Source organism: Elephas maximus, chromosome 3 (genome assembly GCF_024166365.1).
Source record: "Elephas maximus indicus isolate mEleMax1 chromosome 3, mEleMax1 primary haplotype, whole genome shotgun sequence".
Lineage (NCBI taxonomy): Eukaryota > Metazoa > Chordata > Mammalia > Proboscidea > Elephantidae > Elephas > Elephas maximus.
The window spans coordinates 28,234,925-28,373,029 of record NC_064821.1 but is presented as its reverse complement, the minus strand read 5'-3'; the positions used below and the strand labels follow the sequence as shown (position 1 = coordinate 28,373,029).

At 48.8% G+C, this 138,105-nt stretch overlaps 8 protein-coding genes and 2 non-coding genes across 18 annotated transcripts in view; 4 read left to right on the top strand and 6 right to left on the bottom strand.

Annotated features, from left to right (window-relative positions):
* The window catches only part of MRPL4 (mitochondrial ribosomal protein L4), an 8,127-nt gene extending 7,505 nt beyond the window's left edge, over positions 1-622 (bottom strand). The window contains exon 1 of the mRNA XM_049876830.1: positions 54-622. Within this exon, the coding sequence (XP_049732787.1) occupies positions 54-249 (196 nt within the window). The 5' untranslated portion in view covers positions 250-622. The remainder of the gene's footprint in view (positions 1-53) is intronic.
* Positions 623-10,158: 9,536 nt separating this feature from the next.
* LOC126071205 (collagen alpha-1(I) chain-like) lies at positions 10,159-15,662 on the bottom strand. The gene is made up of 4 exons (XM_049875451.1): positions 15,498-15,662; positions 13,545-13,713; positions 12,134-13,344; positions 10,159-10,709 (listed from the first exon to the last, which is right to left on the bottom strand). The coding sequence occupies exons 1-3, from the start codon at positions 15,660-15,662 to the stop codon at positions 12,179-12,181; spliced, it is 1,500 nt and encodes a 499-aa protein (XP_049731408.1). The 3' UTR covers positions 10,159-10,709; positions 12,134-12,178.
* S1PR2 (sphingosine-1-phosphate receptor 2) lies at positions 12,587-20,295 on the top strand. Of its 3 annotated transcripts, none has more exons than XM_049876827.1 (2): positions 12,587-12,677; positions 17,368-20,294. In XM_049876827.1, exon 2 carries the CDS (start codon positions 17,410-17,412, stop codon positions 18,466-18,468), a length of 1,059 nt encoding a protein of 352 aa, XP_049732784.1. In that variant the 5' UTR covers positions 12,587-12,677; positions 17,368-17,409; the 3' UTR covers positions 18,469-20,294. The 3 variants fall into 3 exon arrangements, with proteins under 3 accessions (XP_049732784.1, XP_049732785.1, XP_049732786.1); XM_049876828.1 differs by lacking the exon at positions 12,587-12,677 and adding an exon at positions 13,339-13,695 and having other exon boundaries at positions 17,368-20,295; XM_049876829.1 differs by lacking the exon at positions 12,587-12,677 and adding an exon at positions 13,753-14,077 and having other exon boundaries at positions 17,368-20,295.
* A 23,603-nt stretch (positions 20,296-43,898) lies between these two features.
* Positions 43,899-110,908, top strand: DNMT1 (DNA methyltransferase 1). Of its 5 annotated transcripts, none has more exons than XM_049876821.1 (40): positions 43,899-44,132; positions 51,922-51,958; positions 52,450-52,557; positions 52,751-52,958; positions 54,060-54,135; positions 55,218-55,296; positions 58,263-58,297; positions 58,691-58,775; positions 60,282-60,316; positions 61,384-61,471; positions 63,238-63,272; positions 63,854-63,935; positions 65,342-65,376; positions 65,623-65,668; positions 72,528-72,608; positions 72,683-72,792; positions 75,505-75,623; positions 76,057-76,149; positions 77,009-77,160; positions 77,326-77,513; positions 77,614-77,797; positions 80,506-80,603; positions 80,868-81,015; positions 82,073-82,188; positions 82,383-82,587; positions 82,667-82,800; positions 83,896-84,069; positions 85,513-85,734; positions 86,983-87,175; positions 88,101-88,185; positions 88,422-88,550; positions 88,701-88,983; positions 89,333-89,474; positions 90,335-90,501; positions 90,971-91,148; positions 91,887-92,082; positions 92,488-92,654; positions 92,887-93,003; positions 94,038-94,128; positions 110,816-110,908. In XM_049876821.1, exons 1-40 carry the CDS (start codon positions 44,053-44,055, stop codon positions 110,821-110,823), a joined length of 4,809 nt encoding a protein of 1,602 aa, XP_049732778.1. In that variant the 5' UTR covers positions 43,899-44,052; the 3' UTR covers positions 110,824-110,908. The 5 variants fall into 5 exon arrangements, with proteins under 5 accessions (XP_049732778.1, XP_049732777.1, XP_049732776.1 ...); XM_049876820.1 differs by lacking the exon at positions 110,816-110,908 and adding an exon at positions 94,692-95,044 and having other exon boundaries at positions 92,491-92,654; XM_049876819.1 differs by lacking the exon at positions 110,816-110,908 and adding an exon at positions 94,692-95,044.
* A 51-nt stretch (positions 110,909-110,959) lies between these two features.
* EIF3G (eukaryotic translation initiation factor 3 subunit G) lies at positions 110,960-116,732 on the top strand. 2 transcript variants are annotated; one of them, XM_049876826.1, is made up of 11 exons: positions 110,960-111,053; positions 111,192-111,238; positions 111,789-111,872; positions 111,986-112,074; positions 112,225-112,284; positions 113,764-113,868; positions 113,962-114,151; positions 115,720-115,827; positions 115,946-116,082; positions 116,168-116,274; positions 116,601-116,732. In XM_049876826.1, exons 1-11 carry the CDS (start codon positions 111,034-111,036, stop codon positions 116,614-116,616), a joined length of 963 nt encoding a protein of 320 aa, XP_049732783.1. In that variant the 5' UTR covers positions 110,960-111,033; the 3' UTR covers positions 116,617-116,732. The 2 variants fall into 2 exon arrangements, with proteins under 2 accessions (XP_049732783.1, XP_049732782.1); XM_049876825.1 differs by having other exon boundaries at positions 111,950-112,074.
* Positions 116,733-116,821: 89 nt separating this feature from the next.
* On the bottom strand, positions 116,822-123,585 carry P2RY11 (purinergic receptor P2Y11). The gene is made up of 14 exons (XM_049875450.1): positions 123,517-123,585; positions 123,258-123,428; positions 122,624-122,725; positions 122,380-122,430; positions 122,099-122,269; positions 121,422-121,498; positions 121,121-121,228; positions 120,896-121,019; positions 120,728-120,806; positions 120,490-120,619; positions 120,258-120,412; positions 119,969-120,177; positions 119,432-119,618; positions 116,822-118,142 (listed from the first exon to the last, which is right to left on the bottom strand). Exons 1-14 carry the CDS (start codon positions 123,532-123,534, stop codon positions 117,052-117,054), a joined length of 2,673 nt encoding a protein of 890 aa, XP_049731407.1. The 5' UTR covers positions 123,535-123,585; the 3' UTR covers positions 116,822-117,051.
* Positions 121,301-121,379, bottom strand: LOC126074179 (small nucleolar RNA U105B). Its single transcript, XR_007516981.1, has one exon. It is a non-coding gene; the product is annotated as a small nucleolar RNA U105B (small nucleolar RNA).
* On the bottom strand, positions 122,493-122,579 carry LOC126074171 (small nucleolar RNA SNORD105). The gene has a single exon (XR_007516973.1). It is a non-coding gene; the product is annotated as a small nucleolar RNA SNORD105 (small nucleolar RNA).
* A 2,468-nt stretch (positions 123,586-126,053) lies between the features above and the next one.
* ANGPTL6 (angiopoietin like 6) lies at positions 126,054-132,019 on the top strand. Its single transcript, XM_049876816.1, has 6 exons — positions 126,054-126,138; positions 128,749-129,331; positions 129,967-130,144; positions 130,716-130,903; positions 130,980-131,250; positions 131,829-132,019. Exons 2-6 carry the CDS (start codon positions 128,756-128,758, stop codon positions 132,017-132,019), a joined length of 1,404 nt encoding a protein of 467 aa, XP_049732773.1. The 5' UTR covers positions 126,054-126,138; positions 128,749-128,755.
* Positions 131,296-136,955, bottom strand: SHFL (shiftless antiviral inhibitor of ribosomal frameshifting). 2 transcript variants are annotated; one of them, XM_049876818.1, is made up of 9 exons: positions 136,693-136,955; positions 136,110-136,233; positions 135,879-135,928; positions 134,449-134,487; positions 134,121-134,270; positions 133,368-133,471; positions 133,066-133,220; positions 132,264-132,522; positions 131,296-131,477 (listed from the first exon to the last, which is right to left on the bottom strand). In XM_049876818.1, exons 1-8 carry the CDS (start codon positions 136,711-136,713, stop codon positions 132,296-132,298), a joined length of 870 nt encoding a protein of 289 aa, XP_049732775.1. In that variant the 5' UTR covers positions 136,714-136,955; the 3' UTR covers positions 131,296-131,477; positions 132,264-132,295. The 2 variants fall into 2 exon arrangements, with proteins under 2 accessions (XP_049732775.1, XP_049732774.1); XM_049876817.1 differs by lacking the exon at positions 131,296-131,477 and having other exon boundaries at positions 131,504-132,522.
* Positions 136,956-138,105: the final 1,150 nt, after the last annotated feature.

The window sequence follows — 138,105 nt, the reverse complement described above, 5'->3', positions numbered from 1 at the left end:
AAGGTCAGCTCTCCCTGCCGCTGTCCTTCCTCGGGCTACCCTGGCAGCTTCACCTGAGCTTGCCACCGGCTCCGGTTCCACTGCCGGCGGCGCTGCCTCTTCCGCCAGCGAGTTCAGGCCCTGTAAGCGCTGCGGGAGAGTGAGGAGTGCCACCGGGCCCCCAGATCTTTGCTCTCCGGCTCCCAGCCTCACCCGGCAGCCGGCAGGCCGAACCCATGCCCGCACCCCGGAACGGACTAGCTGCAACATAGCCGCACCGCTCCCTGTGCCACGAGAGGTCGTGCTCCCTCCGGCTGTGCGCAGCGCCCTACGATGACGTCACGCACGCGACACGGCCCGCCCCGCTAGGATTCGATGCTGGTTGCCTGGTGCGCCAGAGTCAGGGCAGCGAGGTACGGACTAGCATGACTCCACCCCCACACCAGCACTACTTCCTAGACGCCAGTTTTCACTTCGGGCCTAAAGAACGGTCTGCTAGACCCGGGAACGCGACCCCAGAATAAGAAGACCCCGCCCCTCTGTAGGCCTCGCCCAATTGGGTCTAGCCTCCGCTAGCCCGCGGAGGAATCGAGGCCATGAGACCTTCTCGTCCTGAAGAGCACGTTCCTTATTCAGCCAATGAGCCTTAAGTCCGGAAGAGTGGCCCGCCCACGGCTGGGGGGCGGGGACCTGAAGGTATACAGCCAATAACGGTACGCTTTCGGCGTCGGCCACGCCCTTCGCCCCTCCCAAGTAACCTCTAAGGCGTATCCAAATGGGTGGAGCTTTTGGTCTTTTTTTTTTTTTTTGAGTGAAAGGCCTTAGCTCCCACAGAAAGCCCTTGGAATTGGGCCTAAACGAACAAACGAAAAAAAACAAACCCGTTCCCGTGAGTCGATTCCGACTCATAGTGACTCTACAGCACAAAGTAGAACTGCTCCATAAGGTTTCCAAAGGTGTAACCTTTAGGGGGAGCCTGGTGGCGCAGTTAAGAGCTAAGGGGGGCTGCTATCCAAAAGGTCAACATTTGGAATCTACCAGCCCTCCTTGGAAACCACATGGGGCAGTTCTAATCTTTCCTATAGGGTCGCTATGTGTCGGTTCAAAGCGACTCCTAACAAGAACAATCTCTAAGGAAGCTGACTGCCACATCTGTCTCCCACAGGGCGGTTGGTGGGTTCGAACCGCCCACCTTTCCGTGGGCAGCCCAGCCCTTAATGGAATTGGGCCTGTCGCACCATCACTGGGATGCCCTGCAGGAGAGTTGATTTTAGGTGTTGCTTTCTTCTGGCTGCAGCTCTGGTGGCGCAGTGGTTAAGAGCTTGGCTGCTAAGTAAAAGGTCAGCAGTTCTGATCCACCAGCCGCTCCTTGGAAATCCTATGGGGAAGTTCTACTCTGGAACAGGTTGTCTTCGGGCTTCAGTCTCGCTCTCCAAAACAGGGCGATGGCTCCCCCTTCAGAAGCTCCAGGGCAGGACAAGTGCCCCTCACCCCGCTAGGGCGGGGTACTGTCCTCTCCTTCGGACTACTCAGGGCAAGTTCCTGTAACCCTCAGACCCGTGACCCCCCCCGCCCCCCAGCCCTGCAGGGCAGGTACACTCCCAGGTCTCCCTGCTCACACACCCCAGAGCACGGCTATCTATGTCCCTCTCGAGCGCTTCAGCTTAGGTCCATGTATCCCCCTACTCAGACTCCCAAGGTCAGGGTCCTGTGTCCCCTCAGACCTCCCAGGGCTCTCCGAGGACAGGGCAAAGTGGGGAGTCCACAGATCCTGGACCTCCTCCCTCATTCCCCTCCCAAACAAAGCCAAACGCTCATTTGTAGGTTCTTTGTCACGTTCCCGGTGTGACCTACAGGGGGCGTCAGGAGCCCAAATCAGCCTTCTGGGCTGGTCCAGGCGGCCCACTTGGCAACCGGCATGGCTTGACTGACGGCGAGTTTAGCGGCGGTCCCCCAGCCAGCCTAGGTTTCCTCCTGTGAAAAAGAAGAGGTGAGACTTCATGAAATGATGGAGGCGAAAGCGTGCCATGCCTGGCACATGGTCAAAGCTCAATAAAAGAAGCACAGCCAGAATGCTCCTTAAAACCGAGGATGGCGAGAGTTCTCGCGTGTAGTCCTTGGAGAAGGACATCATGTTTGGTAAAGCAGAGGGTCAGCGAAAAAGAGAAAGACCCTCGAAGATGGATTGACACAGTGGCTCCAACATAACATGGATCGTGAGGATGGCTGGCAGGACCAGGCAGCGTTTCATTCTGTTGTGCAAAGGGTCGCCATGAGTCAGAACCAATTCGAGGGTACTTGACAACAATTGTTATTATTACAGAAGGGAAGTTTTTGTCATCAAAACAGGCAAGAGCCAAGGCAGGGGTGGTGCACCTGCCCTGGAGGATTTGAATGGTGTGCTAAAAAGGTGCCTTTTCCTTTTTTGCACATGATCTATAACTTTTTATTTGCATTTTTGTGAAGTATTAATAAAAATTCACAATGTATTTCATTGTGTATTCTATTGCTACAAGAATAACTGTGGATGTATGTTTAAAATGCTATGTACTTTGGAATTTAAAAATTCTTTATTTTGTAGAATTATATTTACTCATTTTATATCTTCAGAGGTAACTCACCCACCTGATAAAGAAAAACCCAAAAAGTACAAAAGGATACATAGAATGAAAAGTCTGTCTCCCCAAACCCTTCTCCCCTGTTCCGCTAGTTCCCCTCCCAGAAGCCACCACCACAAACCAGCTGTGTGTGTCATCGCTCAGAACCAGTTTATGGTTTTACAGACAGATTTGCAAGTCTGTCCTGTGCCAGGAAGTTTAGATTTTGTGCGGTAAGCAATGGGACAGCACTTATTTGCCTAATGACTTATTAGGCACCTCGTGTGTTCCTCAGGGACACTAATAAATCCAGCAGACACCCTTGAGAATATCATGGTCCAGTGCAGGAGGCTGAGGGACCAGAATGGGGGAGGGAGGCCTACAGGGTCTGTGGAATCCCAAGGGAAAAGCTCCTAACCGTTGGGGTGGGAGCCTCAGAGGGGATTTCCTTGAGGCTTCAACAGCCAGAATGCTTGTTAGAAGTGAGGATGGTGAGACTTCTCTCATGTACTTTGGGCATGCTATCAGAGGGACCAGTCCAGGCTTGAGGGTCCAGCAGAAGCTTGTCAGGAGGAGAAAGTATGTTCCAAGATGAGAGAAGAACAGTTAGAAGGGCCAGGATTAGGGACAGAGTGGGGGGGGGCATAGCTGGCTCTATTTGACCCCACATGCTTCGCCCATTGAATCGTTCAACAATACTACCTCAGAAACAACACATCAGAACCTTTGCACTGCTATTCCCTTTGCCTGGAACATACTTTCCCCAGAGTTCCATATGGCTCACTCCTGCACCTCCTCCGATACTTTACTTAAATGTCACCTTCTCAGAGAATTCAACCCTGACCACCCTATTTAATATCTCAGTCCCCACCTCTGGCTTTTCCTATCCCCTATCATGCTCTCCCTCTCCCCATAGTGTTTATCTTCTACCATCCTATATTATTTTCTGATTTTTAAATGTGTTTTGTCTGTCTTCCCCACTAGAGGGTAAGTTCTCCCAGCATACATATTTTCCTCTATCTTGTTCCCTGCCGTAACCCCAGTACCCAGCACAGTGCCTGGAACACAGCAGGTGCTCAATAAATGTTTGTTGAGTGAATTCCTTCACTCATCATCCTATTGCAAGGGTATCACCAGAAACAGAGAAAGCCCTCCATGTCCTCTGGGTCTCAAAGTCTTATGCCCTTGAGGTCACTGGGCACCTAAGGTGCTCAATAAATGCATATTTACCTCATGGCTTTGGAGTCACATAAAAACCCCCAGTGCCGTCGAGTCTATTCCGACTCATAGCGACCCTATAGGACAGAGTAGATAGATAGGTTCAAATCCAGGGACTACTGCTGATTGGATGGATATCCTTGGGCAAGTGGTTTGTTCTTTTGGAACCATGGTCTTCTAATCCATAAGTAGGACACACACAAACCCTCTCCCAGTGAGGGGTGATAAAGCTTAGAATTCTCTCTCCTTCTAAAAACCCTCACCCCCCACAGTCTGTTTCCTCCACAGTGGCCAGAGTGCACCTGTGAACGTGTGCATCAGGTCACGTCCCACCTCTGCTCAGAACCTTCCATGGCTCCCACATCAGAGCAAAAGCCCAAGTCCTCCCTCAGCCCACAGGGCTCTGCACCTCCTCCCACCCTCCACTCCATCACCCCGTGGCTTTGGCCACACCAGTCTCCTCACCAGGACCCACCAACCACACTCCAGTCCAGACTCAGGAGGTTCTTTCTTCCTGGAGCACTCTCTCTCCAGATTACTGCACAGCTCTCTCCCTCACCTTCTTCAGGCCATTAGTCAAATGACACCTTCTCAGGTGACACTGGATCTAAAATCACTCTTTCTTGCCCATCTGTTATGGATTGGATTGTGTCCCAAAAAAATATGTGTATTGATTTGGCTAGGCCATGATTCCCAGTATTGTGTCCTCTGATTGTGCCCACTATTTTGTCATCTGATGTGATTTTCCTATGCGCTGTAAATCCTATCTCTATGATGTTGATGAGATGCGATTAGAGGCAGTTATGTTAATGAGCCAGGATTCAATCTACAAGATCTGGATTGTGTCTTGAGCCAATTTATTTTGAGATGTAAAAGAGAGAAGTGAGCAGAGAGACATGGGGACCTCATACCACCAAGAAAGCAGTGCCGGTAGCAGAGCGCGTCATTTGTACCTGAGGTTTCTCTGTGGAGAAGCTCCTCTACCAGGGGAAGATTGATGACAAGGACCTTCCTCCAGAGCTGACAGAAAGACTTGCCCTGGAGCTGATGCCCTGAATTCGGACTTCTAGCCGACTAGACTGAGAGAATAAACTTCCGTTTGTTAAAGCCATCCACTTGTGGTATTCCTGTTATGGCACCACTAGATAACTAAGGCACTGGGGTTTTTTGTAGATAACTAAGATACCAGACCACGTTCCTCATCTGCCTTCCCTGTTTCATTTGTCTCCAGAACCCTCACCGCATTCAAATACATGATACTGTTTTCTTCTTTATCCTGTTTCTTGTGTCTCTCTCGTTAGAACGTCAGCTCCTTGAGGACAGGGGTCTGTGTTTCTCTCACTGCTGGGCCCCAGTGCTGCTAAGAAGTAACTGCTCAGTACATAGCAAATGAACAAATTGAATGTTAGAAGGCAGTTTGCACAAGCCTCCCCCACCAGTGTGTCCAATGCAAGTTTAACAAAAGGGAGGTCATGACCTCAAGACCTGCATGCTGTGTGGCTCAAAGTTTGACCATTTTGGCCCAAGACTGGGTAGGGGTCAAAGTTCGATGCATTCAGCCCCTTCCTGTGAATCAAAGGCTCAATCGCAGGTGACTTCTGTCCCCATTAGCTTGGGGCCAGGGTCAACTTCACAGCCAGAGAGGGTCTTCACTGGCCACTGGGATCACAGCAACTTTGGAGACACAAATCAAAAGCTGGAGGCCCCTCCAACATCTGTCTTTTCTCACCACCCCCCAACATTGTGCGGGGGTTTTCACAAAGGCCAAGGGTCAGGGCTGGAATATTGGGGGGACAGACCCTAGGTAGGAGGAGTGGGGCATGGATGCAGGCCTGATGGAGGGTCTGACCTGCTGGGGGGAGCTGCCTGAGTGCCCTTCCCCCACCCAACTGTCAAAACACCTGCTGTATGTTTGTTTTTGTCTCCCTTTGTGGGCAACTGCCAAGTCCCATGAGGGGGAGGAGCCTCCCATTGAGGCACCCCCGCCAGACCCTGGGGATGGGCTGATTTGCATGGAGGTTTCCATTCCCTCCAGCTCCCTGAGCAACCTTGATAGCGTGGGACGGGGGCAGAAAAAAGGCCCAGAACCAGCCTTCAAACCAGCTTGAACCCTTGAGCAGGTATATCAGCTCTCTGGGCCTCAGTTTCCTGCTCAGTCAAACCAGTTGCTGTCTAGTAGATTCTAACTTATACTGACCCTTTAGGACGGAGTAGAATTGCCCCATAGGGTTTCCAAGGCTGTACATCTTTACAGAAGCAGACCATCACATCTTTCTCCTGGGGAGTGGCTGGTGGGTTCAAATCACCAACCTTTTGGTTAGCAGCCAAGCACCTAAGTACTGCGCTACCAGGGCTCCTCTCCTCTGTCGAATGGGGTGTAATTGCCCCTACCTCACATGGTCTGTGCCAGGCTGGAGCCTGGGTCCCCTCAGATCATCCCTGCCCTTCAGCGCTAGAGGCCGGCCCCTGCACACTACATCTCTCTGCCCACTGACTTCTGGTTGGATTTAGCCAGTGGGAGGCACTGGAGGTAGATTGGACAGTGGGAGGAGGGGAGAAACCAGGGTATTTCTTCCCATCATCTTCTGGCTGAGCCTCTCATCAGACAAGGCCTCCCCATATGCTCATTTCTAAATAATCTCACCACCTCCCCCCTTTGGCTTCTCTGCTATGGAACCAACCCCTGCATTAAATCCCCTCTGTTTGAGATACTTCTATTTTCCTGATTAGACCCTGATGACACAGGGCTGCTGTGAGCTTTTTTTTTTTTTTTTTTTAATTCTGGAATAATTTAGACACAATGGAGCCCTTGTGGTACAGTGGTTAAGAGCTCGGCTGCTAACCAAAAGGCTGCTTAACCAAAAGTTCGAATCCACCAGCAACTCCTTAGAAACCCTATGGGGCAGTTCTACTCCGTCCAATAAGGTCATTATGAGTCAGAATCGACTTGACAACAGGTTTAGACACAATAAAATTCCACCCTTTTAGTATATGATTCTGCAAGTTTGACAAACACATATAGTCATCCAACCACCACTAAAATCAAGATATAAAACCGTTCCAGCACCAAAAAAATTCTCCAGTGCCCTTTGTAAACTTCTCCTCATACCCCCAGGCCCTGGCAACCACTAGCCTGTTCATCCTCCCTATAGTTTTGCCTTTTCTAGAAGGTTATATGGAGTCTCTGGGTGGTACAAATGGTTAAGCACTCAGCTACTAACCAAAAGACTGAAGGTTCGAGTCCACTCAGAGGTGCCTCAGAAGAAAGGCCTGGTCATCTACTTCCAAAAGATCATAGCCATTGAAAACTCCACAGAGCACACACAGTTCTACTCTGACACAGATGGGGGTCACCGCGAGTCAGCATCAACTTGATGGAAACTGGTTTTGTTAGAAGGTCATATCAGTGAAATTATATAGAACGTGGCCTTTTGTGTCTGACTTTCCCCACCGTGATGCAATGGAGATTCATTCATGTCATTGTATGTACTAGCTCCTTCCTTTTGGTTGCTGAGTGGTTTTCCATGGTAAGAACATACCACAGTTTGTCTATTCATTCCCTAGCTGGTAGCTACTGTGAGCTATTGGAAGGAGCACTGGTGGTGCAGTGGTTAAGTTCTCAGTTACTAAACAAAAGGTTGGCAGTTCGAACCCACCAATTGCTCTGGGGGAGAAAGATGTGGCAGTCTGCTTCCTTAAAGATTACAGCTTTGGAAACCTTATGGGGCAGTTTTACTCTGTCCTATAGTGTCACTGTGAGTTGGAATTGATTTGACCGCGATGGGTTGGGTAGTGGGTGAGCCTTTGGTGAGTTAACATTGGTAAAGCGCTTAGGCTGGTAACCGTTATGTATGTGTCAGCTGCTATTATTATGCTGAGGGCACTTGCTGAGAAGTGGGCCTCTGTCGTTCCTGCTCCCCTAACTGTGTCTGCGGACGACACATGCCTCCCTCAGCAGGAAGAGAGAGCCCATCCCTCCCAGGCCTAAAGGGCCAAGACTGCATCTGGTGCAGACGTGGCAGGGACTGGCCCTTACCGGGAACCTCCCCACCCCATCCCTGTAGCTGAAAGTGGGCGCCGAGCCCACGCACGCGAGACGCTGCGGCTCCTCTGCCTGCCAAGATCAGCATCTGGAAAGCTTCTTTGCAGCCCTGGAGCCCCTTCCCCCAGCACTGGGGTGATGATGAGAAAGTTGGGACCCGTCTCAGACACTTCTCTTCATGCAGTTTGTCCTGCCAAAATCCAAGAGCCAGAGGTGGAGGCTGGTGAGTGGAGGCCAGCCTGGGGAGGATGGAGGACAGGCCTGGATTTGGGGGAATTCACAATATTTAGGAGTCCTTGGGTGGTGCAAACAGTTAACGTGCTTGGTTGCTAGCCAAAATGTTGGAGGTTCGAGTCTACCCAGAGATGGCTTGGAAGAAAGGCCTGTTGACGTGCCTCCAAAAAATCCACCAGTGAAAACCCTGACATACACGCGGTCACCATGAGTTGGAATTAACTCAATGGCAAAAGGACTGACCTGGACACAATATCTGGGGTGAGCGTGGGATCAGAGATCAGAGGGTTCCCCTCACCTGGGTCACCAAGAAGGACATTTCACATTTCACCATCAGCTGATGTGTTCTGAGCCGTCACTACTACCCTTCTCTGCCAACCTGCTGGGGTAGGGATGAGGGTCGGTGGATTGGATCTGGGGCAGGGCTCTTGATAAAAAAGAGGGCAGAGAGACAGGGCTGCTGGGCTGGGAGGAGTTGGATAGCTCTAGTTCAAATCTCACCCCTGCTGTGTGCCTCGGTTTTCTCATCTTTAAAATGGGATGCTAATAACAATAGTCATCCCCCAGAGTTAAGAAGTCCTAAAACCACACCCAACACATAGTCTGGTGTTATATAGCATTAGCCATTATTGTCAGAGACCCTATACTTAGTGGAGCCTGGTCCAGGCCTCTTCCTTCCCCTGTATTTCCTCTGCCTGGGAGCGCCCCAAGAAAAGGGCCTTGTTTCCTTTCTCTTCCACTGTTCCCTCACACAGGGGCTGCCAGGGTAGGCTCAGTTCTCTTCCTGACCCCTAGACTATCAGGAAGTCCAGACCTCCCGTGTTTTCCATTTCTCCAGCCCATTCCCTTAGCTGACCCGACAGAGACCTCGTTTTTTGTCTCAGAACCGGAAGGGAGGCGGAAGTGGTCTGTCGGTGTGGCTCTGTGTCCCTGGGGACTTTACCTTTGTCTGGGGGCTGTGGTACCCCTGACAGACGGCTGGATATGTCTGTGACCATGACATCCCCCACCCCCAGGTCCCTGGGGAGATGGCAAATTGCTGAGCCAGCCGAGGCACCGTTGGGGGGGGCCACTTCCTCCCCAGCCCTCAGGTCCCCGCAGAGTGCTAAGATTTCCGCTTGATAGCTCCTCAGTGAGGAGAGGACCCAGTTTTCTTTGTCTGGTCCCCTGTGGGTCAGACACCTGGTTTCTAAAGGTTGCCCAGGCAACACACTGTACTTGGCAGAGGATGTGGTGAGGTCTTCTGGAGGCCTGAGTAGACCCTGAGGTCTTTCCCATAACCACCTGAGGCCTGGCCTGGAACCGAGGGAGCCCAGTGGACTAGCCCAGGTCTGAGGGATCCTTCAGGCCTGTGTTGGGCCTAAGTGGACTGTGGGATTTAACCCAGAACTGAGTGGGCCTTCAGGTCTGGGTTGGGCCTGAGTGGACCCTGAGGTCTGGTTCAGGAAAAGAAGCCGTGTCTGGAGTCACCGGTCACCCTCTGCCTTTCCTCATCTCCCCATCAAAGTCCCACTATCCTGTGTTACAGCTATTTGGTTTCTTCTCTGTCTGCTCCATCCAACCTCAGCTTGTGGATGATAGCAACCAATGAAGCTACATACCTGTGCCTAGCACACAGTCTGGGGCCAGAGAGCCATGCAGTACAGAAAACCCATGCTTACTAATAGTGTTAATATGTTGGCTCTTAATATTAATTTCCTTATTAATACTTTAAGCATGCTTATTCTTAATATAAATGTTAATAGCATATATTGGATAACAGTGATATGTTTATTAACATTATTTATTAATATTTTTATGATTGCTATTTTTTGTATTATAGGAACTATTTTACAACTAGAAGTCTGGTCATTTGTTACCTTTTATTTTATTTTTCATGCCTTTGTAAATTGTTTGAATTGATAATACGAGGTAAACATTTCAATTAGTCCCTCAGGGTAAAATGTCTGGGGTCGCCTCCTACCCAGTCCCCCCAGGTCCTCAGTCCTCCCTGAGGGTAACTGCTGTGACAGGTGTCTTGTGCCTCCTCCCGGAGATGGCCTGTGCATCCACAGGCAAATGTGTGTGTATTTATACAGCCCTTATAAATGCACCCCAAAATGCAGGCAAGTGACACACAGAGGTCTACCCTGTGCTTTTTTCAACTTAACACGCTCCCTGGAGGTGGTTTCATATATGCATTGACATATAAGACTACTCCATTTTTATTTTTTAATAGGCATACATGAATTGACTTTATTTTCATTTTTCATCCTTTGGCTTTTCAGACACTCTTTATTGGACTGTAATACACCCACAGAAGAGGGCACCTAGCTGCTCCCTCCTTTTTATTGGTTGCACCGTCTGGGTATCAAACTGCTTTAAATTTTCAAATTTAATTTTTCATTGGAATGGGAAATGTCTGCCCACGTTACAAAAGTCAGCAGGTACAAAAAGAGTTCCCAGGGTTAAATCAGGTTCCCTGCCATCCCTTGTTCCTCATCTCTCAGTTTCCCTCCCAGGATGTGAAAACGCACCATTCTCTTCTTCCTGTGAGATTCTGGATATTTTGTGCACACATAGTAGAACATCGGCTCCATCAGGGCAGGGGGTCTTTTCTGTTTCGTTCCCTGATATATTTCCAGCCTTTAGAATAATGCCTGGCACATACCAAAAAAAAAAAAAAAAAAATCATATGCTGTAGAGTCAAAGTGTGTCAGAATAGAACTGTGGTCCATAGGGCTTCCAACGGCTGTGATCTTTTGGAAGTAGATGGCTAGGCTTTTCTTCTGAGGTACCTCTGGGTGGATTCAAACTGCCAACTTTTCTGTTAGTAGCTGAGGGTTTAAACATTTGAGCCACCCAGGGACTTTTAGCCTCGTATATGTTGTTGTTACCATTAAGTCGATTTCAACTCATGGCAACCCCATGTGTGCAGAGTAGAACTGCTCTACAGGGTTTTCAAGGCAGTGATCTTTTGGAAGCAGATTGTCAGGCCTGTGTTCTGAGGTGCATCTGGATGGGTTCAAACCGCCAACTTTTCGGCTAGTAGTCAAGGTGCTTAGTTCATTTGTTAAATAAACATATAAGCAGATTATGCGTACATCTTCACAAATGGCAGCATAATTTCAGGGAATCTTAAAAAAGGTTGTCTCCCAGCAGAACATAAGTTTTATGAACAAAAAATACCAAACCAGTTGCCATGGAGTCCATTCTGACTCATGGCAATCCTCTGTGTGCCAGAGTAGAACTGGATTCCATAGGATTTTCAATGTTGATTTTTCAGAAGCAGATTGCCAGGTCTTTCTTCCAAGGTGCCTCTTGGTGGACTTGAACCTTCAACCTTTTGGTTAGCAATCAAGCTGTTAACCATTTGCATCACCCAGCTCTATGAGGGCAGGAATATATTTTTTTTCTTGTTTTGTTCACCCATATGCCTGGGCTCCCAAAACAATCTGTAGCGCCCAGTAGGTGCTCCAAAATATTTATTAAAAGAATGAAGAGCTTCTCTATATCTTCTTGTCCACAGGTGTGCAAACACAAGGCATCAGAAAATGAAGGTATGTTTTGTCTCTGATGTTTTTTTTGCTGGGCACACAGAAACCCAGGAGAAAGAGAATGAGGGAAAGAGGGAGAAACCAGAGAATTGTGCAGAAGACTGGGCCCCATCCTGAAAGGCAGGGAGCAGCCTGGGCCTGCTGGTTGACCACAGTCAGCGCCCTGGCAGACTGCGGGGTGTTGCCAACCTTCATGGGGCAAGGGAACAGCTCCTGAACTCTGCAGTCTTGTCAAGGCAGAACCAGTCCTGTCTTTGGTACGTGGTACATAGTGAGAACTTGATTTGTTGGATAGACACACAATGGAGCCCTGGTGGCAAAGTGGTTAAGTGTTTGGCTGCTAACCAAAATTTTGCCAGTCTGAATCCACCAGCAGTTCCTTGGAAACCCTATGGGGCAGTTCTACTCTGTCCTATAGGGTTGCTATGAGTTGGAATCGACTGTACTGCATCTGGTTTGGGTTTTATGGGCAGACACTTAGCGTTTATTTGTTGAGTAGACCCCACTACAACTAACAACAGACATACCCGTTTCGGTCGAGTGGATTCCAACAACAGACACACAGTAGGTGCTTAATGGGTACTTGCTGCGTTGATTAATAATAGGTACTTCATCCCAGGGTTGCAGGGATAGTCCAAGAGTAGACCTGGAGTCAAGACAAGTAGTTTCAGGTTGAGGCCACCTGGCCAGGAGCGCTGTACATCATGGAGATGCGTGACGTCACGCGCCGGCCAATTCTCACGGGTGGGGGCCGGACGGGGCAAGGCGGGAGGTGGGGGGGCGGACAAAGGAGCCCTGCGTGCCGCCCCCGCCAGTCTTAGCGCTCTCCGGCCAGCCGGCCACATCTGGAATTCATTCCTAACGCCGCCGCCGGAAAGGGGCGGAGAGGAGGGCGGGGCGAGAGGGGGGCTGAGGCAGTGGCTCTCCCCGCCCCCTCCCTGCGTCCCAGGTCCCCAGCCCCGGGACGTAGCCGAGCCCGGCGGGCAACCCCAGCCCCAGCCGCGGCTGCCCGGGGGACGCAGACGCCGAGGCCCCTCCGGCCAGGGCAGGGACCCGAGCCGGCCTAGCCAGGTGAGCGCGCGTGGCGAGAGGAAGGTAGAAAGGGCGGGCCCCGGTCCCCCGAGGTCCCGGGATCGGAGCTGGGGGACCCGGCCAGGGGTCGGGGGCGCACCAGGAAGCGCACGCGCCGCCTGTGCTCCTGTTGCAAGAGGGGGTGGTCCCCTTGCGCCCTCTCCATGACTCCAGGCGGCTCCCACTGCCTCGGCCACGCTCCCCGCCTTCCCCAGCGGCAGGAAGTTGGCGCCGAGGAGAAGGCGGAATCCGAATGCTTTCGGCTGGAGACGCTGGGAGGGAGGACGGTGCACCCGGGGGCTGGGGGGTTTGGGGAGGGGGGGTGTAGAGCGCCTCTCTTGGTGACCAGGGCTGGGCAAGGGCGAAAGGTGTAGCGCGCTGAGGAGCCTCCGAGTCGAGGGGCGGTGCCCCCGGGAGGGCAGTCGCCCACTGCCTGCGTGTCTGGGTCTCTGCCTCAGTTTCCCAGCGTAGTTCGCCTCAAGGCACCCCCCCGTGGGGGCGTGGCTTTGTTTTGGAATGAAAGGTAGCGAGACTGCTTGGCTCCAGCGCCTCCTCTTTCCTCTCGGGCCTGGGAGGCGCGTGGGTTTGGGCTCGCGTGGCGAGGACCCCGCGTTGTCCCTGCTCCGCAGAGCGTCCGGACCTATCCCCCTCCTCCGGCACGGGTTGACTCATCCGGGGATTTCCACCACCTTCTCGGTGTCTGCTCTTGTCAGACGCTCCCGGCGCCACGCGCTGAGCCCACGGTCCCCCAAGCGTGGCGTGACGCAGGCGCGGCACTCGTGCGGCTGCTGTTTGGATCTCTCCCTCCCAGTTTTCCGGGAATCTCAAGGCGGGAGCCCTGACAAGACGGAGAGGAGCCCCGTTTACCCATTTGGAGGTGTGGGGGTCCGGCGCGTGTAGCGGTCGCGGGAGAAAGGAGGCGCGGCTCCAGCGCGACCGAGTGTGGATACCGCGCATTCCTCGGCCAGATAAGGACGCTGAGAGTGCAGCCGGGGCGGGTCCTGCTGCTGTCTCCACGGTGACGCACTGGGCTTCGCTAGTGGGGCGGAGGGGGGGGGGGCGTGCTGCGTGCGGACGGAGGTGGCGCTGGCCTTCTTTGCTGTTGTTTTGGGCCTGAGCCGCGCTTAGGATCCTCCACCCTTGGGGGCCCACTGGGGCCTCTTTGGTTCATTCATTACACACTTTTCCTGAGTGTCTACTGTATGCTAGGAAACAGTGGAGGCTTTGGGGACAGATTTGGTCGCTGGACTCTGGCACTCACATTTTACCGTGGAAGCCAGTCAGAAAACAAGAAATACGATAATAATTTCCGATAGCAGCAAGTGGTGTGAAGACAATAAAGCCTGATGCTGAGAAAGAAAGGGCCTAGAGGAAGGCGGCCACTGTAGGCTGGTGGGCAGGTGAGGCCCCTCTGACAAAGCGACATTTAAATGGAAACCAGAAGGATGACGAACCAGTCATTCAAGGATGGGGGGTGGGTGTGCAAGGTGAGCAACAGCTGGGGCAAAGGCCCAGAGGTGGAGATGGGGGCGGCAAGTAGAAGACCATTGTGGCTGGAGTGGAATGATTGCTGGAGAGAGTGGGAGGAGACTAGGTGGGTAGGGACCACCCATTCAGGGCTGTGGAGAGCCATGGAAGAATTTGGAGCTGGGGGTGACCTACTGGTTTTATAAATTAACCTCCCCCGGCTCCTGCTGCTGAGTGGAGAATAGCCTGTAGGGGGTCCTGACAGCTGGAAGGAAACCAGATGAAAGAGGGTGGGGGGCTGTCTAGGACAGGGGCATGGTATTGATGGTTGACCGGGGGAACTGGAACCACAGGGTCTGCCCCTCTGGAACTAGGAGGGCACCTAGCCTTCCTCCCACCTTCCCCTTGCCTAATCTCTGGCCAAATAGTCCAGTCTTTCTCTGTCTTTCTTCCCTTCCCTTCACAACCTGCCACTTGTTCCTCTCACTCCACTTCAGGCCTGGTCTGTTCTGAGCCCAGTGACCTCTTCCTGAGCCTCTGGGAGGTAGTCAGGACTGCCCTGTGACAGTGAACAAGTGACAGACCTGGGAGCTTGGCGCACAGGAGGGGAAGAGACAAGGCCTCTATCTGCCTGGGGGTGACTCCTCTGCCAGCCCCAGTGTCTTGGCCCTGCTTCCTCTTTCTGGGAAGCACAGACTGCCTTAAGTTCCTGCCTCTGTTCTCCTTTAGCCAGTAGGGAAAATGAGACAGAGGAGGAAGTATGGGCCTCAGTTTCACCTTTTCTGACTAGAAGAGCTGTACCTCCCTTTGCAGATGAACTGACAGCCTCCTGGGCTTGCAGAAAGTCAGGGGAAGAAGGAAGAAGGCAGGGAAGAAGACAGACTTTTTGTTGGTTACTGGGGTGTGAGGGCTGAGTCCATTTATTACTTAAAATCAGCTGTAAATCTTTCTCTTAGCAACTGGACTGGAGAGGGGTGGCAGCCCCCACATGAGCCCTGGGGTGGGAGAGGGACACACCCTGGGCTTCTCCGCCATCAAATATGGTTCCCAGGCCTGTGACAGAGGCCTTAATTCTCAATTTTGAACTCCAGGAGGGGCCCAGCAGGCCAGGGCAGTCTGGGGACGTCTGGTCGGGGTAACCCAGCGGTCAGGCCAGGCTCAAACATTCCCCAGGGACATCCACAGCCATAACTCGGTCCTTGGAAAAACTGAGCTCCAGCTGCCTGTAAACGACCCAACCCATACTGCTAGCTAGCGGTAGTGCGCCCCCAACTGGACAATCATATGCCGAGGATGCAAAATTTAGGCCAGTAGGCAAATCGCTCAGTGCCCTGGGATTGAAAATGAGCTAACCAGGGTGCGAGCTGTTTCCGGCTCGACGGCCTGTCTGGTAAGACAGTGGCCTGGGCCAAGCCAGTCCGGGGCCAGCTGCGGCGGGGAGAGGGCATTGGGGAGTCCGGGCCCTGGCCGGCGGGAAAACAAGGGGCCTCTGTGTGGCGATCTGGGCGGGGCGGCCATCCCCAGGGAGGTACACAAGCCCTTCTCTGTTTCCAAACTAGGACGGATGTCCCTTCAGCAGGAGAAACAGCTGCCTTTGTCGGGCTGGGGGCCAGGGTGTCCCTTTGAAGGGGCATCCGGGGGGCTGAGATGACTGCGTGACCCCGGAAGCCCCCCATCACCCCCAGACTCACTAGGAACCGGCCTAACCAGCCTTTTCTGAAAGGTGCTGCTGGCACACATGTGGTCCTTGCCAGGCGAGTTTCCGGAGACCTGGGGACGGGTCTTCCTGTGCCCTCTCTGATTAGCTGACAGCTGGAGCTTCCTCCCAGCCCCCTCTTCTGAAAGGCAGACCCTGCAGTGGCCCCTCAGAGACCCCCACCCTACTCTGAAGGTGGGGGAAGGCCACGATATCTATCACTCATCCTCAGTCCAGGAGAACCTCTCCCGCCCTTCCCCCCCATGGCTCAGTTTTCCTGGAGAGAGGGGTGACTCAGGCTTTCATAGACACAAACACTGCCCCCATCCCCCCGCAGGGCTACACACCCCCTCACATGACTTCAGCGCAGTTGCCCCATCCTCCCAGCCAGGACCTCCCAGACAGGTCTCCCATGGCTCCTCCATCTCATCTCCCCCTCCCAGCCTTCCCCGCACCGGAAGTGACTGGAGAGCAAGGACTCCACCCCTGTTGTTCCAGGGGCCTCACATCTGGATTTCATCCGGGCTGAGGAGGGGGATGCAAGTGCCCTGCCCACCCCCTTGGGATCCTCTTTCCCAGAGCAGAGCTAGATGGTGCTGATGACAACAGGCTGTTGGGAATCTTGGCTGGCTGACTCAGTCAGCATCCACTTCCAAAACATTGGGTGGGGGGCCCTCAGTCCAGAGCTCTGCGTGTGGTGGAAGAGGGGGGTGGTAATAATAACATTAGCTAATATAATTATATGCTAAGCATGCCTAATGCATCATTTAACAGGATTTAAACCCCTATAAGGTGGGCTTTCTTCTCCCCACTGCACAGACATTGAGACCGAGAGGCCGACTTGCCCAAGGTCCCACAGTGTGTTAGTAGTGGAGTGGGGATGGACGCTGAATTGCTTCCAAAATCTGTGTCCTTTAAGATGGCATGACCTCAGGGATGCTCAAATCTCAGGGCCACCCAGGTGTCTCCTCGAGACCTTATTTTGGGAGCACCCATGGCCTCAAGGCTTAGGCCCAGGCTGAAATCCTGGGCAGTGGGTGGTAATGAGCAGGGCATGGTGCTATCAGCAGCAAACATCTCTGTGGCTCAGGTCAGCAGGTGGCTTGAGGCCTGAGGCTTGTGTGAATGCTGGAGAAAGGAGACAATCCTCCAGGCCCTGCCCAAGGCTCACTCTCAGGTAGCTAGGCAAGGCTCGTGGAAGGCTACATTGTGCCCATTTGGAGGGGGGAGCTTCTGGAAGGAGTTCAGTTTCTTTTCCTTTGAAAGACAGTGTAGCCTAAGGGTTATAGAGACTGCAGAGCCAGTCTCTCTGGCTCCACCACTTGCCTGCTTTGAGACTTTGGGAAAGTGAGTTGACCTCTCTGGGTTTCCCATCTGTAAAATGGGGATACAGTAATGCTCCTTCTGACCATATGGGACCACTCAGCAAGAAGGGACAGAGTTGAGACTCAAACTACAGCCGTCCAAGGTCAAAGCCCAGGCCGCATCCACCACCTTGACCTGTCTGTCTGTCTCTCCTCTATGCAGCTCTGACAGCCCCATGGCCCCAGCCAGCCACTGAGCCCCACCATGGGCAGCCTATACTCGGAGTACCTGAGCCCCACCAAGGTCCTGGAACACTACAACTACACAAAGGAGACACTGGACACACAGGAGACACCGTCCCGCCAGGTGGCCTCAGCCCTCATCATCATCACCTGCTGCGCCATCGTGCTGGAAAATCTGCTGGTGCTCATTGCAGTCGCACGCAACAGCAAGTTGCACTCAGCCATGTACCTGTTCCTGGGCAATCTGGCCGCCTCGGACCTCCTGGCAGGTGTGGCCTTCATAGTCAATACCTTGCTCTCAGGCCCTGTCACATTGGGACTGACACCTGTGCAGTGGTTTGCCCGTGAGGGCTCTGCCTTCATCACACTCTCCGCCTCTGTCTTCAGCCTCCTGGCCATTGCCATTGAGCGGCGCGTTGCCATTGCCAAGGTCAAGCTATATGGCAGCGACAAGAGCTGCCGTATGCTGCTGCTCATCATGGCCTCCTGGCTCATCTCACTGGCTCTCGGTGGCCTGCCCATCCTTGGCTGGAATTGCCTAGGCCACCTGGATGCCTGCTCCACTGTCTTGCCACTCTACGCCAAACAGTATGTGCTCTGTGTGGTGACCATCTTCTCCATCATCTTGTTGGCCATCGTGGCTCTGTACATCCGCATCTACTGCGTGGTACGCTCAAGCCAGGCCGATGTACCTGGCTCGCAGACGCTGGCCCTGCTTAAGACGGTCACCATTGTACTGGGTGTTTTCATCATCTGCTGGCTGCCCGCCTTTAGCATCCTCCTCCTGGACTATTTCTGTACCGTCCGGTCCTGCCCTATCCTCTACAAAGCCCACTACTTCTTTGCCTTCGCCACCCTCAACTCGCTGCTCAACCCTGTCATCTACACATGGCGCAGCCGGGACCTGCGGCAGGAGGTGCTGCGGCCCCTGCGGTGCTGGCGGCAGGCAACGGGGGTACGAGGACGGCGGGGTGGGACCCCGGGCCACCGCCTTCTGCCCCTGCGCAGCTCCAGCTCACTGGAAAGGGGCACACACATGCCCACATCACCCACGTTTCTGGAGGGCAACACGGTGGTCTGAGGGGTGGGTGGGCTGACAACCAGGTTGACGGCAGAGGGCCACATGGAGAGGTGCTGGGTGACCTCAGACAGAGATGAGGGGCTGCCCGGCATGATGCCCCCACTCTGCAGACCTGGGTGGTATTGGAAACATTCCACAGCTGGTTTGGCCGAGGCACTGACCAGTCGGATGGCAGAGCTGCTGCAGGGTCCCGGAGGCCAGCACCCGTGCCTGGCATGACCCTTTAGAACTGGATCATGGGGCCAGGGTGATTCCAGGTAGACACTCAAGGGGAGCTCGGAGCAGGAACGATTGACCAACTGGTACAGAGGATTTCAACATCGGAACAACTCCTGACCCTCTGGCCTGCTTCAGACTCCCCTCTCTGAATTACCCTCCTGCCACCTTCTCCTGGCAACCTCGGGCCGCTTCCCTGGAACCTCTGTCCTCAGGGGCTGGAGGCCTCCTCCCTGGCCTCCAGGGCTGCCTTCATTACAGTCCCTGGGCCCAAATCCACAGCTTCCCCAAATTTCATCAGCTGCCACTTTGGCTACTTCTTCCCTTTCCTCTCACTCTCCGAGATGCCAGGAAACCACAGAGTGGGGGTGGGGAGCTGAGCCCCATTCTCAGACCTCATCGGGCAATTGCACTATTGGGGCACAGAGAAATTACCAAAGGCTGGAAAAATCGGTTTGGGGAGGGGGCAGAGAAAGGGATTTGGGCCTCCCAGTGAGGCAGGGTAGAACCTGAGAAAGTTTTAAGGGAGATATTTGCACAGGACCCCCCCTAAAATCAAACCATACCCAAACTACTCCCACCATCAGCCACGGCCAAGGTACCAGGCCCCTAAGGCAGAGCCATCCTCAGCCACTGTGCCTCCCTTCAAGTTGTATTGAATGGAGCATGGAGTTGGGGTGACCAAGGACATTTCCTGGGGACACTCTCCCCTAAATTGCCCCAGAAAAATTTTGCTCAATCCCGCGGATGGATGGAAGGGACATTGCGGTACAGATGTATATTTATGTGACTGTGTGTGTCTGTGTGTGCATGTGTGTGATGTCTGTGACCTGGTTCCCTGCCGTTTCCCCCAGAGTGGATGCTGTTCTGTCTCCTCATGTCTGTGTTGAAGATGCCAAAGGGGGTTCCGGTCCTGTAGAGACCCCTTAGAAATTGCTGGCTCATCTCCCCGCTTGAGAGCTGGGGTGCAGCTCACCTCGGGGAAGAAAACCTCATGCCTCCAACTCAAGAATGCAAAGGTTGAAGGGGTCTTTGGGGGGCAAGGAGCCAGTCAGGGGCTTGTCTCCCCTCATACAGCTCCCCAGACACCCCACATGCCTGAGACCCAAATCTGGGCCAATAAACGGTTCAATTTCTTTTTCTGATCCTGACTGTGTCTTTTTTAGGGCTTCAGAACGGGTTCATGCTGGTTCAACCCCCCTGCTGATAATTTGCATTTCTAACAAGTTCCCAGGTGATGCTAATACTGCTGGTTAGGGACCAATACTGAGAACCACCAGTAGAGCAGTGGTTCTCAAAATTTATTATACACGAGAATCACCTGGAAGTCGTGTTAAACTGTAGATTCTCATTCAGTACAGCTGGGGTGGAAATGCAAATTTTTGGCAGGGGTTTGAAGCCCTGGTCTTTCTAGGCTTAAGGTGGCAGTTCCCTCATTATTGTCCTGTGGCTGGGGTAGATGGGACTGGCGGGTGGCCACTGCCTAGGCAACTCATCCCTTCTGGCCTTCCCATTCTGCGCCCCGACCCCTAGCCTTGTGGAGCCAGGATTGCAGTGGCTTCTGGGGTCAGCGCTGACTTTTTCCCTAGGACAGCTATCTGTCTGGCCTCTCCCAGAAACTGCGGGTGATTAATTACGCCCAGGGCTGCCCTGCTTTCCTTCAAAGAGACAGTCAATGAGTTGGGGGGGGGCCTTCCTCCTTCCCTTTCAGGAGAGCTGGAGAGATGATCTTGGGGGCACAGCAGCCCCAGATACCCCTTCAGGGCACAGTATTCCCAAAAGTAATGGCTTACTGTCATCCAGCACTTTACGGGAACTGGGGGGGATGGTGGTGGTGGTGGTGGTTGTTACAAACTCCTTTTATGGAGATGGGGCCTCAGAGAAGTTAAGTGAACTGCTCAGAGTCACACAGCCAGTGGGGGCAGTGCCTGTCTGAACGTGAACCCAGGCAGGTTGACTCCGCGTTGCTGGCGCCACCACTGAGCTAAAAAAGGGCCCCTCAGCCCCCTCCTTGCATGGATGGTGGGGGGAGGCATGGGCCACCAACCCTACCCAGAACCAGGAGAAGCCCAGATGGCTTGCAGCTGGGGGGTGGGTCCCTAGCTCGGCTCTGGGGTGACTCCTCCTTTGCCCCCGAGGCACAGGGCCCAGCGGCTCCTTTGAAGCCAAGTTTGGAGCTTTGATGGGGTGGGGGAAGCCCAGGCCCCTAAGAGGAAGCCCCACCCAGCAACACCAGCACAAACAAGCACAACCAGTGGGAGAGAAGGAGTGGGACAGACTGCTGCCAGGGGACAAGGGGCTGTACCCACCCCCTATATTGGAATTCCCTTCTCCATCAGAGACAAGCTCTGCCTGGAAACCTGAGCCCTTGCTGGGATTGGTGGGAGGGGAAAGAGGCACAGGCTAGGCAAGCATCAATAAATTTCCCCGAAATACCCACAGGCTTTCTCTCTCTCCTTCAGGCCTCTGTTCAAACATCACCTCCTCAGAGAGCCCCACCCTGACCACCCCCTTCCCTCTCTATCTAGCCCCTCAACTGCTTATCAGCTGGCCATTAAAAACCTTTTGCTGTCAAGTCGATTCAGACTCATAGCGAGCCTATAGGACAAAGTAGAACTGCCCCATAGGGTTTCCAAAGAGCGGTTGATGGATTCAAACTGCTGACCTTTTGGTTAACAGCCATACTGCTTAACCACCCTACTACCAGGGCTTCTATCACCTGGCAGTATGCCAGATATTGATTTGTCTGTCTCCACTAAAATGTAAGCACCTTAAATGTAGTACTGCATCTGTCATATTTCACCTTAAACAGGAGCTGGCATGTTCCCACCTCAGGGCCTTTGCACTTGCTGTTTCCTCTACCTGCAATGTTCTTCCCCCAGAAATCTGTATGGCTCCTCTCTCTTCCTTCAAATCTATATTCAAATATATCCTGGGTGAGTCCTCTGGCCATGCCATATACATATTTTTGTTTTATTTTTTCCTTCTTATGACCTGCCACTCTAACATACAACCAAAAAACCAGTTGTGCCGAGTCAATTCCAACTCATGGCAACCCCATATTGTCAGAGTAGAACTGTGTTCCATAGAGTTTTCTTTTCCTTTTTTTTTTTTTTTTTATTGTGCACTAGGTGAAAGTTTACAGAGGAAATTACATCCCCATTGCATAGTTTGTACATAAAGTGTTTCATGGCCTTGGTTTCATTCTCTCTGTATCTCTTTTTAATCTCAGGGCAATAGTTTCAGGGGTTCACCCAGCTTACATGGTTCCAGAAATCTGGATTCCATGAGAATTTGAAATTCTGTCCTGTATTTCCCCTTTTTGATCAGGATCCTTCTACAAAATCTCTGATCAAAATGTTCAGTAATGGTAGCCAGGCTCCATCCAGTTCTTCTGGTCTCATGGCAAAGGAGGCAGTTGTTCATGGAGGCAATTAGCCCCGCATTCCATTTCATCCTCCCATTGCTGACTCTCCTTCTTCCTCCGTTGCTCTAGGCTAATGAGAGACCAATTGTTGTGCTTTGGTGGGCTGCTTGCAAGCTTTTAGACCCCAGGCACTATGCAACTGAACTAGGAGGTAGAATAGAACCACTAAACACATTATTAGGCTAATTAACCAGGATGTCCCATGAAATCATGACTCTAAACCTCCAAACCAAAGAACCTAATCCCATGAGGTGTTTGGTTTTGCATAAGCAGCCTCAGCAGGTACTCTTTTTCTGTAGGGTTTTCAAGGGCTGATTTTTTGGAAGTAGATTACCAGGCCTTCTGAGGCGCCTCTGGGTGGACTCCATCCACCAGCCTTTGGATCAGGAGCTGAGCACATTAACCACTTGCACCCTCCAAGGACTACCTAACATGCAACGCATTCTACTTAGTTATCTGCCATCTCTCCTTGTAGAGTGCCAGTTCCACAACGGCAGGGGTTTTTGTCTGTCTCCTTCACTGTTGGGTGTCCAGTGCCCAGAACAGAGACTGGCACACCAAAACCCAAAAAACCCAAACCTGTTGCTGTTGAGCCAATCCCAACTCACAGAGACCCTACAGGACAGAGTAGAACTGCCTCATAAGATTTCCAAGGAGCGCCTGGTGGGTTCGAACTGCCGACCTTTTGGTTAACAGCCATGTTCTGAACCACTGCGCCACCAGGGCTCCGACTAGCACACAGCAGGAGCTTAATAAATGTTTGTTGAATGAATGAAAGCAAAAGCAAATGATAGTCATTGCAGTGAGTGTTAAGTGTTATGAAGAAAATAAAATAGGGGAAGCAAAATCAGAGACGCCTCTGGAAGAAGTCATACTCTGCATTCATTGGACAACTCTTCGGAAAGATGAGTAATTATAATAACAGTAAAAACTGCCTAATGTGTGCCAGGCATTGTCGGAAGTACTTTACACCTACAAACTCGTGGAATCCTCACAACCACCCTGTGGAGTAGGCACTATCATCTGGTCTTTGACAGGTAAGGAAACTGAGGCACAGAGCAGTCAAGTCACCTAAGGTGACATAGCATGTGAGTGGAGGAGCTGGGATTTGAACTCAGGTAGTCTTTGACCACAGTTGCATCCCATTCTCCTCAATATCTGGGTCTGAAGAAAATCCAGTTTGCTGGTATCTCTCAAATCTTGGAGCCTGGGGCAGAATGGACCAACCCACAGGAGGCACACGATGACTTTCACTCCTTTTTCCAAAAGGAGGCTGTTGGATATTAGGGAATGTCAGAATCACCTGGAAGGACTTGTTAAAAGGGAGATTCTCAGGCCCTGCAGTCAGAGATTCTGATAGGTTTGGAGTAAAGTCCCTGGGCGTTGCAAACTGTTACTGCACTCGCTGCTAACTAAAAGGCTGGAGGTTGGAATCCACTCAGAGGCACCTTGGAAGAAAAGCTTGGCCATCAGACCCTAAAAACCCTATGGAGCAGAATTCTGCTCTGACACGTGTGAGTTGGAGTCAACTCGAAAGCAACTTTTTTTTTTTTAGGTCTGGAGTAATCCCAAGCATGTACATTTTTCAGTAAGCATCTCCGGTGATTCAGAAACCCATGGTCCCAGGACTACATTCTGAGAAACCTTCTAGAATCCATGATCTAGAGCAGCTGTGTCCAATAGAACCTTTTGTGATGATAGAAACATGCTGTATCTGCACTATCCACATGTAGCATTTGAAATGTGGCTAGTGTGATGGAAGAACTAAATTTTAAATTTTACTCGATTTTAATTAAATAGCCACGTGTGGCCAGTGGCTACCATACTGGACAACACACTTCTACATTCCGTGTCTTTGGTTGTGCGGCCTCTGAGCAACTAAACTCTTTTAGCATTATGCCACCATTTCAACAAAAGTTTACAAGTCTTGTTATTATCATGAGTGGTATTGTAGCCGCAAGATACAGCTATGTAAGTTTTGGAATATCTCTTGTGCTAATAATATAAAGAATAGGCTCAGCTGCAAATGGCAGGGAATACAAAATAGGAGTGACTTAAATAAGAAAGAAATGGATTTATTGCTCATATAAAAGGGCTTCAGAGGACATTGACTCAGGGCAGGAAGGACAGCTGCCCACTTGCCAGCAGTCTAAGCTCCTTCCTTCTTCCTTCCTTCTGTATTTATGTCCATCTACCATCCATCCATCCATCCATCCGCCCATCCACCCATCCACCCACCCACCCATCCATCCATCCATCCATCCTTCCAACTTCTGAACAATTTGAGAGTAAGTTGGAGACACTGCCCCTTTACTTCTGAACACTTCAGTGCGTTTTCTAAGAACGAGGGCGTTTTTAATATAACCTCAGTAAAATTATCAAAATCAGGGACGCTATTAATTTTAATCAGATGTTACCAATTGTCCCATTACCAACCATTAGAGCAGAAGAAAATCCCAGAGCACTTGTGGTGTTCAGTCATCACGTCTCTTAAGTCTCCTTCAATCAGTACTGTTCCTGTATCCTTGTTTTTCATGACCTTGACATTTTTTAAAAGGGTATCAGTTTTTTGGTAGAATGCCCCTCAACCTGGGTTTGTCTGATGTTTTCTCATGGTTAGATTTAGGCTAGGCATTATTGGCAGGAATCCTGCAGAAGCGATGTTGTATCCTTACCAGTGTCTCCTATCAAGAGGTGCCTGCCGTTGATTAGGCGTGTCGCTGGCAATGCTGACTTTGATCACTTGGTTAAGGTGGTGTCTGCCAAGTTTCTCCACTGTAAACTTACTATTTCCCCCTTCCTGGAGAGGCACTTTGAGGCTCTATAAATATCCTGTTACTCATCAAACTTTCACTCTTTCAGCATCCTTTCTTTCCTGAATCAGTTATTACTCATTGGATATTCTGAAGCAAATCTGAGACTTCAAATCATTTAATCTGCAAATACTCTCCTTTTTATCTCTAAAAGATGTCTTTTTTTTTTTACTTAACCACAGTGTGCCATCATCATACTTATCAAAAGTATCAATTCGTCAATGTTAACATTTTCCCCATCTTTCTCAGTTTTCTTTTTTGATGTTTGATTTGTTGGAACCAAAATCTAGACAAGCTCCTCATGTGGCGTTTAGTTAGTGAGTTTTTAAAGTATCATTTAACATATAGGTTTCTCCTCTCTTTTTTTCTTCTTCTTCTTGTAATTTATTTGTTGAAGAAATCAGGTCATTTGCTCTATAGACCTTCCCATAGTCTGGTATTGACTCATGACATCCCCCTTTTGAAATTTAACATGTTCCTCTACCCCTAGTCATATTCAAATTTAATTTTTTTTTTTTTTGCTTTAATTCTTCATATGTGGTGTTAGAAACTTCCATCAGGAAGACATGAAATCTGGCTGTCTCTCTTTTGCTGATAACTAATACTGGTCAGGAATCTGACAGAAGTTCCTGGGTCATATGGATTCAGAGGGTTAGAGCTACTTATCAGAACCCCTGGGGAGTATAGTAGAAAGATCCCACCTCCAGAGATTTTGCTTGAGTTGGTCTGGTGGGAGGTCCAGATTCGGCTGCAGGTGGTCTATACACTAGCATTTGCGAATGACTTGATTAGAAGACCTTTAAGGTCCTTTTCAAGGAGTGCTGGTGGTACAATGGTTAAAGTGCTCAGCTGCTAACCAAAAGGTTTAAATCCACCAGCCGCTCTCTGGGAGAAAGATTTGGCAGTCTGCTTCCATAAAGATTTACAGCCTTGGAAAGCCTATGGGGCAGTCTACTCTGTCCTATGTGGTCACTATGAGTCGGAATCGACTTGATGGCAGTGGGGTGGGTGGAAGGTCCTTTCTGAGGGCAATGATGGTTCAGTGGTAGAATTCTCATGGTCCATGCAGGAAACCCAGGTTTGATTTCAGGTCGATGTACCTCAAGCACAGCCACCACTCATCTCTGTGGAGGCTTGCACTTTGCTCTGATACTACACAGGTTTCAGTGGAGCCTTCAGGCTAAGACAGACTAGGAAGAAAGAACAGCCCGGTGATCTCCTTTCAAAAACCAGCCAATGAAAACCCTGTGAAAAAAAAATACCTTCAGGGAAATAATTGGATTAAACCTTTTCAGAGCAACAACCACCATGACAAAAACTCTATTAATCACGATGGTCCAATCTCGTTGTGCCCAGGGTGACTATGAGTAGTGGGCAGACTTCAGAGCAACTGAGAGCAATGGCAAGACTGTTCAGGGTTCAGATGTCGCCAGTTTGATCCGTCCTTTGTGCATTCCTCATCTGTCCTTCCCCTGATGAGCATCCATGGGCAACCAATGCCTGGACCCATCATTTCATTAGCAGTCTTCAAAGTGTTTCTAATCCATCTCCCCCTCCTCACTCCCTGGCTGTTTTTCTAATCTGTTTTCAAAGTTGATGTTTAAAAAAAAAAAAGGAAAGAAAAACAAACCAAATCCATGCTGTCGAGTCCATTCCAGCTTACTGCTACGCAGTAGGACAGGGTAGCACTGCCCCATGGGTTTTCCAAGGCTGGAAATCTTTTGCAGGAGCAAACTGCCATATCTTTCTCCTGTCAAAGCTGATGTACTTTCCCAACAACCACCAACGTTCCCTGATTGTCTTGCTCAGGAACAGTTAGCCGTGTCAAAAAGGGAAATGATTTAGTTGAATGTGATTCATTTTTAGTGGCAATTGTGATGTAAAGTCAAGAGTAAGCACTATGAAGTCAGATAAGCCAGGTTTGAATCTCAGATCCAAAACTTGAAGACTCAAGTGTATTTAGAGCAAGTCACTTGACAACTTTCAGCTGGTTTCATCATCTGTAAAATGGGTGTGTTAATAATCCCAACCTTGAATACAAAATGGTTCAGCCACTTAGGAAAACAGCCTGGCCATTTCTTACAAAGTCAAACATAAACTTACCATATGACCCAGCAATTCGACTCCTGGGTATCCACACAAGAGAAATGAAAACATGTCTACATGAAGACTTGTGTGTGAATGTTCACAATATCATTATTCGTCATGGCCCAAAGTGGAAACAAACCAAATATTCATCAACTTGATGACTGGATAAACAAAACATGATATATCCATACAATGGAATAAATATGACTCAGCAACAAAAGGAACAAAATACTGATAGACAATAACATGGATGAAACACAAAGTAATTATGCTCAGTAAAAGAAACTAGACACAAAGGACCACATATTGTGGGATTCATTTGTATGAAATAAACAGAGGAGACAAATCTGTAGAGACAGAATGAATCAGTGGCTGCCTGGGGCTAGGGATGGGAATGGGGGTTAACTGTAAACGGGTACAAGTGGCTGATTCCAGGGCCTAGGACTCTACGTTTTCAGCCTACAGCCATTCCTGATATAAACAATCCATGACTTAGTTTTCAAAATACTTGCTCTGGGCTGATTTTAGACTATAGATGTGGCACCCAAGAGGTTGTGCAGAGGAAATATAGCTGAGACGAGGTCATTCATTTGTATAACATCATTTCCACAGGGTTAAATGACTAAGGTGTGCCTGAACCAAGCCATGGTATTTTTGATTGCCCCATATGCATGCAAAAACTGGGCAATGAGTAAGGAAGATTGAAGAAGAATTGATGCTTTTGAATTATGGTGTTGGTAAAGAATATTGAATATACCTGGACTGCCAGAAGAATGAACAAGCTTGTCTTGGAAGGAGTACGGCTAGAATGCTCCTTAGAAGGGAGGATGGCAAGACTTTGTCTCATGTACTTTGGACATGTTATCAGGAGGGACCAATTCCTAGAGAAGGACATCATGCTTGGTAAAGTAGAGGGTCAGCGAAAAAGAAGACCCTTGATGAGATGAATTGACACAGTGGCTGCAACAACGGGCTCAAACACAGCAATGATTGTGAAGACGACAAAGGACTGGGCAGTGTTTTACTGTTGTACATAGGGTCATCTATGGGTTGGAACCAATTCAATGAATGGCACCTGACAACAACAACAAGTCAGTGATTTTCACCTGGGGAGATTCTCCTCCCTCACCGCAGGGGGCATTTGGCAATGCCTGGAAATACTTTGATCTTAACAACTGGAGTGCTGTTACTGACATCTAGTGGGTAGTGGCCAGGGATGCTAAACATTTTGGAGTGCACAGGTCAGCCCCCCAGGACAAAGGATTATCTGGCCCCTAATGTCAATAGTGCCAAGGTTGAGGAACCCTGGGTTAAATGAACAGTGTCTGCTTTTCCACCTCCTTTACCTACTTGGCTGGCTCAGGGACAGTAGGCTGTAGCAGAAAGGGTGGGGAAAACTTCGTAGGGACATCCCCAATGCCATAAACTCTGTCCTCCTCTTTGCCAGGTAGTTTGTTGTTGCTGTTTTTGTTTGTTTGTTTGTTTTGGCAAATGTACATTAACAAAACATTTGACATTTCAGCAATCTTCACATGTACAACTCAGTGACATTAATTATGTTCATCGTGGTGTTTGTCTTAGTCATCTAGTGCTGCCATAACAGAAATACCAGAAGTGGATGGCTTTAACAAAGAGAAATTTATTTCCTCACAGTAAAGTAGGCTAAAGTCCAAATTCAAGGCGTCTGCTCCAGGGGAAGTTTTTCTTTCTCTGTAGGCTCTGGAAAAAGGTACTTGTCCTCAATCTTCCCCTGGTCTAGGAGCTTCTCAGGAGCAGGGACCCGGGGTCCAAAGGACATGCTCTGTTCCTGGTGCTGTTTTCTTGGTGGTATGAGGTCCCCAACTCTCTGCTTGCTTCCCTTTCCTTTTACCTCTTGAGAGATAAAAGGTGGTGCAGGCCACGCCCCAGGGAAACTCCCTTTACCTTGGATCAGGGAGGTGACCTGAGTAACCAGTGGTGTTACAACCTCACCCGAACCCTCTTTAGCATAAAATTACAATCACAAAATGGAGGATAACCAGACAATACTGGGAATCATGGCCTAACCAAGTTGATACATATTTTTTGGGGGAAACAATTCAATCCATGACCGTGTCCAACCACAACACTTATCAGTTCCCAAATTATACCATCACCCTTAACAGAAGCTCAGTATCCCCTAAGCATTGAGTCCTCCTTTCCCCTTCCCCCTCCCTCCTGTGCTCCCCCCTGGTAACCACTAATAAACTTTGGTCTCTATATACTTGCCTATTCTAGATATTTCATATGATGTTGTTAGGTGCTGTGGAGTCGATTCTAACTCATAGCGACCCTATGTACAATAGAACAAAACACTGCCCTGTCCTGCACCATCCTCACAATCATTGCTGTGTTTGAGCCCATTGTTGCAGTCACTGTGTCACTCCATCTCATTGAGGTTCTTCCTCTTTTTCGCTGACCCTTTACTTTACCAAGCACGATGTCCTTCTCTAGGGACTAGAGAACACCATAATTCAAAGGCATCAATTCTTCTTTGGTCTTCCTTAGTCATTGTCCAGCTTTCACATGCATATGAAGCAATTGAAAATACTATGGCTTGGGTCAGGTGCACCTTAGTCCTCAAAGTGACATATTTGATTTTTAATGCTTTAAAGAGGTCTTATGCAGCAGAATCCAGCTTTTTGTAGATATACAGCTTATTGACAGCAATTACATTAATTGGCTGTGTAACCCTAGCCTTAATCAATGCAATTTTTTCATCACCATAAACTGAAACTCAGTACTTCATAAGAAATACCCCCCTTTTCATTGTCTTTTTATATAAATAAGGTCATACAATATTTATCCTTTTGTGATAGGTATATTTCACTTAGCATAGTGTCTTCAAGCTCCATCCATATTGTAGCATATATTAAGGCTTCATTTCTCTTACTGGCTGGGTAGTGTTCCATTGTATGTATACCGCAAATTGTTTATCCATTCATCCCATTGATGGGCATTTAGGTTGTTGCCACCTTTTGGCTATTGTGAATAACGCTGCAATGAACATTGGTGTACAAGCCTCTGTTTGAGTCTCTGCTTTCAAGTTTTTTGGATACATGCCTAGGAATGGAATTGCCAGGTCATATGGTAGTTCTAAATGAGCCCTGTGGTGCAGTGGTTAAGTGCTCAACTGCTAACTGAAAAGTCAACCATTCAAACCCACCAACAGCTCTGCTGAAGAAAGATGCGGCAGTCAGCTTGTATAAAGATAACAGCCTTGGAAACCCTAAGGGGCTGTTCTACTGTATCCTGTAGGGACACTAAGAGTTGAAATCAACTTGACAGCAAAGGGTTAAGGTAATTTTATTTTTAGTTTTTTGAGGAACCGCCACACTGTTTTCCACAGTGGCTGTACCATTTTGCATTTCCACCATCAATGGACTAGGATTCCAGTTTCCCTACATCCTCACCAACATTTGTTATTTTCTGGGTTTTCTTTGTTTGTTTTGTTTTTATTTTAGCCATACTAGTGGAAACCCCGGTGGCATAGTGGTTAAGAGCTACGCCTGCTAACCAAAAGATTGGCAGTTCGAATCCACCAGGGGATCCTTGGAAACTCTATGGGACAGTTCTGCTCTCTCTCATGGGGTCACTATGAGTTGGAATTGACTTGACGGCTATGGGTTTAGTGGGCTAAGGCAGGCATCCGACTGTGTGGGGTAACAAATTATGGATAACATTGTGAAAAATGGGAATTCCAGAACTCTTAATTGTACTCATGCAGAACCTATACGTAGACCAAGAGGTAGTTGCTGGAACAGAACAAGGGGATGCTGAGTGGTTTAAAATCAGGAAAGGCGTGCATCAGGGTTGTATCCTTTCACCATACTTATTCAATCTATATGCTGAGCAAATAATCCAAGAAGCTTGACTATATGAAAAAAGAATGTGGCATCAGGAGTCGTGGAAGACTCATTAATACTCTGTGATACGCAGATTACACAGCCTTGCTTGCTGAAAGCGAAGAGGACTTGAAGCACTTACTGATTAAGATCAAAGACTGCAGCCTCCAAAATGGATTATGTCTCAACATAAAGAAAACAAATATCCTCACAACTGGACCAATAAGCAACATCATGACAAATGAAGAGAAGACTGAAGTTGTCAAGGATTTCATTTTTACTTGGATCCACAATCAATGTTCATGGAAGCAGCGGGCAAGAAATCAAATGACGTATTGCATTGGGCAAATCTGCTGCAAAAGACCTCTTTAAAGTATTGAAAAGCAAAGATATCACTTTGAGGATTAAGGTGCACCTGACCCAAGCCATGGTATTTTCAGTTGCCTCGTATGCATGCAAAAGCTGGACAATGAATAAGGAAGACCGAAGAAGAATTGAGGCATTTGAATTGTGGTGTCAGCAAAGCATATTGAATATGCAATGGACTGTCAAAAGAACAAACAAATCTGTCTTGGAAGAAGTACAGCCAGAGTGCTCCTTGGAAAGGAGGATGGTAAGACTTTGTCTCATGTACTTTGTACATATTGTCAGGAGGGACCAGTCCCTGGAGAAGGACATCATGCTTGGTAAGGTAGTAGGTCAGCAAAAAAGAGGAAGACCCTCAATGAGATGGACTGACACAGTGGCTGCAACGATGGGCTCAAACACAGCAAGGATTGTGAGAATGTCACAGGACAAGGCAGTGTTTCATTCTGCTGTATATAGAGATGCTATGAGTCGGAATCGACTTGACGAGCACCTAACAAAAACAGTGAGCGTGAAATGGTATCTCATTGTGGTTTTGATTCGCATCTCTCTGATGGCTAATGACCGTCAGGTAGTTTTAATAATGTAGTGATAGCCTTTGGAGAGGAAGCTGTTGTTGATTGGTGGTCATTTTGGGGAAGGAGCCTCCTCACGTGAGAGTCCTCTGGTTTAATGGTGAGGGCAGGCCTAGCCTTCTTCATCCTTACTCACTGAGGTGAGGTAGAGACTTTGTTTGTGGTTCAGGAGCCAACACTGTGTGGAAGGTGGGTGATTCTCTAAGCTCTGCCCACTGTTTTTTTCCTCCCAGGGCCTGGTGGCTACAATGAGGCTGTGGCCATGGGACCCAGGCAGGCTGAAGGAGACTGGGGTGAGCTGAGGAAGGCCAGGCAGGACTTAAGTGGCCTGGGAGGAAAGAAGGAAGGAAGGAAACCTAAGCTTGAAGTGGGTAAAAGAAGTGGGGAGAAGTACCTTGGTGATTTATAATAACAGAATCACGTGGTATGTACTCTTCTATGTCTGGTTTCCCTCACTCAGCGTAATGTTTTTGAGGTTCATCTCTGCTGTTGTATGGGACTGAGAGTGCTCTTTCTCGGTGCTGTATTTGGAAATTGACCACCCGTGGGCCAAATCCAGCCCACGGTCTGCTTTTTGCAGGCTGTAAGCTAAGGATGGTTTTTACGTTTCTAAATGGTTGGAGAAAAAAATCAAAACAAGAACGCTATTTCGTGACAGACGAAAATAATACCAAATTCAAATTGCAGTGTTTCTAAATAAAGCTTTATTAGGACACAGCCGCACCCACTTGTTTCTTATTGCCTGTGGTTGTTTTTGCTAAGTGGCAGAGTTAAGTAGCTGTGACAGACCCTATGGCCTGCAAAGCCTAAAACATTTACTATCTAGCCCTTTATAGGAAAAGTTTGGGGCCCCTGTGTATAGCATTCCATTGTGTGAATAAGTAAACTATCCATTCTGCTGTCGTTGGACAATTACATGGTCTTCAGTTTTTGGTTATTATGAATAAAGCTGCTATGAGTGTTCGTGTACATGAATTTGGTAGACGTAAGCACTCACTCCAGGAGTGGAATTGCTAGATCATAAGGCATTTAGTTTTAGTTGTTAGGTGCTGTCAAGCTGGTTCCGACTCAGCGACACTACGGACAACCGTAAGTTACACTGCCTGGTCCTGCACCATCCTCAAAATCATTGCCATGCTTGAGCCCATTTTGCAGCTGCTATGTCAATTCATCTTATGGAAGGTCTTCCTCTTTTTTGCTGACCCATTACCTTATCAAGCATGATGTCCTCCAGGGACTGATCTATCCTGATAACATATCCAAAGTAAAAGGAAGTCTACTAGCTTTAGCAAACTAAAAAAAACCAAATCCACTGCCGTTGAGTCGATTCTGACTCATAGCGACCCTATAGGACAGAGTAGAACTGCCCCCATAGAGTTTCCAAGGAGTGTCTGGAGGATTCAAACTGCCGACCTCTTGGTTAGCAGCTGCAGTACTTAACCACTACACCACCAGGGTAGACACTGTCCAATCATTTTCCAAAGTGGCTGTATTATTTTATACTCCGCCTAGCAACATAGGAGAGTTCTGATCTTGCCAACACTTGAACTTTCTGTCTTTTTTTCATTCTAGCCCTCTGGTGTATGTGTAGAAAGGGCTAGGGGTGATATCATGTGGAGGTTTTGTTTTGCATTGACTAATAAAGTTGAGCAGCTTTTCATGTAAGTAATGGCTGTTTGGGTATTCTCTTTTGTGAAGTGCCTATTCTCTTTCGTTTGTGTAATAAAACAAAAGGGGTTGTCTCTTTTTCTTCATTTGAAGAAGTTCTACATATATTGTAGATACAAGTCCTTTGTCAGACATCTGCCTGTGGCTTGCCTTTTAGTGGTATCTTCCGATGAACAAAAATTCCTCATTTTAATATACAAAAAACCAAACCCATTGCTGTTGAGTCGATTCCAACTCATAATGATCCTATGGGACAGAGTAAAACCGCCCCATAGGGTTTCCAGGGAGTGGCTAGTGATTTGAACTGCTGACATTTTGGTTGGCAGCTGAGCTCTTAACCACTGTGCCTCCAGGGCTCCTCATTTTAATATAGCTCAAGTTATTTTCCTTTGTGATTAATATGCTCCTATTAAACACTTGCCCACCCCAAGTTCAAAAAGATGTTCTACACATTTTTTTTTAAATAAAAACATTTAAAAATTTTTATTGGGGTAAAACATATATAACAAAAAGTTGCCATTTTAACCATTTTTAAGTATAGAATTCAGTGGTCTACATTTTCCTTTAAAAGCTTTCTTGACTTTGCTTTCCCATTTAGATCTGCAAGGTGTTTGAAATTGAGTTTTGTGATGGTGTGAGGAAGGGATCAAGATTCACTTGTTTCTGTATAGTCATCTAATGGACCCAGCACCATTTACTGAGGACGCGAGCATTTCCCCACTGCTCTGCCAGTTGTTTTTCTTTGACACAAATAATGTAACTACGTGGTGGTCCAACCTTCCAAAAGGCAAAAAAGATATTCAGAAAAAATCCCTTCTCCTGCCCATGTCTCCCATCCTGCTAGTTAATGTTTGTTACTCCAGGAACCAAGCACTTGTTTCTTTCCTACAGTTTTATGTATAAACAAGTAAATATACATAATTTCCCCAATTTTTTTAAAAAGTTTGTTGTGTTTTAGGTGAAAGTTTAAAGTGCAAATTAGTTTTTCATTCAAAAATTTATACACAAATTGTTGTGTAATATTGGTTGCAATCCCAAAATGTGTTACCACTCTCCCCCTTTCCCTTTCCACCCTGGGTTCTCCATGTCCATTTGTCTAGCTTTCCTGTCCCTTCCTGCCTTCTTGTCTTTGCTTTTGGGCAGATGTTGCCCATTTGGTCTCATCTCATATACTTGATTGAACTAAGAAGCATGTTCCTCACATGTTTTATAGGCCTGTTTAAATCTTTGGCTGAAAGGTGGACTTCATGAGTGGCCTCAAGTACTGAGTTATTAGGGTGTGCGAGGGCCAAAGTCTCGGAGATTCCTCCGGTCTCTCTCAAACCAATAAATCTTATCTTTTTTTGCGAATTTGAATTTTGTTCTACATTTTTCTCCAGTTCTGTCCGGGATCTTTTATTGTGATCTCTGTCAGAGTGATGGGTGGTAGTAGCTGGACACCATCTAGTTCTTTCAGGCTTAAGCTGGTGGAGGCTGTGGGTCATGTGGTCCATTTCTCCTTTGGACTAATATTTTCCTTGTGCCTTTGATTTTCTTCATTCTCCTTTGCCCTGAATGTGATGGGACCAATAGATGTATCTTAGATGACCACTTGCAAGCTTTTAAGGCCCCAGATGCTACTCATCAAAGTAGGAAGTAGAATGCTTTCTTTATGAACTATGTTATGCCAATTGACCTAGATGTCCCCCAAGGCCATGGTGCCCACAGCCCTCAGCCCCAGTAGCTCAGTCCCTCAAGGTGTTTGGATGTGTCTAGAAAACTTCTATGATTTTTGCCTCGGTCAAAATTCTGCTGCCTTCCCCTATATTGTGTGTTGTCTTTTCCTTCACCAAAGTTAACTTGTCTATTATCTAGTTAGTGATTTCCCCTCCCTCCCACCCCTCCCCTCCCTCCCACCCCTCCCCTCCCTCCCACCCCTCCCCTCCCTCATGACCATCAAAGATTGTTTTTATCCTTTCTGTGTGTAAACTTTTTCTTGCGTTTTTATAATAGTGGTGTCATACAGTACTTGCCCTTTTGTGACCGACTTGCTTCACTCAGCATAATGCCCTCCAGATTCATCTGTGTTATAAGACTTTTCAAGGACTCATCATTGTTCTTTACCATTGTGTAGTATTCCACTGTGTGTATGTATCATAGTTTGTTTAACCATTGATCTGTTGATGAGCATCTAGGTTGTTTCCATCTTTTTGCTATTGCGAGCAATGCTGCAATGAACACGGGTGTGCATGTGTCTACTTGTGTGATGACTCATTTCTCTAGGATATATCCCTAGGAGTGGGATTGCCGAATCATATGGTATTTATATTCTAGCTTTTTAAGGAAGTACCATATCATTTTCCAAAATGGTTGTACCATTTTGCATTTCCACCAGCAGTGCATCAGAGTTCCAGTTTCCCTGCAGTCTCTCCAACATTTATTTTCTGTTTTTTTTGCTTGGTGCCAGTAGTATAGGGGTGAGACGGTGTCTTAGTCATCTAGTGCTGCTACAAGAGAAATACCACAAGTGGATGGCTTTAACAAAGAGAAGTTTATTCTCTCACAGTCCAGTAGGCTAGAAGTCTGAATTCAGGGTGCCGGCTCCAGGGGAAGACTTTCTCTGTGTCGGCTCTGGAGGAAGGTCCTTGTCATCAGTCTTCCCTTGGCCTGGGAACATCTCAGTGCAGGAACCTCAGGTCCAAAGGATGCACTCCGCTCCTTGCGCTGCTTTCTTGGTAGTATGAGGTCCCCGTGTTTCTCTACTCACTTCTCTCTTTTATATCTCTAAAGAGATTGGTTTAAGAAACTATCTAATCTTGTAGACCTCATCAATATAACTACCTGTAATCCATCTTATTACATCATAGTGATAGGATTTACAACTCATAGAGAAATCACTTCAGAAGACAAAATCATACACTCATACAAGGGAATCACAACCTAGCCAAGTTGACAGATATTTTTGGGGGACACAATTCAACCCATGACAGATGGTATCTCTTTGTGGTTTTGATTTGCATTTCTCTAAGGGCTAGTGATATCGAGCATTTCCTCCTGTGTCTGTTAGCCACCTGAATGTCTTCTTTGGTGAAGTGTCTGTTCATATCTTTTGCCCATTTTTAAATTAGATTGTATTTTTGTTGTTGAGGTGTTGAAGTATTCTATAGATTTTAGAGCCCATTACTTTTTTTATTGTGGTAAATATACATATGTTTAAACCAAAAAACCCATTGCCATCGAGTCAATTCTGACTCATAGCGACCCTATAGGACAAAGTAGAACTGCCCTATAGAGTTTCCAAGGAGTGCCTGGTAGATTCGAACTGCTGACCTTTTGGTTCGCAGCTGTAGCTCTTAACCACCATGCCACCAGGGTTTCCATACATATGTATAGCAGTGATTATAAATATGTGTGTATGTATTGTTGTTGTTCATTGCCATTGAGTTGATTCCAACTCATGGCAACCCCATGTGTGTAGAGTAGAACTGCCCCATAGGGTTTTCAAGGCTGTGACCTTTTGCAAGCAAATCACCAGACTCGACTTCCAAGGTACCTTTGGTTGGGTTCGAACCATCAACCTTTCAGCTGGCAATTAAGTGCTTAACTGTTTGTACCACCTGAGGTGGATTGACACAGTGGCTGCAACAATGGGCTCAAGCATAACAGCTATTGTGATGATGGCACAGGCCCTGGCGGTGTTTCATGCTGTTGTGCATAGGGTCACTGTGAGTCAGAACCAACTCTACAGCACCTAACAACAACAACAATGTATGCAGTAGTTCTAAAGAATATACATATATCAAAACATTCATCATTTCAACACCAATTTCACAAAACACTATGCATCCTGTTCTACACCTTACATTTTTCTTCACTTACTGATACGAAATGAACTTTAAAATGTTATATGGAAAAGTTGTCCTTTTTCATTTTGTGTGTGTGTGCATGTGTGACCACAAGGTCTGTCACTGTATGAATGGAACAAAATTTATTTCAATAACCCTCCACTGATAGCTAGGTTCTTTGCTAACTTTTGCTACAGACAAGGCTACGGTGAATAGCCCTGTCCATTTCTCGTTTTGCACAGATGTGTGACTATATCCTAGGACAAATTCATAGAGAGAGAATTAAAAAAAAAAAAAAAAGTTGCCTTTGGGTCAGTTCTGACTCATAGCAACTCTATAGGACACAGTAGAACCGCCCCAGAGAGTTCCCATGGCAGCTGACTGCCATGTCTTTCTCCTGTGGAGTGGCTGGTGGGTTTGAACTGCTGACCTTTCAGTTAGCAGCCAAGTGCAGGTATGTAATTGTTGTTGTTGTGCACCATTGAGTTGACTCTGACTCATAGCAAACCTATAGGTCAGAGACTTGCCCCACGGGGCTTCCTAGGCTGTGATCTTTATAGAAGCAAATTTTCAGGTCTTTTCTCCTGAGAAAACGCTGGTGGGTTCCAACTGCCCACCTTTCAGTTAGCAGCCGAGTATTTAAGCACCGCATCACCAGGGCTCCAGAGATAGAATACCTACCGAAAAGGGTGTATGCATTTGTCGTTTTAATGGATATTTGCAAACGGAGCACTTAATGTGGGGGGATAGGCATCATACCCTTTTTCATGCTGGGCTCAATGAGTTTTTATCATGAGCCAACTACATCCCAGGCACTGGGCATAGGTGTGGGCTATGGCTGACATATAACCATCCAAAAACCAAAACCAAACCTGGTGCCGTTGAGTTGGTTCTGACTCATAGCGACCCTATATAACCATCACACCAAAATATGTGGTCACCAGCTGAGGCCAAGGCTCTGAAAAGAAAGGGCTGTGGTTCTAAGTGATCATGTAACAAAGACACATGATAGGACTCCTCGGAAGAGGTGACATTTGATCCACAACAGGAATAATGATGGGGATTATGCATGCAGGAGGTGACACATGGAGCAGTAGGCTGTTCAGGCTGAGGGAACAGCAAGCACAGAAACCTTGCATAATGCTGACTGCATAACAAATAGCCCCAGAGTTTAGTAGCCTAAGACAAGACCCACGTATTATCTCTCATGGTTTCTGTGGGTTGGGGATTTGAGAGCAGCTTAGTTGAGCAGTTCTAGCTCAGGGTCTCTCAGGAGGGTGCAGTCAGATATTGGCCAGATTGGCAGTGATCTGAAGGCTTGATGGGGGCTGGAGGGGTCACTTCCAAAGTGGCTCATTCATATGGCTGAGAAATTGGCTCCTCTTCCTGCAGGCCTCCCCACAGGGTTGCTTGAGTGTACTCACAATGTGGCAGATGACTTCCGCCAGAGCAAGCAATCCAAGGAAAGAAGGTAGTGCTGCAATGCCTTCTGTGACCTAGCCTTGGAAGTCACACACCCTCAATTCTGCCGTGTTCTCAGGGGACCCCACAAGACAGGGTGCCCGGGGCAAAGATTGGTGGATGCCTTCTTAGAGGTTAGTTACTACAGGTCTTAGGCAGGAAGGGGGTGGGAGAGTGCCGGATGTGGAAAGAAGACAATGTGGCTGGACTGGGGTGAGTGGTGAGAGCTGAGGTCAGTATTTAGACCTTGTGGGCTGCATTTACCTAAGGTCACCAAGGAGCCATCCAGGTGTGTTTAGTGGGGTAGTGAGAAAGTGAAATGACCAGATTTGTATTCTGACAAGCTCTCTTCCGCTGCTATGTGGAGAATAGACTGAGGTAGGCCCAAGAGGCCACCCAAGAAGGAGGCTGGGCAGGCACCCAGGACAGAGGCAAGGGCGGCCTAGGCCAGGGCGGTGGCCATGGAGGGGCAGATTAACTGACTCAAGGACTGTTTGAAGGAAAAACCTACAGGGCTTGGCAGCAGGCCTCCTGTGATCCCAAACAGAGAGCCGTCAGCCTGTTTAAGGACCCTCCAAGGAGCAGGTGACTGCCCAGCACACTCCAGGGGACTTGGGTTTCCCCAGATCCAATTTCTGGCTTGGCCAAGTCACTCCAGCCTGGCAGGATAACTTGCCAGGACTGATCTGAGGGTCTTCTTGCCTGGCCACTCCTCCGTCCAGGGCAAGAGGAGCAAAGTGCCCCCACTGAGCCCCTCAATGCTACTGCCACTGCTGCCCAGGCCTCTGCTGGGCCTGTCACCAAGTGATAGGTCAGTGCCGTGACTAATCCCCCAGCATCTGGAATGACTCAGCTCTGGCCTCTGACTGACCGTGGCTCTGGCCACGTGGCCAACCCTCGGCCAGCTCTCGTGGTTTGGGCTGCTGACCGTGGATGGGCTGACACATGGCCCACCGTTCCCTCTCCTGGCCACTCCGGAGGCCAAAATATGGTCTGGGAAGCTGGGAGCTTGGGCCTGACAAATGTTTCTAGTGAGGGGTTTGGGAACACTACTTTGCAGATGGAGAATAGGAGGCAGAGTGAATGCCCACATGAGATGAACGTGGTTTCTTCTAGAGGCTTCAGTCACTTCTCTCAAGGGATGACTCCATTTCTACATGGGGGAGTGGGGGCCTCTGGTGGTCCAACCAGTCACTCTGGAGGATCCTGGAAGTAGTCCCTTCCCTCACCTTGTCTGCCATTTCTAGTGGTCAGGGGGGTGGGGTGAAGCAGATGGTGCAGGGACTGGAGACAAACCTGGGTGTGTAACCTGACCTGATATGGGCCTCAGTTTCCCTGCTTGTAAAATAGAAATTACATTTTGTGGAGGAGAGAAGAGCTTTGTTCCCTACTAACATTTGTGTCATCATTCTGTACCAGGCACCATCTATATAAATTCAACCTATATTTGCATTCTTCTGCGTGAGCCCTTGAGAGATTCAGCTGCGAACAAGGCTGATGAGGTCCCTGCCCTTTGGAGTTCCTAGTCTATGCAGGAGTCAGCACACTAAGGCCTCAGGTCAAATTGAACTCATTGCTTGTTTTTGTAAATAAAGTTTTATTGGATTGCCTATTTGTTGACTTATTGTCTCTGGCCACTTTCATGCTAAAAATAGCAGAGTTGAGTAGTTATGACACAGACCATGAGGCCCACAATGCCAAAAATATTTACTATCTGGTCCTTTTTAGAGAAAGTTTGCTGACCCCTGCTCTAATGGGACAGGCAGTAAACAAGAAAATCTCTGATAGCAGTAAATGCTAGAGGAAACAGGGTAATGGAATGGAGTGACTGGGGGCTGAGAGGCTGCTTCCAGGTGGTCAGGGGAAGACTTTGCGTGGAGGCAACATTTGCACTGTGTGAATCTCTCAGAAGAGTGGTCTGGGCTGAGGGACAGCAAAGGCGCTGAGGCAAGTAAGAGCCTGAAGGAACAAAAGAAGGTTAAAGAAGATGGAGCTTTGGGAGTGGAGGAGACCCATCAGGCAGGACGCTGCAATTGGGGTAAAATGCTTAGATTTTATTTCAAGGGCAATGGGAAGTTTTGGAGGGTGCTGGGTGGGCGGGGCGGGGGGGAGGAGGGAGAATGACTTTGTTCGGATTTGATTTTTTGAAAAGTTCTTTGGCTGCAGTTTGAAGGGACTCTCCAGGACAGCTGGGAGGCCAGGGAGGAATAGTCCTGGAGAATGATGATGGCCAAATGGGTTGGGGTGGCAGCAGAGAGGATAAGCAGAAAGACTTGGGCTGTATTTCAGAGGAAACTTCACAGGAGTTGTTCATGTTTTGCATGTGAGCGGAGGACGGGAATTCAAGATGGTATCTGGCTTTTTGGTCTGAACAACTTGGGAGCAGACCCGTTGGGCCAGAAGCCCAGATTTGGCACTGGCTTATCCTTGGAGATAATGTGCCCGAGCCCTTGTCCCATCTGTAAAATGGGTCCAGTCATTCTTTCCTTGAAAGGTTGTACCAAGGCTAATCAAAGAATTTTGATTTTCTTTGTAATCAAAGAAGGTCCAGTTGAGTAGAAGTGCTCAATAAATGCAGCTGCTCTTCCTTGAGGCCCCGAACAGCAGGTCTTCTCATCTGTTCCCCTGGCCTCGTGAGCACCCCTTTTCCCAAGGTGGGTCAGGGGTCTGGATACTGGGTTCCAACAGGCCTATGGGGCCTGAGCTTCACTTTGGTGAGTTTGGTGAGATTGTCTTCTACCCGCTGCCCTCCCTCCTCTATGCCCTGCATCCTCAGTCCAATTCTCGCAGTGCTGTCCCTCCGATCTCTGGTCAACCCCCTGAGGTCACTGTTTCACGCTCACCCTCTGGCAATAAAGATACCTGGGTTCATGATCCCTGCTGCTTACTGAGTCTATAATCTTGGGGAAGGGGCTTCTGGGTCAGGGTCCTTTGCAGGGACAGATTACCCAATAAGCAAGGTATTCAAGGGCTTACTTGTGCTTACTTATTAATCTGTAGTGCACAATTTCACCACATTTTGAAGTGTAAAATTGTGCACTACAGATTAGTAAGTAAACACAATCTTGCTTCGTATCTTGCTTAATGTAAGCCCATGTGCACACTGCTTACTGGTTAATCCACCTCTGGTCCTTTGCAACACATATCGGAGGCCATGGGAATGGGGTCTTAAAACCTCCCCTTATGGTTGTCAAGGATTAAACAGCTCCTCCAAAGGGCCTTAGTTATTCAACCTGTATACTGAGCAAATAAACTGAGAAATTGGACTATATGAAGAAGAACCCTGCACCAGAACTGGAGGAAGACTCATTAACAACCTGCAACAGCAGATGACACAATCTTGCTTGCTCAAAGTGAAGAGGACTTGAAGCACTTACTGCTGAAGATCAAAGACCACAGCCTTCAGTATGGATTACATCTCAATAGTAAAGAAAATGAAAATCCTCACAACTGGACCAATAATTGCACATAAATGGAGGAAAGACTGAAGTTGTCAAGGATTTCATTTTACTCAGATCCACAATCAACACCTACGGAAGCAGCAGTCAAGAAATCAAAAGAGGCGTTGCTTTGGGCAGATCTGCTGCAAAATCTCTCTAAAGTGTTAAAAAGCAAAGGTGTCACTTTAAGGACTATGGTGTGCCTTGACCCAAGCCTGTGGTGTTTTCAATTGCCTCATATGCATTGGAAAGCTGGACAATAAATAAGACCCAAGAAGAATTGACTTCTTTGAATCGTGGTGTTGGAGGAGAATATTGAATATACCATGGACTGCTGAGTCGGAATCAACTGGATGGCACTGGGTCTGGGGTGGGCCAAAAGAACGAACAAATCTGTCTTGGAAGCAGTACAACCAGAATGCTCCTTAGAAACAAGGATGGTCAGTCTACATCTTACATACTTTGGACATCTTGTTAGGAGGGATCAGTCCCTGGAGAAGGACATCATGCTTGATAAAACTCAGGGTCAGTGGAAAAGAGGAAGCCCCTTGATGAGATGGTTTGACACAGTGGCTGCAACAATGGGCTCACGCATAACAATTGTGAGGATGGCGCAGGACCGGGCAGTGCTTCGTTCTATCATACGTAGATTCACTATGAGTCGGAGCTGACGCGACGGCACCTAACAAGGGCCTAGTACAATGAAGTACGTAAACCTGTTGCCCTCAAGTGAATTCTGACTCATAGCAATGCTAGAGGAAAGAGTGGAACTGCCCCCATGCGGTTTCCAAGGAGTGGCTGGTGGATTTGAACTGCCGACCTTTTAGTCAGCAGTCGAGCTCTTAACTACTGTGCCACATAAGTGCTGACTAAATACTAAATGAATAGCCATTAATTGCAGCCTTACTAATATTTTCAGTCCTCCTGAGTCTTGGTGGCATAGTGGTTAAGAGCTACTGCTGCTAACCAAAATGTTGGCGGTTCTGATCCACCAGGCGCTCCTTGGAAACTCTACGGGACAATTCTACTCTGTACTATAGGGTCGCTGAGTCGGAATCAACAGCAACGCGTTTTGGTTTTTTTGAGCCTGCTATGCGTGAGTGACCCATAGCAACCAGAGGGCCTGAGATCTACTTCTATCCAGGGGGACCGCTCGCACCCCCAGCTGTTCGGGTGTGTGTGTATATAAATGCATTCGCTTTTTAACTACAAAAATGTAAAAACATACCGCAATTTTTAACTCCGTCCTAGTGCTATTTAAATACACAGGCTGTGGAAGTGTCCTGGGCCTCCCTGCCCCGCCGCAGTCTTTGGTGCTAGCTACACATCCTGTGTATCCTCAAGATTTTCTGGAGTAGGTGCTATTAATCCCGTTTTACAGATGAGAAAACTGAGGCTGAGTCCAAGTGGCTCACCCAAGGTCGTACGGTAAGCAAATAGGCGGAAGTGGGGTCGGAACTGAGGACTTTAACTTAAGAGCCTACACGTTCGTAACCTTCTGCAGGTGGTGGCTCCTTTATCCTTAACCTGCCGAAAAGAATGAATGAATGAATGTCTCCGGCTGGGCGCCCCCTCCTCTGGAAACGGCGGAGGTTGGGCGAGCTCACTGTTCCACGCGGGGGTGCGCACCGTACTCGCGCATGCGCGGCCCTGAGCACGGCCCGCTCCACTCTGTCTGCACGCACTTGTTACGGCGTCTCTCCGCTTGGTACGTCCCGCCTTCCCCCGCGTCCGGGTCTGGGTGGTATGCGCCGCCTCCGTTCACCGCCCCTCCCCGTCAGTTTCCGCGCGAAAAGCCGGGGCCGCCCGCGCCGCTGCCGCCGCTTCAACTGCATTCTCCGAGATGCCTGCCCGCACCGCCCCGGCCCGGGTGCCCACGCTGGCATCCCCGGCCATCTCACTGCCCGACGATGTCCGCAGGCGGTAAGTGACGCGGGAGACCGCGCACCTGGGGGGAGGCACAGCACTAGGGGGGGTTGCTTCCCCTCGGGGCGGCCCGGGTCCGCCGCTGACAGGCGGGCGCGCATGCGCGGGGTGGCGCGGCAGCGGTTGGCGCGGGCAGGGTGGCACTTCCGGTCGCGCGCGCCCCTGGCCATTTGGCGCCAAAATGGGCTGAGGCCCCTTACAATTCCCTGGTGACTAGAAACTCGGCTTCTTTTCAGACGCCCAAGTAGAGCAAGCTTTGGGTTCACCTCGAGGGTCCCCTTCCCTAAGCTGCCGTGGGCCAGGCTCCTGCTGCCAGCCTGGTCGGGCAGGAAGTGGGTAGCCCGCAGCCTCTGGACACCCCTGGGCCCCGCACTCCGGCCTCTATTTCCGGTGCCCGGCCAGCTCGGGGGTCTGGCCCGCCGGCCCCCTTGGGGCACTTCACGTTCCCCTCGGCCCCTACAACCGCCGTACGCTGCGGATCCCGATGGCGGCCTCCAGACACGGACGTCGCCGGTCAGGGGCCGGGCGCAGTCGGCTCGGGTTTTCGAGCCTCGTTTTCCTTGCGGGGCTCTCGCCCCATCTCAGATTGCCGGTTCTCGCCCGTCTGGGGAGGTCGTATTCTGGAAGAACTCTTACCCTGCTGCTTAGGGCCAGGACTGGGGCAGCGTGAAGGCTGAATGCGTTCTGGTCTTTCCTAGGAAATCTGCCGCTGTGAATCTGTGCCTTGAGGCATGGGCACCGAGGAAGCCTTGCTAGTGAGAACTGGCTGCGGTTTCCAGCGTGGGGAAGTGAGGGGGCCGGCTAATGTCTGGGCCCCCGCTGGAGCACTTAACGCCTAAGTAGGGACCTCTGCAGGCAGGGCTTGGCGGGAAGACTGTTTGACCCAGGCCTTTGGTCCTGATGGGCGTTAAATTCACTCTTTGAAAACTTGTTTCAAGTGAGGTGTGTGTGTAGACAGCAGGAACCCTGACCAGGTCTGAACACTTCCAGCCAGATTTGTGAACCTGGTTTTGCCATTTCCCTGCCCTTGTTTTCTCTGTCTAACCAACCTCTATGGTTGTGCCAGGTCAGTTTTGATTTGGGCTCTTGGGGGTGGGGTGGGGTACTCGGGTTTCTGTACCAGGAGTTTATGGTTCAAACCACTTCTTAACAGGGGATGTGTCTTGTGGGAGGAAACCATAGGTCTCCCTCTCCCCCAAGATACCTTAGTATTTAAAATGGAAGTGGAATTACGAAAGTACCAGGCTTCATGACATTAGGCCCCAACAAGAGAAGTTTGGGCCCAGCCTTATTTACCTTGATGGTGAGAACTCCTCCTCCACTGACTTGTTTATGGCCTTAGGCAAGTGTGTACTGCCTGTCTGCATCTGTGGACTAGGATTAATAACACGGGTTATAAACTAGCAGTGGGTTAAATGAGAATATGTCTGCCGTGTAAAGGCTCAAATGTTAGCATTGTTATCAGCTAATTTAGCTTGGTTTTCTCACTCCTGCTAATCAGCTACTAATTATATAATGTGCTTTACATTATCTCAGTTAATCCTCGAGTCTTTAAGAGTAGCTGCTGGGTAGTTCACTGCTAGGAAGCAGGGATTCCTGCCTAGGCCTGCTTTTTGCCAAAGCCCTTCTCTTTGACTAGGGGCTGGTTGTGAATGGGCTTAGGTGCTCTATTTGGCCCACACAAAGTGTTTTGTATGGCTGAATTCAAATACCTTTAGGTGAGCCCTGGTGGTGCAGTGGTTAAGTGCTCAGCTGTTAATCAAAAGGCCTGTGGTTCGATCTCGCCAGCCGCTCCATAGGAGAAAGATGCGGGAGTCTGCTTCCACAAAGATTACAGCCTTGGTAACCCTATGGGGCAGTTCTACTCTGTTTTTTAGGCTTGCATAGAGTTAGAATCGACTCTATGGCACCAGGTTTGGTTTTTTGGTTTAGATGAATCTTACAATCCACCATTCACCCCGGGTTCCATATTACTTTGAGCTAGAATTGCCCACCGAGGTATGAAGTTTCGAACGCCTGCTTTAGGCCGTGTGGTGGTAATTGAAATGTCAGTTTATGCGACCCTCTCAACAACTTTTTTTTTTTAATTTACATTTGGAAATACTTTACGGTACAAAAAAATACACGCATAAACATGACATTGAAACTTAGATTTGTAAATAGCAGTATAACTTCTTGATTTAGTGAAGTTAGTAGAGAAGCATAATCTATAAGAGGTACATAAGTTGAGTAGAATATTCCAGGAGCTAAATTAGGCCTGGTCCTCATTAGGCTGCTCTTGCAGTTTCTGTCCCTTCTGCGAACTTGTGTTTATATGGCAGCTTCCTTTTTAAACTCAGATATGACTCCATTAGATGTACGATGATACTAGAAAGAATTTTCACGTTTGGATTTTTAAGTCTTTGAGTTCTTTTTGGAGTATAATATACTCCTTGCCTTTCAGGGCGAGCCATATCTTTCCACTGAGTTTTTCTTATTCTGTCTAGGCCATCATTATTTGCACAGAAATTGCGATCTTCTCCTGTTGGTCTTCCTGCCGCCACTCTGACCCTGAGGCAGGTCTGTTTCCTAGAGTGTGGAAACTGATCCTCTTAAAACACAAATTGGATCCAGTGGTTTTCCTGCCCCACACACTGCCTGGTGCACTTGGCACAAAGTCCAGACTCCCTGTCCACTTGCCTGCCTAATCGCGTGCTCTTCTCATGAGCCACACAGGCCTCCCCCTTTGAGGTTCTCACCCAACCTGTGCAGAGGGAGCAGCCTGAGACTGGGCTCCACCTTCCTCTTTGAAGCTGGCTGCTGTCATTTTGGAAACCCTGGTGGCGTAGTGGTTAAGTGCTACGGCTGCTATCCAAAAGGTTGGCAGTTCGAATCCACCAGGCGCTCCTTGGAAACTCCATGGGGCAGTTCTACTCTGTATGGGGTCACTATGAGTCGGAATCGACTCAGTGGCAATGGGTATGGTTTTGGTTTTTTACTGTCCTTTCATCTTTGAGACCACTACTCAGAAAGACTCTTCCCCTCCTCTGAAATATGAAGGGTTTTGAATTCTGTCAGCACACCCAGCGTGCTGCTTTTGCAACCCTGGAGTTAATGACTATTTCAGGGACTGTTGTCAGACTGTGTTTGCCTTTTTCATTATATCTGCAGCCTGGGGCACAGTAGCCTCTCAGATGTTTGCGTGCCAGAGTTTTCCTTTTAATGAAGCCTCGATTCGTACTGATATTAGCAACCTCCTTAGCACAACTCTGATTAGCCTTTACAATTATCATAGGTTTCTTATCTGCTATTTATTCTGTGATTAGATCAAGCAAGGCCTTGAAATTCTTAACTCAAGTTCCGTGCTCCCTACCAGTAGGCATTGAAAAGGACAAAACTGATTTATCTTTTCAAGAACTGCTACCCTGCAGTGGGATTTAAAGGCAGACTACTTGGGTTCAATTCCGCTGACCACTCACCAGCTGTGTGACCAAGTGATCTAACCTCTGGGTGCCTTGTTGTCTTCATCTGTAAAATGGGATTGCCTTCACCTGTAAAATGCTCCACAGGGGTGTCATGAAGACTTACTGAGGTGATAGGTGTAAAAGGAGTTAGGGCAGCACCCTCACAGAAGCCCCTATCACTGGTTGTCATATGTTCAGCTGAATATCAGTTCCCATTGGGGAGCATAATTTAAAGTACAGACAGGCAGATCTGACGCTGAGGCAGCGTCAGGTATCTGATGCTGATGTGTGCCCTGTGGAAATGAGGTAAATGAATGTCTGCTGCTCATCCCATCCTTCCTTTCTGGTAGCACAGTCTCCGCTCACTATTTCTGCTGCTCCCTTAGCTTGTGTTCCTACTCTCGATTAGAAGTTTTTCTCTTAAGGATAGAGGTGGCTTTCTATCGTCTTTCTTAGTATCTTGATTCTTAAATCTTTGTATCTTTGGCTTTCGTGATGCTGTTTACAACCAGGAGGGCTTTTTTTTCCAGATTTTTTTCCCCTTTTCCTGTATTCCTGGACCCTCATCTCTTCCAGTCCTAGGACTTTTGGCCTCAGCGATCAGGCTGCTGGCTGGAGATGGCTACCTACATTTTTAATGTCTTTCCTGAGAGCCATTCCTAGTTTCTAGCTGATGAATGGCCATCTAGACCACTACTGTAAACCAGGACACATCACTCCTGAAACTCTTCTCCTGCCTGGTCTCTTTCCTCCCCAACAAAAAGTTCTGAATTTCACAGGTTCATGTATTAGTAACAAATTAACCACAAACATGGTGGCTTAAATAAAACAACATAAATTCATTATCTTATAGTTCTGTAGGTCAGAAGGTCCAGTACTGATTTCACTGGATTAAAATCAAGGTGTCGTTTGGCAGGCTGCATTTTCTTTCTGGAGGCTCTACGAGAGAATCAGTTTCCTGCTCATTTGAGTGGTTGGCAGAATTCAGTCCCTTGCCATTATAGGACTGATATCCCGTTTTCTTGCCGACTACAAGCTAAGGGTCTTTCCTGATTCCTAAAACCCATTGCTATCAAGCTGATTCGGACTCATAGTGACATATAGAGGTTACCAAATCCCTGGGTTTGTGGCCCCCTTCCTCCATCTTCAAAGCTGACAGTGGTGGGTGCAGTCCTCACACCACATCTCTCTCTAACTGCACCTGGGAAGATTCTGCTTTTAAGGACTCATGTGATTAGATTGGGTCCCCTGGATAATCTAGGATAATCTCCCCGTCTCAAGGTCCGTAACCTTAGTCATATCTGCCAAGTCCTTTTCGCCAAGGAAGGTAACATTCACAGGTTTCTGTGATTAGGGTGTGGGCACCTTCGAAGGGCCATTATCCTGCAGACCACAGATGTGCAGTAGTATTTACCCACCTCACCTACCATTCAGCCAGCCTCAGGGTGAAAGGCTGACAGAACTTGGCAGCTTCTCTGCGTGGTCTCTGCTCTTGCTGCTACAGCCACATTTCAGACCAGCGGTTCTGATTTAGCAATGTTAGAGCAACTTAACATTTTTAAAGCTCTTCCTATCCAGACTGTAGTGTCCATTTCTGTCTGCCAGATTAATTTTCTTAAAGTGTGGCTCTGATATTGTGGCTTCTGCCTCCCCTGTGACTCCTTGGATGGTTTGTTACTATGGAACAAAATTGATGATTTTTAGCCTGCTCTTTCTGACCTTCCTCTGAGTGACCTCTCTCTGGACTTGCCTTTTCTACCCTGTGTGTCAGCACATGTGTGTTTGTTTCCTGGGTATACCCTGAACCTCTTCCCTGCTGTGGGACACTCCTGTTGGTACACCTCCCTCTGCTGAGTTACACAGGGCTCTCAGCTGTCTGATGCTTTCTCTTCCAAAACCCTCAGATTTTAATGGTATTTGTCTGCCTTCTTCATGGTCATGCATGCCTTATCTCCCTTATAAGACTAAATCTCTGAGGGAAGGAACTAGGAGTGAATCATGGGCTCTTGGGCTGGAATACATCTAAGGTGGTTTTTTCTTTTATCATGGCTGCTGTTCTTGAGTACTCTGCTAGCTCCTTAACACCCGTCTCTAATTCTCCTGGTTAGGAAGATAAAGCAGATATGAGGTGGTGTCATCACAATTTTACTGGGGAAGGATGGAATCACAAGTTAAGGGGAGGAGAAGCTCACTGCTGAGCAGCCTCCATCCTGTCAGCACTTCTGGCTCTTCTGTGCCTGCCCCGTGCTCCAGTCTTCACCGGGCAAGACATCCTAGGCATTCTGAAGATTTCTTTCTCTTTTTGTCAGGCTAAATGTCCCAGCTCATAGGAAGGGTGGAGAGAATTCAGAGCCACAGATCTGTGTGCCCACATGAGGAGTGATCAGCACTCTGGAAAGGGCACCTTGCTGGGCTTCACAGTCAGTGAACTCTTGAGGTAACCTCAGGACCAAGGCACCGTCCGGTTGCTTGAGTTAGGAGCTGTGTCCTGCCCCAAATTTAGGAGCAGAATAACTGAGAAGTCAGATGCAGTGCTACTTGAGCAGCATGTGTGCCTCCGGCTTTAAGTGCTGAGTTTTGTGGCTGTCCTGGTGTAGGGCTCTCCCAGGACCTGAGTTCCAGCTGGGATGCAAAGAATTTTGCCATGTGCTCCTGGAAATCTTAGCTCCCAATATCCTTGAGTCTAAATCATACAGTGTTACCACTGTATCCGCAGGGTGCTAAGTGTCTTTTTCTGCAGAAGGGCTTTTCCTGAGTACCCAGCAAGTCAGGAGGTCTCTGCCTGGTGGCACCGACATCTACTCACCAGGTCACTGCCTGGAGCGGGGTCTGGCATGCAGTAGGCACCCACAGATGTGAGTGGCGCTTGAAGTCCGCAGGCACTCGGAGCAGCCACTGTGTGACATCAGTCCAGCAAAGCCCATCACTTCTGGTTTTGCTGCTTATACTTGCCTTCTGGAAATACCAACCTAGAAGAGCTCTGTTTCTGCACTTCAGGCTAGTGATAACAGCACCCGGTCTGTGTGCTGGCTGGAAGGGTAGAGAGATGGAAAAGGCTGGGTCCCTGCCCAGGGTGCTCCCCCTTCCCTAGCAGACGCTCACCCAGCTGGTTAAACCTGTTCACACCGCACTGCCTGCAGTCAGCACCTAGACTAGGAGCAACAGCCTCTCAAATCATCTCCCTTTTCTTGGCATCTTATTTGTTTTCCCCTTACCTCTTTAAAAGACAAGACACTAGTCTTCAATAATCAGTGATTTTCCAGCCAAACTCATGACAGTTCTGTACTTCTGAACACTTAGGTACAAATATTCCTAAGAGTGAACTCTCTTTGGTTAGATGCCAGCCACCTTTTCTAACTTCCTCTCTCTGTCTCTCCTGCACATGGGCACCCTCTGCTACCCCAGATGCCTTGACTCCCCCATTTCATACATTCCTTATTGGAATGCTGCCACCCCCAGCTCAGCCTTTGGGAATGTTAGCTTAGTGTTCCCCACAGTATTCTGTGGCCCTGGGTCACTTATTCTAACAGGGCCACGCTGTGGCACACCCTTTTATAGGCTCTTGCTAGACCCAAATAGAGGGAGACCAGCTGTATGTCATTTAACTGGCAGGAGGATTCCAGCTGTGTGACCTGCTCCCCTTTTCTGGTGCTGTAAAAATAATATATATTCTGTTAGAGAGCTCTTATATCACCTCTCACCATTATCAGAAAAAACCGCCTTCAAGTAGGGGGTCCTCATTCAGATCACAAATGACTTAGTGTGTAGGCTTTACAGTAGGATGTTCTAAACATTGGAGGGAGAAAAAAGTCACTTTTTTTTTCTAACATTCGTATGTGTCAAAAGAAACCTGGGTGGCACAAGCATTTTGCAATCAGTTGCTACCCTAAAAGTAGCAGTTCAAACCTACCTCGCAATTCCGTGGAAGAAAGTCCTGGCAGTCTCTTTCTGTAAAGATTATAGCCAAGAAAACCATATGGAGCAGTTCTGCTCTGTAACAGATGGGGTTGCTGTGAGCCAGGGCTGACTTGATGGCAACTAACAACATATGTGTTAAACTTATTTTCAGAGTTGATTAAGTGTGGTATTAATTCTTTTATTTTTTTATTGTGGTAAAAATATACACAGCAAGGAATACACCAATTTAACAATTTCCACATGTATATAATTCAGTAACATTGATTACATTCTTCAAGTTGTGCAACCATTCTTGCTATCCTTTTCTAATTCCACTACCATTAACATAAACTAAGGAAAACCTTCCCCTTTTCCCCCAAAATTAATTGTTTTAGGTTTAAAAAAAAAAATAAAGTTGTGTAATAAGCGTTTCTTTCTTCCCCCAGGCTCAAAGATTTGGAAAGAGATAGCTTAACGGAAAAGGTAATCCACTTCAAAAAAATTTTTTTTTGCTACCAAATGTGACTGTTTGATAGATACCTTGTGGCTAATTAAGAGAGGTTTGCTTCCTTTAAGTGAATCTGCTCTTTTTCCCATGAAATTTCAAGGATTACTTGGATACTGTACAGTAATAACAGTTGAGTTTTGGTAACTCGTTGCAGAGTTTACCAATCTAGATTGTAAACCATCAGCTCTGGACTGTAACTTATCCTGGTAACACTGTTTTCAGGAGCACAGTTTTGTCCTAACACACTGCTATGTATCTCCCTCCCATCTCTGATCTTCCCACTTTCACGACTTTGAAGGTGGATATGTGATGCGATCTTCTTGGAAACATCATGAGTGTGTTTTGTGAATATTTAGTTTTTTGGCTGAGACAGCACTGTCTGCGGTTTGGTCATCATTTTGTGTCCAGGCAACTTAATTATTGTGTTTTAGTCCACTAATTAATGGCTTGGGTATCCTTCCCCTAGGAATGTGTGAAGGAGAAATTGAACCTCTTGCATGAATTTCTGCAAACAGAAATAAAGAATCAGTTATGTGACTTGGAAACTAAATTACATAAAGAAGAATTATCCGAGGTAAGTCACTTCTCAGCATCCCAGCTTCTGGAAAAGTCTCTTTCCATGTAACTTGTCTGTGACCAGAGAGGCAGAATAATCTCCAGCTCCTCTTGTTGCCTGATAATTTTAAAGGAAACACATGCGTTTCCTTGTTCTCTTATTGCCACTCGTTTACATTCACTGCTACTTAAATTATCCTTTCCTGCTGTAGGAGGGCTACCTGGCTAAAGTCAAATCCCTTTTAAATAAAGATTTGTCCTTGGAGAATGGAGCTCATGCTCAGGAAGTGAATGGATGTCTAGAAAACGGGAGCCATACGAGTAATGAAGATCGCAGAATGGCAGAGGCAAACAAACCCTCCAAGCCTGTTTCAAAACCTCGCACATCCCGAAGAAGCAAGTCAGATGGAGAGACTAAGTGTAAGAACGCTTGACTTGTTTTAAACCTTGATGGAGACGTGGTTTGCACTTAAGGGGACAGTCACACTTGGAACTATACTTACCCCTGGGCAGTATTTCCTGGTTTGTTTCTTGTGTATACAGGAGTACAGTAATCCTCCCTTATCCGCGGTTTCAGTTACCCAAGGTCAAATGCGGTCCGAAAATGTTAAATGAGGATGTAGCATGATGAAATCTTTGCCATCCCACTCCATCATTCACATAACTTTTATTACAGTATATTGTTATAATTGTTTTATTTTCGTATTGTTAATCTCTCACTATCCCTAATTTATAAATTAAATATATAGGTCAAAACAAGGTCTATATAGGGTTTGGTAGGCATACAGGGACGTCTTGGAACATATCTCCCGCGACCTCCTAACTAGCTTAGATGTGCGCTTCTCTAAATTTTGTCTTTGATCAGGTATAGAGCAAGAGATCCCCAAATGTGGCTAAGTTTATAAGAGATAATTAACTAGATGACAAGAACTACTAATATTCTAAGAAGTTACATGCCTGTTTCAGCTAAACATCTATTCTTAGACTTCTTCCCAGTTTATAGGCAAAGTAACTCTTTTGAAATTTAAAAAAACAAATGAATGAGCACAGGTCTTGAGCCCAATTCTGATTCTCAGTTAATTTATCTTTTGATGATCTAAGTTGTTATGTGCCGCGGAATCGATTCCCACTCATAGTAACCCTATAGGGCAGCGTAAAACTGCCCCATAGGTTTTCAAGGAGCAGTTGTTGGATTCAAACTGCTGACTTTTTGGTTAGTAGCCTGAGCTCTTAACCACTGCACCACTAGGGCTCTGACAATCTAAGAGGCGGTTCCATTTCCTTGCCTGGTTCAAGATTTGGTCCCCTCAAATGAGAGCACATGTAAACTGGCTGAGAAAACTGGCAGGTGCTAATTGTTGACATTAGCACGTGGGCATTGATGAGAATAAGAGCCAAAGGATGCTCAACCCTGAGAAGCTGTTCTCTGTAATAGCGTGGTCACATTGAAGAGCTATACTCTTGTTGTGGACTTTTCTGTTCATGGTGGCTTTTTTCTTGTTTCTTTTTTATTTTAAACAGCTGACGTTTCACCTAGCCCCAGAATTACAAGGAAAACTACCAGGCAGACCACCATCACATCTCATTTTGCAAAAGGGTCAGTATGTAATGAATTAACAGCTGCCTTTTCTCAGGGCCCCCTGTGTTTGGTAACACATGAGTGGAATTCACAGGGTGTAATTTAGGAATTCTGACTTCTGTATTTCATAGGTTTTTATCTTGCAGTTTTGTTCATTAGATATTCATGAATAGCATTTCTGGAGACCTCATCTATTTTTGGTCCTATTATACAAAGCTTCAAATATGCACAAAGTAAACGAGGGTGGTATAATGAGCCCCCAAGTACCCATCACCCAGCGTCAACCAGTTATCAACTCATGGTGGTTATTTCTTCTCTACCCCATAATATACGCCATCCCCCAATTGGATTACTTTGAAACAAATCACAGGACCATCATCATTCATGAATATTTCAGTGTATTTCTAGAAGATAAGGTTTCTCTTTTTTTAGTAAAACATAACAATAGCACTATTTTCATGCCTAACAAAATGTAACAATTCCTTATTAGGAAATAAATATATAGTCGGTATTCTCATTTTCCCATCTGTGGCAAACACTGCAGGCTTACACAGCATTGCGTTTGATTAATTTGTTTCTTAAGACTTTCACATTATTAATTCCTTCTTCTTTTCTTGCCATTTATTAGAGAAGCTAGATTATTTGTCCAAATGAGCTTCTAGATTTGATTGGTTGTATCTAGCACGTTCTCTTCGTCTCATGTTTCCCGTAAGCTGGAAGATAGGTCTAGGGGCTTGATCAGGTTTCAGCTGCGTATTTTTTGAGGCTGGCTTCTTCATAGACGGTAGCGTGTTCCTCCATCAGGAATATACAGTGTCTTTTCTCTTGGTGCTAATAGCAGCCGCTGATCAGTGTCTAGACCCCTGATGTTTTAGGGGTCGTGAAATGGTGGTATTCTAAACCTGTCACTCAAAGAAACATTAAACCTGAAGCTTCTTTCAACATTGTGGCAGTGAGGACTTCTGGGAGTGAAGAAAGTACCCATGCCCTCAATAGATCTTAAATAGAGTGCTCTTGGTAGGGAGGAGTTTGGGTCATTTAGGGCCTGCTGGAGGTCTAGGGTCCTGCTGAGCTAACAGTCAACCTTAACTGTGTGATAGCCCTGCCAAACGGAAACCCGATGAAGAGCCTGAAAAATCAAAATCAGAAGATTCTGTTGATGAAGAAGACAAAGACCAGGTAGGACTAGCATTTCCAAGTTTCTTAACTCTGCCTTATTTTGGTATATTTGCTTGTGATCGTGACCTTACACCTGATCTGTCAAAGTGGACTTTACTCAGCTAGAGGGCGTTAGAACACAATTCTCTGACCCAGGGCAGTACAAGGGCTGGGCAGACCCCTGCTCCTCATAGGACAGCTCCGTAACTTCAGAGTCTATTCTCTCCTCTCTGCCTTTCTGCCGCTCGAGCTGACAAGGTTTATGCAGTCATACCAGCAGTTGTGCCATGTTTAAAGCATTTGCTTCTGATGTCAGATAAACTCCTTTTCCCACATTTAGTTTCCCTGTAAAAGCAGAGAACTGAACAGTTGCTATTTGCAGTGGAATAATGCTGCTTAGACTCTTGAGGTTAAAAAGCTGGTGGCTTGCTGAGGGCCTGCAACATAGGACACGTTAATCCCGTATGGTACTGCCTGGTGTGACTTGAGGGTCAGACCTAAGTATTACCAGATGATCGATGACACATTATTGATTTTCATTTCTGTTTTGCTGCAGGTTTAACTATGTAGGTTAAGAGGAAGTCTTAGAGGTTTACTTGTGTTTAATAAATGTCTTACTGCTACCTGGTAAAGATGGGTATTCATGGTTGGTCTAAGGCAGACCTCAACCTCGGCACTATTGACATTTGGGGCTGGATAGTTCTCTGCTGTGGGAGGATATCCTGTGCATTGTAGGGTGTTGGCTGCATCGTTGGCCTTGTTGGCTTCCACCCTCTAGATGCCAGTAGTACCACCCCAGCTGTGAGAACTAAATCATCTTCAGACATTGCCAGATGTCCCCTGGGGGTAGAATCACCCTGGGTGGGGGGTACTGGGCTAGGGAGACTGTCTCAGTGTCACTCGGGTAGGCTTGACATCTGCTTATAAGACATACTAATTCTCACCCCATTTACTTCTTAAGAATTAGAGGTCGCTGCTTGTGTTCTTTACTGAGATATCTATTGTTAGGTTTAGTATGACTACCCACTCTTAACTGGGAAATTGAGGCACAGAGGGAAAGAGCTTGTCTAGGTCATGTGACCAAGTCTCTTGGCTCCTAGAAAAAGCTTACAGGCAAAAGCAAGCTGAGTCTTGTAATATCGATGACTCCATATTTACAAATGTACCAGCTTTATTCATCACCTCTCTGTCAGTTTGTTGTACTTTGGTGGCTTGCTTGTTGCTGTAATGCTGTAAGCTATGCCACTGGTAGATCAAATACCAGCAGGGTCACCCATGGTAGACAGATTTCAGTAGGGCTTTTAAAAAAAATTGGCCAGTGAAAACCTTATGAAAAGCAGCAGAGCATTGTCTGATATAGTGCTGAAAAATGAGCCACTCAGATTGGAAGGCACTCAAAATACTACTGGGGAAGAGCTGCCTCCTCAAAGTAGAGTCGACCTTAACGATGTGAAGATGTCACAGGACCGAGCAGGATGTCGCAGCGTTTCATTCTGTTGTACAGTGGGTCACTATGAGTCAGAACCAACTTGACAGCATCTAACAACAACCAGTTTTAGAGTTTTTTTTGGTATTCTTCGCTTTTGGGAGATTTTGCCTTTTGTCTGGCTTCTAAAGGGTGCACTGGAGCAATGTTTCTGAAGTACAAAGCCATTTCACTGGCAGTGTGTGAGGGGCTTGAGGGCTTCATAGATGAACACTTAAAACAAGTGTTTATTCTAGTACGTTAGAATAAGAATATAACAAACCAATGTTATCAGATGATATGGGTCAAATAACTTAGCAAATACAGTAAAACCTGCAAAAGCTGGAACCTGGGTAAGGCAGTAATCTGCCAGAGAAGGAAAACTCAAGTATTTTCCATTAAAACGAGTGTTAGCAAAGTGGTAAGACTGCACTCTGTCAAAGGCGGCAAACTCACAAGACCTGGAAAAACGAGGCAGTCTTGTCGAGTTCTGGCTCTCACAGATTTCACTTTAATGTTCTCAGGTATTATTGGTCAAATACAGAGAAAGTCTTATTTTGGTCAGTTTCAGGTTTTGAGGCTTTCTTTGTTGGCTCTGGGGGAAGGTCCTTGTCATCGATTTTCCCCTAGATCTAGGAGTTTAGCAGCGCAGGAACCCCAGGTCCAACTGATGCGGTCTGCTTCTGGCTCTTCTTTCTTGGTGGTAGCAGGGTCCTACAACCTCTCAGTATGACAAACTGACAGACAAGTGGTGGTGAAGTAATTATAGCCTCATAGGAAGTTGCAAAAATAGTACAGAGAGATCCTGTTTGGCCTTCACCCCACTTTCCCTAATGGTAACATCTTACATAACTGTAATACAATATCAAAACCAGGAAAAAGACATAGGTACAACCCACAGACTTATTCGGATTTCCCTAGTTTTTCACACACTTATTTGTGTTCGTGTGTGTATGGTTCTATGTAGTTTTGTCACATTTATGGATTTGTGTAACCTCCACCTTCAACAAGATACAGATCTGTTTAATCGCCATGATATTTTTATCCCTTTTAAATGAAAGAAGTACAGGTGTCGTGGGGATGGCAAATATTGTGAACCTAGGGAAGCGGTGTGCTAGGATAGGCATCTGAGGAGAAGAGCTGGTGTTGGATTTAGAATGGCATCATCACTTCCTGATTTAAATCCCAAATTACTACTTGGTTGGGTTTTTTTCCCCTAATTTTAAGGAATTCTTTTCATGTGATGGAAAATCTTTGACTCTTTTGCACAGCATCACTAGGCAGTCTCTAGTAAGCAGAGATGTATTAACTCCTGCTCCTCTCCTTGGTTGGGGGGTTGATGGGATAGCATTACCAGACTGAAAGTTGCCCAGATTTTCTCCCCAAAACCCTGACCCCCTCTTCCCTACCCTGTTTTTAGACACGTTAAATATATTCACTTAATACTTTGACTGATGCTTTTGGTCTTAATCTTCTTTTGAAACAAGTTTCCTTTTTTTCTTCCTCCCTTCCCTCCACATAGGATGAAAAGAGACGTAAAGTTACCTCCAAAGAACCGTAAGAATAGTCAATGTCCTTTCTGTTTGTTCTACGCAATATGTGATCTAGAATACTAAAATGAATTTTCTGGAAAGTTGAACAAAGAAGAGCTTTATAGTGAGTCGCTGTGGTTGCCATAGGTCTGTTAAGGAGGCCACATTTGGGGTCAGATTATTAATCTTTTGATTCAGGTAGAATTCTCATTCCTTGCAAAGAAGGAATTGAGCACAACAGGCAGTTCTTACCAGTCCCTGAGTTAAAGGTCATATTAAATACTAAATGTGAAATTAGCGTGTGCCTTTCAGGGCTCCTGAGATGCAGATTGCTTTTTGGGAGGCTCTTATGTAAACTACTATTGAGGGAGGAGTCTGTGTAAATCACACTTGGGATGTGTTTTCTTTTGCTTGACAGTGTTGCTGGACCTCTCCCTGCAGAAGAGCTGGAAAGAGTAAAACCAGGAACTCATATCCACAAGGAAGAAGAAAGAGATGAAAAAGTAAAGCCTTGCCGCATCCATGTCTGCTAACTCTCCTTTAATCTCCTACAGTCCCCATTTGATTCTGCGAGGGGGCTGGAGGTTGGGGAGTGGGTAGGAATAGAATGGCTTTTACTAATGATCCAAATGGCCTTGACTTTGGCTAAAACACATTTCAAACTACGTTTTCTGGTGGTTCTTTACATGGAAGATGGGTTATAAGGCTGTGGGGAAACGAAATCCACCAGCGTTAGACCTGGAGGCCTTTAGTATTTCATCAGTCAGTCACAGAGCTTAAGTCTGTCCCTTCGCCTGCCTGCCTCTCTTGTTGATGAGATCTTTGGGAAGGTCTGATTTTTAAATGTGTACGGTACTAAAATTCTATAGCATGTTCCAAATAAGAAGTTGCATTCTTACCTCTGAGATCAGAGAGCCCCTGAGCTGCCTTGAGGTGGGGGGAGAAGGAATGAGTGGTTTGCTGAGGGCTTTGGATACTGCAAACTTGACCATTAGACAATGTTGCCCTGTATGACAAATGGCCAGCATTGTGATTGGAAGTGATATAGCAGCATTGGCTCCCATTTTTGATTTTGTTGGCTTTTGATTTGTTGCTAAGACATTGATTAGAGGTTTCTTACAAACTTGGATGAGTGGTGAATGCCTTTGCTGGGATCCCGCTAAAGGAAGGGTATTCATTATTTTGCTATAATGGGAGGTCGACTAAGATGTGCAATAATTCTTGAACCATTTGGTACTTGAAGGTAGTTTTTAATTGGCCGCCTTTCCTGCCCTGATACTAGTTAAAATTCAGCAGCAGTTACAGTCAGTACTCACCTAGAGTTCATTTCAAAACTAGGCAGGTCTGGTGTGCTAGTCCGACCATGATCCTGGCGAGAAGGAACCAGAGGCAATCCCTTGCCTGTGGTCAAGCTCCCCTGATTCCTTCTTGCAGTAGAAAGGTCTGCAATGTGTTTTTTCTCTTAATATCACAGGTCCCTTTATAAACGGCCACATGTGGAGTTTTGTTTTGTTTTGTTTTAGTTGTGGTAAAATATATACAACAATGCGTGGCATGTTGGAGGTTGAATTCAAATTGAGCGATTTTCTGGAAAGCTGTGCTTAGTTCTTTTAAATTCAGGCTCCACATGATGGGTTGTCTGTGTTTGAGATGGAACTACTGTCTAAATTGGGTCATGCTACTTTATCGTTTTATTATAGATTCCTAGTTTTGGTATAAAATTACCTATGAAGTTGTCAGAACTTCATGGTGACAGATGATAGAAGGATTTGAGGGTAAAATACTTGAATTACAGTGTTGTAGAGTCTGTCCTCTAAGAGTTTAACATTCTGCCTGCTTACTTCGCTAAAAAAAACAATTGTCTTGAATGTAGACAGTCTTTACTCCTATTGAGTAGACTGTAGGATCAGTTTAGAGATTTTATTCCCATAAAACCTTCAATAAACGGCTTCAAAGAAAGAGCAAGACCAAATGGAAAAAAAATAACTAGTCTTTTTTTCCCCATTTAGGAAGAAAAGAGACTCAGAAGTCAAACCAAAGAACTGTAAGTAAAGTTAATATGCCTTTGTGCTTTCTGTGAAACTTAGTTGCTAAAATAAGTGTTCTGGTAATTGATGCAGAGGATTAGGTACGTTAACCATACGTGTAGTATGTGGGTAAATTCTGCTTGTGAAAGCTCAGACCACCACAGCAAAGGCTGAAGTCAGCTTTGATTCCTGCTCCTGACCCCAGGCCATTCCTCAGGGGTGGTCACATAACAATCTCTCAGGTGGCGGTAAAAGGGCATAGAGGGTGTAATTGTGTCTGTTACCTATCTCTATGAAAATGCTGTGTAACAAGCCACCCCAAAGCTCAGTGGCTTAAAACAGCATTCCCACCCCCTACCCCCGTCAAAAAAAAAAATCCCGTGAGCGTTTATTGAGCATGAGTCTGCGGCACAGTGGCTGTCAGCTGATCCTGGCCGACCTTGGCGGGGATGACTGAGCTGACTTGTCTCTTCCATGACTCCGGTAGCCTGGGCACGCTCTCATGGCAACGGCATAGCATGAGAGCAGAAGTGAAAAGAAGCACTTTTTCAAGCCTCTTTCGACATCCGATTGCTCAAAACAGATGATGAGATTGGGCCCGAGTCAAGGGGTGGGAAGAATACACTGCTCCCAGTGGAGGGCCCTGGTGGAGGAGAGGTGAAGACACAGGCCCATGCGTGCAGTCAGCTTTCTGTGGTCGCTGCTGCGGATCGCACCTCAGACCAGCTCTCAGGAACCTGCACAAGGTCGGCCTCCAGGCCAGCCGCTTGCCTTCGCCCACTGCAGGCAGATTTCCCTTCAGGTTACCAGAGTTCATAGAGTCCTGTACTTTGTTTTAAACTACTGGCTTCTCTCACAACATTCCTATGAAGTGTTGATGGTATTTCTGAAGATACTAAGGACTGAAGTAAGAAATGCTTTTCAGGTTTTCTGCAGCGAAGAGTTACCTGCCCTTCTGATGGGAAAGGGAGTCCCTGCTATAAATCTGGGGAGGAGGCTGTGTAAGCCCTCCTTGCGGCTGCTTGAAATGGTATTGGGGCCTCCGAGCTCCTGACTGGCACTTGTGTGTTGTTTTGTGTGATAGAACATCTAAACAGAAACCTAAGGAGGAGCCGGACAGAGAAGCAGTACCAGGAACTCATGCTGAAAGGGATCAAGAAGGAGACGAGAAAGTAAAGACCGAATCTTTACATTTCTTACTCTACCTTACTCTTATGTTCTCCATTTCATTGGGAGAAATGGTGTTGGCTAGGGCTCTGGGTTCAAATTCAGCCCTTCTTACCCATGGGGTGACTCTGGGCAAGTCCCTGATCCACCTCTTGGGGGCTGGTGGTTGTCACCACGTGTCTGTCCCTGATATACTGTGAGCATTCAGTTGCTGTTTATCCATAATGGTGGAGGGCTTTGTGCCTTGACTAAGATGTCTGTGAAACCAGCTTCTCTTGTGATCCTCTCCTCTCCACTGAGAAAACTTGACGTATGGTAAACACAGACCTGGGTGTCAGCCACACATCTGCTTCTTCACCAGTCAGTGTCTTAAATTCTTCTGAGCCTAGCCCTGCATCCCCTGCCCCCCTTAAGCCTCCCTGCCTCTGGCTCAGCTAAGTGAACATGTTTAAACCTGAAACGTTACCCATGGAGCCAGGATTGGTACTTTATACACGCAGAGGACAGTGAGGTTATCCGCAGGACAGTCCTGCTGCTGGAACTCCGGGGGAGGAGGATAGGCCATCTGCTAGGGGTACAGGAGTCTGACCTGTTTAAGCAGCTTTGTCCTTTTCTGACTAAGAGAGGTGAATTAGGATGATCCCAGGACTATCACTGTGGTTTTCTGCCTGTTGAGATCTGGAGCATGGAGGGAACCTGAAGTCACAGATTCGCTGGGTTGTGAGCGTTCTCACTTCTCACCTGGCCGCCCGTGGCATCCATTCTCACCCTACGGCAGATGACCTTCTTGGTATCGCATCCAGTTTGCGCTAATGTCTTCCTGTTTCTCACCTTTTCTATCCAGATATTGGTTACCATGGACAGCACTTACTGTCAGCACTTGCCTGGAATCCCTTTCAGAACTAGAGAGATCTTAGTGGTGTAGGCAGACCACCCACTCTCCTCAGACGGAAACTGGCAAGAGCCTTAGATCACAGCCAGCGCTTTTGCCTCATGGTAGAAAGGGATGTAAGGATCAAACATTTGGCTTTTCTCTTATTGTTGACTTCTGTTTTTATAAATCTATTCATAGATTTATTGCTTTTTGAAGATAAACTGAATAAATGTATCAGAAACGTGTTTTTTGTACATAGGCTCAGAAAATATTAGACTGTCCATATAGAACAAGGAGCTGGTAACCAAGTTGGAAATTGCTACTTTTATTTATACTAGATTCCTAAGTTTGATTTTTTTTCTGATATCCCAGTGCCTGTCTGAGACCAGATGGTAGATGAAGCTATAGGCATTTTGGCTGACAGAAGCAAGATGTCTATACATTCCCTTTTACACTGGGCTGCTGTCTTAGACAGGGGTTGGCAAACTACAGATGTCAGGCCAAATCAGGCCGTGTGCCTGAATAAAGTTTTATTGGAACACAACCATGCCTTTTCATTACATATTGTATGTGTCTACTTTTGTGCTACAACAGCAGAATTAGTAGTGACATAGAGACCACATGGTTCCCAGAGTCTAAAATACTTACTACCTGGCCCTTTATGAAACAGTTTGCCAACTCCTGTTCTAGGAGTTTCTTTAGCATCTCTTGTTTGTAGGGGATGGGGAACTAAGTCATTGAAAGTATGAAGCCTCATCCCTACCCTCTAAATCAGCCCAGATCTTTCTGGTCTCTAGCAGTACTGAGATCGTTAACTGATACTTTGGTCTCAGTCTTTCTCAGAGTATAATTTTCTGCCCTTTATCTCTCCACACCTGCTCCACCTCCCCCTTTCAGGATGAAAAGAGGCGCAGAAGTCAACCTAGAGATTTGTAAGTAGTTAAAGCACATGTGTCTTTGCATTCTGCTTTGTGTAATGTTAATTACTGAAGTACCTGCTGTAGAAACCTGTGATGATGTAGAGGTTTACAGGTGTTGTTGGTGCTATTCAAAGATTGGGTCAATTGGGGCAGAATTGGTTAAGAAAAACTCTGGGCCCGTCCTTGCCCTCCTCTGCTTCCGCCAGTGTTCCCATCACACTTGTCAGGATCATGTATGCCTTCCAGCGTCTCTCCTCGGGCCCCACATGTCAGTGGTCACTCCACTAGAAGAAGATGTGGCAGTCTAGTTCCGTAAAAATTTACACCCTTGGAACCCCTATGGGGCAGTTCTACTCTGTCCTATAAGGTTGCTATGAGTTGGAATTGACTCGACAGCAATGGGTTTTAACATGCTTTTAGAGCTAATGTGAGAAGGGGGCCTCATTTTTGGATGGGAAGAGTCTATTCCCCAGATCTATTCTGAGTATTTTACTTTTCGGTAGGGAGTCATTAGTTTGTCATTTTTAGTGCTAGCTGGCAATACAGGTAGTTTTTCTGAGCTAATATTTGGTATATTTTTGTTTACATATCAGGGCTGCCAAACGGAGACCTGAAGAAAAGGAACCTGAAAGAGTAAAACCGCAAATTTCTGATGAAAAAGATGAGGATGAGAAGGTAAATATTTTGAAATTTCTTTTTCAATTTTACCATAATTTTTTGCATCTCATTGGTTGGGGTATGGTTTAAAAACTGATTTTCTTTTAATTAACTTTTTATTATGAAAAGATTCAAACATACACAGAAGTAGAATAGAGTTAGGAACCCTCACGTACTCATCATCGACTTTAACAGTTATCAATCAACTTATGGCCAAGTGTGTTTTCAACTCAACCTCCACCCATTCTTCTCACCCCACCCCTGCCCCTAGATGATTTTGAACAAATCCCAGACTCGCTAACTGAAGTATTTATAGAAAAATAGCTTTAAAAGAAAAGCACTCTTTTTAGAAAACCACATTACCATTATCATACCTCACAAAATTAATAATATTAAGATCTAGTCTGTGCTCAAATTTCCCTGTGTCTCAATTTTTTTTTTCCTTAACAGTTTGAATTGGAACTCAAACCAAATACCAAGTATATGGTTGATAACCTGTTGTCGTCGAGTCAATTCCAACTCATAGTGACCCTATAGGACAGAGTAGAAGTGCTCCATAGGGTTTCCAAGGAGTGGCTGGTGGATTCGAACTGCTGACCTTTTTGGTTAGCCAACATAACTCCCCACAGCTCTTAACTGCTGTGCCACTGGAGCTCCATTTGGTTGATATTTGTCCTAAATATCTTAACTATAGGTTTTCCTCATCTTTTTTATTGCAATTTGTTGAGGGAACCAGGTTTTCTGTAGAATTTTCTGGATTCTGGATTTTGCCTGTTGCATCCCTCTGGTGTTTAACATCTCTTCCAGCCTTGTGTTTCCTGTAGGCAGGTAGGTAGTTAGGTCCAGAGGCTTGTCCAGATGCTGGTCTTTTCTTGTTGTTTGTTTTTTTCAAGAGTACTTCAGAGGGTGGTGCTAGAGCTTCCTGTTGCATCATACCTGGAGGCACAGTTGTCATTTTATGATGTCAAGATTGATCCCTGGGTTCAGGTGCTGTCTCCCTGATCCCTTCCTTATAAAGTTTCTTCTCAGCTTCTCACGTAATTGTTTTGTTTACAGTCTTCACCTGAATCTGCCAGGTGTCGTGAGTCTAGTTCTGCCATTCCTTCATTCACCTGAAATAATACGAGAAACACTTCCCCTCGTGAATTACTTGCTTTCCTCGAGGGACTGTTTGGATAGGCGAGCTAAAGGTTTAAAAAAATATTTTTTTATTTTTTTAATCTCTCTTGTGAATCCTTAAAAGAAGTCTTTGTAAGATTTTTGATGATAAGATTTAGATGCCGAGGGGGAGTCAGGTCTTAGCTGAGAAAAACTACTTTCCTTTGTATTTGTGATAGTCAGCTATATAGAATGCTTAACTGAGGCATTTTCCAGATGTGAAATACTTGTTTAGCTTTTTCTTCTCTTCTGTTTTCTCCATTTAGGAGGAGAAGAGACGCAAAACTTCATCCAAAGAACTGTAAGAATTTGTTTTTTTTTTTGTCCCTTATAGGAAAATGATCATTCTAGAAAGAAAGATAAAGGGGCTCTTAGTGAATTGCATCTCAGTCCTGTGAACGAAATCCCATACTGGCCCTAGCATCAGTTCTACTGCATCATGTGGGAGAGAACCATTTGTGACCTTAGGCATAAGTCTGACAGGGTTGATTTTGTTAGTCTTACAGGATTAAAAACAAAAAAAAATGATCTTGTGCTTTGTTCCCAGAACTGAGAAAAAAGTGTCTCGAACCAAAACAGTAGTGTCCTCCAAGGTAAGTGCTTTCTCTTTTGAATGAGCATAACAATGCTAATGTCCTAGCCAAATCCTGTCAGATGTTGTATGTCTGCTGAAGGGCTTTGAGGATGTGGACCCTGTCCCACAGAGCAGCAGGGAAAGGTGTGCATGAGGTGACAGCCTGCAGGGAACTGACATTTTAGATGAGGTGATCAGAGAAGACCTCACCTAGAAGGTGACCTTTCTGCAAGACCTGAAGGAGGTGGGGAGCAGGGCCTGCTGATAACCTAAGGGCAAAGTTTCTGAGGCAGGAGTAGCCACTGACAAATAGGTGATGGCTCCCAGACTGGGAGATTAGGCAGATAAGTGAATAGTAATTACAGTCAGGAGGAAAGGAAGAGGCTTAAAGTGAATATTTGGCACCTCTAGGGTGGCCAGTGTGCTCTGGTATCATGGGTATGGCGTTTGACCGATGTCCAAATTAAAAGCTTGTCATCGGCACACAGAGAGGTGGTGGTTGAAACGAGGAACCGGGATGTGATTATACTGTGCAGAGGAGGTGGAGGAGAGAACACTGAGGAAGGCAAGGAGAGGCAGGCACTATGTGAGAGTCGCCATAGTTCAAGGCAGGAGCATGTGGGAGTAAGGGGAGCAGTGGCCAGTGTCTCGCTACAGAGGTTGAGAGAAGAGAGAGATGCTTATCGAACTTGGTCCTTTGAGAGAGCATTGCTGGCAGAGTGAAAACTGCCTCTACCTTCAAGAACAGCAGATGTGTTAAAGAGGACAGTAGCCAGAAAGGGCTGCACCATCTGACCCGTCACTGGGATCTTATCACTTCCAGCTTCTGACTCTTCAGATTCTCTGTCTCTGTGCCCAGAGGTGCTATTTCATAATGATTCTGTTATATCAGTAATTGCCACAGACTTAAAAAAAAAAAAAAAAAAAAACCGGAACACTAGGCATATTAGGCCAGACTCTAAAACTGCTTCCCCCAGATCAGTGGTTCTCAACTGGGTCTGATCCCGACCCCAGGACATTTAGCCTTGTGTGGAGACATGTTGGTTGTCAGGACTTGAAGGGTGCACTGCATCTAGATCTAGTGGGTGGGGGCCAGGGATGTTGCTGCAGGGCACCAAACAGCCCAGCCCCCTTTGCCAAAGACTTACCCAACCCACAATATCAGTAGTGTCGCGGGTGAGAAACTCTGCTCTAGATTATATTTAAGTAGTCAAATGTTACATTTTTTTTACCTCAATTCAATAAATTTTTTTCTTTCACTAAAAAACGTGTTCACAGAAAGACTTGTATAAAAATTTATAGCTGTATCATTCACAATAGGCAAGAAACTGGGAACAACTCAAATGTTTATCAGTATGTGAATGGATAGCCATACTGGTCCATCCACACAATGCAACACCACTCAGCATAAAAAGGAACAAACTTGTGATACGTACAACAACATGGAGGAACCTCAGAAAGTCTTATAATGCGTGAAAGAGCTAGATGTAAAAAGTACATATTGTATTACAGGCAGTCCCCGTATTATGAATGAGTTCTGTTCCTAAGTCTGTCTTTAAATTGAATTTGTCAGTCAAATGTTTTTAGTATTTGGTATGTAGCTTACCCTTCTATGCATAAAAAACAAACACTTCAGATACACTAAAACATCCTTAGCATAGTAATACGATAATAATAATGTTTTGATGTGCTTGCAAAGTAGCACCCGTTTGGTATTACGAACCATTGTATGTACTTCAAATTTTTCATATACTTGGCTTTATGGAGGTTGGTTCTGCTGTAGAGCTCAAGCCATGGAGTCTGCTTAAAGTAAAACCCAAGAGTTTTATTGAAAAAAAATTAGTAAATTGGGAAAACACAAGAGCTTTTTCGAGTTAAAAGTTGTTGTTGTTGTTGTTAGGTGCTGTTGAGTCGATTCCGACTCATAGTGACCCTATGCACAGCAGAACGAAAAAATTGTTGCTGTGTTTGAGACCATTTTTGCAGCCACTGTGTCAATCCATCTCGTTAAGGATCTCCCTCTTTTTCGCTGACTCTTAACTTTACCAAGCACAATGTCCTTCTCCAGTGACTGATCCTTCCTGATAACATGTCCAAAGTATGTGAGATGTAGTCCTGCCATCCTTGCTTCTAAGGACCATTCTGGTTGTACTTCTTCCAAGACAGATTTGTTCATTCTTTTGGCAGTCCATGGTATAGTCAATATTCTTCGCCAACACCACAATTCAAAGGTGTCAATTCTTCGATCTTCCTTATTCATTGTCTAGCTTTCGCATGCATATGAGGCAATTGAAAACACCATGGCTTGGGTCAGGGCACCTTAGTCCTCAAGATGACATCTTTGCTTTTCAATACTTTAAAGAGGTCTTCTGCAGCTGATTTGCCCAAAGCAATGCATCTTTTGATTTCTCGACTGCTGCTTCCATGGGTGTTGATTGTGGATCCAAGTAAAATGAAATCCTTGACGACCTCAGTCATTTCTCCATTCATCATGATGTTGCTTATTAGTCCAGCTGTGAGGACTTTTTTTTTGTACTTTAGATGAAAGTTTTCAGAACAAACTAGCTTCTCATTAAACAATTAGTACACATATTGTTTTATGACATTCGTTAAAAGCCCACATGTCAACACTCTCCCGTCTTGACCTTGGGTTCTCTATTACCAGCTTTCCTGTCCCCTCCTGCCTTCTAGTCTTTGCCTCTGGGCTGGCGTGCCCCTTTAGTCTCATTTTGTTTTGTGGGCCTATCTAATCTTTGGCTGAAGGGTGAACCTCAGGAGTGACTTCATTACTGAGCTGAAAGGGTATCCAGAGACCATACTCTCAGAGTTTCTCCAGTCTCTGTCAGGCCAGTAAGTCTGGTCTTTTTTTGTGAGTTAGAATTTTGTTCTACATTTTTCTGCAGCTCTGTCTGGGACCCTCTATTGTGATCCCTGTAAGAGCAGTCGGTGGTAACTGGGTACCATCTAGTTGTACTGGATTCAGCCTGGTGGAGACCGTGGTAGTTGTGGTCCATTAGTCCTTTGGACTAATCTTTCCCCTGTATCTTTGGTTTTCTTCATTCTCCTTTGTTCCCAAAGAGATGAGGCCAGTGAAGTATCTTAGATGGCCACTCACAGGCTTTTAAGACTCCAGATGCTATTCACCAAAGTAGAATGTAGAACATTTTCTTTATAAATTATGTTACGCCTATTGAGCTAGATGTTTCCCGAGACCATGGTCCCCACAGCCCTCAGCCCAGCAGTTTGGTCCCTCAGGGAGTTTGGTTGTGTCTGTGGGACCTTTCCTTGGACAAGTTGTGCTGGCTTCTCCAGTATTGTGTACTGTCTCACCCTTTACCAAAGTTACCACTTATCTATTGTCTAGTGTTTTTTCATCCCCACCCCTCCCCTCCCTCATAACCATCAAAGATTGTTTCTCTTTGTGTGTAAACCTTTTCAGTACAGTAGTGGTCTCATACAATATCTGTCCATTTGTGATTGACTTATTTCACTCAGCATAATGCTCTCCAGATTCATCCATGTTATGAGATGCTTCAGAGACTCATCATCGTTGTCGTTCTTTATTGTTGCATAATACTCCATTGTGTGTATGTACCGCAGTTTGTTTATCCGTTTATTTGTTGGTGGGCATCTAGGTTGTTTCCATCTTTTTGCCATAGTGCACAATGCTGCAGTGAACATGGGTGTGCATATGTCTATTCGTGTAACAACTCTTATTTCTCTAGGATATAGTCCTAGGAGTGGGATTGCTGATCATACGGTATTTCTATTTCTAGTTTTCCAAGGAAGCGCCGTATTGTTTTCCAAAATAGTTGTATCATTTTGCATTTTCACCAGCAGTGAATAAGAGTTCCAGTTTCTCCGCAGCCTCCCCAACATTTGTTATTTCCTGTTTTTTTGATTAGTGCAGTAATCCCAGGGTGAGATGGTATCTCATTGTGGTTTTGATTTGCATTTCTCTAATGGCTAGTGATCTCAGGCATTTCCTCATATGCCTGTTGGCCACTTGAATGTCTTCTTTGGGGAAGTGTCTGTTCATTTCCTTTGCCCATTTTTTAATTGGATTATTTGTCTTTTTGTTGTAGAGGTGTTAGGTTTTCTTGTAGATTTTAGAGATTAGACCTTTGTAATAGCCAAAAATTTTTTCCCAGTCTGTAGGTTCTCTTTTTACTCTTTTGGTGGTCTTTTGATGAATGTGTTTAGTTTTTAGAAGATCCCAGTTATCTAGTTTATCTTCTGGAGTTTGTGTTGTTTGTTGTGGTTTGTATCCTGTTAATGCCATGTATTAGGGCCTCTAGTGTTGACCCTTTTTTTTCTTCTATAAACTTCATAGTTTTTGGCTTTATGTTTAGCTCTTTGATCCATTTTGAAGTAGTTTTTGTATATGGTGTGAGGCATGGGTCCTGTTTCATTTTTTTGCAGCTGGACATCCAGTTTTGCCAGCAGCCCAGTTATGAGGATTTTTGTTTTCTTTATGTTGAGTTGTAATCCATACTGAAGGCTGTGGTCTTTGATCTTCATCATTAAGTGCTTCAAGTCCTCTTCACTTTTAGCAAGATTGTGTCGTCTGCATAACGCAGGTTGTTAATGAGTCTTCCTCCAGTCATGATGCCCTGTTCTTCTTCATATAGTCCAGCTTCTTAGATTATTTGCCCAGCATACAAATTGAATAGGTATGGTGAAAGGATACAACCCTGATGCACACCTTTCCTGACTTTAAACCATGCATTATCTCCTTGTTCTGTTCGAATGACTGCTTCTTGATTCATGTAGATTTCTCACAAGCAAAATTAAGTGTTCCGGAATTCCCATTCTTTGCAACGTTATCCGTAATTTGTTATGATCCACACAGTCGAATGCCTTAGCATAGTCAATAAAACACAGGTAAACATCTTTTTGGTGTTCTCTGCTTTCAGCTGGGATCAGTCTGACATCAGCAATGATTTCCCTGTTTCCACGTCCTCTTCTAAATCTGGCTTGAATTTCTGGCAGTTCCTTGTTGATATACTGCTGCAGCTGCTTTTGAATGATCTGTTTCCGTAGAAGTTTTTATACGTACAGAAATAAAGGAAAGGTAGGGGGTTAATGATTGGTTGTAGATAAGATCAGTTTCAGTGTGAAGTTCTTTGAAATATAAAGATTGGCTGTCAGGTCAGGGGAGTGGGCCAGCTGGGTTGAGTTATTTTTGATGGAATCGTAGTCAGCTATTGGAAACCCTGGTGGTGTAGTGGTTGAGTGCAAAGCTGCTAACCAAGAGATGGGCGGTTCAAATCTACCAGGTGCTCCTTGGAAACTCTATGGGGCAGTTCTAGTCTATCCTATAGGGTCGCTATGACAATGGGTTTGGTTTTTTTTTTATTCACTATCATAGTCCTTTCTGATAGCAAACTGTTCACGACATATTCTTCTCAAATGGTTTATGTACTGACTAGTTTGGTTAGTTATGAACATATTCTTCCCAAGAACAATCATTTGCATCTTGACATACTCTTCTTAAATGATTTTACAACCTGACCTTTTGTTTCTTGGGAATGTATGTTGGCCCCATCATTTTGTTTGTTGAGGGTTGTTAAAGTTCCCTCATTCTTTTCTTTTTTTTTTAATGCTTCATGTTATATTCTGGGCAATGGGTACATCGGTGTTCATCATATTATTTTTAAAAAAACTTTTTCGTAATTATAATACAGTTATTAATAATAGTAATAACAACAATAAAATGTTCTACAAACGGAGAAGGCCCATTTAAGGAAAAATGAGCTATAGTATTTGTTTGGTTATCCGTTGTCATTACATAAAACAATCAGTAGTTTGTATTCCATGGGTCTCCCTCTTCATGTTGGCAAATAATTCATTCTAAAAATTCCCATTCTGGAAGCTTCAACTTTTACACAAGCTGTGAAATACAAAAGCCGGAGGCTTTTTTGCTGCGTTCTCTGCCCCTACAGCTCTCTCTCTTTGTGCCCCCTGAGGACAGCTGAAAGTTATTTATCTATTGGTTTCAGCAAAGCACAGTGGAAACTTACAGAAATGATCGGCTGTAGTTTTGAAGCAGAACCTATGCTAAAAATCAAAATGAGTTTGACTTTGGACAAGAACATAGCTCTTTCCTATTAATCAGGTGCCTAACTTATTTATTTTAAGTGCTCTTAGTTCGTAACTGCAAGTTGTACCTAAGCCAGACGTGTGTAACCTGGGGACTGCCTGTATTCCATTTCTGTGAAGGTCTTCACAGGCAGAACTAAGCTGGGGTGATCGAAATCAAACGATTGGTTGCCTTCAGAGTTGAGAACTGACTCGAAAGTGGCACTGTTAGGATGGAGATGTGTCTTAATTGGAGTGTGATTGCATGCGAATATACATTTGTCAAACCGTATACACTTACAAAATATGAATATTGTATGAGAATTATCTCGGTTAAAATATTTTTTAAGTAGAACTTTCGGATTATCATCTCCATCTCAAACATTATTTTGCAAAGTTTTGTATGTTGAATATTCTTGTATAATTGATGTCTATAGGCTCTAGAATAGAAATAAATAGTTCCCCAAACTACAGGTTGAAAATTGAGTCTCGTTAATGTTATATTTATGGAGGTTAAGCTATGAGGAAGAATATTCTTTTCTCCACCCTTACGTTTACCCAAAGCAAGTAAGAGACGCATTAAGGCTCGAATTTCAGGAAATTGAATTGATAAAGCAAATCAAATATGCCTTGGGGATTTGGGTTTACTTAGCTCTGCTTTCAGGACTTGGCCTATAAAATATAACATAGGGCAGTCTCGGTGTAAATGGACGTCTGGGAATAAACTGGTGGCGCAGCACTAATGGGGGGGGCTTGGAGCTCCTTTCTGACCTCCATTTGTGCTCATGCTCCCGCAGACTCATCCCCCGAAGTGTATTCAGTGTGGACAGTACCTGGACGACCCCGACCTCAAGTATGAACAGCATCCCCTTGATGCAGTAAGTTCAAGCCTGGTTTCAGGCCTTTGTTTCCTATCTTTTGTGTCTGTGCTTAATGGTCCACTGTCTCTCAGGTGGATGAGCCACAGATGTTGACAAATGAGAAACTGTCCATCTTTGATGCCAATGAATCTGGGTTTGAGAGTTACGAGGCTCTTCCCCAACACAAACTGACATACTTCAGGTAACTGCTGTCCTTTTGTTTGTGTGCTTACTTCCTGGCGATAAGGCACTTCCCTAAAGACACCTACATTGTTAATACCCTGGGTGAAGCTCTTTTGCACCTAAACCTGAAAAATTTCTTAAGCTGCTAACACTTCATGAATAAGAGCCACAAAGTGGGGGGGGGGGGTGGGCGGGGGGGCTGTAATAGACCCTTGCCAGGTTTCATTTTGTGTTTTTGTTAAAACTACATGTGTTAGATCTTTAGTCTGTGTACGTCCTGAAGGTCATTCATTCGAATGAGGGCCAGCCGTGGGCTAGGTGCTGATCTCGGTGGTGTGTGTAGAGCAGTTCAGGTCACTGCTTCCACGGAGACAGAAAATAAACAAGTTACACATATCGGGTAGTAACACATCTAACAAATGAAAAAAGCGTGATAAGCAGGGGGAGTGGGTGGGAGAAAGGAGTTCTGTTCAGATAGAGGGAAGTGACTTGAACAAAGACCTCAGTGGCATCAAAGAACAAGCTGAGGGGACAGCTGGGAGCAGAGCGTACCGGTGGAGGAGACAGCAGGTACAAAGGCTTGGAGATAGGAATGGTGATGAGGCTAGAGTAGCGGGAGTCAGGGGTGAATGGTAGGGGATGCAGTCAGGGAGCTAGCGGGTGAGGGCTAGGGTGTGCAGGGCTTTGCAGGTGGTGGCGGTGACTTTTCTCTGAGTGGTCTGTGCCTTCTTACTGTACCTTTGCCAGGCCTCCAGTTAGCTCTTGAGTGAGCAGATCCCCAGGCGCTTCAGCATCCTTTATTCAGTTTTGTTCCTTCTCTCACTTTAAGTGCAGATACTCTCAGAGGCTTAACTTTGTTTCTTTGTGGGAGATGGTTTGGTTCCAGGAACAGCCCATGTCCCCTTTCAGGCCTCAGCACATGTTTTTGCCCCTCCCTAGAGAAGAGAAAGGTGTAAACAACAATTAACACACTTGATTGCAAACCGAAAGTTTGGAGGTTCAAGTCCACTCAGAGGCACCTTGGAAGAAAGGCCTGGTGACCTGTTCTGACACACCTGGGGTCGCCATGAGTCGGAGTCGACTCTGTGGGAACTGATTACTAGTGAAGAGAATGGGGGGAAATCACCTCAGTGACCCCCTTTGTGAGCCTCCTGTGGATGTCCCTGCTGGGCAGCCTTTTCCAATCCCCCCTGCCCATACCAGGCTAGAGGTGGTTCTGTGCCCAGTGCACTCACCTGCTCCCTGTGGTCAGCTGATGGTGTGCCTCCTCCTCGCCTAGGCCTGAGCTCCACCATGATTGGACTGGTGCCTGTATATCAGCAATCCCCAGGGCCTGGCCCAGAGCAGGTTTCAGACCTTGGACAAATGCACAAGTGAAATGTGTGCTGTTGGTGATGTAGTTCACACCCTCGAGGCTCCCTGTGGCCCTCCTCAGGACAGAGGCTCTGGAGAGAGCCTGAGCTAGAGCCATGAATTCATGCCATCGCCATGAATGTCAGGGCTTGGGGTCTCTTCTCTCTTGAGTTGGGGTCTTCCATAGACTAATTCCTGCAGGGTGGGATGGTGGCACTAAGGATACCCTTCCCAGGAGTAACTTGCCTCCAAGCCTGAGGTCTCTGGAGCCAGACCGCCTGCATTGTTTAGGGGACTCTGCTTACCTCTGGTACTTGGCCTGAAAGAGACGGGTGAGAACAAATTTTGGGTGGGGCTCATTCTGGGAACCAGTGAATCCTGCCCTACATGGGACTTAGCACTTCTCCAGTGTTGTCTCTGCTGAGAGAGCAGCCCGCCAGCTGGGAACTGGACGTAATAGTGCAGTGGCCTGTCCTCCCTTCCTGCGTGTCATCTGTATGAGTCTGTCTTGCCCACTTGATTTTTAAGTCCCAAGGGCAGGGCCGTGATCTGTCTCTACCACACCTAGCACACAGAAGGGGAGCTAAACTCGGGGCATTTGATTTTTCATTTTAAAGTTTGTAAGATTCAAAGATGAGAATTTCTGGCTTTCAAGGACTAGGCGCATGGGTGTGGTGGGGAGGGATGCTCTTAGGAGACTTGCATGGATCCCACGTGGCCCATTTGGGGACTCTGAGGGATGACATGGCTATCCACTGGGAGTGACCCTGCTGGTTGGGAATGGCGTGGTCCTTAAGGTTAGCATGGCCAGGTCCATAAGCAGAAGCTCCAAGTTCATGTCTTTGTTTTCTTAAATTTGGCATCCTGCCTTCCTGTGATTTTTCACTTAATGAGGAACATGTTCCCAAGTGTCGAGTAGCATCTGGACCATGGATGCTGTCCTTGCATTTGAGATGTAACCCTCAAAGGCAGGCAAGGTCCTGCCCTTGCACATCCCTGACCTACTCCTTCTTTTTCTCCTGTTGTATAGTGAGTTTTAGAAGCTAGTGTTTCTCCTTGAGAAACAAGCCGAGGGGAGGACATAGTGATTGCCTTTTCCCTTGATTATGGGAGTCCCTGGTGTCTCACTGTCCATCGCACGGGTCTTGGTGGTCACCTCTGCAGACACATGTGCTCCTGATGCACATAGGGGTTGGAGAAATGGGTAGAAATTTTACTTGGGTGATTGGACACTGTATTAATGTAGTGTTCCAGCAACCAAAGTGATAACCGAGTCCAGGAACTAAACTTAGTGCCATCACCTTGTGTCTGATGGTAACTGTGTGCTATGCCTTGCCTTAACTGGTTAGCTGATAAGCATGCTCTCTCGCCTGTCTAGTGTTTACTGTAAGCACGGTCACCTGTGCCCGATTGACACTGGCCTCATTGAGAAGAATGTCGAGCTGTTGTTTTCTGGCTCAGCAAAACCAATATACGATGATGACCCCTCTCTTGAAGGTAAGTGGAATGCTTCTGGGTTATGTTTACCAAAACCAAACCAAACCCATTGCTGTTGAGTCCATTCCAACTCATAGTGACCCTAAAGGACAGAGTAGACCTGCCCCATAGGGTTTCCAAGGAGTGCCTAGTGAATTCAAACTGCCAACCTTTTGGTTAGCAGCTGTAGCTCTTAACCGCTACGCGACCAGGGTTTCTGGGTTATGCTTAGAACAAATATTTAACGAACAAAACTTACAAAGTAATATTCAGCTGGAACTATTGTCTTATAAAGTTGTGGCTTGAGACTTTGTACTTTGAACCAACTATAAGCAAAATGGCCTGATGACTCGGCCAAGGATTGCCTGCCCAGCTGCTGTTCAAGCTTCTGGGTTTTTGCTGTGAGTCATAGCTTAGTCCATTTTCTTTTGAGAAACTGTTTTTCTTCTCTTAGGTGGTGTTAATGGCAAAAATCTTGGCCCCATAAATGAATGGTGGATCACTGGCTTTGATGGAGGAGAAAAGGCCCTTATTGGCTTCAGCACCTGTAAGTGTTTGACTAAATGTAGCCTTGTTCTGGGACCTAAAAGGGGACCTTTGTTCCTCTTTCCTGGGAGTAGGTTGGGCTCTGAAGTCTCAACAGGCCTGTAGAAAGTACCATGTGACCATGTTGGAACCATATCAAGTTCATTTGGGATGGCCTCTTGTGTTAGCTATGGCTGGCTCTGGAACTGACCTCAAGTTATAAGAGTAGGTCATATTCTCTGACTGAGACTAGAAGGACCCCAGGGGTCATGGTCCCCAGACTTTCCGTTATCCCAAGACAGGAACCATTCCCAAAGCCAACTCTTCAGACAGGGATTGGACTGGAATATAAGATAGAAAATGACACTGGTGAGGACTGAGCTTCTTGGATCAAGTAGACACGTGAGACTATGTGGGCAGCTCCTGTCTGGAGGGGAGATGAGGGGGCCGAGGGGGTCAGAAGCTGGCTGAATGGACATGGAAATAGAGGGTAGAGAGAAGGAGTGTGCTGTTTCATTAGGGGGAGAGCAACTAGGAGTATATAGCAAGGTGTATATAAATTTTTGTATGAGAGACTTAAACCACAATAAAAATTAAAAAAAAAAAAAGGTCATGTTCGTGTAATTTAAACCCTGAGCAAATATCAAAAACCACAGACAAGCCAAATCAAAGCTCACTCAATCAGTTCTGATTCTCTAGCCAGCTCAAACAGCCGCTTCAGAATGAGCTAACTCCGATGCATTGTACTTTGCGTTTTTGGCATTTGAATGTGGAATAGTTTTTAGACTGTTCTTTAAGGGATCCACTCATCCCTGCCCTATGGCTACTGTAGGTGCCATCAGGTTCAAACTGCTTTTAGAAATGTCATCTCTTCACTCCAGCATTTGCCGAATATATCCTAATGGATCCCAGCCCAGAGTATGCACCGATATTTGGGCTGATGCAAGAGAAGATCTACATAAGTAAGATAGTAGTTGAGTTTCTGCAGAACAATCCTGACTTGACCTATGAAGACCTGATCAATAAGATTGAGGTAAGAGCTTTAGGTTCTTCACCTGGGATTCATACCGGTTTACAAATATAGAGATGTTGCAAAAGAGCTCACGTCTAGAATCAGTAGGAACTATTTTTCAGTTGGATTAGAGCAATTTTACTTAAGTGTAAGAAAAATTTCTTATGTTTTTCCTTTTTTTTAAAGACCACTGTTCCTCCCTCTGGACTCAACCTGAATCGATTCACAGAGGATTCTCTCCTTCGACACGCCCAGTTTGTGGTGGAACAAGTAGAGAGTTACGATGAAGCTGGGGACAGTGACGAGCAGCCCATCTTCCTGACCCCCTGCATGAGAGACTTGATCAAATTGGCTGGGGTCACCCTTGGACAAAGGTAAGGATGCAGCAGGCATAAAAGTAAAGATAGGAAAAGGCAGAGTGTCCTGTGTACTCTTCCCCAGGCTGCTGCTAAAATGGCGGAACCTCTCTCCCAGGCGAGCTGAAAGACGGCAGACCATTAGGCATTCTGCCAAGGAGAAGGATAAAGGACCCACCAAAGCCACCACCACCAAGCTGGTCTACCAGATCTTTGACACTTTCTTCGCAGAGCAAATTGAGAAGGATGACAGAGAAGACAAGGAGAATACCTTTAAACGTCGGCGGTGTGGCGTCTGTGAGGTAACCTTGCCCAGGCCAGACTCATGAACCCCTGAGATGGCCCAGCTCCTGGCATCATCTCTGAGGAGCTGGCTATGTTCTCTTTATGGCTTGACACTCTTACTGCTCAAATGTGATCCCTCAACAGAAGTTGGGAGAAAGAGTTAGGATCTGAGGGAACCTACATGCGTCATGGTACAAGTCAGCTGACATGACAGCTGTCTGAAGAGGTGTGCTCTTGGTTCTTTGCTGTTAACACCAGCGTAGTTAACTAAAGAGCAGTGGGGTTCTGAGCCCAGGCTTCCTAGGTGGCGTTTGCTCTCTACTGTGTCTCGAGGCCCGTGTGAGTCCTGAGGGAGTGCTTCCTCCAAGGGGGAGGAAACCCTCCCCAGGACTGGCCCTATCTCATGGCATAGTTTTCCTGGGAAGTGGGCACTTTGTCAGATTTAGACTGGAGGCCATAAAAGGCCTCTCTTTCTTTTGTTTTTTTTTTTTTTAATTTTTATTGTGCTTTAAGTGAAAGTTTACAAATCAGGTCGGTCTCTCATACAAAATTTATATTCACCTTGCTGTATACTCCTCGTTGCTTTCCCCCTAATGAAACAGCACACTCCTTCCCTCCACCCTCTATTTTCGTGTCCATTCAGCCAGCTTCTGACCCCCTCTGCCTTCTTATCTCCCCCCCAGACAGGAGCTGCCCACATAATCTCATATGTCTATTTGATCCAAGAAGCTCATTCTTCACCAGTATCATTTTCTATCTTATATTCCAGTCCAATCCCTGTCTGAAGAGTTGGCTTTGGGAATGGTTCCTGTCTTGGGATAATAGAAGGTCTGGGGACCATGATCTCTGGGGTCATTTCTAGTCTCAGTCAGACCATTAAGTCTAGTCTTTTTGTAAGAATTTGAGGTCTGCATCCCACTGCTCTCCTGCTTCCTCAGGGGTTCTCTGTTGTGTTCCTTGTAAGGGCAGTCATCAGTTGTAGCTGGACACCATCTGGTTCTTCTGGTCTCAGGCTGATGTAGTCTCTGGTTTGTGTAGCCCTTTCTGTCTCTTGGGCTCATAATTACCTTGTGTCTTTGGTGTTCTTCATTTCCCTTTGGTCCAGGTGGGTTGAGACCAATTGATGCATCTTAGATAGCTGCTTGCTAATGTTTAAGACCCCAGACGCCACTCTCCAAAGTGGGATGCAGAATGTTTTCTTAATAGATTTTATTATGCCAGTTGACCTAGATGTCCCCTGAAACCATCATCCCCAAATCCCCACCCCTGCTACGTGGGCCTTTGAAGCGTTCAGTTTATTCAGGAAACTTCTTTCCTTTTGGTTTAGTCCAGTTGTACTGACCTCACCTATATTGTGTGTTATCTTTTCCTTCACCTAAAATAGTTCTTGTCTTCCATCTAGTTAGTGAATACACCTCTCCCTCTGTCCCTCCCTTCCCACTCTTGTAACCATCAAAGGATGTTTTCTTCTCTGTTTAAACTATTCCTCGTGTTCTTATAATAGTGGTCTCACACAGTGTTTGTCCTTTTAAGGCCTCTCTTTTTGTGAACTTTATATTTACTTCAGTGTGGAGGAATTAACCTCTCTGATATGACCTGGAGATCAGCTATACTTTGGTATCTGATATTTGACCTTTTTTGCACTTTAATGCAAAGTACAGTGCCTTCAGAAATGCCTGGCTAGTGGTGATGCTGTCATCCTGGACTTAGAGCTTCGCCTTGGGTCTTAAGTGGCAGCCTTAAAAGGGATTTGCATGTCCTTAGCTTTCTGGCTTTGCATTTGTTTATTTATCGTATTTATACCAAATGTTTATAAAATTTTTAACCTTTTCTTAAAAGAAAATCATACATTCCTGGTATCATTCACACCTGTGTTACGTGTTGATACAGGTAGACCTAGTTAACTTGCTTTAACTCTTCCATAGGATTTTATTATGTGAATATCCCAATCTCTTATTCAATGATAGGCAACTTTGATTTTATACATGATGCAGTGGTGATGTCCTTGAACAGAGGTCTTCTGAATGTCATTACTTAGAGGCGGCATTGCTGGGCTGGGTGTGTTTATTTAACTTGGATCTGGAAGATGGCGCTCCAGGTGGTTTTGCCAATTTATCCTTTGAGCACTGTGAGGTCTTGTGTCCGCACACCCATGCCAGTGCTACACGTCAGGTTCTTAACTTTTGCCAACCTGGAGGGTCTGAATGGTATCTCGTTTTTAACTCTCATTCTCCATACTTCTAATAAGGCTGAATATGTGTATTTTTAAAAAGTATAATTCACCAAAAAGCTGGTTACTGTTACTAGTAGCTGTTTGTTTTCATTACCTAGTGCTGCTGTAACAGAAATAACCACAAGTGAGTGGCTTTAAGGACAGAAATGTGTTTTTTCACAGTTCAGGCTGCTAGGAGTCTGAATTCTGAGTGTGGCTTTAGGGGGAGGGCTTTCTTTGTTCCAGGTTCTAGCAGCTGGCGGTCCTTGACTCCTTGAGGATTGTCATGTGGGATCTGTCTTCCCTGGTTTGTGCTTGCTGCTCTCTATGTATAAACTCAGAGGCCATCAGGTTTAGGACACACCCTACACTGATATAACTTTATTAACATAACAAGCAAACCTCCCAAATGGGATTATATACACAGGTATAAGGGCTCAGATTCCAACACATATATTTAAGGGATGCAGTTCAATCCATAGCATCGTTAAGTTTTTTAATGGTATCTTCTAGGTTTGTCAACAGCCTGAATGTGGCAAGTGTAAAGCCTGTAAGGACATGGTTAAGTTTGGTGGTAGTGGACGGAGCAAACAAGCTTGCCAAGAGAGGAGGTAGGTTTGGCCAAGTATTTTTCTTGCAGCTGGGGAAAACACTACTTTATGGAAAACAGGCTGGTCTGGAGGGGCTTGCTCTGTGAAAATGGGACAGCAGGCATCCTTTGTATAGCATTGTCACAAGGCCTGTTCCTGGCATCTGACTACACAACCCCAGTTGGTCTTACTTATAAAAGGGGTCCTGGTCATGGCCAGGGTATTGTGGGAGAAAACTTCAGTTCCCCAGTTGAACCTTAAAACTTACAACAAGTGGCTTTGCAGGTGTCCCAACATGGCCATGAAAGAGGCAGATGACGATGAAGAAGTTGATGACAATATCCCAGAGATGCCATCACCCAAAAAAATGCATCAAGGGAAGAAAAAGAAACAGAACAAGAATAGGATCTCTTGGGTTGGAGAAGCCGTCAAGGTAATCCTTGGAGAAGACTCCGTTATTTGCTGCTGCTCCCTGATAAGCAAGTCGTCTCCTGGTATCTTACCTACCAGACCTCGTCAGCAGCCTGAGCCTGAAGCTGAGAACCGTGTTCGTCTGCCCCATGAGAGAGCAGGACTGGCTGCGAGGCCCAGGCCTGTGGCCGAGCGCCAGTAATGGGTTTTGCTTGTGTGCCTATAAGACTCAATTTTCCTGATATTATAAAACGGGCATTTGACACAATTCTGGGGACATCAGATGGTTCGAAGAGAGTGGTCATAGCCACCCTGGCCTAGGAACGATATTTTCAGGGTGCTAGCAGATTGTCTCCCAGTCGTTGGTGGTCCTCTGTCTGTCTAAGGGTCTCTTCCTTTACCCTGAGAGGAAATGTCCTCTTATCATTACTTCCCCGTGTCTGTAAACCAAAGATGCAGTTGGTTCATTCAATAAACATGAGCACCTGCCACCTGCCGGGTGCTGTTCTAGGCCCGGAACACCGTGGGGATATGCAGCTAAGCCTCACGGGACTGATGTTCCAGTGCCGGAAGAAGACAGACACGTACATTGTCAGATGGTATGAGTGCCGCAGCAGAACACAGCAAGGTAGAGGGATGGCATGTAGAAAGGAGCCAGCATGTGAAGGTCTGGGAAGAGCATGTGCAGAGGCCCCGAGGTGGGGTCAGTGGCCACGTGGCTGGAGTGGGATGAGCAAGGGGTTGACGAGCAGGAGAGGAGCTGAGAGTCAGACTGGCCTCACAGACCACGGGAAGGAGTTGGCACTGGTGCTGCTAAAATCGAACACTGGAATCGAGTTTGCTGCCAACATTGAGCAGAGCTGACGATGGGAAGGCAGAGGGTGCCATTTGCTGCAGGCTTCCAGCCAAGGGGAGTGGATATTCCTTCCCTTCAGGAGCCAGGCCCGGAGGGTGCATGACTTCTTTTTAATGAAGTCATTGATGAGTTATGCTTTTATATAAAGTAACAGAAGACCACATAGGTCAGGCCTAACACAGACCTTCAAAACGATCCTCAAGTTAAACATTCTTGTTTTCAGACTGATGGGAAGAAGAGTTACTATAAGAAGGTATGCATTGATGCGGAAACCCTGGAAGTGGGGGACTGTGTCTCTGTTATTCCAGATGATTCCTCAAAACCGCTGTATTTAGCAAGGTTTGTATCCTTCCCTTTGCTTGACTTCAGCCATACTTAAGCAGGAGATGCGTATTTTGCAAGGTTAGCAGCAGCAGCAGCAGCTCTTTGCTCTAGACTAAAACTAAAAAAGATACAGTTCCCCTAAGTAGACTCAGCCACACGTCTGCTTGTCAAGTTAGAACTTTCTCCCCCACCCCCGCTCCCAATTCCAGAGTCACGGCCTTATGGGAGGACAGCAGCAATGGACAGATGTTTCACGCCCACTGGTTCTGCGCTGGGACAGATACAGTCCTGGGGGCAACGTCAGACCCTCTTGAACTGTTCCTGGTAGATGAATGTGAGGACATGCAGCTTTCTTATATTCATAGCAAAGTGAAGGTCGTTTATAAAGCCCCGTCGGAAAACTGGGCCATGGAGGTGAGTGGCTGGCCCTGCCACCCGTGCCCCTGCCTTGTTGTACAGGGTCATGGCTGACACATCGTTCTTCTCGCCAAAGGGAGGCATGGACCCCGAGCCCATGATGACAGAGGACGATGGAAAGACCTATTTCTACCAGTTGTGGTATGATCAAGACTATGCAAGGTTTGAGTCCCCTCCAAAAATTCAGCCAACAGAGGACAACAAGTACAAGTGAGTGTTGGCCCTGGGCTCTGGTGGTGTCCTTCCTCGTGACCCTGTCCTGTGATATTCAGGGATGACATGCTTTCTGCATGAGCACTCTAGCTCTTAATGGGCTTCCGTTGGGGGCAGGGGGTGGGTTTCGTTCCCCCGCAGCCTCTCCTTCTACCTGCTTGTCTTCCTCGCTAACCAAAGAACAGCTGACTTGATTGGAATTACCAAAGCATGTAGGTAACCTGGGGGGAGTCACCTTTGGAAGAAATTTTCGTATCTAATAGCAGGACATGTCTTTCCATTTTAAGACTTTATGTGTGTGCCTCACACTTCTTTCGCTTCTGAGGTATTTTCTCTCATAAAATGAGATCTTTTATTCCATATTCTTCTAACTGGTGGTGGCTGTTTTTAGGGAGGCATCTTTCTTTGCAGTGTCTAGTTCCCACACCTTCCTTTCTAACCTCTGTACCTCACCTGTTTTGTCTGAAAGTGTCAGCAGGCGCCTTCAGAGCCGTGCCACAGTAGTAATGGTGATGCGCAAAGGCGGGGAGAGCTCCCTCGAGGCTTCTGGGATTGCTCCGGTCAGCCTGATGCTGCCTTTTACTTGATCTCCATTTGTAAAGACACCTCCTTCTCTCCTCAAAGGACTTACTAATCAAGAATAATGTTGAATTCTGTCAAGTGTCTACTTAGCCTTTGTCGGAAATAGTAGTAGTGTGAGGAGAAAGAATAGCATAAGCCTCATCTGACATATTAATGTCGCAACTTACATTGAGTTCCTAATGGAGCCACCCTTTGCATTCTTGCTCATGGTGTATTCTTAACCATATTCTAGATTCTGTTTGTTAATATCTTAAGATGTTTGTATTGATTACTCAAAAGTAGGGGTTGTTGTGTAGTTTTCTTGTGTTGAATGCTATCTCTGAGCTTTGGCCTCAAATGAAGTGCTTCCAAAAGTATGAAAATAAAGTTACAGGAAAGCCAGTTCTTTGCTCTAACAGCTGCAGATATTTTCTCCTGTTGGTCACCCAAGTCTCTGGATTAAGCCAGTGGCTGCAGCTGTGGTCACTACCAGGCACCTCAGAGCCTCGTTTCTGTCTGTGATTCCTTCAGGTTCTGTGCAAGCTGTGCTCGATTGGTTGAAATGAGGCAAAAAGAAATTCCCAGGGTCATGGAGCAGCTCGAAGACCTGGACAACAGGGTCCTCTACAGCTCAGCCACCAAGAATGGTATGCAGTACCGAGTGGGAGACGGCGTGTACCTCCCACCTGAAGCCTTCACGTTCAAGTGAGTGCCTCCCTTGACCCAGGCTGGGGACAGGGAGCCATGCCGGAAAAGGGTTGGCTTTGGGATGTTCCTTCCCATGCAGACATCCCCCACCCCTCAGCCTTAGTCCCATCTGCTACTTGTGCCGTCACGTTAGCGTCTGTGGGATCAGACAGGGTCGCGCCGTCCAATCCAGAGTGAGTTTGGGCCAGGGCCTCTGCTCAGTTCCATCTGTAAGACGGGGATGGGGGCAAGTTTCTTGCCTGATAGGGCTCTAAGGACTTAGTGAGTTAAAGTGCTCAGCACCTTGCCTGGCCTAGAATAAGCTTTAATTAACATGGACTGTTGATTGATTAATGGAAATTGCATCATAAGACTTCTTTGCATGTCAAAGGATTGAGGCCCTTCCGGGAGAAATCAAAGCCACAGATATTTTCCATATTTGATCCATTCTTTGTTCATTCTAAGAACAAATACGTGTGATTGGAATTACAACCCAAGTTTTCCTAACCTAGTCAATTCTGTTTCCTGACTTGTAATTCCATTTTTCTAGAGCCCTAATTGGAACCCGTTCCCCAGCCTCAGTTCAGTTACTATGAATTTGCAAAATGTGGGGGAAGCGGGTCCCCTCCAGCCTCGGCACAGTCAGTGCTGTCACTCCTCTGGATCCGTTGTGCTGAGCATGAAGAGGGCAGACTTCCTGTGGTGCTCTTGGCCCAGCAGATGAGTCAGACACGGGCTCAGAGGCTGGGGTAGGAAGCAGAGCTGCGGCGTCCCGAATGGCTGTCTTCAAAGAATGCAGCCAATGGCTTGGCTGCCAAATGAGGCGGCCACTTTGCCACAGTGGTCGGACCACATTCAGGCCACCCCAGACCGTGTGTCTCCTCCCTTACCTTTTCCAGTGTCACGCTTAGTCAGTACCTTAGCCAGTGGAGGGTGGGTTGTGCTATGGTAACAACTCCAAAATTAGTGACTTAAAACCACAGAAGTTTCTGTTTCTTGCTTATACTTTGTGTCCATCATGGTCTATGAAGTCACTCGGGGACCTGGGCTGACAGCACCACCTTTTCAAAAGGTGCTGGTCTCTGATCTGGAGGGAAAGCCCATTGAGGCTCTCCTGGCAAGTGGATGCTTCCGCTGGGAAGTGCTTGGCATCACCTCTGCCCAGATGCATCAACCAGAACTGGATTGCAGACCAGGAAGCCAATCCTGCTGTGTGGCTGGGAGGCAAAGAGCTGGGAAGGTTTGAGCAGCATTAATGACTATCACAGCCTTTAGTGCACAGATGGAGAAAGCTTGTTTTATACTGTGAATGAGATTTCATCTTTGTCTAAATTTTTCTAAGGCATTGAACTGCATTAGTTTGTAAGGTGTTTGGATTAAAATGGTTCTTGTTACTGACCAGTCATGCTGTACTACTTTAAGACTCAATGTTCAGTTGTCCTAACGGTTGCTACTCTGCAGCATCAAGCTGTCCAGCCCTGTGAAACGCCCCCGGAAGGAGCCTGTGGATGAAGATCTGTACCCGGAACACTACCGGAAATACTCCGACTACATCAAAGGCAGCAACCTGGACGCCCCTGAGCCATACCGAATTGGCCGGATAAAAGAGATCTTCTGTACCAAGAAGAGTAATGGCAGGCCCAATGAGACAGACATCAAGATCAGGCTCAACAAGTTTTACAGGTGGGTAAAGGCCTCTCTCTTTCAGGATGCCCTGTTTGAACAAGCTCATAACACTCGCACACAGTTGTGGTTTGTTAGCTAGAGTTATGTATATTTTCACTACCATTTAAAAAAAAGCTAGATTACCTGGTGGGCACTGACAGTGACTGTCATCGTATTTTATAGCCCTAACTTTTAGATGCTTCTTTTAAAGCTGCAGAGCCCTTTCTCCAAAAGAAATCCTTAAGCAGAAGTCCAGAGTGTGGTAAAAGCAGGAATGGAAGGTCCTGGGCCCCTCCTGAGGCACCACCAGAGACGCACGCCCCAAGTTCCATTTAGGACTATCCAGGCTCTGCCACCTCTCCCAGGCCTTTGTTCCTGTTTCTGGGGTTTCTCTCTTTCTACACTTTTCCCAAGGTCTTGGCTTAACTCAGCCTTGTTCTTCGGGTTTCTAGTAACTGGTAGCGGTTAGGAGTTAACCTGAAGTGAATCCAGTCAGATAGGTATCGGCTTGCTTCACTTCTTAGCTAATGTATATCTTAACAAAGATTTTCTGAAGTCTTTGTAATAATGGGAAAGAAAGAGGCTGACTGGTCAGAGCGAGAGAAGGAAGTTCTACACGTACTTCTGAGCAGGAGCCAGGCAGGTGCTGTTCTTGATACAGGGCTGCTTTGTTGGCTGGGGTGAGTGTGGATGACAAAGAGCAATCAAACAAGCGTTCGCTGAGCTCAGCAAGGAGTTGCATTTGGCTTGTAGCGTTTTAAGCCAAATAAGGGAGCCAGTGATAAAGCTAACTTAACTGGGGGGTTGTGGCCTTTACCCACTGATTCACCGAGCACTCCGAGAAATGCCACTGAATTCACTGTAAACTCACAGCAAGGGGGCAGTGGTGGCTCAGTTGTAGGATTCTCACCTTCCAAGCAGGACTAAGTTCAGTTTCAGGCCAATGCCCCTCATGCGCAGCCACCACGTGTCTGTCAGTGGAGGCCTGCGTGTTGCTAGGATGCAGAACAAGTTTCAGCAGAGCTTCCAGATTAAGATAGACTAGGAAGAAAGGTCTCGTGATCTACTTCGGAAAAAATCAGCCATTGAAAACTCTGTGGAGCACAATGGCCCGATTTGCCACAGATCTTGGGGGGGCGGGTGCAGGACTGGGCAGCATTTCGTCTCATACATAAGGCCGCCATGAGCTGGGGGCAGACTCAATGGCAGCAAATGACAAAGCTTTCAGCAAAAGAGAATTCCTTAACAAAGACTCTTGTCTTGTAGGCCAGAAAACACTCACAAGTCCACTCCTGCGAGTTACCATGCAGACATCAACCTGCTTTACTGGAGTGATGAGGAGGCTGTGGTGGACTTCAAGACTGTGCAGGGCCGCTGCACCGTGGAATATGGGGAGGACCTGCCCGAGTGCGTCCAGGACTACTCGGCAGGAGGCCCAGACCGCTTCTACTTCCTCGAGGTGGTGCTCTGGGCTTACTTGAGGGGAGTTTCAGGGTCAAGCGTCTAGGTCCCAAGAAAGCAGTTCAACATTCAGGGTTCAGTTATGTTCAAGGGCTTTGGGCAGTAGGGATTTTGGGTTTTATTGGCTAGTATGAGCCCATCCGTGGGAGCTGTCGTGGGGGCCTGGGGCAGTGTTTTACAAAGCTTTAGTCATAGAAAAAAGCACTCTGCAGTACATGTTTATGACCATTCAACTTGTTCAGTAGTTTAACACTCCCAGCTTTTAAAAAATTACAGTGATAGAAAATGTAACTAATGCGACTCAGATTTATTTGAGGACTGTTAGGCGGCCTCCACCAGCCCAAACGGTGCCTTCCTGTGAAGTAAGGAAAGCGGCCCCTCCCCTGGAGACACAGCCCTGCACCAAGGTGCACAGCCTGGCCCTGCACCTGGGTAGAGCCTGGTCCCTTCTGCCGGGTGTCTGCTTCTGGGCCTGGTCCACACAGCCATGCATGGTGGCCCTGGTTATCCAGAGAGGATCGAGAAGTCTGTAGATCAAGCTAATTACTTTTAATTGAGTTTGGCTTTTATGTATTGGGTTATCTTAACATGATGTATGTCTATGTTTCCCCAGGCTGGTGTGTGTAGCCTAATCAGACAATAGTCTGTTCCTGTGCTTAACATGTTTTCTCATTTTAAGAATGAGTAGTCGAGGTTCAGATAGCAGGAATTTTTATGTTGGCCAGATAAAATATTTGTATTAATAGAATGAGCTTATTAAGTTTCTAGTGTAGTGAAATCACAGTATGATGGCTAATTGCTTTTGGCCTTACTTAGGGAGAAATTAAGTGAATCTTTATCAGATTAACTTCTTACGTAATCTTTGCTAGAGACGGTGATCATTGTGTTTCTCTACCAGACTGTTGTAGTTCTCTCCTTTTCAGGCCTATAATGCGAAAAGCAAAAGCTTTGAAGATCCTCCAAACCATGCCCGGAGCCCTGGAAATAAAGGGAAAGGGAAAGGAAAAGGTATATTTTCACTCCGTCAGTTTCTTTTCAAGCCTGTCTTACGTAACTCAGAATACCATTTGAGTCACATCACAGAAAAGAACAGCCTCTGACTTCTGTTTCTGGGGAGTTACTGTCTCTCCCTCGTTCTTTGTTAACAACTCAAAACAAGGTTACGTTTGAGTTAATAAGGTATTTGAAGATAGAACATTAAGACTATTGACAATTTGATGTAATTTGTGGCTGGTCTTCTCCAGGGAAAGGCAAGGCAAAGTCTCAGGCATGTGAGCCAAGTGAGCCAGAGATGGAAGTCAAGCTGCCCAAGCTTCGTACTCTGGATGTGTTTTCTGGCTGTGGGGGCCTGTCAGAAGGATTTCACCAAGCAGGTAAGTGCCAGCGGGTTTTCTCTCTGAACAGCTAGTAGAACTGGATCAGGCAGGTTCTATCTACCAGACCTTTTGGCTCTGGTCACATTTCTGTCTCGGGAGTCTCATTCAGGAGCCTTCAAAGCATGTCTTTGTCCTTTTATCTACCAGGCATCTCCGAAACACTGTGGGCCATTGAAATGTGGGACCCTGCGGCCCAGGCGTTCCGGCTGAACAACCCCGGGTCCACGGTGTTCACAGAGGACTGCAACGTCCTGCTGAAGCTGGTTATGGCTGGGGAGGAGACCAACTCCCGTGGCCAGAGGCTGCCTCAGAAGGGAGATGTGGAGATGCTGTGTGGTGGGCCGCCCTGCCAAGGGTTTAGTGGCATGAACCGCTTCAACTCTCGTACCTACTCCAAGTTCAAAAACTCCCTGGTGGTCTCATTCCTCAGGTAAAAGGGGCAAACCCCCCTGTAGCCCTGGCTTCAGGTGAATCACTGTTCTCTGTGGCCTGAGAGTAACTAAACAATAGCCCGAGGGGGAGAAACTAGATGTGCTGGGGGGTAAACAGCGACTGGTGTGGTTTTGGCGCCTGCCGAGTGCCCTGCACTGAGGCGAGACGCCTGGTCTTTGCCTTCAGGAAAGTCACAGCTCTGTTCTTGCTGGGGAGAGATTTTGAGAGTTGGGAGGTGCAACCTCTTGATAACCAAAGTTCAAGCATCCAGGGTGGCTTCTGGTAGAGAGGTCTGAGTCTCGCTTGGCTGTGAGAGTTACTCTTGTCGTCTCTTCCGCCTTCCCTAGCTACTGTGACTACTACCGACCCCGCTTCTTCCTCCTGGAGAATGTCAGGAACTTTGTCTCCTTCAAGCGCTCTATGGTCCTGAAGCTGACCCTCCGCTGCCTGGTCCGCATGGGCTATCAGTGCACGTTTGGTGTGTTGCAGGTGGGCCTCCTGTGGAATGGGGTGAATGTATTTTGCGTGTGGGAAGGTCATGAATTTTGGGGGGACAAAGTGTGGAGTGTTAGGGATTGAATTGTGTCCCCCTAAAAGACATGTTGAAGTTTTCTAACCCCTGTACCTGTGAACGTGACCTCGTTTGGGGGAAGTAGGGGGCTTTCTTTGCAGACGTTATCAGTTAATACAGTCATACCGGAGTAAGGTGGGTCCTAATGGGATTAGGATGAGGGGAGGTGGGTGTCACCTGGACAAATTGTCCCTAGCCAAAAATAGTGTCAGGTGGATAGGCCTGCTGTCTGAGCAGCAGAAGTGCTGGTTCGGGGCAGGGGAGGGGGTGCCCACCACTGCTGACAGTCTCAGCGGTTTGTCTTCAAAAGCACGTCACTGGTGCCCTGCAAGTCCACTCCTCATAACTTCTCTACAGGTACATCCTCATGTGTGCCCGAGGACGGGGTGTAAGGGGTCTCTTGGGGCATGGTGCTCTCCTTGGCATCTGTGCCATCTGTCCCTGTACCAGGCCACTAGGTTGGTGGGCAGGGCTCCTGGACTCCTTGCTCTTTTCCCTAAGCACCGAGGCCTGTGGCCTTCCAGTGCTCTCTAAGGAGCAGGCTGGAATCCCTGGTAGTGTTCACACCTATCTCCGCCTGTGACCTTACATGGCATCATCATCTTTTGTCCCTTCCTCTGGTCCCACGTCCTCGTACGAGGTCTAGACCTCCTGGTTAAGTAGGGGTTGTATGAGGGAACTTTATGTCACAGTTACCCCAGAAGGTCAGGTGCCGCTGGCCCCAGCCTGTTGGAGGTGCCCCACTGACTCTGTGTGTGTTTGGCCCTCCTGTGTGCAGGCTGGCCAGTATGGCGTGGCCCAGACGCGGAGGCGGGCCATCATCCTGGCCGCGGCCCCCGGAGAAAAGCTCCCCCTGTTCCCAGAGCCACTGCACGTGTTCGCACCCCGGGCCTGCCAGCTGAGCGTCGTGGTGGACGACAAAAAGTTTGTCAGCAATATAACAAGGTGGGAGCCCCACTCGCCCCACTGTGTCGTTGAGCATGGCACTTGTGAGCGTTATCCATGGAGGGGTGCTCTATCAAGAGGTCTGAGCTGAGGAGAGCATCAGCGGGAAGCTGCTGGCACAGCGTCCGACCTGCCACCTCCAGTTTCAGGCTCTGACTCTCACCTGTCTGCCCCTGATCTGACACTAAGTCAGTACTATGTGCAGGTGCCTGGCCACATGCCTGGGATGTAGCCCCTTCTCTAGCTTGTCCCCTCTCAAGTAACATCCAAGGGAAGAATACTGCCAGTGCGGCCTCAGGAAGCCCTTTGACTTCTGAGCTGGAAAGGGCCATGCCACACCCAGGGGACTGGACCCAGGGTGGGGCAAGTGGCTTGCACACAGTGGAGGGCTGCACGGCCGCTGTGACAAGGGGGACAGCAGCAAAACAAGTTCCTAGAGGTGGTGACTGTCTGCTGTGGTCTTTTGCAGGTTGAGCTCGGGCCCGTTCCGAACCATCACAGTGCGGGACACAATGTCTGACCTCCCTGAGGTCCGGAACGGCGCTTCAGCGCTGGAAATCTCTTACAATGGGGAGCCTCAGTCCTGGTTCCAGAGGCAGCTCCGGGGCACACAGTACCAGCCTATCCTCAGGGACCACATCTGTAAGGTACCGTACCCCTGTCAGAGCAGGGCCCTTCTCCATCTGCTGGTATGGCTGGACTGGCGACTCACGACTTACTTCAGGGGGATTGACCAGGGGTCAGGGTGGGAAGCAGAACCTGCTCCCTGACTCCCTCCTTCCGTTAGGGTCCTCTCAGCCAGCTCACAGTCCCCTTGCTTGTCTCCATCACCGCTCTTGGCCCCTAATCCAAACCCCCACCATCTTGACAGGCCCCCAGCATCACCTCCTCACTGTTGCCTGGCTCTTCTTCTTAACCACCACAGCCTGTACCCCTGACAACCTGTACCCCCCACAGCAGCACATAGTCTTGTAAAGCTTCAATCAGAGCTTCCGCTGTTCCTGGAATAGGCCCAGAATTGTGTATCTGGCCACTGGCATATCAGAGACCTCCTCTCCCCATTCCTGTTCTTCCAAATTCACCAAACCTGGGCCCTTTGTGCCCACCACGAGCTCCCCCTGTAGCCGGCTCCTCCTCACCCTGCAGGATTCAGCTTAGATGTCACCTCCTCAGAGAATCCCCCCATCCCTGCATTATCCCTGCTTTGTTGTCTCCATGGCCTGTGTGAGTTGTCGACTGGGTTTACTGGGTCTCTTCCCAATGAGATTCCACCCCCATGGGGGTCCTGGTCACCAATGTGTTCCCAGTGTCTAGACAATGCCCACCCTCTGTGGACATGCAGATGCTGGCTGACTGGGTGATCACTGGGCCCACTGCTCTCTCAGGACATGAGTGCGTTGGTGGCTGCCCGGATGCGGCACATCCCTCTGGCCCCGGGCTCAGACTGGCGTGACCTGCCCAACATCGAGGTGCGGCTCTCTGACGGCACCATGGCCAGGAAACTGCGGTACACCCATCACGACAGGAAGAATGGCTACAGCAGCAACAGGGCCCTCCGTGGGGTCTGCTCCTGCGTGGAAGGTGTGACCTTGGCTCCTGGGTGTGGCCTCCCTCAAGTTTGGTGTGAAGCTGCCACTTACCCCCACCCATCATTCCCCTTAGATTCTGATTCCCTGCAGTCCTGTGGGCCCAGGGAAGGAGGACTGTGTCCGGGGATTCCTTTGACCAGGAGGAGATGCTCTGGGCTGCTGTTTACTAACCCGGAGGCCCGGGTCAGGCACAGACATGCCAAGTCTGGGTGTCCCTGCTGTCAAATGGCTGCTGAAAGTGTTAGTCAGTAAACACTGTGCCTGGTGAGCAGGGACTGTGGGCTGCTTTGCACAGTAGTGCTGATTGCTGCTTCCTGCAGCTCCAAAAGCCAGTCCGTGCCCGCTCAGCCTCGTTCCCATGTCACAACTGCTGCCTGACTGCAGTGCTCTCTTTCAGCAGGCAAAGCCTGTGACCCCGCAGCCCGACAGTTCAACACCCTCATCCCCTGGTGCTTGCCCCACACCGGGAACAGGCACAACCACTGGGCAGGCCTCTATGGACGACTCGAGTGGGATGGCTTCTTCAGCACGACTGTCACCAACCCTGAGCCCATGGGCAAGCAGGTATCAGGCCAGGGGGCAGGGTCGTCCGTGGGCCCTGGGTTACACCTGGGACTGAGGGGCCTGGAGAGGAGAGTGGAGATGCAGGCTGGTGGGGGCGGCACATTGGTGAGGGGATGCAGACTGATAGAGACGGGCCGGCGTACCTCTCGATGGCATGGTGCCCCTCCCCTGCCCCAATGGCATCTGGGCCCCGGTGGGGTTTGTGGTCCTCAGTGTGGCCTCTCGCCCCCAGGGCCGCGTGCTTCACCCAGAGCAGCACCGTGTGGTGAGCGTGCGGGAGTGTGCCCGCTCCCAGGGCTTCCCGGACACCTACCGGCTGTTTGGCAACATCCTGGACAAGCACCGGCAGGTCAGTGGAGGGGAGCCAGGTCTGGCTCCCGCCTCACTCCTGCCTCGCATCCTTATGGAGGGTCTAACTTATATTTCACCCAGAGGTGCCTAGACTTAACAGAAGGGAGGCACTTCTAGTTTTCACTAGGGCGGAAAGTGGTCCAGCAGTGGGCATGACACACAGTCACTTCTTAGGTGATGGCTGAATGCCCAGAGCTTGTTAACTCTGAGTATTGCTTCCACACCCCTGCAAGAAGGATGTCAGTATTGGGGGTGGCTGTCCCTGTGGGCTGGAATGCTCGTGAGTCAGCCTGCATCATTGAGCACATTGGTCACTGTTTACAGCTCTGAGGCAGAGATTTAGCCCAAAGAAACATTCTGACGCATTACACTTCAGTGAAGGGGCAGCTAAATGCGTGGTGGTGAAAATTCACTGTTGCCAAGGTTGGAATGTACCAGTAATTCCTAATTGATTCTCAGGGGTGTCAGTTTGGCTCTCTTAATTGCATTATTTTCATTGAAGTAGTACATGCATGTGGCTTAAAAATCCAGTAGTACCTAGGATTTATAGTAAAATCTCACCCTTTCCACCCAAGTCCTGTTCTCTGCAAGCTGAGCTGGAAGTTAAGCATGTCTTTGTGGTGGTCATATCTTTAAGAGTTTATCTAAAGCCGTTTGAAGGCCAAGCCCTGGTGGTGCAGTAGTTAAGAGCTGTGACTGCTAACCAAAAAGTCGGTAATTTGAACCCACCAGCTGCTCCTTGGAACTCTATGAGGCAGTTCTACTCTGTCTTACAAGGTTACTATGAGTTGGGATTGACTTGACAGCAATGGGTTAGTTTCTATGGGTAGTTCTGGACACATTGGTTTTGGGTGGAAGGACTGGATGGGTTGGAGGGTCTGAGGGCCGTCGTGATAGAAGGACTCCTGGGGTCCCCTCCCCTAGCGGCCCAGTGCCTGAGTCATTGCTTGTTTTGAGCAGAGGTCAGCAGAAAACCTGCCTCTAGGTGCTGATCCTGGCAGTGCCAAACCAAGCCCTCTTTCCCTCCTGCAGGTTGGTAATGCCGTGCCGCCGCCCCTGGCCAAGGCCATTGGCTTGGAGATCAAGCTCTGTGTGTTGGCCAAAGCTAGAGAGAGTGCCTCAGGTATGGCAGGTTGGGGGTGAGGAGGGTGGGGCTTGGCCTCCCTCTGGGTTGTGTGGGGAATGGGGGACAGCTGGCAGAGTGGGTGCTATTCTAGGCTCTGTAACCAGACTTCTGACTTCCCACTCTGCCCGACTTTGGGACTGGGGCGAGTTACCTACCCTCCCTGGTGGCCCCACTTTTTTTGAGGGGTGGCGTCAGTGAATTGTACATGTGGAGCGCAGAGCCCGAGTCCCGCATGCAGTAGGTGTGTGGTCAGGGCTGGCTGTTCTACTGGGTCTTGGCGCATCTCCCTCTCCTACTGAGTGAATCCGGCCTGGCAGGTGCCTGTTCCAATGCTGACCAAAAGTTCTAGAAACCTACTCTAGGGAGCAACTTTTGAGGCGTGCGCAACCTCCCCTGAGTGTTCATTTAGAACTGCTGCAGGTTCTTAGAGGTTGGCCATTAACATCGCTTCTTGGGCGTTAACCTATTTCCTGATTTAATGCATTTGCTATGCTTACCTATTGCCTAGTGTAATGTTGTGTATCTTCCTGGGAATGACTCTTCCTTTCATTTCCCTTCAGCTAAAATAAAGGAGGAGAAAGCTACTAAGGACTAGTTTTGCCCTCCGTCACCCTCGTTTCCGGCACCAGGAATCCCCAACATGCACTGATGTTGTTGTATTTTTAACATGTTGAAATCTGTTGGTCCAAATGTGTTGTACACGGTGTTTGTGGCCTTGGCTGACATGGAGCTGTCCTGTGAGGTTCGCTTCTCAGTAACTACGTAGTGATCGAACTGCAGTACTTTGTGCGTTCTGGATTTTAAAGGTTTTTTATTATGCATTATATCAAATCTACCACTGTGTGAGTGGGAATTCAGACTTTATGTAGTTTTTATATGTTGTAATATTTCTTCAAATAAATCTCTCCTATAAACCACCCTGGGTGGTGACTCGTGATTTAGCCAGTGAGGGGCTTCAGGCTGCCTCTGCTAAGGCTGGAGGGGAAAGGGCTTGGCAGTGCTAGGGGACCTCACGGAGGTGTCTCTGAAGTAGATCACTCTGTGTCTTGTGGTATGCCTTTGAGGGTAGGGGTGGGGGATAAGTTGTGTGACTCAGTTCTAGCCAATGAGATGCAAGTAGAACTTGCTAGTGTGGTTTCCAGGAAAGCCATTTAAAGGAACAGTCTGGGCTGGCCTCTCCCATGGCCTTGTGGACCTTCTTTGGTCTGGAATGGGCTGTGGTGCCTGGTGGTGCAGCAGCCATCTTATGACCACGAGAACGGAGGACAAAAGCCCCTGCAGTGGATGATGGAAGCTAAAAGAAAAAAGGAGTCACCATCGAGCTGCCCTCCAGACCCTGGCCTGCCCACCTCCAGGTGGAAACCCCTTATTGCTAAGACTCTGTTAGTTGGGCTTTCTGCAGCTTTCAGGTAAACCCAATCCTGCTGAATTCCAAGGCTAATCAGCCTTTTCTTAGGTTTGTCTTCGGGAAAAGACTTGCTGTAAAATGCCACCAAAGCAGAAGACCTCAAAGAAGTGTCAGTCACCAGCACGCATGACCCAGAGGGCCACTGATAGGATGTTGAGTAGCAACCCTACATGTGATTTAATGGGTGGCGTTGTCTGAGGTGCTTCAACTGTCTGACTTCAGTGAGTCACAGACGTCTTAGTCATAAGACCAAAGGCCTAAATATAACTCTATTGCAAAGTTTCAAGTTCCTTAATAACAGTCCCGCTTTCCGCTATTGTGAACAGCGCAGCACTGAACACCCTTGTGCATTCTCCCACCATCCCCTTAAGGGCAAATACCTACAAGAGAGATTTCTGGGCCACTGAATATAAATGTTTTATGATAATATTTTTACGTCTTCAGGACACATGGGCGAACTACACCTGAGGTTTTGATTATGTCCCTACCAACAGGGAGCACTTTCCTTTAGCTGACTCCAGCTTTTGCCTCTCTGTGGTCCTTGTCGACTGAATGGTGAAAGTCCTGTTAGCATTTTTCTGTAGTGACTATACTTCCATGAGTCCAGTGGATGTTGGAATGTTCTCTTACTCTGGAGGCCGCTGACTTTCCTTGCTGAGAGCTGTAGGGCAGTAGGGACATTGACCCTTGCTCGTATTTTTCATCTCGATTCAGTATGTCTTTGCATACAGAGATTTTCTATTTTTAGGGCATTAGATTTATTTATAAGGAGCCCTGGTGGTACAGTGGTTAAGTGCTGGGCTGCTAACCTAAAGGTCAGCAATTTGAACCCGCCAGCCGCTCCACGGGAGGAAGATGCAGCAGTCTACAGGCTTGGAAACCCTATGGGGCAGCTCTCCCCTGTCCTGTAGGGTTGCTATGAGTTGGAATTGGGTCGACGGCAATGCATTTGGTTAGATTTATTTATATTTGTCTTCTCATTTTCTGTTTTTCATGGCCTATTTAGAAAGACCTTTCCTATCACTGGGGCTCTGGTGGCGCAGTGGTTAAGCACTGGGCTGCTAACCAAAAGTTCAGTTCAAATCCACCAGCTGCTCCTTGGAAACCATATGGGGCAGTTCTCCTGTGTCCTGTAGGGTTGCTATGAGTCAGAATCGACTCGATGGCGATGGGTTTGGCTTGGGTTTCGGCTTCCTATCCCTAGATCATAAAAATGTTTTCTGCTGTATTTCTATGATGCTCTCATTTGAACATGTGAATCACTTTTGTAAGGACTAAAACAGGAATCTCAGCTTATTTTTTGAACAGGAGACAAGTGCACAGGGGGAAGGAAATACAGCTGCTCAATCTGGTTAAGTTTCCCTGTCAGAGATCTTATTTTTTTAAGTATACCTTCTGCTTGTATCTTTTTTATTTTTTTAAGCTAAAATCTCATTGAAAAGTACATAGTGAATATACAGTGAAAAATAAGCCAAGGCTTTTCCTGTCCAGATTCCCAGGCTCCTTGACAATCTGAATTCTTGTCTCCTTTCAAAGTCATTCCACAGTGAGCATCTCTGATAGCGGCTATTGAAACTGCTTTGCACTTGAGAGGTGGTTTTATACAGGAGTGCCTCGCTTTCCATTTATTTTTTTTTTACTGAGGTATAAGAAATGCATAGATCCTAAGTATACAGCTTGAATTTTGGCAAATGCACACAGACCTCTAACCCACATGCTTATCAAGATATGGAGTCCCTGGGTGGTACAGTTAACGTGCTTGGCTGCCGACTAAAAGGTTGGGAGTTGGAGTACACCCAAAGGGGCCTGGGAAGAAAGGCCTGGCAATCTACTGCTGAAAAATTCGCCATCAAAAACCCTATGGAGCACAGTCGTATTCTGACACACATGGAGTTGCCATGAGTCAAAGTCAACAGCAAATTTTTTTTTTTTTTTTTTTTAGAGACCAAAGTTTATTAGTGGTTAGCAGGGTTGAAGGGAGGAGGAGAGGGAGAGTCATTGCTTAGGGTGAGAAGACTGTTTTAATTCTCCTGAAATCCAGATTTCTGGGGTCCGTGGAGGTTGAGGTGACCCACCCAGGCCATTGCCTTGACGGTGATCTTTTGAACCTTGAGCTTCGAGTAGACTGGTCTCCTAAAAATCAGCTTTAAGTCAAACAGTAGTCTTGCAAATTGGTAAAGACCATTTTGCCTTGGGCATTGGGCTCTTTTGAAAAATTATCTATGTGCAGTCGGTTTTGAGAACTTTTTTTTTTAATGGAAGTATATATAAAACATTTCCATCACCCAAGAGTGTCCCCTTGTGCCTCTTCCCAGTTAATACACACCCCCGCCCCCACCACCACACACACAGGGGCAACCTCTGTTCTGATCCTGTCTCCATAGATGATTTCCTTCTGTTCGTGTGCTTATGAATGGAATCAGTACAGTGTGGGCTTTTGGTTAGCTTCTTTCTCTCAACATAACGTTCCTTAGCGAGGAATCCATGTTATTAGTGTTAATCAGTAGTTTTGTTCTTTTTTACTACTAAGTAGAAGGAATGCCCTTATTTTAAGTTTATCATTCTATTGTTTGGAAACTTCTGTCCCTCAGTGTGTGGTTGCCAAGTTGTGGTACATACATTTGTACATGTGTGTGAATCCATATCTAGGACACATTTCTAGTAGTAGAATTGCTGGGTGAAAACTTTATAGAATTGCCACATCCTCTCAAAACCCAATGGGGAATGCACTGAATTTACAGACTTAGAGGGGAAATGGACATCTTAAAGACAGACCTGTCTAAGAACAGGGTCGGTCCTTGTTTATTCAAATATTTGCGTTCCTCAGAACATTTTAATATGTTCTTATCGATCTTGGCAGTTTTCTTGATTCCTAGACATTTAGTGCTTTCATTACTAATGGAAATAGAATACTTTTGCATTTTCTAAACTGTGGCCCTTTGCTTACAGAAAGATCGATTTGTATGGATTATTGATTTTGTGTTTTTTTTTAAATCTAGCCAACTTTGAATTTCCTTATTTTTGTGATACTTTCCCAGTCTTGGTTGGAGGTATACACTCCTCTGCAAGTGAGGATTCACTGGTGTAATGAGTAGAACTGAATCTGGTTTTTGCTGTGGCTCAGCCACTGGGCAGCAGGCTGTCCCTCAGGGGTGAAATTCCAGGAGCAGCCCATGTGAGGGGCTGCCTGTGAGGTACACAGGCCAACCACCCATCTCTGTGCCTCCCAAGAGCGTTAGCCTGGGCCAGGCTGGTGGACCAAGGGGGACACTGCCCAGTGCTGGGGGGCTGGAGGAGACCATGGCCTAGAGCAGCTCTGCCTCCCTGGCTGGCTCACAGAAAGTGCTCTCCTTCCATTAGGGTTGAGTTCATGCTTTTCTTCCTGGGAAGAAAGAGCTGGCGTAATTGCAGCACTGACAGAAGTAGTGATGGTAGTGGATTGACATCCATTTGACCAACGAAATCCATTGATAGTCAAAGCCAGGAAACATCATTACCATTTGAGGGGACTATTAAACAAATTCTTCACTTTGAAGTCAGTTACCAGTTGCTGTCAGGTCAGATTCAAGTCCTGGCCACCCCACATGTGTCAGAGTAGAACTGTGCTCCACAGGGTTTTCAGTGGCTGCTGTTTCAGAAGTAGATCACCAGGCCTTTCTTCAGAGGCACCCGTGACTTGAACCCCCAAACTTTCCGTTAGCGACAGACATGCTACCCACTTGCACCATCCAGGGACTCCTTGAAATCATCAAAGTGGGTGGGGAGACCCAGCATTTCTCCTCCCTCTCCAGCAGGAGCTGTAGTGGAGGATAACCAGATAGTGTCCATTGATGAGGGGGAAGCTCTATTTCCAGTAGAACACTAGTTAACAAATGCAGATGGAAGGATAGATTTAGATAATCGTTTTGCAACCCTCACTGATAGAATTTACTCAGGCAAGAATCATGGCTGCGTTTTAAACTACCTTCCCGTGAGCTGCCAAAATATCTTCAGTGAGTTTAATTTCTCGTCAAGGGAAGTAACCACACAGTCGAGAGATTCAGCCTGAAACCAGCTTCACATCTAAGTGGGGCCGACTGTGGTCCCCACTCCCCAGGGACGTTTGGCCACATCTGGAGACAAATTTCTGGTTATCACAACTGGGGGCGGAGGTGCTACTGGCTTCTGGTGGGTAGAGGCCAGGGTTGCTGCTAAACACCCTACAGTACACAGGACAGCCCCCACACCACAGAGAATGTTCCTATCCAAACACTAGTAGTGCTGAGGGTGAGGAACCCTAGTGTGGAATCACTAATCAACTGCGATGTGTTAATTGACGTGATGCGGTGAGAAGTAACACAGCGCCTCCCGGGGAGGGTTTGTGTCAAAAATGTTTCACCTCTAACGTCCGGTGTACAGGAAATGCAGCTAAAAGACCAACAGGAAACAGACAAGCCTAAGCAAGCGGTTGGATGGGCATCTAGCTCATCTCTTCATGCAACACGGGGTTAACGTAGGTGGGAAGCACTGCGTGGCCTGCACCAGACAAACCAGTGATAAAGGACATTCGGGGGTCAATTTGGGAAACTTAACCTTGGACCTCATATTGAGTGAAATGAAGGGATTACTGACTGTTTCCTGACTTTCTTAGTTGTGCTAAGGATGTTGTTGGCTATATAGGAAAATATTCCTCAGTGATGCATTCTGAAGCAGTTAGGGAGAAAAAGTCAGGGTATCTGTAATTTACTTTAAAACACATTAGCATTATTTAAAAAAAAATCCCCCAAGCCTGGTTCTGTTTCTTTACCATGGCTGCTTTCTTAGTGACCCTAAGGTGGTCCCCTCTCACCTCCTGAAGGAACAAGGCAGGAAGGAATTTCAAACCCTTTTCCTCAGTTTGGCCCACTGCCCTGCCAATTTTACCACACTGGCCCTTCTCTGTCCCTTCTTTGTCCCTTCCCCCATCAAAAGACATTCCTCAAAGGGCTTGCTCCCTGAGGCTTCCCTGCTTATGCCTGGGACTTCAGTTGTGTGTCTTTGGTCAAGTTAATGACCCTCTCTGAGCCTCATTTTCTTAGTCTGAGTAATGGGGAAGAAAATCTACCCCGTGAAGGTTCTGTGACTTTCTAGGAAAAGCCTAGCTGATGCCTAGCTGGGTGCCCTTAATAAGTAATAGAAAGAGGGGCCCTGAAGGTAGTTTAGGAGTAGATGGAAGGAGGGAAGCATTTTCTTTAATAAAAAATCATGAACTTTCACCAGACTTAATCGTCTGACTGAGACTAGAAGGACCCCAGAGGTCATGGTCCCCAGACCTTCTATTAACCCAAGACAGGAGCCATCCCCAAAGCCAACTCTTTAGACAGGGATTGGACTGGACTCTGGGATAGAAAATGATACTGGTGAGGAGTGAGCTTCTTGGATCAAGGAGACACATGAGACTATGTGGGCAGCTCCTGTCTGGAGGGCAGAGGAGGTCAGAAGCTGGCTGAATGGACATGGAAATAGAGGGTGGAGAGGAGTGTGCTGTCTCATTAGGGGGAGAGCAACTAGGAGTATATAGCGAGGTGTATGTAAATTTTTGTATGAGAGACTGACTTGATTTGTAAACTTTCACTTAAAGCACAATAAAAATTTTAAAAAAATGAGAAGTAAAGTTGAAAAAAAATTATGAACTTTCAAACATACTGATAAAACTCAAGAGTATAAGAAACATTCGCGTGCCTAGCATCCAGAATTGTTACTTGATGTTGAGTCAGCTCCGACTCAGGGTGATCTTATGCACAATGTAACAAAACACTGCCTAGCCCTGCACCATCTTCACAGTCATTGGTGTGCTTGAGTCCATTGTTGCGGCCACTGTGTATATTTTGAGTGCCTTCCAACCTAGAGGGCTCATCTTCTAGCACTGTATTGGACCATATTCTTTTGTGATACATAGGGTTTTCAATGGCTAACTTTCAGAAGTAGATCATCAGGGCTTTCTTCCTAGTCTAATTCTGAAAGCTCCACAGAAACCTGTCCACCATGGGTGACCCTGCTGGGGTTTGCAGTACCGGTAGCGTAGCTTCCAGCATCACAGCAACACACAAGCCAACACGGTATGACGGACTGACAGACAGGTGGTGGGGCACCCAGAATTAGCACGGTTTTATTTGCTTGAGGTTGTTTTTTAATGAAGTCAACATCGCACAACTAAAGGCGCCCCTGTGCCTCCCACATCTTCCTCTGCTTCCCCAGAAACAGCCACTTTCAGGATGTTGGCTTCTCCTTCCTGCCCATGTCTTTTTATACAGTTACTACATCTGTGTGTCCATAAACTTAGTATTTTCTGTCTAAAAATACTATGTAAATGATACTCTGCTGCACACATCTGCAACTCAGTTTTCTCCCTCAACCGTTTGGAGCTTTTAAACAAATGCCAGCTTTAAAAAAGTACAGTGAATAATCACAAAGCAAGCAAGATTAATGATCAACCTTGTTTCCACCTTTGTTTCGTGAGGAAGCCCGTCTAAGCACCTGGTCTTCTCCACAAGTGCCCATTATCACCGTATATGTTATCTGCTTTGTTCCAACTCACACGAAGCCATCTGCAAGCACCAAAGAAAAACTTGCATGAACAGCATTAGGACAACTATTGATTGAGCATCAACTCTACTCTGGTCATGGCTCTGGGGCTGGGCTGGTAGCATCAGGCAGACCATTATCCCTGCTTGCCTCATGAGTGGGGCGGGAGGGCGGACAGGCAGACCCCACAAGTGAATGAAGTGATGTTAGATGCATGGATAATGCACAGCTGCAGTAGAGTCGACTCCGACTCACGGTGACCTCATACACCACAGAATGTAACGTTGCTGATCCCGTGTCATCCTCACAATCACTGGGATGTCCGTCACTGCAGCTATCGTGCCAATCTGTCTCACCGAGGCCCTTCCTCACCCTTACCCGTTGCCTTCAAGTCCGTTCCGACTCCTAGCGACCCAATAAGACAGAGTAGAATTGCCCATAGATTTTCCAAGACTATAAGCCTTATGGAAACCCTGGTGGCATAGTGGTTAAGTGCTACTGCTGCTAACCAAAGGTCGGCAGTTCAGATCTGCCAGGCACTCCTTGGAAACTCTGTGGGGCAGTTCTGCTCTGTCCTATAGGGTCGCTGAGTCGGAATCGACTCGACGGCACTGGGTTTCGTTTGGTTTTTGGTTATAAGCCTTATAGAAGCAGACTGCCATGTCTTTCTCCCACAGAGCAGCTGGTGGGTTGAAACCACTGACCCTTGGGTTAGCGGGTGAACACTTAACCATTGCACCACCAGGGCTCCTTTCCTCACCTTTGGCCCTCTGTGTTACCCAGCATGGCGTCTTCCTCCAGCAATTGATCCCTCCTAATGATGTAAAAAAAAAAAAAAAAATTTTTTTTTTTTTAAATGATGTGTCCAAAGCAAGCAAGTTGGACAGGGTTCTGCTGTGATCCATAAGGATTTTATTGGCTCATTTTTTAAAGTAGATCACCAGGCCTTTCTTCCTAGTCTTAGTCTGGAAGCTCTGCTGGAGCCTCTCCACTATGGGTGCCCCCGCTGGTATCTGAAGTGCTGGTGGCATAGCTTCTAGCATCACAGCAACACACAAGCCAGTATAGCATGACAAACTGACAGAGGTTGTTTTAGATGATAAATGTTACAAGCAATAAAAAGAAGAGAATGGGGATGCAAGTACTCTAAATCTTGCCTTGTTCCTCTCCACTCAAACATGCTGTCGAGTCAACTCTGACTCATAGCGACCCCATAGGACAGAGTAGAACTGCCCCATAGGGTTTCCAAGGCTGTAATCTCTGCAGGAACAGACTGCCACATCTTTCTTCTGAGGAGCGGCTGGTGGGTTCGAACTGCCGACCCTTCTGTAAGCATCTGAGCACTTAAACACTGTGCCACCAGGCTCCATTGTTCCTCTCCAGATTTGCTTATTAAAGTGCATAGATCTGTGTGTGCAGCCGGGTTATTTTTTGTGTATACATTCACCTGTGTAACCACCACCCAGATCAAGATCTAGAACATCACAGCACCCAGGATGGCTGGGTGTGCCCTCCCAAATCAACTCCCACTCCTTGAGAGGTAATCACGGTTCTGAGTCTGTTGCTATAGATTGGTCTCACCTGTTTGAGAAGTTCACCTAACTGGAATCATACAGCATCCTTTTGTGTCTGCTTGTCTCGGTAGGTTGTTCTTTTTTATTGCTGTATAGTATTCCTATGTAGGGATGGAGCACCATTTGTTTATCCATTCACCTGCTGTTATGGACTGAATTGTGCCCCCTCCCCCAAAAAAAAATGAGTTGTAGGTGCTAACCCCTACAATACCCGTGGATGTTGATCCCATTTGGGAATAGGGTTTTCTTTGTTAGGTTAATGAGGCCATTTCAGTGTAGGTTGTGTCTTAGGCCAGTCACATCTGAGATATGAGAAGAGCAGATTAGGCACAGAGAAGCAAGCACCAAGGAGGGGAAAACGCATACCACGGGGAGAACTCCAAAGAACACCAGAGAAGCTGAGACAAGGATCTTCCCCCGGGGCAGACAGAGAAAGCCTTCCCCTAGAGCTGGCGCCCTGAATTTGAACTTCTAGCCTCCTAAACTGTGAGAAAATAAATTTGTCTGTTAAAGGCACTCAATTGTGGGATTTCTGTCATAGCAGCACTAAGAAACTAAGACACCAGCTGATGAACTTTGAGTTGTTTCCAGCTGTTGCCCACTGTGAATAAAGCTGCTATGAAGGCTTGTGTACATATTTTAGCGCGTGGCTTTCTGTGGATATCTGCTTTATTCCTTTGGAGAATAGCTAAAAGAATTCCACATTGTGAGATCTAGATAAAAGCCCATTGCTGTCAATTCTGACTCACAGTGACCTTACAGGACAGAATAGAACTACCCCATAAGCTTTCCAAGGCTGTAATCTTTACAGAAGCAGACGGCCGCATCTTCCTCCTGAGGAGTGGCTGGTGGGTTCGAACTGCCAGCTAATCGGTTAGCAGCTGGGTGCTTAACCACTGCACCACTAGGGCTCCTTGAGATGTAGATAATCCCCTTTAAACTGCTGCAGCTTCCAGTGAATGGCTCCGTGCACCTGTCCTCATTCGCCTACTGATGAGTCTTCCAGGGTTTGTCCTGCCGATGTCCTGTGAAGACTGGATGTGAAAGAATGTCGGTGCCATAAAGACGGGTTGCTGGGGGGCATGGGGGCTTTTTTCCCCCATCCACCCTTAGACTCTGTCTTCTCCCACTGTCCTATCTCCCTTGGGCCCTCTTTTACTTTTCCTTTGGAAATACCTGACTTTTTGTAAAAACAATGCATGCTCAGTGTGTAAGAAAGATTCCATACAAAAAAGAAGTAAAGATGAGGCCAAATCAAAACACCTGAATATGAATGTCCATTGGCTGGAGGCAATGGCATGAAACACTATACAAAACCAGTTACCACTGGGGTGATTCCAGCTCATGAGACCCCACATGGTCAGAGTAGAACTCCATAGAGTTTTCCCCTTTAGATTTTTTTTTTCTGTTGTTGAAAATATACACGGCTAAACAAACACCAGTTCAACAATTTCTACACGTACAATTCAGTGACATTGATTACATTCTTCATATTGTACAACCATTCTCACCTTCCATTTCTGAATCGTACCTCTCCCATTAACATAAATTCACTCCCTTGTAAACTTCCTAGCCTTATCAGTTTCTGTTGTCAGTTTAAATCCCATATAGATATGTAAAAATTGTGTGGGGAAGTGTCTGACCTCCTCCAACTTCATGAGGAGGAAGGAGAATCACCATCAACAGCCCAAGGATGATTCCTATGAGGCAGGGGTCACACATGCCTCCTTTCTCCGCCATCTTTACCAACTCTGACACCAACCATCCCTCCCACGGCACTCTCTACTGGGCTCGATAATTCACTGCAGTGGCCGCATACAACTCACAGACCATACAATTATGGGGTTTATTAGGGAAGTTAACAGTTACAATTCAGTCTCAGGAACACGTAAAACAGTTCTTCCATCAGGATAGCCTCTTCCCCACCATGCTCGCAAACACGCACCTCCCTGGCCCTCAGTCTCTGACCAAAGGCACTCAGTTTACTCTCTCTCGGGGCTGGGAAGTCCACCATGCCGTTTCCTGCTGCTGAGTCTCTCCATCCTCGGTAGTGGGCCCCTCCTCTCTGCCCTGGAATTGGCTCTTTTAAGGCAAAACTGACCAATCCCCTTGGTAGGCCACTTACCCTATCACACAACCACCTGGGTGGGAGTTAGAGGACCAGGGCTAGAAAGCCACAATCACCACAAGAACATGATGCTCAAGGCCAACAGTCTTTACTAATTAAGCAGAACTATTGTTTGGCTTAAAGAAGACTTTAGGGGGTAACTTGGGTTTGAGATTTAAAGATGATCTCAAAGCAATAGTTTCAGGGGTTCACCCAGCCTCAATGGCTCCAGAAAATCTAGATTCCATGAGAATTTTAAATTCTGTTATGCATTTCCCTCCCCCCTTTCAATCAGGATTCTTCTATAGAATCTTTGATCAAAATGTTCAGTAATGATAGCTGGGCACCATGAGCCATAGAGTTTCCAATTGCTGATTTTTCAGAAGTAGATTGCCAGACCTTTCTTCCAGGGTACCTCTGTGTGAATTCTAACCACCAACCTTTCAGTCAGCAGCTGAGTGCTTAATTGTTTGCACCACCCAGGAACTCCACAGAACACTACAAAAAAAAAAATCCAAACTAGTTGGGACTCCTTGGAACACTATTTAAAAAATTAAAAAATGTTGTTGTCGAGTCAATCCCAACTCACAGTGGCCCTATAGGACAGAGTAGAACTACCCCTAGGGTTTCCAAGGCTATAATCTTTATGGAAGCAGATTGCCACATCTTTCTCCCATGGAGCAGCTGGTTAGTTCAAACCACTGACCTTTTAGTTTGCAGCCGAGCGCTTAACTGTTGCCACCAGGGCTCCTTGAAATACTATACGAGGTTAAAATAAAATAGAAAAGTGGAAGTGCGTGCAAATGCAATAAAAAGAGAAAGCATATGCATGAGCGTGGCAAAGCCCAAATTCAGGGGGTGGTTACTTCTCGAGGGTGTTGTTGTTAGGTGCTGTGAGTCGCTTCCAACTCAGAGTGACCCTGTGTACAACAGAACAAAACACTGCCCAGTCCTGCACCACCCTCACAATCATTATGCTTGAGCCCATTGTTGCAGCCACTATGTCATTGAGGGTCTTCCTCCTTTTCCCTGACCCTCTACCTTACCAAGCATGATGCTCTTCTCCAGGGACTGGTCCCTCATCATAACATGTCCAAAGTACATGAGACAAAGTTTCATCACTCTTGCTTCTAAGGAGCATTCTGGCTATACTTCTTCCAAGACAGATTTGTTTACTCTTCTGGCAGTCTGTGGTATATTCAATATTCTTTGCCAACACCATAATTCAAATGCCTCAATTCTTCTTCAGTCTTCTTTATTCATTATCCAGCTTTTGCATGCATATGAGGCGACTGAAAGTACCATGGCTTGGGTCAGGCACACCTTAGTCCTCAAAGTGACATCTTTGCTTTTGAACACCTTACAGAGGTCTTTTGCAGCCCATTTATCCAGTGCAATACATCGTTTGATTTCTTGACTGCTGCTTCCATGGGCGTTGATTGCGGATCCAAGTAAAATGAAATCCTTAACAACTTCAATCTTCTCTCCATTTATCATGATGTTGCTTATTGGCCCAGTTGTGAAGATTTTTGTTTTATCTATGTTGAGGTGTAATCCATACTGAAGGCTCTAGTCTTTGACCTTCAAAGTAGTGCTTCAAGTCCTCTTTGCTTTCAGTGAGCAAGGTTGCTTCGTCTGCATATGGCAGGTTGTTAATGTAATCCTGATGCCCTGTTCTTCTTCAAATAGTCCAGCTTCTAGGATTATCTGCTCAGCATACAGACTGAATAGGCATGAGGAAAGGATACAGCCCTGACACACACCTTTCCCAATTTTAAAGCAAGCAGTATCCCTTTGTTCTGTTCGAACAATTGCTTGTTGGTCCACGTACAGGTTCCGCATGAGCACAATTAAAGCGTTTTAGAATTCCCAGTCTTAGCAATGTTATTCATTGGGAAGGTAACGTGAGGTAAATGTGACAATGGAGGGTGGCAGAAGGAGCTTCAACTGCACTTGTAATGTTTGATTCCTTTTATAGTGATTTGTTGCCTAATACTTTTCTGTATGCCTAAAATACTTAAAAAAAAAAATTAAGTCACAAAACACCCGGATAGCACCCATGTTCAGTGGCTAGCTACTTCTAGACAACTCTAGACCCGTTGCCATCGAGTCGATTCCAATTCATAATGATCCTATAGGACAAAGTAGAGCTGTCCCATAGGGTTTCCAAGGAGTGGCTGATGGATTAGAACTGTCAACCTTTTGGTTAGCAGCCAAGCTCTTAACCATTGTGCCACCAGGCAACTCTGTGTATCCACAGATGCACACAATTTTACCTCCAGGGGTGGTGCTTGTATGGATGGGCCAACATTTAACTAGTTCCTTATTAATGATGCTTGGAAAGTTTTCAATTTTCCAATCCTTTAAGCCACTCTGTGTTGAACATCCTCTTATGGGCAATTTAATGCACTGCGTGCATATTTCCTTAGGTCATCCCTGACCGGAGAATGCAAGATGTGGATACACAAAATATATAAAAAAATATATTACCTCATGTATATATTACATAAATATATATTAATATTAAAAAACCAAACCCGTTGCTGTTCAGTCAATTCTGACTCACAGCAATGCTACAGGACAGAGTAGAACTGCCCCATAGGGTTTCCAAGGAGCAACTGATGGATTTGAACTGCTGGCCTTTTGGTTAGCAGCCAAACACTTAACCACTGCACCACCAAGGCCCCACATATATATGTGTATGTGTGTATATATGTATATAAACTTGTTGCTGTTGAGTCAATTCCAACTCATAGTGACACCATGTAGACCCAGAGTAGAGCTTCTCTGCAGGATTTTTGTGGCTGTAATATTTATGAAAGTAGATCCCCAAGCCTTTCTTTCACAGCACCGCTGAGTGGTTTCGAACTGTCGAGTGCAAACCTTTCATGCCACTTTATATTAATATATATAATTAATATATACAAAAACAAGAGCATTGCCGTCGAGTCAATTCCAACTCATAGCGACCCTACAGGACAGAGCAGAACTGCCCCATAGGGTTTCCAAGGAGCAGATGGTGGATTCAAACCATCTGACCTTTAGGTTAGCAGCTGAGCCCTTAACCACTGTTCCACCAGGGCTCCATATTAATATATTAAGTATATAAAATAAATAATTTTACATTCATGTATATAATTATTTGTATTTAAACCAAAGCAGTATATACACATGGTAAAAAGTCTAAATACAGCAGAAAAGTGCAAAAGTAAGCTTTCCTCCCCTGCTGCCTTCCTCCAAAAGCATCCCTCAGCGACAGTTTCTGAAATTTCCTTCCAGAAAGTGGTTTGCATATACTTGCATATCTATGTCCTATTAAAGAATTATAGAAATTGGATCATGTAACATAAGCCATTCTACATCTTGTCCCCACCCTCCTTGTCTCAGAGATTTGTTTTTACACGAACACAAATGTATCTGCCTCTTTAAAGACTACCCAGCATTTCATAGATTATGGCTAGTGTATCACAATCTATTTAACCAGCCCCTATGGGCTTTTATGTTATGGGTGGACACATAGGCGTTTCCAGTTTTTGCCATCATGAACAATTCTGCACAGACATCTTGTTCGTGCATCTTCGCGTGCTTTTACGAAATTTACTCATGAGTTGAATTATTAACTGGCTGAAAGGAAAATGCATATGTGCCTTTTTAAGTTTTGAGAGATGTTGTCATGTGGATGGACAGATGTATGCACTCCAAAGAGCTTGCATATTTTCATCCCCACCGCCAATTGTGTGTGAGTGTCTGTTTCCTTTACCACCACTGCATAATATCGCATTTAAAAAGTTTTGCCCATCTCCTGCGTTGTTTGGATTTTGCATTTCTTGGAGTAAATTTGAGTAAGTTTCTACAAGTGTTTATTGGCCCTTTGTACAAACTTTATATCTTCATCCATATGGCCAGATCACCCTCCTGAAGGGCTGGACCCACACACCCCTCTTTCTTTGATTCACTTTCCCAGCCTCCTCCCTCCTCTTCTGATATTTTGTTTCCTCCCAATCCACCCTCCACAGGCTTCCAGCATAATCTTTCTCACAAGAAAATTTGTTCACATTGGGCTGGCACTCAGTTTGACTTCACCCATACCCCACAGCCCACAGGATAAAAAGCCCAAACTCCTTAGTTTGGGAAGGCCTTTAAGACTGGGTTTCCACCTGTCCCCCAATCCCTATTATAGAGCACTTACTATGTGCAGACACCTTGTGGGTGGGTGCAGGGAGCCAGAGGGGGACAAAGCAAGGAAACGTCTACTTTTTGTAGGTGAAATTCTAGAGCAGCATTTCTTGACCTTTTTTTCTTTATCATCCACTATGGAAAAAAGTTAAATTATTTTAAAATTTAATTAAAATCAATTACTTAAATCATTTCCAATTTAAATGACATTTAAGTTATCCCTAATGATAGAAATGAGGGATAAAATAGAAAGTCAGCAAAAAAAAAAAAAGGAAGCCCCTCAACGAGATGGATTGACACAGTGGCTGCAACAATGGGCTCAAGCTATTGTAAGGATGGCACAGGGTTTCTATAGGTCCGAACCTACTCAAGGGCACCTAACAACGATAGAAATTACTTAGGAATAAGATTTTGCCTGGTAGAGTTGGGTTTAAAACCCATTGCCATCGAGTCGATTCCGACTTATAGCGACCGTATATGGCCACAAACCATTTTGATTTCTAAGGCTTTTTACTCCTGAGTCAAATTTTCATCTCCTTGGGGGTGCTATTTCTTCGTTGAGAAGACACATTCTAGAGGGATAAGCAAGTAAATAAACTGATTATATCAGAGAGCTAAGACTGCTACACAGAAAATAAGGAAGAGTGGTTGAGGAAACCTAATCACCCCAGTTAGGAAAACCCTCCCCAGACAAGGAAGAACAGCGCAAGCAAAGGGAATGTCTAAGGCAAAGGCCCTCTCACCATTCTAAGCCTTGTTTTTTTTCAGCAACAAAATAGAAATGATAATTTCTTACTCACGGTGCTTGACCCACAGTAAACGTTAAATGAATGTTTTTTTTGTTGTTATTATTTAAATTTTTCATTGTATTAACAGGTAAATGAGATAAGCCCTGAGATGAGCCTTTGCCCCAGCCTGGCTCCTGCTAGGTACCACCGTCCAGGGGCTCATGCAGTCGGCGTCTCCGCCTCCTTCCGCAGGAGGCGCTGTGGGAGAAGCGGCAGGGTTGCTCTAGGCGGCGGAACCGGAAGTCTTGTTCTCCTTCCACTTCCGCTCTCTGGCCCGGGTTCGGACTGCGTGGATAAGGGTTTGAAATGCCGACCGGAGAGTTTGAGTGAGTCTGGGGCTCGCGGATGGGGACCAAGAGGGACAGCTTGGAGGTTCTGGGGAGTTTCATGGGGGTTGGATGCGCCGAGGCGTCGGGGACCGACATCGCCGACCCCACTCTTCCCCCGTAAACTTGTTCCCGCAGTTCGAAGCCCAGCTGGGCCGACCAGGTGGAAGAGGAGGGAGAGGACGGTGAGTACTGTTACCCGGCTCGCCCTGTTACCGCTGCCAGCCCCCAGCCCGATCACTACCTTCTGCTCCAGTCCTCTCCCCTCCGCCCCCGTGTCACCGCGGTCGGACCCCACGTTCCGCATCACGACCCACCCCTACTCCCGCGCCGTCCTGATCGAGGCCAGCCTCCTGCCACCTTCTGGTGTTCACTGTGGCTAGTCCCCCGTCCTCCCATGCCACTGCCCAAGCGTCTTCACAGCTGCTCCCATGCTCCACACCCAGTCCCCTGAGCCTTTGTACTAGCTCGTGGGGGTCTTTCTGGCCTGCCTCCACCTTCATGCCAGGGTCGTAGGGCTTAGTTGCTGGACTCTACTCCGGCCCAGGGATCTTTACCTCCTGCCACTTCCCGAGGTTAACACAACTGGCACCTGCACGACTGCCCTAAGGTACTTCTTGCCCAGTTTTCTGCTCTCCTCAGCTCCTGCTATGGGTATCATCCCAAAGGCCCTTCCATCTCATCTTGGGGCTTCGACCCTTCTAACTGATCCCTCCTCCCTACACACTCTCACAGACAAATGCGTCACCAGCGAGCTCCTCAAGGGGATCCCTCTGGCCACTGGTGACACCAGCCCAGAGCCTGAGCTTCTGCCAGGAGGTGAGTGATGACCTTCACTCTGTTACTGGACTGGATCCCTTCAGAACTCCCTGCCCATCCTGGTCTCCGTTTCCCAGGGCTTGGCTCCCCTCACCACTCCTCCTCTCTCCCAGCTCCACTGCCGCCTCCTAAGGAGGTCATTAATGGAAACATCAAGACAGTGACTGAGTACAAGATAGATGAGGATGGCAAGAAGTTGAAGGTGAGGCTGGGGGAGGGGTTGGGTGCCCTAGTGGTTGGGGACATGGACTGGGATAAGGTGGTGTATGGGGACAGGGTTGGTGAGGAAGATCCTCTGGCCCCAGGAGCCTTGGGACACAAGAAATCCAGCCCTCTACCTTGCTGTCCACAGATTGTACGCACCTTCAGGATTGAGACCCGGAAGGCCTCAAAGGCTGTCGCGAGGAGGAAGGTGAGACCCTCCTCCCCGTCTTTGGAGCTACGTCAGGCCTGATCCAGAGGGACTGGGAGACCTTTTTCCCAGTGCCTTTGCTTCCTGTGGTGGGGTTTAATTGTTTTTACTGAAGCAGAACTGAGGCCTAGGAGTGTTTGCACTCACTTGGGGCCTTGAAAAGTCCAGGGAGCAGGAGGGGGTGTGGTTAGATTTTTATTCCTTTTGGCTTGTCTACCTGGAGGAAAAGAGCCAAGCCATTCTCTGAGGTGGTCAAAGCATCTCCTGTTTACTAGACAAAGTGCTTCTGGAAGAAGTGATAACAATAAATACGATTTTCTGAGCACTTTCTCTGTGTTAGACTCCATGCCAAGTGCTTTGCAGGGAGCATTTTTTTCTTTTTCTTTTTTTATTGTGCTTCAGGTAAAATTTTACAGCTCAAGATAGTTTTTCATTCAGAAAGAATTTTTTTTTTTTTTAATTTTAGGTGAAGGTTTACAGACCTAACTAGTTTTTCATTAAATAGTACACATATTGTTTTATGACATTAGTTAACAATGTCATGATATGTCAACACTCTCCCTTCTCAACCTTAGGTTCCCTATTACCAGCTTTCCTGTCCCCTCCTGTCTTCTAGTCCTTGCCCCTGGGCTGTTGTGCCCCTTTAGTCTTGTTTTGTTTTATGGGCCTGCCTCATCTTTGGCTGAAGGGGTGAACCTTGGAAATGACTTCATTACTGAGCTAAAAAGGTATCTGGGGGCCATACTCTCAGAGTTTCTTCAGCCTGTATCAGGCCAGTAAGTCTGGCCTTTTTTATGAGTTAGAATTTTGTTCTACATTTTTCTCCAGCTCTCTCCAGCACCCTCTATTGTGATCCCTGTCAGAGCAATCAGTGATGGTAGCTGGACACCATCTAGTTGTACTGGACTCAGTCTAGTGGAGGCTGTGGTAGATGTGGTCCATTAGTCCTTTGGACTAATTTTTCCCTTGTGTCTTTAGTTTTCTTCATTCTTCCGGGGAGTATTTTTTTCTTTGGTCCCCATAGCAACCATTTGTGGTCCCCAATTTATAGGGCAGGAAGCTAAGGCTCAGGTTAACTAGCTCAAGGCCCCTCGTGGCCTGGGTGACACCTGGCCCCTTCCCCCCTGCTCTGAACCATTTTTGAGTGCTGCCGCTCCCCAGCATGAGCGAGTTTGAAGTCCACCAGCCCACCCAGGCCCCAGCAGGACTTGTCTGCTCTGCAGCTCTTTCCCAGTCGGAGCTTCTGTTTTTATCGTCTGGAACATGGGGCTGAGAGCTGCGCCTGCCTCCTGGAGCTAGTGTGATGCCAGGGGCTGGCATGCACTCAGGAAATAGGAACTGTTGTTATTGCCATGGGGAGGGCACTTGGGGGGATGGAGAATGGGGGGTTCAAGGCCCAGATTCCCTGGGGGTAGGTGTTCTAGGGCTGGCTGCCAGTGTAGGACCGCTGACCTGTCTCCCATCCTGCCCTGAGCCCAGAACTGGAAGAAGTTTGGGAACTCAGAGTTTGACCCACCAGGGCCCAATGTGGCTACCACCACAGTCAGCGACGACGTCTCCATGACGTTCATCACCAGCAAAGAGGTAAGTGGGCAACAGAATGGGGCTGGTGCACAGAGTGGTGGTGGCAGGGGTATGACAGCCACCCTCTGAGTTGTCTCCCTCTACCCCTGCCAGGACCTGAACTGCCAGGAGGAGGAGGACCCAATGAACAAGCTAAAGGGCCAGAAGATCGTGTCCTGCCGCATCTGCAAGGGTGACCACTGGACCACCCGCTGCCCCTACAAGGACACACTGGGGCCCATGCAGAAGGAGCTGGCCGAGCAGCTGGGCCTGTCCACTGGCGAGAAGGAGAAGCTGCCTGGAGGTGCTGGGGCTGGGGATGCGGCTGGCAGGCCGGGATGAGGGGAGGCTGGGCCGTCACTTGCTGTCGGGCCATCACTTGCTGTCTGACCATCAGCTATCCCCTCACTGTTGTCACGTGACAGTGTCGGCACCACAAGGCAGTGGCCACAGGTGGTGTTTGTGCAGGGAGTGGGGTGTGAGTGTGCGAGGCTGATCAGATGGGTGCTGTGAGTGCCAAGGATGGGTGCTTGTCTCTCCTTGGTAGAGGGTGTGAGTGTGCATGCTCTTTTTTTTGTTTGTTTTTTTCCTTTTTTAAATTTTTATTGTGCTTTTAAGTGAAAGTTTACAAATCAGGTCAGTCTCTCATACAAAAATTTACGTACACCTTGCTATATACTCCTAGTTGCTCTTCCCCTAATGAGACAGCACACTCCTTCTCTCCACCCTCTATTTCCGTGTCCATTCAGCCAGCTTCTGTCCCCCTCTGCCTTCTCATCTCTCCTCCAGACAGGAGCTGCCCACATAGTCACATGTGTCTACTTCATTCAAGAAGTTCAGTCCTCACCAGTATTGTTTTCTATCCTATAAAAAATAGTCCAATTCCCGTCTGAGGAGTTGGCTTTGGGAATGGTTCCTGTCTTGGGCTAACGGAAGGTCTGGGGACCATGACCTCTGAGGTCTTTCTAGTCTCAGTCAGACCATTAAGTCTGGTCTTTTCATGAGAATTTGAGGTCTACATCCCACTGCTCCCCTGCTCCCTCGGGTTCTCTGTTGTGTTCCCTGCCAGGGCAGTCACCAGTTACAGCTGGGCACCGTCAAGTTCTTCTGGTCTCAGGCTGATGTAGTCTCTGGTTTATGTGGCCCTTTCTGTCTCTTGGGCTTGTAATTACCTTGTGTCTTTGGTGTTCTTCGTGCTCCTTTGGTCCAGGTGGATTGAGACCAATTGATGCATCTTAGATGGCCGCTTGCTAGCGTTGAAGACCCCAGAGAGTGTGCGTGCTCTTAATGTGCACGCCCGTGCGTGTGTTTGTAACCACACCAGGTGGTTGTCTCCTGCATGTGTGAGACTTGCCAACTCTGGTTCTGCTGGCAACTTAACGCCTGTGCTGACCTGATTGTGTCTGTGTCTGTCTACCAGATGTATGTGTGCGTGTGTGTGTGCGTGTGTGCACTCACGTGTATCTGCAGTATGTGTCCTTCAGTGTGTCTGTGGCATGATTTGCCGATGGTGACCTTGTGTCCGGACAGCTCTTTATCGGGACTTAGGTGTGAGGTACACTCACCTGCCATGTGTATAGGGCCTCTGAGGTGTGTGACACTGGGCACCTCGGACCGTGCCTGCCCCTGTGGGTTCTTGCTCTGTCAGTGTTGCTGGCAGGATGCTTAAATGGTGTCTGCTTCCTGAATGTGGCCTTGGTGTCATCATGGCAGCTGCAGCTCTGGGCCTCAAAGGGACCAGTCCGGATGTTTATGGCTTGGCAAGCAGTGCCTGAGCTGGGTCAGGGCCTGAGCTGCCAGCACCCTGGGCAGGTCTGTCCCTCCTTCTGCGCCAGGGTGGGGCCTTCCCCTGACCGTGGTTTTGATCTCCAGAGCTGGAGCCTGTGCAGGCCACCCAGAGCAAGACAGGGAAATACGTGCCGCCAAGCCTACGGGATGGGGCCAGCCGCCGTGGGGAGTCCATGCAGCCCAACCGCAGAGGTGAGTGAGGGGGCACCTGACGCCGGCTGGGCGGGCATCTCCTCTCACCCTGTAATTATCCTGTGTGTGGGGCCGGGTGTGGCTTTCCCCTGAGAGCTGCCTCTCCTTGCCTGCCTAGCCGATGACAATGCCACCATCCGCGTCACCAACCTGTCTGAGGACACACGGGAGACCGACCTGCAGGAACTCTTTCGGCCCTTTGGCTCCATCTCCCGCATCTACCTGGCGAAGGACAAGACCACCGGCCAGTCCAAGGTGGGCTGGTGGCCATGGGGGTGGGCGGCGGGGTCATCTGTCTCAGCTCAGCCCTGAGCATGCCTGACTTTGTTCTCTCCCCCAGGGCTTTGCCTTCATCAGCTTCCACCGCCGCGAGGATGCTGCCCGCGCTATTGCTGGGGTGTCCGGCTTTGGATACGACCACCTCATCCTCAACGTTGAGTGGGCCAAGTAAGGCCCCTGCCTGACCTACCTTCCCCATTCTCTCACCCCAACTTTGTCACAGTAATGGGTCCTGCTCTGACTTCATTATTGGCATGGCCTGTTTGTGTTGAGGCTGTTTGTCAGCCTTTTGATTTTACAGAGGGGCACAAGGCACGAAGTGGTCAGCCCAGGGCCAGGCCAGGCTTGTAACCCGTCAGTCTGGCTCCTGCACTGTGCCTGTCCCTACTGCCCCACGCCCCAACACCAGTCTGTGTGATGGATCTTGGGATTCCTTTGGGGGTCCACAGCCCCCACACTTGCCCTCCTTAACCACCTCTTCTCTCCCTTTCTAGGCCATCCACCAACTAAGCCAGCTGCCACCATGGCTGCTGCTCAAGCCCTGGCCTCAGGACACCCAGCAACAGGAGGTGGCTTTCAAGAGCAGGACTCCAGGAGCAATAAAAAAAGGCTTATATCACCCTTCACATGCTCCATTTATTTTCACTTTCCACACCCTATGGTTGCTGGGCCTGCCCCTCACAGTGGGTAGGGTCAGCCCCCTCCTTCTCGCAGTGGGTGCAGCCAGCCCCCTCCCAGCACCCATTTGCTCTCTACCCAGGGCCTGTGCTGAGGGCTGAGCAGGAAACCAGCTGCTCTGGCCTCGGCTCTAGCCGGTACCACGTGCCTGACCACAGGTCTTTGTTTGGGGGAAGTAGCAGCCCGGGCTCTGCTGTGCTCTCGGTCCTCTTTCAGCTGCCGAGTCCCAGCACCTTGCAGTGAGGCGGCGGCTCGAGATAGGCCAGGTCATCGGGTTGGCTCAGAGGACCAGGGCTCCGAGGTCTTGGGGGTGGCTGTGACATCGAGTGGCAGGGCTTGGCTGAGGCTCTCAGGGACCCCTGATTCCCTGTCCTCTTTGCAGCCAGGGCAGCGTTGGCAGCAGCAGCCCAGGCTGGGCACCACGGCCATGTAGAGCAGCGGGTGGATGCAGATGGCCAGGGGCATGAGGCCCCTCATGACCTGGTAGCCCATGTAGGCCCTCTGGTCCAGTGCCGCCTTTGCCTGGGCCTCATTTGCAAAGTTTGGGCATTGGGCGTTCCAGCGCTGCCGGGCGTACACGTTGAGCACCCGCATGACGTGGTAGGGTGCGTAGGAACTGGCGTAGAGGGCCACGCCACTGGCCACCAGCACTGCCACCTGCAGCTTCTCAGAGGCTTTCATGCTGTGGCTGTGCAGCACAGCCCGGCCCAACGCACTGTAGGCTGCCAGGGTGAGCAGCAGCGGCAGGCCACAGCCCAGGCTTGCCAGCACCAGGCTGTAGACCCTGTAGCTCTCCAGCCGATTGATCTCTGCTGTCCCCAGGCACTTGACATAGTCCTCCAGCCTGTCCTTAGTGTAATTCCCCTTGATGTGGGAGAAGCTGAGCGTGGGTGCAGCGAGCAGGGCTGCCAGGGCCCAGCCAGTGGCACTGACGGCCCAGGCGTGTTTGGGCCGAAGGTGACTACGGGTGAAGAAGGGGTGGACGACCCCCAGGTAGCGGTTGAGGCTGATGCAGGTGATGAAGATAATGCTGCCCTGCATATTGCAGATAAAGAGGAAGCGCTCCAGGCGGCACGCGGCCTCCCCGTACTGCCAGCGCTTGGGTGGGTAAAAGTAGGCAGCCAGTGGGGGCAGGGTCAGGGCATGCAACAAGTCGCTGATTGCCAACTGGGCTGAGAATACCACGGCTGGGTGCCAGGGGCGCTGCTCCTGTGTGCTGAAGCGGTACAGGGCCAGGCTGTTGCCCGTCATGGCCACCAGGAACTCAGCCACCAACACTGGCCACAGGAAGTTCTCTTGCACACTGTTGAGGACCTGTTCTGCAGCTGCTGAGAAATTGTCTGGGCAGAGTGGGGCACCTGTGGGCACAGGGTGTTGCCAAGTGAGCGCTTCCCTGTCTCCGTGTGGCCCTGGCTGCCCTCAGCCCCACATCTGCAGGGGGCACCAGTCCATCATTGTGTACCTACTGAGCCGTGGGGCGTGTTAAGGGCCCCTAACCTGCATCTTGCTGAATCCTTACTATGGCCTGGAGGGGGCACCAGCCTCTGTCCTTTTTAACATCCAGAAACCCAGGCCCTGAGAGGTCAGAAGTCCCAAGCCAGAGACTTGCTCAGCTGATGCCATCGAGGCTCCATTTGGGTTCTGCACCCTGAAGAGCCAGCTGGGGCAAACTGGGGGAGTCGCCGTGCTCGTGGGAAGGATGTCACCTTGGCAGTGACCTGGCAAGCCTGGGATGGCGTAATGGGAGCCCAGAGGTGCCAACCTAGCCCAGCGATCAGAGATCGCCCTACAACTGCTGTCCTCACAGTCTAAGTCCTCCTGGCTCTGTTAAGAATCTGGCCCAGGCCCCTTCATCTCCCAGGGGCTGGTGCCGGCCCTCCGTGCTGGACCCCCGCTTCCAGCCTCCATGCTCACATCCCCCACTGTCTGCCTGCAAGCATTTGAGTCAGATGCTGACCCCTTCCTGTTCAGATCTTCATGGCTGTCTCAGCAAAAGCCAGTCAGTGGCATAGCGACAAGCTCTGAGCCAAGCTTCCCTCCCCCACTTCCTCTCATTTTCCCGCTGTACCCTGCATCACTCCCTGCAGCCAAACTAGTTCCTGGCGGTTCCTTAAGCTATCTCCTCCTTAGGGCCTTTGTACTGGCTCTTCCCCCTACCACCCACCTCACCTCCTGGTCTCTGGTCCCATCTGGAAGAGACCGATTCTGACCACTGTAATGTTGTAACTGCACCTCTGGCAGCCTCCAGTACCCCTTCCCCACTCCATTTTCCCATCTGGTCATTACGAGGAAAACCCGTATTTGTTTTCTCACCCAATTCCTCCGCCAGAACAGCATTCCACAAAGGAAGGGGGCTCCCCACTACCCCATGCTGCCAGTTCCCAGGACAGGGACTGGGACACCGAAGCGTGGCAGAGCTTAAACCCTGGAGTGTTCTGCTCTCATGTACTCCATTCTTTGACACACACAGCCCCTCTAAACTGGCCCTCTGCCCTGCTGACCTTGTCACTTGGCTGTGGGGCTCTAGGTGGCCATCTAGATGTTTGCACAATCCATCTCCTGTTGCAACGCTGCCTCCTGGGAGCTGCCAGCCCCACCACAGGGGCAGATGGTTATGTTCCTGGCTCAACTGCACTGTGTGCCTCACCTGTGCTGGCCGCCATGGTGTGTACCCGGTCAGTCTGCTCCCCACGCTGTCCCCAGTTCCTCTGAGTTACCAGGACCAAGGCTGGGCCCTCCCTTTCCAGCAGCCCCACCCTCAGCCTGCAGGGCTGGTTGGGGCACCGCCTCCGCCTGCCTCCCTTCCTCATTGCTGGGCTGCCTGACTGCCTGAGTCACCCCGTCTGGGGAGGAACACAGACTGGGTCAAATCTTTGCCCGTGGCTCCTGCCGTTATCTGTGAAATGAGCTCTTAATACCTCTGGACTTGGGAGCAGAAACCAGTCAGCCTCTCAGGTGCTGCTGCCCCAAGCCTCTGTGGGCTCTATACTGGAGGGTTCCAGACTCCCCCCAACTCCTCACACAGACTCATAGGAACACTGCTCATTTATTGTGGAGTTAGGCAAACAGCTCCTTTATAAAAGGAAATCAAAAGGCCACACCTGGAGCCCCACAGGAGCCCGAGGGCAGCATCTCTCAGCCCCAATCTGGGACATTCTGTTGGCCCTGCTGGGGCTGAGGCTCATGCTACTGCCTTAGGCAGTTGGGCCTGGCGCTGCACACGGCCCTGAGCAGCCCCTCTGGGTCCCAGCTTGGTCTGGGCTCCTCGGGACCGGACCTTGGGCTTTGGAGGCCTCTGATCCTTGTCTCGGTCTGGCCTCCGATCCTTCATCCGCTGCTTCTTGTGTGGAGGCCTGGTGGGCCGTCTCTGCTTGGTCAGCACAGGGAACATGTCTGCAAGAAGAGACAGGTCAGCGCCCCAGCGTCCAGGGTCACACACCCTCAGTGCCCTGCTGCACTGACCCGTCACGCACCTTCGTCAGGCTCCTCGCCCACCGCCTGGCGGAAATACTCAGCTTCATCTTCCTCTCCCTCAGGCTCTGCCTCCGGCGGGGCCCCCGGGTCCTCGGCATCACTGTCCCCATCAGTCTCTGCCCGCATCCTCTTCATGCCCGCCAGGCTCTTCTTCCTGGAGGATGGGGGTGTCCCTCAGTGTGGCAGCGTGCACCTGGGGCCCTGTCTCACCCTGCGCTGCCCCCCACACACTTATGGGCCTCTCGCTGCTCCCGCTTGCGCTGCACGTTGTGGGCCTGCTGGTCCTGCCTCTGGGCCTTCAGCCGCAGCCTCTCCTCCTTGGCTGCCAGGATGGCCTGCAGCTCCTCCTCTGTCTTGTGCACTGAGCAGGAAGAAAATGGTTCGCCAAGATCCAAATGTCTACTGGGCTTTCCACTGACTCCCTTTTAACGGCCTTAGGTGCTCCCCAATAACCCCGCCCCACCCTCACCGAAACTGTGGAACAGCACACTCCCTTCCCCGACGCCCTCCTGGATCTTGATGAGCTGCAGGGTCATCCGCGGACCAATCTAGGGGACGTGGAGGCAATGTCAGTGCTTCCTTGAGGTTGTTATAAGAAATCACCTTCACCTTTGTGCCCACCTGGGCTGGGCCTCACCTCAGTAAGCCTCACAGCGCTCTGCTGGGCCCGCATGTTGCCACGCCCAGCAACAGCCTGGGGCAGCTCCGTAATGTTGTGCTCACCATCGGGCTCTGCCTCACTCTCTGACAGCCCTGCACCCCTGTGCAAGGGATGCATGGGACTCAGCGGGGAACCCCTGGCACCCAGGACAGCTCTGGGGTCCCCTGGACTGTGGTCCCCCCTACCCTGTGCCCTCCTCACGTGGCTAGCAGCTCACTGATGTCCTGCAGACGGCTCATGTTGGGGAACTTCTCCTGGAGAAGCTTCTTCATCCCGCGACTTGCGCCCACAGGAACAACTTTGATGCTACTATAGGGGCCGGAGTGTGCAGAGAAGAGTATCAGGAGTCATGAGATTGGAGATCAGAGCTGCTTATCCCTTCCACAGGCATCAGGGCGTTTACTTTGAAACCGGGCAATTACAAAGTCTCAGCAGCAGTGTTGTCATTAATCATACTTGAAGGCCCTGAGTCCCCTCCCAGCTCCCCCTGCAGAGCACTCACTAATGGCGGAAATCCAGCTCCTGGGAGTCAGGGTTGTAGCTGATGAGAAGGCAGCGCTTGATGGTGTTCAAGTTTACCTGGAAGGAGAAGGAGAGCATGGTGCCACCTGAACTGCCCATGAGCCTCGTGTGTGCTGAGTCCATGACCAGCCCTGGCCAGGCAGGCCCCACCTCGTCACACACTCCAGTAGGCTGGTGGGAAGGTGGGCGCTACTAGCACCATGGGGGTTGGTGGGGCTGCGAATGGTGTACACTGACCACCTGGGTCACTGGATGAAATCTGGGCCCACTGAGGCTGACCACACTAGACTCTCTGAGGCCCAGCATCTAAACTCTGACTATCAACTTCGTCTCACTCAACCTCAGTTTCTCTCTATAATACAAGGCAGCGACAACATACACCACACTAAACAGACCAGCGCTCAACATGCACAGAGGACATAAAACGTCATTAGCGTTATTTTCCATCTGCCAAATGAGGTGGGCTCCCCGGGGAGCCTCTTGCCCAGTGTTATAAAACACACGGGCAGGATTTGATCTCAAGACTCAGTGGACCCTGGTGTGTGCACTTTCAGCCACAGTGCTGGGAAGTAAGGCCCAAGCAATAATCCAAGGGCCTGTGGTGTCTGCTGCCCACTCCATCCACCCACAGCTGCCATCATGCCAGACCCAGCCCACCTTGTGCACGTTGATGGAAGGGAACAGGTTCTGGAACATGGTGGCCATGAGCTTCACGTGCATGCCATGAGGGCCGAAGCTGTTGAGCACCAAGAGGGGCGGGTGGGCAAACTGCTGCTCATGCATGCGGTGCCGGCGCAGCGAGGAGACCACATCACGCACCAGGGTGTACTGAAGGGCAGGGCAAGTGGTGGTGAGTGCCAACCACATGTGGCTGGGCCCCCCTGCCCCCAAGCTCAGCTCCTACCCAACACAGCCCTCATACCACCTCCGCCCTTCACCTTGTTGATTCTGAAGGTCAAGGTAGGGCCTCCTGGGAGGCGCATCAGCTTCTGCAAAAGAGAGGAACCCGTGAGGGTGGGGATGTCCCGCTAGGGAGTGGGAGAAATAGAAACCTCTGCCCCATCTCTTCAGAGCGTTTACTTTGAAGCCAAAATCATGGCTGCTCAGAGGCAAATGGGTTCATCATGAGAGCTGGGGACGTGGGGAGCCTGGATGAGGTTTGGGGTGTGGGAGTCCACTCACAAAGTAGATGTTGGTCTCTGTTTTGCTTAAGATCAGGAAGTGTGTGACCCCCAGGGGCCCAGCCACTGCAATACAGTCCTTCAGCGAGTTCTTCTTCCGTACCTGAAATTTAAAGAGGAAAGTGAACAATCAGTGTTATCCCTAATAAGCAACAAGTTGAAGCTCAGACTGAGAGTCATGTTCAGCCATTTCTTCCATCGAAGTCTTCCAACAAGCCTAGAGGAATGCTCTTGGCCCCTAGAGCCAATCTGACCTGAATTCTAGTACCAGTTCTGCACCTGCTTACTATACACCCCCTTATTTAACAGATATACCGACTGAGACCCAGTGGCGTTAAGTAACTTGTTCTAGAATTTTGAGAGCAGCCAAGTGCCCAACCTGGCCTTGCCAACTCCAGAGTACACTACTAAGCACATGGCTTAGGCGCACACTCAAGCCCCAAGCTAGGTGCGTTCATCCGGTGGCCTTCACTGCATCCCCACAAAGCTCCGCAAGGCAGGGACGATGGTCCCCAGAAAAGGCCCTTTCTCCTCCTGGGAAAACTGAGGACTTGCGCGGTTCCGTGGCGGACACCTGGCCAGCAGCCGGGAAAATGGGACCTAGGGTGGGTAGAGGGGGGCTGGATGATGCCGACCTGCAGGCGGGTGGCGGTGAGCGGCTCCATGACCCTCCGCACGTCCAGACTGAGCTGCCGGACGCCGCGACCAGCGCGACCCCGAGTGAACACGAACGAGTGCGGCTGTGCGGCATAGGCCTCGAGGTTGTGGAGCTGCGCCTGGGCGCGCGCACGCTTCTGGTGCCGGGACTGCAGGGGCGAGAGACGAGGGGTAAGCACCGCAGCCTCTGCGAGGAACCCGGCCGAGCTCCCTGCCTCCCAATCCGGGGTGCCTTACCCGCTTCGGCTGCCCCATACCGCCGTCTCCTCCACGAGGCCGCCTCTGACGGCCGCTTCCGGCGCCGCGCCGCTCACTTCCGGCGCAAGTGAGAGATCCCATAAGCGGCACTTCTGGTGACGTCAACTGGCGGGGCTGCGCACTAGGAGGCCACGGAGATCGCGGGGCGGGGGGGAGCATTGCTATGGAGACATAGGGAGCCTGTTTCCAAGGAAACCGGGGCGGGGTTGCACAGCTTAGGGACCCAGCGCGGGCTTCGGAGAAATGGAACCTCAGGTTCGAATACCTTCTCGGCCCATTTCTACCAGCTGTGTGATTTTGATAACTTTCTCTATTCCGAGGCTCCTAAAGTATCCTAAAGTGAGGATTATCAATTCCTCCCCGATCCGCGAATTAAAACAATGTATGCACCCGCACGCTGGCGCCAGGCACCTTGGTAGCAACCACAGAAAGGGGTAGAGCCTGTGGCAGTTACTCATTCAGGCCCCAGTTCCTGAGGGCCAGCTGCTCTCCGCGGGGACCCTGTCTGCAGACGGGCTGAGGGATGGAAACTCCACATCACTTTCTGGAAACTCGGGGCAAGGCGGGCGCTTCATGAATAATTTACCCCCTCCCCATTTCCTCTCAGAGCCCCAGTCTTGGCCCCAGGCCTCTGGCCTCTTCCCCAGAACCTTGGGGTGGGGGGAAGGGACACCACTCCCTGGGCTGAACATTTCTCTCCCCACTCATCTGTCTCCTCTCCCCCAGCTCTTTCTCCCACCTTCATCTGTCTCCCCTCCCCGCGCCTGTCTCCCTCTTTCCACCCTGTCTCCTCTTTCTCCTCCAACTTTGTCTCTGCCATCAGTTGCCTCTTTATCATCTATAAGTTTCCATCTTTCTCCTCTCTGTCTCCATCCCCATTTCTATCCTCCGTCTCTGTCTAGCGCCGTCTCTCTCCCCGCCTCCCCGTCTCCTTTTCCATCTCCCCATGTCTCTCCCATCTCCCTATTTCTGCTTCTTGGACTCTCCCTTCTGTCAATCCCATTCTGTGACTTATGAGGTTTCTTCTCTCTTTGCTGCCAGAGGGAGCTGAGGGTGGGGGCCGAGGGGCCCAGCCTGGCAGCCTCTCTCAGATCTGGGACAACCATTTCCTTTTTCAGCCCCGGGAGTCCACTCCGGTTACGTTTTCAGGACGTTGAGAACTGTTCCCCAAATAGGTGTCTGCTCTGCTTGTCGGTGAGGTCTTCGTACAGTTTGGAGACCCTGGGTCAGGGTTCGGGGACTCCACGTGAGTCTGCTTCTACTTTTGATAAATTACTGCATGGTTGTTTCTGCCTTTTTGTCGCTGTGTGATGTGACCTTTGTGAGAATGAGTATGTGGGACACAAATGGAAACACCCACACTGTGGCCAGCGGGTGTCTGGGTCTCGCCTTGTACCTGTTTTGTGTCTCTGTGCTTGCCAGTGTGTGACCACATGGACCTGAGAGTGTGTGTGTCTGACATGCAGATACAGATACCCTCAGTTCACAGGGTGTTTTCCTATAAGTCATGGTACATGTGTGTCTATTTCAAACACACCGTTGTTGCCTGAGTTTGTCTTTGTTTCTAGTTGTGTCTTTACATGTGTCCGTGTGCCAGATAAAAGTCCCTGAGTGGTGCAACTGGTTGATGAGCCCACTGCTAACCAAAAGGCTGGTGGTTTAAGTCCACCCAGAGGCATCTTGGAAGAAAGACCTAGTGATCTACTTCCCAAAAATCAGCCACTGAAAACCCTATGGAGCTGAATTCTACTCTGACACACAAAGAATTGCCATGAGTCGGAAGTGATTTGACAGTAACCGCTTTGTTTTTGGTGTGCCGGACAAACACACATATATACTGATTCTCGGGGCTCTCTGGATCCTCGTCTATCTTTGCTGTTCTGTGCAGTGGTTTGCCTGTCTCCCTGGGTATGCCTGTGTCTTTGTGCCTGCACTGTTACGTGTGTGCATGTTTGCATACACCACTATCGTGGTATACACGTGTGAGCTCTACAACCAAGCTACCTGGGTTGAATCCTGTTGTGGTCCCTTTCCGGCTGTGTGACCACGGGCAAGTCGCTCACTCTCTCTGAGCCGGTTTCCTCTGCTGTAAAATGGGGCTCTACATAGAAGCCGATTCAGGTTGTGTGCGTTAAATAAAAGGTGTAAAGAATTTAGAGCCTAATACGTATTGGCAGGTGTTCACTATTGCTCTCTGTGTCGGGTGTGTGTTGTGTGTGGGGTGTTTGGGGCTGGGATCCTGCCCATGTGCTGGGCCTGCAGCCTCCCACGCTCTGTGCTCCGCCTGAGGGGAATGTCCAGTGCACTGACCTATGTTATCAGGCTCTGGTGGCCTGGGCAAGGGGGTCTGGCAATTCTGCTTCGGTTCTCACGCGGGAAATACTAAATATTTACAGTTGGGGCTCCTGGGCCGAGCATCACAACTCCAGTCCCAGGCGCTGGGGGGTGGGGGGTGGAAGGGTTACCAAACCTCTTCCTTCCTTCCCTCCCACTGGCTTCTCCCCTTCCCCAGCTCAGAGGCCCCTGAGGACGCTTGGCTCCTCCTCGGACTTCCTGTGCCTGGTTTGAGCCTCACTGGACTCAGGGCCTTGGGCTTGAGAGGTGAGAGGGTAGGGGGGCAGGCAGGGCTGATACTGTTGGAGGACCCTGGCCTTGGCTTGACTGGGGGCTCCCAGGGCCTCCTCACCCCCACCCTGAGGGAGAGAAAGGTAGCAGATGTTACACCCGCACTCTAGCTCCAGAGGGTCAGGTTAGTCCATCCCTGTAGTGGGGAGCCTGGTGTCTGGTTGGGGACAAAGAGAGGACCCTGCCCCGCCTGCTTGGAGTGTGTGGACAGCAGTGAACGGGCCTTTTCCAGCTGAGAACCCTCCATGGCTTCCACCTCATGAGAGTAAGAGTTCCAGTCACCCCCAAGGCCCTGCATGATCGGCCCCTGCTCTCCCCCTCGCTCTCTCTGTCCCACCTCGGGGCCTTTGTACTTGCCGTTCCCTCTGCCCAGAATGTGTTTTCCCTTCTCCCTCTCCTTCAGGTCTTTGCTCAAGTGTCACCTTCTCAGCGAGGCCTTCCCTGTCCCCTCTATTTGAAATCCCCGTCTGCAGCTCCCTCCCCTTTCTCTGCTTTATTTTTCTCCAAAAGGAAACACTTATCACCCTCTGATCTACATATCAGCTGTCCACCACACCCCCAACAGGATTTCAGCCCCAGGAGGGCAGGGATTTTGTCTGTCTTGGTCATAGCTGTGTCCTAGCTGCCTAGAACAGGTCCTGGCACCCAGTAAGTAGTCAGTGAGGGAGGTGCATAATGATGGAGGCAGGGCGCATGCCTGTGCAGATGCCAGGGCATGTGGGTTTGGACATGGTGGAACCTGGTGCAGGCGGGGGGATGTGTGGACATATAGAACATGTCACGCGCGTCATCAAGTGCACGTGTGGACACGGACATGCACTTACATGTCTGAGAGGCTGCAAGCATGTAGACCTTGGTGTGCCCAGGCACTTGGGCAATGTGTGGACCCTGCAGGGTGGGGGTGGGCGGCCATGAGTATACCCCTTGAGTGAGGATACTGGTGCAAGAGCAGGAACACTGCGGGTAGGGTGAGGGTGCATCGATCCCCTCAACAAACATTTATTGAGCACCCGCTGTGTGCCAGGCACTGCTTTAGGCAGTGGGGCCAGAACAGTGAGCAAAACCCAGGCCAGCCTTGATATTTTGGTGGAGGGAATTCAAATAATAAAAGACAGAGACGGTAATAGGGAGGATCTAGGATAGGGTCTCTATGAGTCAGAATCGACTCCATGGCAATGGGTTTTAGGAAGAACAACTAAACGGGGTGGTCAGGGAGGGCTTCTGAGGGGGAACATTTGAGCTGAGACCTGAATACGAAGAGGAAGTGCACTTGGTGACACTTGTGACACGTTCCACAAGTCCACATATCCCCCCACCTGCACTGAGTTCCACCATGTCCAAACCCACACGCCCTGGTGTCCACGCAGGCATGCCCCCTGCCTTCTTCATCGTCACACACCTCCCTCGTTCACACAATCAGCATGTTAAAATTTGGTGAAGAGTTTTAGGCTGAGGAAACCGGCAAGTGCAAAGGCCCTGAGGTAGAGTATGCCTGCAGTGTTTGAGGAAGAGCAGGGAGGCAAGTGTGGCTGGAGAGGGGAGAGCAAGAGGGAGAGCAGGAGGAGATGAAGGCAGGGAGGTGGCTAGGCTGGTGGTGAAGGGCCTTGTGGCCACAGGAGGTCTTGGGCTCTCTTTAGAGGGCTGTGAGCAGATGAGGGATGGGACCTGACTCAGGAATTCACAGGCACACCCTGGCTGCTGTGGAAAGGACAGATGGGGGTGGGGAGCGGGGGCAGGAACAGGGAGACCTGGGAGGAGGCTGCTGTAAGGAAATCCAGATGATGTCTTGAGCTGGGAGAGTGGGGCAAGAGGGGGGATGAGGAGGAATTCAGGGTCTAAGCAAAAGAGCCAACAGGCCCGACTGATGGGCTGGATGTGCCGTGAAGGAGACAGGAGGATGGAGTGTCCATTGTCCAACAGATGGGAAGACTGAGTTAGTGAGAGTGTCCCCCCACCCCACCTCCTCCCACCCACTCTCCCTCTGCTCCAGCCTCCATGCACAGTTGTCTCAAGGCCTTTGCACTTGCTGTTCCCCCTGCCTGGGATGCTCTTCTTCCCAGATATCCTATGACTTCCTGTCTCACCTTCTCAGGTCTTGGTTCCCATGTCACCTAATCAAGGAGGCCTGCCCTGTCCGCGCACCTCTACTGCCCCCTCCTGGTTTACTGTCATTCTTAGCACTTAGCATCATCTTATATACTCGGTTTTACCTGTTTATCTTGTTTCTTGCCCACCAGGACCAAGATTGTTTGTTTGTTTTGCTGCCGACAGTATTCCCAGTGCTTAGGACACAGGCCAGCATACAGTATGGGCTCAATGAATGCCTGTTGAATGAATGCACAAGACACCTGCGAAACATGCTGTTCGCATGCCTGGAACTCAGTGGAGAGGATGGGGCGGGATACCACTGGGGCGTCTCCGGCCGCGGGGGTCATAAACTGGAGGGGGTAGTGTGTGGACCCAGGGCCACGCTGGGGCCGCGCGAGCATTCCCGCGCCTGAGCAGATGGGTTTGGCCCAGCCGAGAGCAGGGGCCGAGTCTGGGCTTCCGGCTCCCACCTCCTTCTCGCCCCTTCTCTGCCTGCAGGTCCACCATGTCGGCGGCCCGGTTGCACGCGCTGCAGCTGCTACTCCTGCTGGGCGCGACGTGGGCGCGGGCGGCCGCCCCGCGCTGCACCTACACTTTCGTGCTGCCCCAGCAGAAATTCACTGGCGCCGTGTGCTGGAGCGGGCCTACCGCCCGGCGGCCGGCGCCCGAAGCCGTGAACGCCAGCGAGGTGGCAGCGCTGCGCACGCGCGTGGGCCGACACGAGGAGCTGCTGCGAGAGCTGCAGCGGCTGGCAGCAGCCGACGGCGCCGTGGCCGGCGAGGTGCGCGCGCTGCGTAAGGAGAGCCGCGGCCTGAGCGCGCGCCTGGGCCAGCTGCGCGCGCAGTTGCAGCACGATGTGGATGCGGGTGCGGGCCCCGGTCCGGGGGCGGAGCCTGCCGCGGCTCTGGCGCTCCTCGGCGAGCGCGTGCTCAACGCGTCGGCCGAGGCGCAGCGCGCTGCTGCGCGCTTCCACCAATTGGACGTCAAATTCCGCGAGCTAGCGCAGCTGGTTAGCCAGCAGAGCGGCCTAATCGCCCGCCTGGAGCGCCTGTGCCCGGGAGGCGTAGGCGGGCAGCAGCAGGTAATCCCTAAGCCCCGCGAATCGCAATCACTTCCGGCCGTGTACTGTCTGCGAATTGGGCCAGTTGCAACGCTACCACGCTTATCTGAGGTTCCAGAATCCGAAAAGCTCTGAAAACCGTATTTTTGTTTTAACTCATTTGGATCAAAATGTGAATGACAGCTATTTAGTCTTTGCTTATTCACTTAATGTGAATATTCATACGATCTTGTAATCAAGCATTTTCTTATGTGGATAAAGACCAAAAACCGTGTTGCGGGTGTTAATATGCATACAGGCCATATTCTGAATTCTGGAACATGTCTGCCTCTGACAGTCCCTACCTTACAGAGTCAGGCAGATTCATTACAGTAATATTTAATATTGGATGTATGCTTATCATCTCTTCTTTATAGGAGACTGAGGCACAGATTCGTTAAACTTCTGAGTGCCAGAGTGGGGATTTAAGGCTCTGCTCTTGAGGGTCCAAGAGTTAGGCTCTGAGGATGATCAGTTGTGGGGCTGGGATATCCGCCTGCCTCATCTGCTCATCTGGGTACCGAGACAGACTCATCTGTCACCCCTGGCCCTGGGTTGGGAAGGGCTTAGGCCAAGGGTTAATGCCGTCACATTCCAAGTGTTCTTGGCCACCCCAGGTCCTGCCGCCGCCCCTGGTGCCTGTGGTTCCGATCAGTCTGGTGGGTGCCACCAGTGACAGCAGCAGGAGGTTTGACCCAGCCCCAGAGCCCCAGAAAGACCAGACACTGAGACAGAAGGGGCCATTGGCCTCTCCCACGCCCACAGGGGATCCTGCAGCCTCCACCAAACCAGCAGGTAAGACAGGGGCAGGGCTGTTGAGGGTGTGGAGAACTAGGGGATTCCCAGTGCACTGTGGGTAGAGGGACATAGCAGAGCCAGACTTTCAATGGCAGATTCCTCTCCTGGTGAGGAGACTGGAGGAAATGATGCTTTTACTCTGGTGACAGAACAGGGAGGTGTGGCTCTTACTGTGTGTGATAAAAAGACAAACATTCTACCATGGTGTTGTGAAGGCTAAGAGAGCAGGGACTCTTATTTTGATGAAAGGATGGGGGATTTCGGACTGCTATTGTGGTGAGAATTTGGGCAGGTTTAGACTAGTATGTCCAGGACTTCTCTTCTGGTGAGGAGACCACAGAACGTGGGTTTAAGAACTCCAGGCTTCACATTTGCTCTGGTGAGAAAAGAGGGACCTAGAGTCTTACTGAGGTGAGAAAATGCATATCAGGGCTCTTAGTCTGGTGAGGGAATGGGAAAGGCAGGACTTTTAGTCTGGTGAGGGAACCAGGAGAATAAAGATTCTTACTCTATCTAGTTAGGGATGGGTTGTCTCAGGCTGTGCCTCCCCACATCCCTGTAACCCCAGGCCCGTGGCGGGACTGTGCAGAGGCCTACCAGGCAGGCCACAGGCAGAATGGAGTGTATGAGCTGCGGTTGGGCCGGTATGTAGTGTCGGCCTGGTGTGAGCAACAGCTGGAGGGTGGAGGCTGGACTGTGATCCAGCGGCGGCAAGATGGCTCTGTCAACTTCTTCACTACCTGGCAGCATTACAAGGTGGGTGGGAGGCAGGGATGGGGCTGGGCAGGGGAGGAGGCCTGCTCCTGACCTCCTGACTTTCCTGCCCTGCCAGGTGGGTTTCGGGCGGCCTGACGGTGAATATTGGCTGGGCCTGGAACCTGTGCACCAGCTGACCAGCCGCGGGGACCATGAGCTGCTGGTGCTTCTGGAGGATTGGGGGGGCCGTGGGGCACGTGCCCACTATGATGGCTTCTCCTTGGAGCCCGAGAGCGACCATTACCGCTTGCGGCTTGGCCAGTACCACGGTGATGCTGGAGATTCTCTCTCCTGGCACAATGACAAGCCCTTCAGCACTGTTGATAGGGACCGAGACTCCTATTCCGGTAAGGAGAGCTTTTATTCTTGTGGTGATGGCTGGGGCAGGGGTGTCAAGACTCATGTTCTACTGAGGGAATGCAAGGGGGGTGGGTAAGACTCCTCTCTGGTAAGGATCAGGGCAAGCAAGCTTCTATTCTGGCAAGAGAATAAGAAATAGGACTTTTATTCTGGTGAGGGGATGGGAAGCCCAGATTCCTTCTCTAATGTGGCAGGAACAGAGTCAGGACTCTTTCTAGAAAGGAAGCAGAGAAGGATTTTTTTCCCTGATAAAACTAGAGGTAGAGCTCCTAGCTTACAGAAAGGATGGGAAAGGTGGGACTTGTATTTTGGTGAGAGGATAGAATTAAAGACATTACTCTGAAGAAAACAGGGCAGGGCTCTTATTCTGGTGAGGAGATAGAGGACCAGGCTCTGTCATCTTCTTCACTACCTGGCAGCACTACAGGGTGGGTGGGGGGCAGGGGCAGTGCTGGGGCAATTAGACTTGGGAGGGCAAGGGGATGCCTCGCAAAAGCCTTGCACTAGTGAGGTGTTGGTACAGGTTTTTATTCTGGTGAGAGGACATGGACTCTCTGCCCCTCAGGTAACTGTGCCCTGTACCAGCGGGGAGGCTGGTGGTACCACGCCTGTGCCCACTCCAACCTCAACGGTGTGTGGCACCGTGGCGGCCACTACCGCAGCCGTTACCAGGATGGCGTCTACTGGGCTGAGTTTCGTGGTGGGGCGTACTCTCTCAAGAAGGCTGCCATGCTGATCCGGCCCCTGAGGCTGTGACCATCTGTCCGTCTGTCCCCCAGGGTGTTTATCAGTAGGATCCCAAGTTGTTCTGGGCACACCTCTTTTGTGACTGAGTGCTGGTCATGTCCCAAAGGCCCTCCCATATGGCTCTGCTTCCCAGGGCCCTGCAGATGGGACCCAAGCATCCCCCTGCCAATATCTCGGACCCACACATCTCCCCACGGGCGTTTATATCTCGGTTTGAGCTCATATTTTATAACAACACAAAGTATCCACAGACCGTGTCTGGTTTGCGTCTGCACCTGGCAGGGGTCACGCCCCGTGCCCACCCTCTTCGTCGTTATCGTCGTCCTCCTCCTCCTCCTTCAGGTCCTCCAGGATGAGGTTGTCCAGGTCATCCAGGAGGCCCCCCTGGCTCAGGCAGGTGGCCACAGTAGAGCCACTGCTGATGTGGAGGTTGCTGGGGTGGAGGACTTTGGGCAGGTGGTTCTGCCTCCGGCTCTTTGGATGCGCACAGGATGTCCCAGGCACATGGGGCTCTGCGAAGGGAGAGGCGCTAAGATCATGTGGGCTTAAAGCCACATGGGTCTGGGGAGGGTAAGGGCTGAGGTCACATGGGGCACTGGGGATGGGAGAGGCTGAGGCCACTGAAGATCAAGATACATGGAGGGAATATGGAAGTTCAGAGGTGGAGCCATGGGTGTTGAAGCCACAGGAGACTGAGGGGACAAGGATGTGGAGATCACAAAGCAGAAGTCCAGAACACGGAGACCATGGGGGCAGAGGCCACAGGGCCACTGGGATGTGGGCTACTGGAGTGAAACCAGAGGCTCATGAGCAAAACCATGGGAAGTGTGTGGAGAGGGCTGATGTCACGGAAGTGGCTGTAGGAGGGACAGAGGGCCTGGGGCCACGGAGACCAGGAGCTGTGGAAGACACGTGTGTGGGAGAAGAGGCTGACACCATGGGAGGTAGGTGGAAGGAGCAAGCAGACCTTGGTTCTTAAGGCCACAGAGGTGGACGTCCCCGGAACCAAGGCCAGGGAAACTGGGGGAGGCTGTGGGGACGTGCCAGGGCCTCACCTCGCCGATTGTAGCAGTCGGCAGCCGAGCAGGAGTGGGTGTGGGTGCTGCGGCGCTGTGCATCCCGGTCCCAGCGCGGGGGGAGGATCCGTGTCGGATACACGGGGAAGCCACACCCGTAGCAGGGGGATGGGGACCCCATCTGTGCCCAGCCCCTGGGGGCGGGCAGGGCTGTGAGGGTCCAGGTCCAGCCCCAGATGGGACTGCTGAGGGTGAGGCTGGGCCAGGGTGGGGCCGGGGCAGGGCAGGGCAGGGTGGGGGCAGGGCAGGGCTGAGGGTGGGCTGGGGGTCAGCGCCCTCACCGGAAGTTGTGCCGACACTTCGGGCAGTGGAACTCAGCCAGGCCCCACATCTTGTCGGCCGGTACCGGCTCGTAGCGCTTCCGGCACTTCCGGCATCGGGATACCTGGGGGTGTGCAGAAGGGAACAGGCCATTGTCAGAGGTGGGGTCAGGAGCAGGGCTCTGGGGTTGGGGCTGGTAAGGGATGTGCTAGAGCAGCTCACGTCGGCTTGAACTGACCAAGCTGACTCCGGGCATCTCCTTTTTCCCACTTCACCATCAGTGCCTTCATGTTGGTAGCCTGATATTAGCCAAGGTGGGAATATTTACACCACAGGAATTGGAAAATGCTACAAATCAGGGTTCCCCTCTCTCGGAGCTGGTTGTTAAGGGGGCCAGAGGTCAGACTAGGGTGGTGGTTGTGGGGTCAGTTTTGATTTCTGTGGTAGCTGTCAAACAGTGGAGTCAGGGGTCAGGCTCTGGGGCAAGGGATTGGGCTTCTCAGTTGAAGATCAGAAGTCCTGCTCTGGGTTGGGAGTTGGGATCTGCTCAGTCAGATCATCACGAGTTAGGGACATCCTACTCTTCTGGGGGGCCAGGGCCCTGCTTCCCTCTCTGGACCTCAGGTTGAACTCTGAGGTTAAAGATCAGGGGGTCAGGGGTTTGGCTTTCTGAGGTTGATGTTCCTAGGTCAGAGGTTCGGCCATGAGGATGGGGGTCAGCCATGAGGATGGGGGTCAGCCATGAGGATGGGGGTCAGGAGTTGGATTATCACCTCCTTCCGCTGGGGCACACGACGCCACCAAACATGGTCACAGGAGGGACAGGCGAACTGCCGGTCCACAGCAGGGATCAGGTCATCCTGGGCGCGTTGGAACATACGTAGGTTGGCTTCTGTCAGCGGCAGGAGGGAGGTCGCCACTGCCTGTGGAGTGAGGGTAGGTGGGGATGAGAGAGGAGGTCACCTCTCCTCTACCAACAAACATATGTAAGCCCCCCAACATGCGTTCCCCACCCATGAGATGTCCCACCCTTCCCCATGGATGTTCCCCCTACTCCTCCCCCCCACTCACACCCTGGCCTCGCCCCAGCTGCCAACTCACCTGGATGTCCTGGTCCTGCTTCATGTCCTCTGGTGGGTCCTGGATGGAGACACCAGGGGCAGAAACAGGTTGGGGCTCAGGCCTCTTTTCCACCCTCATTTGTTGGCGGAGGAGCTCCTGCTCTGGAGTCCAGAAAGGGACGCAGGGCTCTGGCCCCCCATGAGAGTAGGGCGCCCCTTAACTCATGATGAGCTGATTGAGCAGCACCCACTTGAGAGCCAGGTGTATGACCTTGCACCTGTCATCTCAGCTATGCTCACAGCAGCCCTGAGAAGTGTGTTATCCCCATTGCTCAGATAGGGAAACTGAGGCTCAGAGCTATGAGGGGGCTTGCTGGCGATGACCCTGAGTGAGTGTGGAGCAGCAGGCCTGAATCCTGTGTTCCCTGCCTGCCAGCAGACAGACTGTGAGCACCCCATCCCCAGCACACGTTTGCTGGCATGGTGACAGGTCTGCCTCTGGGGCTGTGCTCCTTTAGCTAAGTGCTTGGGCTCTGGATTCAGACAGACCCAGGTTCAAATCCCAGCTCCACCACTTCCAGCTTTGGAACCCTGGGCCATAATGAGGGGCATCTCAGAGCTCTTAGGTGGTTAGGGTTCAAATCCCAGCTGTTTGCTGTGTGAACGTGGCAAGTGACTTCATCACTCTGTACCTCAGTGTCTTTGTCTGTAAAATGGGGAGGACACCTAATAGGCTCTATCTTGTGGGGTTGTGGGGTTGTTGTGAGATTGTAATCTGTCAACACTTATAAATCCTTCAGCCCCACATATGGGAAGTGCTCCGTCAGTGCCCCCCTTTGCTATTATTTTTATCACTCGTCAACAACTCTACGCCAGGCCTTTCAGCAGGCAAAATCCCCAGTCCACCAGCCACCAAAACCATCTTTCTAAAAGGCAAAGCAGCCAGGTCACACCTGTGCTTCAAAGCCTTTCATTCATTCACTCATTCAACACAGGGGCTCCCTGCTGCACTTCCCCTCCCCCGCCCCCAGTCTGCTCATTCGCAGCCTTTTCAGGTGCCCCTTTCTCACCTTCCAGCCTTTGCTCAGGGCATTCCCTCTTGCGTCCCCTCCGCTTCCCAGGGCTCACTCCTCTCTGTCCTTTAAGACTTGGCATTACCTCCTCCAAGAAGCCTTCCCTGATCTCTAGGGATTTCCCTTATTGACATTAATGCTGGCTCGAGCCACTGCCTACTTTTGTATCTCTCTCTCTCTGATTTAATACAACCAGCATGTATCGAGCACCTCCTGTTTGCCACCTCCCTGGCTGGACGCACAATAGAGAGGTGAATACATGAATGAAGTTGGACCAAGAGTGTGGACCGGCAGTGCCCAGTCCCTCCTGCTCCCTAGGGAGCTCTCCGTGGGTGGGTGGGGGGATCCTCTCTGTTCTCCCTCTTTACCCTGTTCTTGAGGGAAGGGGGCAGGTTACCTGGGCAGGCAGGCCATTACTCAGTTCCTGTCCATCTTTCTGCTTTACCTCTGGTGGAGAGAGAACTCGTAAGTGAAGGGCCCCTGAGGCGCTGTGGGAGTTTCAGGCCCCCAGAGCCCACTGTAGACCTTTCCCGAGGCTGGGGATCCACAGGAGGTGGTCTCAGCGTTTCTTTCCACCCTCGGCGCTCCCACACGCAGCCCTCCAGGCCCGGGACCCCCACCGGCTCACCGTACACGATGGAGCGCCCCACTCCAGTGTGGTCGCTGCCAAACTTCCTCATCAGAGCCCCTGCCTTGCGGGAGGACACCTTCCCATGAAACTTCTCCCGGAGGCGCCGGACGCTCTTCTCCAGCTTGGGCGCGGATAGAGGGGCTCCGATGGGGGAGGAGAGGCGCAAACGCCCCTCCCCCTCCCCCTGGCACCAAGCACCAGGCCTGAACTTGACCCTCGGGTTTGGCCTCTGCCCACCTCCCCCACGGCATTTCCTGGAAAAAGCCAAAGTCCCCACCGGACATTGGGGAATGGAGCGGGGAGGGACTAGGGCAAGCGTCCCAGGGTAAGGCGAGGCCGGCCAGGTAACCTCTGGCCTTCGAACCCTGACCCAGCAGCCCCCGCTTTTTCTCGGGGAGGCCGCATTTCGTTCTAGGGTATGTGGGGGATCACTCTCCTTTCCCACAGTGGCGCGCGCCGGCCAGGGGGAAGGTCTGGGCTTATGATGGGGATTCCCGGGAACTGCGAAGCCACCTCCGCACCCCCTGCCCCTTCCCGGCGTTTCTCGCGGGCCCCCGGCGCGGCCGTCGCCATCTCCTACCTCCACACCTTCCTGAGACATGGTGGCGGCGGCGCAGGTCCCCGCGAGGGTCCGCACGCAGCGCCGGCCACCCAGCTACCTGGGCGCGCCCGTCGATCCGGCGGCCGCGCAGGGCAGGGGGCGGTGCCTCGGGCCAGCCCGCCCTTCCTTCCTGGCCCCCTCTTTCGCTTTCGTTTCGGGGGGGCGGGGCGCCTTGGCTCCGCCCCTGTTCCTGCGCCCCAAACCCAGGCGGGCGCCCCTGGTCCGCGCCCTGCAGTGGAGCGCGCAGACCTCGCGTGGGGGGGGGGGGGGCGGCGCGGCCTCTGCAGTCGGTCACATGTCCCCACGCTGCGCGGGGTCCGCGTCTTCACGTCCCATGTGGGGGCGGGGCTGCATCGGAAAGCCGCTGCAAGTCTCCGCACCTCCACAGCTCGAGGGGACCCATCGGTCGTCACCTTCTTTCCTTTCCTTCCCTCTCTCTCCGGAGGAATCAGGCGCTAATTAGGACCTGGGCCTCTTGGCGCTGAGTTGCTGGACAGGCTATGACCCCTTCCTTGGACCTCAGTTTACACTTCTGTAAAATGGGGATGATGGTAGTGGCTACATTCTGGTGGGGGGTCAGGAGACCTCGGGTAGAGCACTGAGCAGCACCTGGCTTGCTGTGGGCACGCTAATAGTCTTTGAGTCGCGTACTCTGTGCCAGGTACGAAGGGGCGGGTGGGCTACGGGAGGGATACTTGTTAAAAATACAGACCCCTGACCCGTAGCAGCTCTTTGGAATCAGACTATCTGGGGCTCCGGGGCACCTGCATTGTAAATCTGAAGGTCGAGAGCCCTATGGGTCAAGACAATTCTAACCCAGCGCACAGGGGACTGGAGGAGTCCTTAAGAGGGGCTCTGGGCCAGCAGGGGGCGTCAGGGATGGTTTGTCGGAGGAGTTAAGGGTTAGCACAGAGTGCCTGAAGCTTGAGGCCTTAGCCGGTGCCTGAAGTTTGAGGCTGCTCTGTGAATTGCAGGCTGTTTAGCAGCATCCCCGGTCTCTACCCACTTGATGCCAGTAGCATCCTGCCCCAATTGTGACAATCAAAAATGTGTTCAAGCATTGCTAAATGTCCCCTGGAGTGCAAAATTACGTTAGGGTAAACGGCTCCAATTTTTTTTCCCCCCATTTGTACACCCTATCAGGAAAAAGAAAAAGTCCCCGGGTGGTGCAGACTGTTGGGGCTAGTCTCCTAGCCTAAGGGTTAGTAGTTTGAACCTACCCAGCAGCACTGAGGAAGAAAGGGTTGGCAATACGCTTCCATAAAGATTACAGCCAAGACAAATCTATAGAGCAGTTCTACTCTGTAGCACATGGGGTCACCATTAGTTGGAATCCACTCGACGGCATCAAGTGTTGTTTTTTTAAATCAATAAAAATGTCGATTCTCTGTC

Coding starts and splice junctions, on each gene's coding strand:
- LOC126071205 (XM_049875451.1), bottom strand. CDS start 15,662: ATGGCCGCCCCGCCCAGATCGCCACACAGAGGCCCCTTGTTTTCCCGC. Junction 13,714..15,497: donor CGGAAACAGCTCGCACCCTG/GTTAGCTCATTT, acceptor CCGCCCCACTAG/CGAAGCCCAGTGCGTCACCG. Junction 13,345..13,544: donor ACCCCCACACCTCCAAATGG/GTAAACGGGGCT, acceptor TCCCCGGATGAG/TCAACCCGTGCCGGAGGAGG.
- S1PR2 (XM_049876828.1), top strand. CDS start 17,410: ATGGGCAGCCTATACTCGGAGTACCTGAGCCCCACCAAGGTCCTGGAA.
- DNMT1 (XM_049876819.1), top strand. CDS start 44,053: ATGCCTGCCCGCACCGCCCCGGCCCGGGTGCCCACGCTGGCATCCCCG. Junction 65,669..72,527: donor AAACAGTAGTGTCCTCCAAG/GTAAGTGCTTTC, acceptor ATGCTCCCGCAG/ACTCATCCCCCGAAGTGTAT. Junction 75,624..76,056: donor TGATGACCCCTCTCTTGAAG/GTAAGTGGAATG, acceptor TTCTTCTCTTAG/GTGGTGTTAATGGCAAAAAT.
- EIF3G (XM_049876825.1), top strand. CDS start 111,034: ATGCCGACCGGAGAGTTTGA. Junction 111,054..111,191: donor ATGCCGACCGGAGAGTTTGA/GTGAGTCTGGGG, acceptor TTGTTCCCGCAG/TTCGAAGCCCAGCTGGGCCG. Junction 115,828..115,945: donor CATGCAGCCCAACCGCAGAG/GTGAGTGAGGGG, acceptor TTGCCTGCCTAG/CCGATGACAATGCCACCATC.
- P2RY11 (XM_049875450.1), bottom strand. Junction 121,499..122,098: donor CTTCCATCAACGTGCACAAG/GTGGGCTGGGTC, acceptor TTCTCCTTCCAG/GTAAACTTGAACACCATCAA. Junction 120,178..120,257: donor GGGCGAGGAGCCTGACGAAG/GTGCGTGACGGG, acceptor CTCTTCTTGCAG/ACATGTTCCCTGTGCTGACC.
- ANGPTL6 (XM_049876816.1), top strand. CDS start 128,756: ATGTCGGCGGCCCGGTTGCACGCGCTGCAGCTGCTACTCCTGCTGGGC. Junction 130,904..130,979: donor CTACCTGGCAGCATTACAAG/GTGGGTGGGAGG, acceptor CTGCCCTGCCAG/GTGGGTTTCGGGCGGCCTGA. Junction 131,251..131,828: donor GGACCGAGACTCCTATTCCG/GTAAGGAGAGCT, acceptor TCTGCCCCTCAG/GTAACTGTGCCCTGTACCAG.
- SHFL (XM_049876818.1), bottom strand. CDS start 136,713: ATGTCTCAGGAAGGTGTGGAG. Junction 134,271..134,448: donor AGCAGGACCAGGACATCCAG/GTGAGTTGGCAG, acceptor CTCACTCCACAG/GCAGTGGCGACCTCCCTCCT. Junction 132,523..133,065: donor CGACTGCTACAATCGGCGAG/GTGAGGCCCTGG, acceptor CTCCCTTCGCAG/AGCCCCATGTGCCTGGGACA.